Here is a 144,179-nt window from a genome sequence, read left to right as displayed (position 1 = left end):
TGTCTAAACATCCTTCACGCACTTAACATAGTAATTAAAAGTAGCAAATATGGACCATCACTCTGTCTGCTCTGCAAAGAGGCCATGCATTGGATGATCATGTAATCTGAAAACTTTTATGATGCACTGACAGGCACTCACACTCCCTCAACCTCAACTCCAGTGCTCTCAATCATACCACATCAGAAGTTTGAATAAACAATCAGCGAAAACCTGAACTGACTGTGACACGTAGGGCCTCATTACAAGGCTAGCAGTCTTGAGATTGCCTGCCTTGTGGTGGTGGTCAGGACTGCCGCTGCTGTGGTAGTCCAACCGCCACATTAAGAGCCTGGTGGTTAGAACATCATGGTACCGCCATCACCGCCGGGACCCATGCTCCTGAGTTGGCGGTTGCAGAGGTCGGAATCAGCGTGGGTAGCTTAGCATGCAGCGCCGCCCTGCGGATTACAACCTTGTTCTCCGCCAGCCTTTTCATGGCTGCTTTACCACTATGAAAAGGTTGGCAGAGAACAGGTGCAGGGGACCACAGGGGAGCCCCTGCACTGCCCATGCACGTGGGGTCCCCCTGCCTAGCACCCTCGCAATGTTCACTGTCTGCTAAGCAGACAGTGAACATTGCGAGGGTGCTGGTGTACCTTGCGGCAGCAGCAGGACCGCCGGCTTGATTACGAGCCAGCAACAATTCTAGTGCTAGTTTCCTGCTGGGCTGGTAGACGGAAACCTCTATTTCTGCCAGCCCAGCAGGAAACTTGTAATAGGTCCAGTGGAGAGGTAGCCGGTGTGGCAGCAACCTCGCAGTCGAAAGTCCGTCAAACTTCTAATTAGTCCCCTAGAGTTGACTCATTTTATAGCAGGCACTGTACAATATGGGTGGTGTACATTGTTGCACTAAAAAAAAACAAGATGAAGTAAAACGTGAAATGTAAACAGAATCTGAATTGCTGACATAGATTAACTTAAAGATTGTTGCAGTCTATGTTGAAGAATTGATCAGTGTTGGTCAGTAAAGGTAACAATATTATTATAACGCCTGGTAATAACTTTTTCCAAAATTGATTGTTAATTACTGATCCTGAGACCTGGCTGGACCCGCGCCACTTGAAACCCTGTTTACACCGACACTGTATCAGTGTCTCACAGTTGTGTCCTTTATTCTTGACCATCCCTCAGTTGTTTTGTAGGTAGATCTGCACTACATAAATATCAAAAACACACATAAATAGATGCTGGTTTCTATTTAATTAGACCTCAAAGTTTTTTCTTCTAAAACTCTGCAATACAACATAGAAATATTTACCAAACACCACATCATGCTAGAGTAGAATACGTCTTTCAGTTTTTTTGTTGTTGCTTGGTTCAATGAAACATGCAACTTTATAACTTCATGTAATCGTGTCTGTGCGATTCATAAATGAAGAAAGGGTTGGAGGCCCATAAGCCAGTAAGAAAGGAAATACAGTATTGTCAAAAAGTAACTCCTCTTCCAAATGACAAATTGCAGTTTTGAGCCTTGCAAAACGGTAGCGAAAGAGGCCATGCGAATAAGTCCGAACTAAATATATCTGACCTCGAGAAATGAGAGCTGTAATCCTCCAATAAGAAGCGTTAATACAATATGTAAGACTCGCAGCTGCATTGAAGAGCGTGATATTAACAGTAACAAGTTCCGGAGATCTCTTCAGCGCGACAACAACAGACCAACCCAGAAGTCAGTGCTGAGTACCACATTGCTTGACATGCACACAAAAGCGCCAGATGCTATCACTGGACGAGCTGGAGCAGCCACAGAGGCTGAGATGCGGATCTTTGATAGGCATCCAAAACGAATAAACAGTATCGTGTAACCGGAGGACAGAGAGACTTCTAAAAATGTGTGGACGTCATCGCTGATGGCGAGCCGCTGGGCTCAGCTCGGCGGGATAGCTGAGAGTTTTCAGGGATTCATGAGGGTATATTTTTAGATAATGTAAGAACTGAAGCACATTACATCAGTCAGAAGCTTGTGGCAACTAAAATAATATGTGTAGCGATCCCAAGTACTGGGTCTGAAAAACGCGTTTTACAAGCAGCGGGTCTTTGCAAACTTCCCCTAAATAATCCCCCCTCCTTTCCCACCAATCGAAGGAAACAAAACCATGATGAAGGCGGATAGGTATCTCAGAACCTGATGCGTGTCTCTTTTTTGAGGGGTTAAATCGTTTCAAGAATTAAGCTCAATATGGTAGGAAATATATTCCAATAACGAGGTATACAGTATGCTTTGCTTAAGAGGAATTCAGATTTCCACATATATATACATATAGGCCTCCTTTAGAAGCAGCTGAAGTCTTGAATTGGAGCCTAAAGGGCTTGATTCTCAAAGGCTTTTACGCCATAAACCTATGTCTGCTGCCAAAAATCGCCCAACTAATGCCTGGCAGCTATCTGTAAAAGGATACCTGTCAACCTCAAATAGCTTTACTATTACATAATTGTACACCACCATGGCATACAATTACACAGTACAGAACCACACGCAAAGTGGGGGGAGGTAAAGATTCAAGCAAGGGTTGCCTTAAGAGTTTGTGAATGCCAACATACTCCTGAGCCTGTAGCCATTCACAAGCTGCTCTCTAACCATGTCCCATCCTGGAAATGGTCACAGATTTACTCCTGCCAAGGGCTGGAATAACTGCCCTTTCAGTGTAGGAAGGGGAATGGAACTCCTCTCAAAATTTGTGAGGGTGTAGATAAAAATATACCTTTGCACTGAATGCTACAGTTCCTAATAAGGCGCTACAGTTCCTAATAAGGCACTATACCATGTGTATAACTCAGGATTGTGCAAATAGCACATCACATGACAATCTCAATAGTACACTGGTGTGCCTAGCACAGATTTCTTAGTGAGCAGTCAGAAATATTTGTGAATTGCGAATCTCCTACATATATGGGTGTAAATGTACACATTCTTCTTTGTAAATTGAGTCCAAAATGTTTTTCTTCAAGTATAATGTCAGATTGGTTTGGAGGTCAACTGTTCATTCAGCTGATGCCACACATCAGTGTCAATATTGTCAACAGAGGATCGGAGGCAAGGCTTTCCGGTTTGCACCTAGCCAAAAATTGTGACATTTAATTCCCCTTCATTCAGGATGATTTAAATTTAAGATGGGTCTAAAACACTTCTCATTTCAAGATGGCTAAATGTAATTAACTACTCCTGTAAGACAGCAACTGTCTTGATATCTTCAGATGTAGGTGGTCTATAAATTGTTTTGGAATGGATTGGAACACACCTTATTGTATACCAAAGATACATATTAGAGGCTAGTACCTCTATAGAGAATTATTTCCCATATATGCCTAAGGTGGCAACTGATGGTATGACCTACATGCTGCAATGTATTTATGATTGTAGTATTTTCATATTGCAAACCTAGCCAAAACTGTTTCCGAAATTAGAGAAGTTTTGCAATGGTCCTGATAAAAAAGGCCTTTTGCCTAGTTTATCTTATTTACACGAACTAGCCTACAGTGCAAAGCAACCCATTGCAAGTAAGGAAAGATGGGGCACTTGCCTAGCTCACCTAAATGAACTTTAGTAATCAACATTGATTAACATGCTATTCCATTGAGTAGTTGCCCAAAACCGCTCTTCAAAGTAATAAAGTATGATATTTGTTCATATGATAATACTCCCTGACTTTGATCAAATGTCAGAGTTTTATTGGAAGTCCCAGGAAAATTCTTGGAATTCTTTCCCTTTCTAAGATTTCTAATCTCAAGCATAACATTATTATGTGCTCATTGTCCACTGTGTTGAAGATATTGCATATGTTGGGTTCCAGAAAGCCAGGCACCAAGTTGATCACACTCCACCAGCCTGACCAATCATGTAACATAATCTGTATTGCTTCTGCTGCATCGAAACACAGTGATTTGCTGTAGAAGATGGCCTACCTTAACACTGTGTCAAAAATATTGTCAGTTTTTAAAATTGTTGCTGTAATTTCAGGATGTCATTTATATTGTCATTTATTTCGTGGGATATTTTATTAAAGGTATGTATAGTTACTAATTTTTTAATATCATATTTAATATCAAGTTTTTAAATATAATTACTTATAAAGTTGTTTAAAATATATTTATTTTACATTTTTAAGGAATTTATTGTATAATTATTTTAATTAATTGTTTATTGCGTATGTTGTAAGAAAGATAATTGTTTTTTGATGTAGGCACTCAAAGTCACTAAATTAAACAGATCTCAACCCCCTGGTAGCTATGGCAAAGACCAGACAGTCCTAACTTAGGGCAATGTTTAAGGTAAAGTATTTATGAGGTGCAAAAATAGTAATAATGTCAAAATATCAAATAATACAAATCCTAACCTGAATAAGAAAATTTGAGTACTTTTTATTAAGCAAAATGAAACCAAAACAAAACAAAAAGTGACCGAAAAGACCAAAGGACAATGAGACATTACAGTTAGATCTGATAACAGGATCTGATAATAGGATGTTATCTCACATTGAAAGAAACTTCAAAAACTTTCTGATGAAAACAAAGGTTAGAGTGATATTATACTTAGGTAAAGTACTAAGACTTTAGCAATATATTGAAAAAAACTAGAAATTCACTGAACAAACAGAGGTTAAAGTGAGGATACCGTTATGTTTTGAAACAATACAGAAACTAACATTTACAAAAACAAAAATATTGTAAATTACCAACTATAGTTTACTGGGCTAATTATAACTTGCACTCCTGCCATGTTCTGCTTCTGACTTCTTATTACATTACATATTACAACACACATGACATATTTGATTATATAATTGATGGCATCATTGACATTGATTGATGACATCACTGATGACATTTGATCTTTAAATTTTTGGTCCAACAGGATCCTTCTTGGTCACCACGAGAAGTGCTAGGTGGTCAGGGCACCCCTACCATGTCCCGACAGATGGTGTCTTAAAATTCAGAGCAAGGGTCCCCATATTCTGTAATGACGGATTAAACATGTTTCTTCCTGTTGGTGCCAGACAATGGTTACTGATCCTGCAGGACCAAAATGACTGACAGGTGAAAACTCTCCCTCGGTCAACCAGATCGCTGTATTTTCAAATTTAAGGCACCACATGACTCTGTGCAGCTATACCTATATTTTTTAACCATTCATGCCCATAGAAAAAGCACCTCCTTAAATGCAAAGTACTCAAACAATGCAGAACTGATTTAGACAAAATAACATCTAGACCACTTTCTGAGTTCTGACTTTGTGTCAAATGTGGTGTATTTGGGAGATCTATGTATCTCGCCCACAAAGTCCAATGTTACCCTAATGTGGCTCAGTTTGAAGTGGGAATACATAATGTCATTTTCAAAAACTGTTTTTAATTTGGTAAATTGGTATGTTTTTGAGTGAAAACTATTTATATTTTATTTAGTTAAAATGCACATTTATTTGACAATTTTTAAAAATGTTTTCCATTTTAATTTTTTTAAAGAAAGCTTGTTACAGCAATTTGAATTGGAAATAATGTTTTAATTTTCAGTAAGATTATTTGAAGTCATAAAAATATATGTGTTTGCATCTATTTAATTGGATCTATTTTTTCATACACATTTTTTATAGGCAATGACATGCCTACTATTATTCAATTGTTTTTAACACAAAGGGCCTGATTTTGCATTTTGCAACAAAGTTGTGTATATCAGATGGCGGACAACATTTCTGCTGCCATCTTGATGGTGCTCTACCTGCCAAATTTTGAGATTATCACCAGCCCAGAGGCAATATCTGTACATTGAAGGGAGCTGCTATCATAACAGGTTCTTTCAATGTACTGAAAGATTAGTGTACTGTCACCGTCGCTTTGGACAGCTGTCTATCAAACTGTTGACCTATTTGTTTTTCAGAAAAAACTCCCAAAGTGGGAATTTTGATTGTTTCATTTCCCTCACCATCATGATCTTTCTGAAAGTGATAGAGAGATACAAAAGTCATTAAACCATCTACTTTAAATATGGTGGACAGTGTCCTTTATGCAATGGCCCCTAATCGTCATCCAATCAGTGGAAGTATTGAATCAGCAGAGGAAATGTGGGCTCCCTCGATGGACTTCTGAATGTCTGCCCATCTCATTTCAAATTTTATTTTTCTATATTTTTAATTATTTTTTGTTCAGTATTTTTTCATATATTTACATTTGAAGAGGATATTTAAAAAAAAAAAAATTACGCTGATTTTATATTTGAACCATTTTGTACATTGTTAATGAAAACAGACTTATTATTTGCTTGTATTGCATTGGTATATATGTTAAGGAAGTAGTTTTGTGTCATTTCCATTTTTTGTAACTGCTTGTTTTATATGGTAGACTGTATCTGTCATTTTTTGAATGCCAGTGACTGCAGATTAGTGGTTCCTCGCTGCTGTTCTCCAAAAAAAGTATGTTTAATTTTAATACTTTTTCGTACATACCATGTCTGTGGTGAGGTTGGTTTGTTGTTAGTAAGGTTAGCGTTTGTATGTTAATGCGTATGGTAGGTTATAGTTAGTGTGCTTTTCATAGTTTCTAGAGATTTGTACAGTGGACTGAATTATGTTTGCTGTATATGTATTTATATTTAAAAAAAATATGTTATATTTTTATTTATTTTTATTTACTTTGCTGTGTGTGATAGTATATAGTTTGGTGTCAAGAATGGATCTTTCTGTGATTTTATTTTGTTGAATCAAATGAACTATATTTTCATTTGAATCTTTGCATTTGTAAGCAATATTTAGAGCATATTTTTGATGGATTATGTATTTGGTGTGTGAAAGACTTCAACTGCAAGATTGCGAGCAGCTCCATTTATTATATTTCTTATTTATTGGGTGGGAACTTTTTTATTGTGTTTAATCTGTTAAATTGTTGCTATTTTGTAATTATTTTTATTACTATTGTGTTATGGTATGCATTGTTTTTGATCTGTTTGCACACTATATGATTGTAGGTTTTTTTTATTTGAAGAAAACTTTGTAATAAATATTCATTATTATTATTTTTTAAATAATTCTCACATAATGTTTCCATTCCTTTTATAACTTAATTCAGGGTGATAACAACTAGTTAATAATTTACTATTTATAAAATCATATAGGTTTTTGTTGTTTGTTTTTAATTTGATTACAATCCTTATTCTGCTAGTTTTGTTTCTGGATGGATGGTGCTATTGTAGCAATTCCATCATGGAATATGTCATTTGGACTGCACCAGTGACCTGATTATTGCAAGTGACCAAGCGAAGTATCATTGAAATAGTCAATTAATGGTGAGAGTTTTTTTTTGTTTTTTTTGGTAGTGTGAGGATTCTATTTATATCTCATAGGGTTTGTCTACTTCTAATATAAGGGCTAGTATTATACATTTTTACCTTCATATGCAAATTCTGTATTTGTAGTGCATTTACACTAAAAGTTTTGGTAGGTGCCTCCATATCTACTATGGTTGAAGTGGTAGTAGCACACTTCTATCTGGGTGTGTATGTGAAAGTGCAGAATATTTGAAATCGCAGCTTATTCAAAATTAGTAATGATATTTTGGGTATTGTAATTATTTGTTGTTTTCTTTTATTACTGATAAGAGTTCACTACAGGATTCTCTTTGTTTATTGGTGGCAGCGCATATATTAACAGGATGTTTGTCTTATGGTATTTCCTATTTATTATGGTTTTTTTTCAGAATGGTGGTGGGCACGATTGAAATGTCCCATCCATCATTCATGTGATACACTGTTAGGATTAGTAAATGGATATTTTGTTTGTTATTTTCATTGTCATTCAATGAGAAATCTTGGTCAATGTGTGTTATTTTTAAATGTTAAGGGATTCATGTTTTATCATATGTTCTGGATGCACTTGGTGTATATCTAGTAATTCTCCTGGTTCCTCTCATTCGTTTTCCTAATATTTGCGTGGGAGTTAACCAGTTGTTTCTTCAGGAGTTTGGGAAAATTATTTTTAATATTGTTTGTGTAGGCTGTGGTGAGCTTGTGTGTATTTCTCATATGTCCTGCATGATGTTTCTAACTTGAATATCAATGACGTTTGGAGATGTTTTAAAGTGAGTCAGTGACAGTACCCACTGATTTAAAAGAAAAATAAATTTTTCTTCTGTGCCTTACATGAAAATGTCAGGGTGAAAAATTCTGAAAACTAGATAATTGACTAAGGGCCTGATTATGAGTTTGGAGGTCAGAAAACCTGACCGCCAGACCCGTGGAGAGGAGACCGCTGTGGGCCTGCAGGTCTCCCCACCTGCCCTGTTTCAAGTTTTCCACTAGACTGACTGGTGGAAACCCAGGTTTTCCACCTGGAGCCGAGTCCAATGCTTTTGCACAGGGGAGCCGACCAGCACCCTCGGAATGTGCATTGTCTGCTGAGCAGATAGTGACATTCCAATGGTGCTGGGGGGCCCTTCACTTGTTTTCCGCCAGCTTTTTAATGGTGGTTGAGCAGCCATGAAAATGCTGGCGAAGAGCATGGTTGTAATCAGTCTTAAAACCGCCAGACTTGTATTCAGGCCCTAAGCTAGAACATACAACTTGGGACTGCAACAAGTAACTGTCATCGCCATCCGCATTCTGAAAAACTGATCTTTTCAAAACAATCAGAAAAGTGTGTATAAGCGTGGTACAGAACTGTATGAGGGAGAGAGGAATCTTCAACTTCCTGGGTGACTTGGTACATGTGAGTTGATCCACAAACCTCCTCAGTGAATGCCATTAGCTTCTTGGAGCCTGCTTGGCATTATAACTCACTAGGAAACATCACATTTGAGACATAATGAGACATTCTTGATGTAAAAAAAAAAGCAACAGCCTTGTTAATCAGCTAAGGTAATGGGGATAGAGGCCATTTTAGCTCGGATGGGGAGTTTTAGTGCTAAGACAGCTTCGTTAGGAGCTAAACGGGAGGGGTTAGAAAAGAGAGACTGGTTCCATCATACAATTAAATGAACTCCTGAAATACTCTCACAATGTTGCAATTATTTTTAATATTTTGTTTTTTCATTGCTCTTATTGTGACTATTCTGTTTGCGTTTATAGTTATTTATGTACTTGTTATGTACACTATATATTGTGCCAATGTAAGTAAAATCTTAAAAATGTGTGTGTCCATTCATGGTAAAAGGAGTTCGGAGCTCCATCAGGACCACCGCAACCCTGCTCATCTCTTTAAGGAACTACATCACAATGCATTAACCATCCTCTACCCAGTACCATCTCTTTTTGTGAACTTTATGCTTGTTTTGGCTTTGTAGAGTCTTTCCGCAGCCTTTTGGCTGAGTTTGTGCTAAAGAAATTCTGTATACATGTATACAAACATACCAATAAATGTTTTGAATTTGAACAGTAACCTTAACTGTGAAGGGGCAAAACTCTAGTATTAAACAGGAACAAATTAAGCAAGAATTGCATAACTTAAAGCCTGCTATAGCCTGCTTATAGGAAACAAGAGAAGCAAGGTAGCATAGATGTCTTTATGGCATAGTGTGAGGGAAAGCATTTTTGACAGTTTTGCAATGGATAAATGAGTGGCATTCTTCAGCTACAACACAAATTATCAGAGTGTGCACAATAAGATGAAATCAGTCAGGAGATGGGTAATAAGTTTGAAATAGGAAGTAACCCTTTATATATGCATGTTCTATATAAAGTTCTAATGAGGACAATCTGGCAATTTATGTAGAAATTCAGGAGGTCCTCATGCTACTCGAAGATTAGTCAAGAATGCTACCAACATTTCAGGGTGTGCTTGGATTTCTAAAGTCATAGAGGGTATGTCCTCACTAAATGATAGTATAGATCTGATCTATGAAGGTGATATAATCTGGATGTCAGAGCTAATACCAAGGTTTCTCCTGTACATGCACAAAGCATTCCCAAATATTTACTTTTTGGCACCAAAAGGATGTGTCTGACTTTATGTACCCCTTTCAGCCAGTAACAGTATAGCATGGGACACAATGGAGGCAGCTAAGTGAGTTTTGAGGTTCTAATATTCATAAGAATATGTAGTAAATAGGTGCATAAAACTGCAGAGGAGCAACAACAACTAAGCATTAGATTGGTAGAAGTAGACCAAAGGCATGTTCCATTCCAAAGTGTAGATAGTAAGCAGGACGTTATTTGCCAAGAGATACACTTAAGTAGAACTTTCAGTAACAAAATCTATTCATACCAGAGTCGGAGCATGAAGCATGGAAATGAAATAGGTGGTTAAACTGCACAAACTCATTCATGGATGGCTACGCAAAGAGTACTAGTGTTAAACACTATGGGAGGCAACCAAATCACTACCAATACAGAGTTTGTAGAAAATGTAAAAAATAATATAATCAACAACATGCTTCATCCATGAGTGATTATAATCAAGACTAGAACTATTGATGAATTTCTACAACAGAGAAACTTGCCTAAACTCTTGCATTATATCAAGAAGAAATAATTAGACCTATATATTTGCAGGAACTTATAGGCTTTATTAAGAAGGCTAATTTAGGGAAAGATAAAAGCACAGATGCTATTCCAGGCAAAATATATAAAGTTTTAGTTTAGGACTTATGGCCCTGGTTCTCCAGATGCAGAGAAGGCATGCAATCACATGGATTCTTGGGAAAGTTATTCAACAGTTTGGGTTTCTGAAGTAGTACTCAAATGGATGCAGGCTATTTAAACCTGGTCGGGATGGTAACCATGAAAGTTTAAACTGTAATAAATTTCATATTCTCAATGCTGCTAAACAGGGATGTTTATTCTCATCATGCTTACATGCTTTATTTACATGCTAACATTCCAAAAAAGGTAATAATACATCCTGACATCAAATCACTAAGACTCCATTGATTGAAAGTTAAGGTACAGACTTATGAAGTTGACATGTTAGCCATCTCAGCAAGCCTTAGTAAAGCATTATCTTTAACTGAGAGGGTAGCAGTAAACTTTGAAACTGTAGCAGGGTATAATTTAAATCAAGATAAAACTGATATTCTGAATATAGAATTATAAGAAAATCCTCAGAGAAATACTTAAGATTTTCAATAAATGGGAGGTGCTGCCTTATTTCGATTTAAAAAAGCGAATAACATTAAAATTATCATCTTACTCTAAATATTATTTTCCTTTACAGCCCTACCCATCTATTGCCCGCCCCCTTAATTAAGTAAATAGAAAATAGGTGTATTAGTTACCCTTTTTATGTGGCATACCAATACCTCAATCAATCAATCAAAAAACATTTATAAAGCGCGCTATTCACCCGTGAGGGTCTCAAGGCGCTAGGGGGAGGGGGTTACTGCTGCTCGAAGAGCCCGGTTTTGAGCTGCCTCCGGAATGCAGGGTGGTCCTGGGTGGTCCTGAGGTTGGCGGGGAGGGAGTTCCATGTCTTGGCTGGCAGGTAGGATAAGGATTTCCCACACGCTGTGGTGCGGCGGATGCGAGGGACGGCGGTGAGTGCGAGGTTGGCGGAGCAAAGTTGACGGGTGGGCGTGTAGAAACTGAGGCGACGGTTGAGGTATTCAGGTCCCTTGTTGTGGAGGGCTTTGTGTGCGTGGGTGAGGAGCCGGAAGGTGATCCTTTTGTTGACGGGAAGCCAGTGCAGGTGTCTCAGGTGGGCGGAGATGTGGCTGTTGCGGGGTATGTTGACAAGGCGGGCGGAGGCGTTTTGTATTCGCTGCAGACGTTTCTGGAGTTTAGCGGTGGTTCCTGCGTATAGGGTGTTTCCGTAGTCCAGGCGTCTTGTGACGAGGGTGTGGGTCACAGTTTTTCTGGCGTCGGCGGGGATCCAGCGGAAGATCTTACGGAGCATGCGGAGAGTGAGGAAGCAGGAAGATGATACGGCGTTGACTTGTTTGGTCATGGTGAGAAGCGGGTCCAGGATGAATCCGAGGTTGCGTGCGTGGTCTGAGGGGGTTGGTGTGGTGCCTAGGGCCGTGGGCCACCAAGAGTCGTCCCAGGCGGACGGGGTGTTTCCGAGGATGAGGACTTCCGTTTTTTCTGAGTTCAGTTTCAGACGGCTGAGTTTCATCCATTCTGCTACGTCTTTCATTCCATCTTGCAGGTTGGTCTTGGCGCCAGTGGGGTCCTTGGTGAGGGAAAGTATCAGCTGAGTGTTGTCGGCGTAGGAGGTGATGATGGTGTTGTGTTTGCGTACGATGTCGGCGAGGGGGCTCATGTAGACAATGAAGAGAGTCGGGCTGAGCAAGGAGCCTTGTGGGACGCCGCAGATGATCTCGGTGAGGTCTGAGCGGAATGGAGGGAGGTAGACTCTTTGGGAGCGGTTGGAGAGGAAAGAGGTGATCCAGTCCAGGGCCAGTCCTTGGATACCGGTGGAGCGCAGGCGGGATGTTAGGGTTCGGTGGCAGATGGTGTTGAAGGCAGCAGAGAGGTCGAGGAGGATGAGGGCGACTGTTTCTCCGTTGTCCATCAGAGTTCTGATGTCGTCTGTGACTGAGATGAGGGCTGTTTCTGTGCTGTGATTGGCTCGGAATCCGGACTGAGAGGGGTCGAGTATGTTGTTGTCTTCAAGGAAGTTGGTCAGTTGCTTGTTGACGGTCTTCTCGATGACTTTGGCAGGGAAGGGGAGGAGCGAAATGGGGCGGAAGTTCTTCAGGTCGCTGGGGTCCGCCGTAGGTTTCTTCAGTAGGGTGTTGACTTCCGTGTGTTTCCAGCTCTCGGGGAAGGTGGCAGAAGCAAACGAGCTGTTGATGATGGTCTGGAGATGCGGGGCGATGATGTCATCGGCTTTGTTGAAGATGAAGTTTGGGCAGGGGTCCTAGGGTGCACCGGAGTGGATGGAGTTCATGGTAGCTTTGGTCTCCTCCGCGCTGATGTGAGTCCAGGCGTTGAGGGTGATGGCTGGGGTTGTAGGTTCTGTGGTGGTTGGCTGGGTCTGGTGTCCGAAGCTGTCGTGTAGGTCGGTGATCTTACGATGGAAGAAGGTAGCGAGGAAGTTGCAGAGGTCTTGTGATGGCGTGATGGAGTTGGAGTTGGCGTTAGGATTGGAGAGCTCTTTGACGATGTTGAAGAGTTCTTTGCTGTTGTGAGTGAGTTTGCAGTCTGTCTGTGAAGGAAGTTCTTTTGGTGGCGCGGATCAGCTGATGGTGTTCGTGGGTGGCATTTTTGAGGGCAGACATGTTTTCTGCAGTGTGGTCCTTGCGCCAGGCTTTCTCGAGGGTACGGCAGGTTTTTTTGGATTCCTTGAGGGTGTCTGTGAACCATTGAGGTTTCCTGGTGCTGGTCTGTCTTGGGAGGCGTCTGAGGGGTGCGAGGTTGTCCGCGCACTTGGTGATCCAATGAGTGAGGCTGAGGGCTGTGTCGTTGGGGTCGGTGGAGAAGGTGGGTTGGTTGTCGCTGAGAGTGGAGAGAAGCTGTTCCGTTGGGATTTTGTTCCAAAGTCTGCGTGGGATGGGTTGAGTGCGGAGGTGGAGAGTCTTGCGTCTGAAGGTGAAGTGGACACATCTGTGGTCGGTCCAGTGCATTACGGAGGAGTGGCTGAAGGATACGCGGTTGCTGGCGGAGAAGATGGGGTCGAGCGTGTGTCCGGCGATGTGGGTGGGGGTGTTCACCAGTTGCTTGAGACCGAGGTTGGCGAGGTTGTCGAGCAGGGTGGTGGTGTTGGGGTCGTTGTTCTGCTCCAGGTGGAAGTTGAGGTCACCGAGGAGGATGTAGTCCGGTGAGGCAAGGGCGTGCAGGGAGATGAAGTCAGCGATGGATTTGCTGAAGAGGGCGCGTGGTCCAGGGGGTCTGTAGATGAGAGTTCCTCTGAGGGTGGTCCTGGGGTCGGTGTGGATCTGGAAGTGCATGTGTTCGGCGGCAAGGGGGGTGTCTTCGGTGGAGGTGGTGACGTTGATGGAGTCCTTGAAAACGATGGCGATTCCTCCACCGACTTGGTTGGTGCGGTCTCACCTGGTGATCTTGTAGCCGTCGGGGATGGCTATGGCGATGTCGGGGGCCGAGGAGGCGTTCATCCAGGTCTCAGTGATGAAGGTGACGTCCGGTGCGGTGGAGTCCAGGAGGTCCCATAGTTCAATGGTGTGCTTGTGGACGGAGCGTGCGTTGATGAGGATGCATTTGAGGTGGTTATTGGCGCGTGGGCTGGCGGGCAGGGTGCAGTCGCGGTGGAAGGTGCGTTTGCAGGTGAAGCATGCAAAGGGTCCATGGGTGCGTTTAGGGTTGGCTTGGAAGCAGGTTCTGGAGCGTCCCGGGTTGAGAGCGTAGAGGGAGGTGGGGTCGTAGCGGTGCTGCGGGGTTTGGGAGTGCTGGGGGCCAGGGGTCATGGCGCTGGGCGCGGTCCAGGCGCGGACGGGCGCAGACGGGCTTGCCTTTGGCGCGGTGCGGCCGTGCAGCAGCCGCAATAAGAGGGGGGAGGAGGGGTCAGCTGGGGGCGGGAGGCGGGAGGGGGGGCGACGAATGGGAGCAGGGGGGGCGGGGCCGAGCAGGAGGTGGCGGCGGGAGAGCAGAGGGCGGGGGGTCAGGTAGAGGGGAAGGGAGAAAAAAGATAGGGAAGGGGGATTACAGAGGAGGAGAGGAGTCAGGAAGAAAAGAAGAGAGGAGTAGAAGAGGAAGGAGAAAGAGTCAAGAAGAAGAGGAGAGTCCACAGAAGAGGAGGAGAGAAGAGTCAAGAAGAAGAGGAGAGACCAGAGAAGCAGAGGAGGGAAGAGTCAAGAAGAAGAGGAGAGTCCACAGAAGAGGAGGATAGAAGAGTCAAGAAGAAGAGGAGAGACCAGAGAAGCAGAGAAGGGAAGAGTCCAGAAGATGAGGAGAAGGCCACAGAAGAAGAAAAGGAGCATGCAGCGAAGAGTACAGAAGAAGAAAAGAACACGCCGGACGGGGTGCAGAGGAGGCGAAGAACACAGATGAAGAGCAAAGCAGGAAGAGAACGCGGTGAGGAAGAGGAGAAATGAAGAACACAGATGAAGAGCAAGGAACGCGGTGAGGAAGAGGAGAAATGAAGAACACAGATGAAGAGCAAAGCAGGAAGAGAACGCGGTGAGGAAGAGGAGAAATGAAGAACACAGATGAAGAGCAAAGCAGGAAGAGAACGCGGTGAGGAAGAGGAGCGGGGCACAGAGGAAGAGCAGAACACGCAGCAAGTGGGCTGCAGAAGAGGAGCAGAGAGCGGAGGAAGATGGCTACCAGAAGGAGGAGCAGAAGGCGATGGGAAATGGACAGCAGAGGTGCGGAGAAAGGATGGAGGAGAGAGCAGAAGGCAGAAGACAGAAGTTCAGGGAAAGAGAGGTGAGTAGCGCGGGGCTGGGCGAGGGGCTGGGCAGGGGTGGGTACTTACGGTTTAACACATCTTTAAGATATGTACACTTGCCAATGATTATGGGGACGTGTACTCTGTCGAACTTTCACTTTTACAATATGGTTAAATTGTGCAACAGACTTACAAATTCATTGGCATCAGGATAATACCTGTGTTTTTGATGTAATTCTAGATAAAATACCCAAATTAGTATTACCCTCATATTCTGATCCCAACTACATCCCTAAAATTTAATTACAAGCTCATTACTGATCTTAGTAAGGTATGGATATATATTGAAATACATTTGAGATCCTTAATTCCATGGCTTTACACTTATTTGGGGCTATGCAGGTTCTAATATTCAGAACTCAAAGTTATCCACACAGAACCAAATCCAATTCCTAAACCAGTTATATTTGGGAGGTGTTAGGTCTGTCATCATTGGGGTAGTTCCCCCTAAACTTTTGCCTTCATGCCTCCTGTTTTGCTGACTTGTTTTTGGTCACTTCAGGACTCTGCACACTTTACTAAAGCCAACCACTGCTAATGTGTTTGTGCTTTCTCCTTAAAACATGTCAGAGTTGGGGTATACTTAATTGGCATGTTTAATTTACTTATATGACTCTAGTAAAGTGATACTACATGTGCCCAGGACCTGCAAATTAAATGCTACTAGTGTGTCTGCAGCACTGATTATGCCACCGACTTAAGTAGCCCTCTAAACATGCCTCAGGCCTGTCATTGTAGGCTTTGTGTGCAGATATACAATTCCATTTTTACCTGACTAAATAAACCTTTTTTCAGGACCAGACCTAATACATTCCACTTTCATTTTAAATTTAAATGTCTTTGATATACACAGTGTTAAACCTATACAAAAGTCCTGCAGATCATCATTGAGGAAAAAATGAAATGCCACAGGGGCATTACACAGTCCAAAAGGCATAACGGTGTACTCAAATAGGCCATATATTTTAAATGACATTTTCCACTTATTCCCTTGCTGCATCATAACCTAATGATAGACTCGTTTTAGATCTAAGTTTGATACATATTGTTGTCTTTTTAACTTGGTTCGGTAATGCAGGAATGAGTGGAAATAGTAGATGTAGATACTGATTTTATTCAAGGCCTGGTAATCAATACAAGCATAGAGTTCATTGTTTGCCTTTGGAAAAAAGAAAAAGGGTGATGCTGCCTGTGATCGTGATTGATGGATAGAACCATTTACTAGATACTTATTTATGTAATGTGTCAAATGAATGTTTTAGTTCTCTGACAAGGCATAAATATAGCAACTATGTAACAGGGTACCTAGCATTAGGGCAAATTTGGCAGTCATAGGACCTTTGTGGGGATAAGATTTATTTCTGGGTTTCACTAAATACACTTGCAAACTATTGATAGTGTGTTGGGAGGACAGTAGTCTTTCCTTCTGCCATGTCAACTAGGTAAATAGTTGCCTGGAATTGAACTAGATTACTTGGAATGCAGTGCTGATGATATTGGACTTGGCCCTCTCTGCAAGGTCATCCCCAGATTTTTTGCCTATACTCCTCCATTTTTTGCTGAATTCATTTTTGTTGGCCTTAGGACTATGTACATTTTACCACTCTCAACCTGTCCTAAAGTGCTTCTGCTCTCCGATTAAAATATGGTAACATTGACTTATACCCAATATTTATTTTACTTGTAAGTCCTTAGTGAAATGGCACTACATGTGCCCAGGGTCTGTAAATTAAATGATACTGGTGGGCCCGCAGCACCCTCCTAAGAAGCCCTTTAAAAATGCCTTAGGCCTGATATTACGCAGCCTGTGTATTTAGTTTTAAACTGCACACACATTTCAACCTAACAAAGTAAAACTTTTGCCGGACCCAAACCTTCTTTTTTAATACAAATGTCACTCCAGGGTAGGCCCTGGATAGTCCAGAAGGCAGAGTGCAATGTATTTAAAAGGTAGGACATGTACCTTTAAGTTTTTCATTTCCTGGTAGTGAAAAAACTCCTAAATTCGTTTTCAAAACTGCAAGCACTCCCGCTCCAGTAAGATAACATTGGAGTTACCTCATTACATTTAATACATTGTGACCTCCAAATGGGAACACGTAACTCATTCATGTCTGATGTCTTTAGAGTTTTATGTAAAATGTTAACTTATGGTGAAGCCAGATTTTAAATTATAATTTCAAAAATGTCACTTTTAGAATGTTGGCATTTTCCTGCCTTTAACCATTTGGTGCCTGTGGCCTGTCTGTGGGTCAGATGACTGGTTGTAGTTGACAGTTGGGCTTTGTGTATTCCTCCTAGATATGCACACATAATGGAGAGCTTAGGTGTGCCTGGGTGAGCCATCACTGGTAGGTTAAGAGGGGGTAGCTTGGCATAACGCTACTTACACTTGAATAGGCTGTGTCTTGCCTCCACACAAAGGGCTGCATATTCCCTGTAGTCTGTCAGGAGCCAGGGCAGGTAAGGGAGGGCACCTGTACGCTTCAAAGGAATGCCTTCAGAAGCTTCCCCCATTTCAAACACACAAATGAGTATAAATATTGGACACCGGACACCAGCTCTTCAGTAAACTTCAGTACCAGTGGATACTCTTCCAGGAAGGACTGCTGTGCTGCTGAAAGGTCTGCCATTCTGTTGGACTGTTGCTCTGAAGGACTGCTGCTCTGCTGTACTGATCTGCTGTGTGTTGCCCTCTTGCCTGGGTGAGAAGGATTGTATCTGTAGCTCTGGAACCAAGGACCCCAGAGTGACTCCAACGGCTAGTTGGTTGGCCTCCTGACTTGAGACTCAGGGACAGAAGGCTCCAACAGGGCTACCCTGCCGAGTGGTACCACTGCAGTCATGGACCCTTGGAAGTGAGCCTAAGGTGCTATGCCAGTGGCTGTGGATCCATCAGAACTGCTGCATCTCCTCTGCTGTGCAATGCAAACTGGAGTAAAACAGGCACATTGCTGCTACTGCGTAGATTGGTACCACCACAAACCTGCAGTGCATTGCAGCCCATCACTCCATCAAAACTGGCTCTGCATGATGCATCCTCGGCACAGGCCCCTCACATCCTTCATCAACGGCAGCCTCAATGATGATGCTGGACTCCACATCGCAGCCTTGCAACTTCTCAGAACCAAGGCAATACCCTGAAAGTGCAATGCATCCTCAACGCCGGACTTCGCATGACAAGCCTTTGTCAACAGCCTTGCTGCTTCTCAGAACCGACGTATTATATCAGCTATCTGTCACATCCTTAACTTGTGACTTTGTACCAGTCTGGCACAACCAGACTTGTAGCTCTATTTTGACTAAAATCTTTAAATTGCTTATCTCCGGTCCATCTAATTGGATTTGTGTCATTTGGATCTTGTAAATTGGTCTATTGTTCAAATCTGGCGAGGGATACTTGCTGTGTGGTTTTTTTTTAAACTTTGCTACTGTTTGAAGCATTTCACAAATTCTTTACACATTTACTCTAAATTAAGCCTGACTGCTCTGTGCCAAGCTGCCAGGTGGTTGAGCAATGTTTAATTTAGAGTTGGCTTGTGCTTCACCCTGTCAAGGATTGTGATTGCTGCTTGACGAGGGTTCACATGCCAGTGAACCACCAACCCAGTTTCTTACAAAGGATATATTGAATATTTTCAGATGATCAGAGAGGTCTAACATCCTTCAAATTGAGTTTTATAGATACCCACAGATACATATACTCCTTAATGAAAAGAGCAATGAAGTAGCACCCACCTGCATACTGGAGATAAGTATATGCTTAGCAGAAAAGATATTCAAAGGATTTCACACTTTTTTTGATGGAGGAGAAGATCACATGTTAACTTGTGCAAAACAATTGATTGAACTGGCTGGGACTCAAGAAATGTTTTTACATTCTTTAGGACTGGCAATTAGCAATCAAAATTGTGAAATATTTAATCTAGCAATACAGAAGTGTGTTTGATGTTTACATACAATTGGCTATGATTGCTAAATGGTGTACTGATAAAGTTACCTTTTGTCCAAGGTGGAAATTTAAAGAGACAGAATGGGTATTTGTGGGTTCCCAGTGATAAACCCTTATTAAGATACCCTTTTTATAGATCTGCTGATGCAATAGGTTTTCAATAGGCTTTGATTCTGTATTGATTATGTTAGGCTTAATAAGGACACCAGTTTTACCTTCACCTTTTTTAATATTTATGATTATGTATCTACAATTGACTTGACAATAGAAGAGCGCTATTGTAAGAAAGTGAATTATTAATTGGGGTGGATGTTAGTCCATAACAAGTGATTTATGGCCTCATTACGAGTTTGGTGATCCCACCTTGGGACCACCAAACTCACGGGGAGGATGCCACCGCTAAGGCAGTGACATCCCCACCATACGTATTACAAGCCTGGCGGGAACAGTGTAATACGCAATCCTGCCAGTCAGTCCAGCGGGAACCAGGCTACTATATAGGACTCGGCTCCCTTAAGGGAGCTGAATCCTATATCGTTACAGAGAGGGGACGTCCAGCACCCTCGAAATGCACACTTTCAGCAAAGCAGACAGTGCACATTCCAATGGTGCTGGGCAGGGAGGCCCATGGCACTGGCTTTCTGCCAGCCTTTTCATGGCGGGGTCCTCGCCATGAAAAGGCTGGGGGAATGTAGAGTTGTAATCAGCCGGGTGGCGCTGAGTTCAGTGCCACCATGGCTGATTACAATCCCGACCGCCGTCACCCATCGGGATCTTAGGCATGTCCGCCAGCCTAAGTCGTATTTAGCCCTTTGGATCACCCGGAGTGCAGCGGTCCGACAGTCAATACAAGTGTTGCAGTCCTTGGACCAACACACTCGTAATGAGCCCTAAATCACTAACCTGTTAGATCCAGTGAAAGGTTTTACTGTTGTAAACCCGAGTTTGATGGCACAGAATAGAAAGGCTTAACTTAGGGCAGAGGTCTTCAAACTGGGGGAAGGGTCCCACTGGGGCTGCATTAAGTAAGCATCATGCTTTGTTTTAAATGATGAAAAACGAGCAGCAGTAAGCCACTTTGCAATGGGCCATCACCAACATCTTTTGTCATTTATATCCTAACTGGGAGTATGTGTAAAAGTGGTAGCTGAATGTAACTGCAATGTTTAAATATGTTTAGACATATTTAAACATGTTCAATTTAACAGAATATCTGTGAAAGATTGAGGTGGGCCCGATGATTTGTTTTGTTTTTTTACAGAGGAAGTGTAGCATTAAGAAGTTTGAAGACCACTAGCATTTAGAAGTCAGAGGCAAAACACAATAAAACCCCATTACAAAATCTAAAACTACAGGCAATGCCTTAAATAGAATAACACCAAAATGACAAAACCCAAGAAGGTGGTCTGAAGCAATGTTTTAAAGATTTTAATGGGAAAAGTGCAAAGAAAAAGGAAAAGTGCCAATGATAGTCTATGAAAGTGGTAGATCGGGTCCTCAGTGCTATTTGAGGCTGACCGCCATAGATGCAACAAGTGGATAGGTCCAGTGATAAGTCTTGAAATGAACACATTTGAAAAGGTTTCTAAGTCCCAACACAGAAAGGGTCTTTGTGAGTTTTTATAGAAGAAAAATACTCATGCAGTGCTGCTGCTGAAGTTATAGATTCTTAGTGGACCAAAAGCTGGATAATTGAAGCAGGTTGGTTGCTCTGGTGCTTTGAAGCTTTGGATATTTCTTACTGAAGGTTTTCTGAGTCCTAAAAACACTTTTTTTTCCTGAGTACAAGAATAAGCAGGTTCAGCTCTTCAGGGCTCCTCTCAGGTCACAGACATTAGGTCCAGTCCTCTACTGATCTTCCACAGATTCAGAAAGTGCTCTGATGAGGTGCTTTGTGGTGCTACAGGTCGGCCTGCCACCAGTTAGTGGGTGGGATACTCCTTAAATAATGGGATATAAGTTCATGGGGGCAACCGGACACACTATTTCAGCAGTTCTTCATAGCCCTACAGCAAATAACACCACAGCAACCCTCAATCTGAAAAATCAAAAACGGGGAAACCTTCTACCCTTGTAGAGACCCTGTGTGCACACCCAGAGTTGTGGCCAGGGTTGCAAGATGTCTTCTCCTATGTGTCCATTGTAAGCCAGTTCTGGGCTCATTTCCCTTTGACCGGGTTTGTGCTGACCTCACTACGAGGACAAAGGCTGCTTCCTCCAAGTCTCCCTTTATGTTTACTTGTGAAAGGGCAGAGCCCCTTTCAAGTTAACAGCGTTCTTGGGAATACCTTAACTGGTCTTCCTGCAAGGGGAAGAAAAACACTTCCTCACACCCAGGCCTTTATATCTGCTCTGAGAAGAATTTTCACATCTTTCTCACTCCTCATTCAGACCAAGTACAGGCTGGGAAGTTGCTGAAGAGCTAATGCATATTAGCATCCAGGAGTTTCAGCCAGGTTAAAGGTAACTTTCTAAAAGTTATATTTCCCATTAATTTAATACATTTCTGACTCTATAATTAGATTGGATTTGTATTAATTATACAAACAAGTCTTTGAATGGAATCTGTAGCTGGTAAAGGTCAAACGTTATACATTAAAGTGTATTATCTATGGTTTGATTTTCTCTATGTGCCTGTTACAGCCTTAACAGTGGCAATGTCATTTTGAGCCTAGTCATTGGAGGAACATGTCATTTCTAATGTCAGATATGTCCCACTTTTAAATATTATGCTCCCTACCTTGTGAAGTACACAAAAAAGCAATGGATGGAATCCTTGAAGCAATCTCAGGCACTGGTAATTACTCAGACCTCATTCTAATTCATTGTTATTTCGCATACCGTGCCACCTCAGATTGTACCCAGTCATGCAGAGCAGTCTTGATTCTGCTACAGTTAGAACAGCCCAGCCTGAATTTCCAGACCAGGTTCTCCCTGAATTGGAGCACAAGCAACCCCAGACCAGTTTCACCCTTATTGAATCCCATCAGCTGGGAATGGCTTGGTTCCAGGGCACAATATACAGGGGACTCATGTTTGGGCATACCAGTCCTACTAAGGGTGTCACACTGAAATATACAAAAGCCAGTGGATGGAATGCTTGAGTTAATCTCAGCCACTCGTAATTACTTGGGGCCACATATCAGTCCATTGTTCTATCGCACACTATTCCACCTCAGTTTAGACCTAGCCCAAACTGCCAGACCTGGTCCTCTCTGACATGAACACAAGCAAGACCCTTTTCACCCTTATTATCCAGGTATAGCTTGGTTCCAGTGGTGCAGTGTACACTGGGCCCATATCTGGACATACCCATCCCACTTACATAGATATGGTGGGAGAAGGCTAGTTTAGTTGAGCAAATGTGTGACGTGATCATTTCTATGCACCAATTTGTAGCGGCCATCTCTGTTGGTATTGCTACGTTTGCAATTACCTACAGAAAAAAAGGTGTCTGTGAAAGCAAGGAAACATGGTAAACAAACACTGTAATGGTCTTACTACAGGTTAAAAAATAAAGAGAAATAGTGCCGCCAAAAATAGTTTTGTACTGTCTGTGTAGTCAAAAGCTTCTTTCAAATTAAAATCATCAACCTATTGAGACTGAAATTACATTTCCGTACTCTATAGTGGGATCTTTTGGCAATGTTTTCGTATTTATGGGGGAGTGTGTGTAGGACTGCAGATTAATTTAGTTCTGTGTTGGTGTTTTAAGTGATGCAGTCCACATTTTCTCACTGTAGTCTTCACAAGCAAGCTGCCGGAATAGCTATTTCTTCTTTGTAAATGTATTTCACATCCAACTATCAAAGGTGCCAACATTTGAAAGTAGAAATTTGTTGGATGCATAATGCTTACTTTGTTACAGTCCCATATCTGTTAGTACCCACATATAACTCCCCTCGGCCCCGTCTGCGTGTGACATACGACATGCCTTTCAGGACAAACCAAAGATTTTTTTCGCTCGTGGCTACCTAATGTTAGAATGCAGATGCCATGGTTAATTCACTTTTACAGTTGCCAGCAATAAATCAACCTAAAACTTCATACGCTATGAGTATTCCCCAGTACATGTCTACATAGCGGCTGGAGAGGTGCAGAACGAAACGGCCGGAGGCAAAGCGATGAAAGAGGCAGAACGAAGCCAAGACAGGCAAGGGGAGAATAACTGGCAAAGGAGGTTAAAAAACAAACCAAGGAAAAAGACAGTACATAAAATAGGTACTAAATACCGTGATAGAAAAAAGAGCTTGCAAAAATAAAGTCTAACTATGATTATGTGATGTATAAACAGTAGACAGACAACGTCCTCCGCCCACACTTTACATTACAATCACACTAAGGCCCATATTTATACTTTTTTAGCGCCGGATTGCCTCATAAATTGAAGCAAAAGTGGCAAATACTTCGAAAATACAATTATATTTTGTAAGTTTGCACCACTCTTGCGTCTAAAAATGACGCAAGTGCAGCGCTAAAAAAAGTATAAATATGGGCCTAAGTGTTCAGTGTGTTTGCAGCTGATGTACAAATTACAACAAAAATGGTGACCAAATCATCCAAATGGATGGAATTCTTGAGCTTATCGCAGACCTCTGGCCTGTAAATGTCAGTCTTTCAATTAAAAAGCCACAATGCACCAACTTACAATTATCACTCAGAGACTCTATATGATTCAGAAGGAAAAGAGGGTGTGAAAGCTACCTCCCACTCTCCTTCTGAATCACAATGCTATGTATCAGTGGATCAGTGGTTTGCAACCACAAATGAAGTCACAAACCATCGTTTAGATACTAACAAAGGGAAGAGAATCCATTTCTAAAACAGAAAGTGCCCATAACAAACTGCTTTACGCTTTGTGATTGTGGCTTGTTAACATCCGGAGGAGCAGGCAGTGGCACGTGGGGCTGCAGCCTGGATCCCCAAGGTCATTGCTAGAATATGTAACCTCAGGGACTGCTATCCAAACATATGTAGGCAGTCTGTGAGCACAGTGATGGAGGAGTAATCTCTCTCGCAGGTTTCCATCACTGCATTTGCAGCTCGTTTGGATTCACAAACGTAACCTTGTCTCGCTAATATTATCAGATCAGGATTTTTCGTATCCTAACCAATGATCATGTGTGCCGCACAGAGTTGTACATTTGTCGCAGTGCAAAATAATCCTATTTGCAAATTGGCTGCTTTGGCACACCAGGACCTTTATTTCTACATTATTGTGCTTCATTACACCAGGGCAAATGTAACTAAAAAAACTGAGTGAACACAACTTGGTCTCAGCTCATAAGTATAGATTCAATACACTGACGCTGTACTAATGCATTATCGATGTAGTTAGGTAAATTTGTCCCTTGACTGAATAGCCTATGATTAATATTGTACAAATACTAGTAAGCAAAGATATTGACTCAGCTGAAACTAGGACAACGGTGACTAAAGATGAGTCAGAATTGAGAACAACATGAAGAGCTGCACATTAAGCTATCCATTTATTTATAGAGGACACCTCTCAATCCACTCAGTCCTTTGGCTATTTAACGTGGCGATGCTCGGTAGGAGTGTATGATCTTCAAATAGAATAAGAGCAGAATATGTGAGCAGACTCAGTTCATAAAAGATTTATGTTTTCTGAGGCAAAATCAGTATAATATAATACTTTTCTGGGTGTAGTTGACTGCACGATTATATTATATTATGACCAATCTATTTTTATAAGTACAATGCCCTAATAGTGACAGGTACGGCCAGGGGGAGGACCAGTGCTCAATCAATCAATCAATCAGGGAATTGGTAAAGTGCACTACTAACCTATGAGGGTCTCAAGGCGCTGAGGGGGGAGGGGCTGCTACTGCTCGAACAGCCAAGTCTTGAGAAGACTCCTGAAGGTAAGGAGGTCCTTGGTCTGATGCAGGTGGGTGGGAAGAGTGTTCCACATCTTGGCGGAGAGGTGTGAGAATGATCTGCCACCAGTGGTTGTTCTGCAGATGCGTGGGAGGGTGGCGAGGGCAAGGTCCGCGGAGCAAAGCTGTCTGGTCAGGGTGTAGAAGGAGAGCCGTCTGTTGAGGTATTCTGGTTCAGTGTTGTGCAGTGCTTTGTGAGCATGGGTCAGGAGTTTGAAGGTGATTCTCTTGTTGACGGGGAGCCAATGCAGGTCTCTCAAGTGGGCTGTGATGTGACAGTGGCGGGGGATGTCCAGGATGAGGCGTGTGGCAGTGTTCTGGATGCGTTGCGGTCTTTTCTGGAGTTTGACCGTGGTTCCTGCGTAGAGAGCATTGCTGTAGTCCAGTTTGCTGCTTACAAGGGCTTGGGTGACTGTTCTGGTTTCAGTGGGGATCTATTTGTAGATCTTCCGAAGCACGTGGAGGGTTTGAAACAGGAGGAGGAGATGATGTTGACGTGCTGGGTCATAGATAGTGAGGAGTCCAGCATGAATCCCAGGTTGCATGTGTGGTTGGTGGGTGTCGGTAGGGTTCCCAGTGTGGCAGGCCACCAGGAGTCGTCCCATGCGGAGGGGGTGGAGCCAAGGATGAGGACCTCAGTCTTGTCAGAATTCAATTTAAGGCAGCTGTTCTTCATCCATTCGGCGATGGCCTTCATTCCTTCATGGAGGATGGTCTTGGCGGTGTCTTTGATGAGGGAGAGGATCAGCAGGGTGTCATCGACGTATGAGATGGTGTTGAGGTTATGAGAATGGGCGATGTTAGCGAGCGGAGCCATGTAGATATTGAAGAGGGTTGGGCTGAAGGACGAACCCTGGGATACACCGCAGATGATTTTGGTGGCTTCAGAGCAGAACGGAGGGTGGCAGACTCTCTGAGTTCTGCCGGTGAGAAAGGAGGTGATCCAGTCCAGGGCTCTGTCGCGGATTCCTGCATTGCTGAGGTGTGTGCGTAGGGTGTGGTGGCAGATGGTGTTGAGTACGGCTGAGAGGTCCAGGAGGATGAGAGCCGCGGTTTCGCCGTTGTCGAGTATGGTTCTGATGTCGTCAGTGGCAGTTTTGGTGCTGTGGTTGCTGCGGAATCCGGATTGGAATAGGTCCAGAGTGCTGTTCTCCTCGAGGAAACTGGTCAGTTGTTTGTTGACAATTTTCTCTATGACTTTTGCCGGGAAGGGGAGCAGGGAGGTGGGCCGGAAGTTCTTGCGGTCCTTTGGGTCCGCCTTAGGTTTCTTGAGGAGGGCGTTGATCTCAGTGTGTTTCCAGCTCTCCGGGAAGGTGGTGGACCCGATGGAACTGTTGATGATCTTCTGGAGTTGGGGTGCGATGACAGAGCTTGCTTTGTTGAAGATGTGGTGAGGGCAGGGGTCGGATGGTGAGCCAGAGTGGAAGGTGTTTATGATTTCGATGGTGCTGTTGTCGTTGACATGGGTCCAAGAGAGTAGGAGGCTGGTGGGTGGTGAGTCTGTGGTGTTGGTGGTTGCCGGGGGGGTCTGAGTACTGAAGCTGTCATGGATGTCTGTGATCTTGCGGTGGAAGAAGGTGGATAGGGAGTCACAGAGGTCTTGTGATGGAGGGATGTCCTTAACGTTGGAGCCGGAGATGGTGAGCTCCTTCATGATGTTGAAGAGCTCCTTGTGGCCGTGTGCGTTGTTGTTGATGCGTTCTTCGAAGACGGCTCTCTTGGCGGTTCAGATGAGTTGGTGGTGTGCGTGGATGGTGTTTTTGAAGGCTGTGTGGTTACCCAGTGTCTGATCTTGGCAACACTTCTTTTCGAGTCTTCAGCATGTTTGATCGGAAGGATTTTTGATCTGGGCAGGAGTGTTGGCACAGTTGTCGATCCAGTGCCTGAGGTTGTGGGCAGCTGTGTCAGTGTTGGTGGTGCTGATGGGTGGGTTCCGGGAGAGGATAGTGATTAGTTGGTTTTCTGTGACCTTGTTCCATCTGCGGTGGGGAATCTGTTTCGGGTGATGGTGTGTTGTGGGTTTCTCGAAGTAGAAGTGGATACAGCGGTGGTCGGTCCGGTGGAGTTTGGTGGTGTGGCTGAAGGAGACGTGTTTGCTGGCAGAGAAAATGGGGTTGAGTGTGTGTCCTGCGGAGTGGGTGGGTGTTGTGATGAGCTGTTTGAGGCCGAGGTTGGACAAGTTGTTGAGCAAGGTGGTAGAGTTGTTAGTGTTGGTGTTCTCAAGTTGGAAGTTCAAGTCCCCAAGGAGTATGTGGATGCGAGGGTGTGCATGCTGATGATGTCGGTGATGGAGTCGCTGAACTGCTGTCGGAGGCCGGGGGGTCTGTAAATGAGGGTCCCTCGGAGGGTGGTGTCTGGGTGGGTGTGGATCTGGAAGTGCAGGTGTTCGGAGGTGCTGAGGGTGTCTTCAGTGCTGGTCGTAATCCTGAAGATGTTCTTATGGATGATGTTGATGCCTCCTCCTGGTTGAACTGTTCTCCTTGAAGCAGGACCAAGGCTGATTTGCATGTGGCTCTTTCCTGCCAGAGAGGGCAGGGTGTGAAAAAAATGATGGATTGGATTGTGGCCCAGGGCAATTACCAGTGGATCGAAATGTGTTAAAAGAAACCCACCCATCAACATTTTGTTTCCTCAGTGAAGCATCCTAAGTTAATCAGGTATGACCAAACATGGGTCCTGTGTACACTGTGTCATAGGAATCAAGCTGCGCCATACTGAGGAGGCCCAAATAGGCTGAAACCAGTCTGTGTTTGCTTGTGCTTCCTTTCAGAGGGGACTGTATTTGGCAGTTTGGAATGGACTGCTCCCAATAAAGCAGAACCAAGGCTAATTTACATATGTCTGGTTCCAGACTGAGATAGCATGCTGGTCAATAAAATGATGCATTAGATTGTGGCTTAGAATAATTTGCAATGGCTAACATTTATTCAAGCAATTCACTCATCACATTTTTATATTTTGCTTTCATTAGCACATCTGAGAGAGTTAATTGGTGGAGCACTTTACATGTTGTTATTTCATTGCAACGATTGTTGATGCTCTTGGTTTATTACTGGATGTGCACATATGTGTTCAGGTATCTGTCTTTGCACAGATTCTGCCACTGTCATTTTGAAATAGTACTATTAGTTATAATAATAAAAAAAAACTAATAATAATGACAATACTAATAATAAATAATTACAGATACTACTACTACTACTACTAATAATAATAATACCATTATTGAGCTTATATATGTATATGTGAAAATTGTACCACAAGTAACTTTTATTTTGTTGCTAAAAGGTCCATGTTACATTATATGCTTACCACTTGCATAAGCAAGTAAAAAAGTGGTGAAAAAATCGGGATTAATTATACAACAATCAAATTTATTTGTACAAGACATTCAGGCCCTGATTAGGAGTCTAGTGGTCCTCCGACCACCAGCCTCGTGGTGGCGGTCGGTCTGCTGCCAGAGCAGCGGTCTGACAGCCAAATTATGACTGTGATGAAAGCACCACTGTCTGACTGCCGGCACTGCCATTTTTTTGCCGGCCACCGGCCTGTTAGAGCTGGCAGTCTTAATCCACCAGTGCAGCACTTCAACCAGCGCTGCCCTGGGGATTACAACTCCTGTGTCTACCATGGACATCCCCATTATGCTTTTCACTGCCTGAATTACAGGCATCAATGTTGTGGGTAGTTTTCCGCTGGACCAGTGGGCAGAAATGCTGTTTCCACCCACTGGCCCAATGGGAAACTCACAATAGGGCCAGCAGTTGGAAGACTGGAGTGGTCTCCGCCGCCCACCAAACTCAGAATGAGGCCCTCAATCCTTATTGCCACTTGTAAATCAAGAAAATGCGCAAAATTCAATGTTGCCATCATCAATTATATCCAGCAGGACTCCTAAATTCCTGAGTCCAACTCAACATTATGACAAACAGAAAAACACATACTCACTATCCATATGATTCACCATCAAGTCCTTATTCTCTTATCCCCTCCAGTGATTTGTATTGTAGATGTCCAAACATTATTCTTGGTAGACGAGTTACTCGATCACAACAGTGACAGATATCCGGTCCATAAAAATCTTAATCCGATAGAATGGGATTTAGATTTTGGCAGATGGGATATCTATCACCGTGGTGATGGACTAACTCCTCCACCAATATCGAAATCGGGCCCTGAGTTCCAACTTTTTCAGAACTCCTGGAAAGTTCCTCCAGGTCAATACTGAATCAACCAGCTTTTCAGGGCAGTCTTCTAGACACCAAGTCTCTCACTAGCCATGTCTCCTGCAGGGACCAATCTGGATTGGTCAGCTGAGCCTTCGTGATTTCAAAAAGTCCTTTCATTTTGTGACCTAAAGGAGGTAACAGGAGCCCATCCACTTGGCCGCTGGAGAGCATTTCCACTCTGTTGGTGCAATTAGAAGTTAGTAGTCCTATAGTCCTTGTGTGAGACTTCATCTTCCAGCAGGAGTCAGGATTTACGAGCCAAGAATCTTCTAGCAGGGCCTTTCCTGAGGGAGCTCCAATAGGTACAGGAATATTCTAAGTTGAGTGGAGGTGCCAGATTTATCCTGTGCATTAGCAAGTGATTTGAGAAATTCAACCACCCAATCCTAACTATTTTGTGCAGACCCCCACCTCCTTATGCAGCCCTTCCTATTCTTACTGTAAAATTACACAGGAGCCCCTGTTTTCAAGGTGATAAGACTGAGCTGCAGTCAGATAGACCCATCAAAAGAGGTAGTGCTAAAGCTGCCCTTTGTTCTGCCAGTTACTCCTGCCCACTCTCACATAATCAAACCCTGCTATGTAGTCAGCAGTTAACACTCATTGGCCCTTCCTGAGCTAAGAGGCAGGCCATTGTCCCCTGAGCCACGGTCATTAAGTCTACCAGCCGAGGATGTGAATTCTAGCTCAATAGGTGTGTCAAGTCAGTTTTGGCTCTGGAAGCCTAAAGTATTTATTAAAAATTTGATTTCACCATTACATCGGATTCTAAAACCTAAGCAGGAAATAACTTTGAAGCATTTTTGTAACCTTTTCGTAAGCGAAATTAAGAAATTACAATTTTAATCTCATTTAAATGTACCTAGGGAAAAGTTCAGCAAGGCCTACACAGTGAAATAGATTTTTCATTTTATTTTACTGTGAGTGCACAGCAACTCCAATATGTAATGTGCGCTATTTTTATACATTAACACCTTGCCCTATGAGCTTACAAGGCAAACTTTAGATGTAATATATAAAAATAGATTTTTCCCACATGGCAAAGCCATTTGCCTCTGCCATGTGTCACTGCATTGTATTTAAACAGAATCCCAACCATAGTACACTGTGGCTCCTGACAGACATATATTTTTGAGACATGTGAGACATGTTAGTTATGTAAATATACACTGCAATCCATGATATTTAACAGTCCCTGTCATAGTTGCACTTTAGTTAACATTTACAATTGACACGTATGCAAAGCAAATAAGCCAAATAGGGATTTTCAATGTACAACACGTTTTAGTGGATAACCACAGACACTCTGCTACTATTATGTAGATGTAATGTGTGAGTCCTAAAGCAAGCAAAAAATAGGCCCAGAAGAAAAGCAAAAAACTGGGATGACTATGCAAAAAAATCAGATTTGTATCTACCTGCACTTTTTTCTGCAAGATGTTTTGAGCAGTGACTCAGAAGACATAGTAAATAAAACAAAATGTTCACTATACTTTTTAATATTTCTGTAATTAATTATAGACTCATACTTGTATGTATTTATTGAAACGTTAACTTCTGCTACTGATAATGTATTGTTTCTACCAATTTACTTGTCAAAAAGCCTGGCTGGAACTCGCAGAGTTTCATTCCACGGAAGTCTGCAGAGTTACGTAAAAGCGCGGCAAAATTCCAAGGAGTTCTGCCAACAGGTGGAAAATGCATGTTGCATTGCTTGGGCTGCGATTAGAGCAGGTAGTCCTTCTTGTGCTGACAAATTATCTTGCAACCATTTTTTTTATCCAGCCTGCTCCTGCCTAGCTGTCATGTACTGCTTTGCCTTTTTCCATTTAGCCCAATCCACCCCATCTGATGTTGTTACTTTCCAACTTTCCCTGTGTTTATTTCTTCATTTACATTTCTGTTTTTTTTTTTCTAGTTTACTGACCTATCCTGTCTGCCCTGAATCCTTTACCATCCCAGTCCCAACTGGCAGAAGCAGGTGGCGATACTGCTACTACTGCAGCAGTGCCCGCTGCAGTATCATCTGTTACCCTCCTTCTTCTTTGGCAAGACAGAGATGGTTGCACTCGTGTTCTAGGTGCAGTGCCACCTCCCTCGCATGTTGACAGCAGGCTGTAGGCCAGCAAGGGCTACAACCTGCAGGAGAGTCAGGTGCTCTGCGGGCCAGCTAAGCAATGAATGTGCCACAACATCAGTGTCCTGCACACCCAGTAACAGCTTATGAAGTGCTGGGCAGACATCATAGACCGTGAGCAGAACTTTCTAGACCTATTAGGCTTCTAAGTTAAGGGGCTCGGTGGGTAATGTTTTTGTGTTCTAAAAATTCTAATGTTAAGTGTTATTTTTTTCAAGTAGCATGCTCATAAGTAAGTTATTTTCAAGAGAATCTATACACAGACACACACATATACATATAGTGTATATATGTATATTATTTTCAGTATATTTATTAACATAAATATAGTTTATCTTTAATAAATGTGCATATTCATTACTGCATCAAGAGTGCTTGTGTCCACTGTTTTTGTTTCTGAAGGAGAGGTATTTAATACATCAGGTTTTCTCTATGCACTTTGCGGAGTGCATCAGGGCCCAGATATATCAACATTTCATGCAGCTGTACTGTGCAGCATCAAAGAAAGAATGTGACATATTTATATACCAGGATATGTTGCATTCCTACTCTCTCCTTCGCTGACACACTCAGTGCTGCCTAGCGCTAATGCAAACACACTTGCACGATGATACATGGGTGCCACTTTACAACCTGGATTGTTTTTTGGCAGCAAGGACAACATTTTGCACAAAGACAATCCTTAGAGGCTTTTTACTCTTTTTAAGTGTACTGCAGCAGAATGCAGCACACTTAGAGAGACAAAAACAAAAGGGAAAATAAACATATTTCTCCTCATTGCACCTCTACTCGGAAGGCATAGCATTTTGACTCATTCCCCAGGTTTACCAGTGATGGCAAATCTGGGAATGTGCTAAAATACATGGGTGGATGCATGGCAGCACCCACTGTATACCCATGTAATGCCTTCCCAACGCAGAGTAATACAGTGCAGCAACTTGTGCTGCCTTGTTACATTAATTCAGATTACCAAGTCAAGCGAGGCCATGCAAAGTGGCTTTGCAAGGCATGGCTTAATAAATATCATTTTAGGGCAGTGGTTCCCAACCTGTGGGCCGGGGACCCCTGGGGGTCCGCGAAGCCTCATCAGGGGGTGCGCGGCTGCTTAAAAATTTAATAATATTAGGTCCCAGCTATCAGTATTGACTCAGTGGGGATCCCCCGATTCCAATAATGATTCAGTGGGGGGTCCCCGGGCTCCAGTATTGATGAAATGGGGGTCCACAGAAGTGAAAAGGTTGGGAACCACTGCTTTAGGGTGCCTGCATAACACAAATCCTTGATAAAAATGGGCTTTACTGCCCAGAGTAGTGCTGCATGGTGCCAGCCTGGCAGGGAGTGTGTAGAACCATAGGAATGGAGTGTATGTCAAGAAAATGATAATGCCAGGTGAGTCAGGTGCTTGCTTGGGCTGATATAACGGAAGTCACTATTATGACAGCACTATATCATGGGTGTTAGCCCTCTTCTCTGTGGCTTTATGTAGCTCATAAAGTCCCAATCTCCCTAAGGTGCTGTACGTAAAGGGAGACAAACTTGGCCAATCAATAGTTAAAGTGAGCAAAGAAGCATAGATCATTCAATGGAATGAATGAGTTCAAAATGTAATTTTAGGGTAGGAAACTAGAAATACGCTATCTGATTTAGAAAATACAATGCTGTGCCTGCCATTTTTTGTTCGTATATAATACCACTAATCATTGTTTCTTTTTATCTTCATTCCTTTGATAAGGATCCAAGGGGAAGAGGGCATCACAGGCACAGTGGCTGATGATGGCCCCACCACCGGTGCCATGGCGGCCACTATCACCTCCAGGGCTGTGACAGATGATTATGCAGGACCGAGTAAGTCATGTTTATGATTATTTCTTACCTTTAACTATTCCCATTAGTAATGTATTATGGCCTTCTGTATTTACTTTTTTTCATCTCCCCTACCTGATGTTTGTTACCCCTACATTTCCCTGTGTTTTCTATATTTCCTGTTTCTACAGATGACTCTCTCCTGTCTGTAGCTTTCTTCCGCTCTTTTTTTGTAAGGTTTCCCTTGTCTCTTTTGTACATGTTTTGTGTTGTACTGTTAAGAGAACAGATTTTTGGTAATGTAAAGAGAATCTCAGGCCAAAGTGTATACCAAACATGTTGGTTAAGAAAACTTATTTGAGTAAACAAGCAAAAGTACAGGGACAGAAAGAGTGGCCATGTATCCCCATTGTTTCCACAACAGTGCAGCGTGGCAGGAATGAGATACCAACCAATACCACCAGTCCTTTGCTTTCCCTTTCACTCCTTCATTGTGTTTCCCTCCATTAGGAGAAAAAAGGTTTTAGTTAACTTCCTGGTTTCTAAAATGCTATCAACCAAACTTCCCAAAGTGATACTTTTGAAAGAAGATAGCTAACCTAAATGTAGGTACTGCTATTGTACCTTGTGCAAAATAATTACATAGGTGGTCATTCTGGTATCTAAAATGGGTGCATTACGTTTTTGTCTAGGCATGCAGTCCAGGTCCAGTCAGCAAGGGATGGAGGAGGTACAGGTCAAGGGAGGGGAGACATGCCAGTGGTGGCAGGGACAAGTGGTAGGTCACCTTGCTTTCTTATTGACAATACTGCATTTTTTAAGCTATCGCACTCTTCACCTCCCTGCTCACAGCCTTTTGCCACCTAAAACTGCAGTGTGATTTAATTCTACACTGCAGTGTAAGCCACAAAATGCCGTCTGCTTTAGTTAACAGCACGCCAGAGAGTCTCCAATACATACAAACTGAAAACAAGGTGTGGTTCCCAGGACTACTTCATGTCATCATTCTTTCTGTCCTAGACTACCCAAAAATGGAAATGGTTTCCATTGTGGCATGTGCCACATATTTCTGTCCAAGTGTCTTATATTACATGGCTTATGTTATGGATTTATGGTTGTAGTTTTTTCCTTTTGCCAACTAATGATCAATGACATCCAACCATTCCATAGCTAAACCTCTACCTAGCCCATAACTTACCTTTCCATAGACGAACAATCTCCACTGCCAAGTGAAGGTATTGGAAATAATTTGTGATGGAGTTTGTAATATGGGACTAAGGGCTTCATTGTGACACTGGCAGTCCCACCGTGAGACCGCCAATGCTGCGGGGAGGATGATGCCGGGCTGAACGGTGGGAACATTGTATTATGACGTTCCCACTGGGCTGACTGGTGGAAATAGTGCTACCCTAAGCGGTGTTAGGCCAACACTGTTGCACACCACCACTCTTAGCACTCTCAGTGAGATTGCCATGGAAAGGCTGGCAGAAAGTGGATTTGTGATCAGCATGGCGGCGCAGAGTTTAGTGCCGCTGTGGCTGACCATGAATCCGACTGCCGCCTGCCCATCAGGAACAATGTTCCTGGCAGAGACGGCGGCCTTGAGGTGGTCCAACCACAAGGGTTGTGATGTAGCGGTCGGACCGCCTGGAGTGTGGTGGTCCACCCAACACCGCAAGGCTGGTGGTCTAAATACCACCAGCCTCGTAATGAGGCCCTAAGGGCCTGAATTATAGTTTTGCAGATGTGATACTCTGTGTCAATTCTGATTAATCAAATATCCCGTTTGCTGTACTGTAGTGCATTTGTTATATTCTATGCACTACCAGCTCCTAAATTTGGACTCAGGATAGAATTGAACAGGGAGTAGATGATCAGGGCCATTTGAATGAATAAGTTAATAGTATGCCATTGCAGCTGATCCAAATACACGCTCCAGAGTACCAGACCCACTAGCATGACTCTATTGCACATATAGTTAAGTAATAGTCAATTACATATTGTCAAGTAATTGTGCAGCATACATCTTACTCATTAAAAGCAGCTAATTCATTTATTAACACACATAAAGTACCTGTTCAGTTTTAGCCTACTAAATTTTTAAAGAAAATTACTCTTTGATTATGTTGGTGGTCTGGCTTCATTCCTTTCAGATAGTGCTTTTCAAATATCTGATGCATGTGTGGGAAAAACTTAGCCCTGTCATTAATAACACCAAAAAGTCCAATAGCCAAAGGGGTCCAGAAAATGTTCTGCTACTATGCCACTATAGTAGAAATGTGATTGTGTTGAGTATTGTAATTTGTACTTTTTTTTTGTTTTCTTGATATACCTAATCCTGCTGCTGCTGGAGGTCGAGAAACCCATCGGGAAATGACCTCTTGGCTGAGGTGCTATAAGTTGGATGCCATGGAAGCAGAGTACCACCGGCTGGTGGCATTGGAGAAGGAAGAGGAGGAGGAGGAGTAGACAAGGGCCTCTAGTCCTTTGGGCCACCGTCCAGGTCCACCTCTGGCCTGGCAATGCCACCGCTGCCACCTGCAGCCAGTGTCTACAGCTGCCACCAGGAACACCAGGAGCCCCACCATTGTCATCTGATGCCTCTGCCACCACATTGTTCATGAGCTGGCGTTCATCAGAGGGGACCAGCAGAACCTGGCCCAAGCGATGGCAAGTGTGAGACAGAACACGGATGCCCTCAGGGACCTATTATATTGAACTTTTTGGGGATGGAAGGGCCTGTTGTGGGTGGAGAGGGTGGGTAAGAGAGCTGGGCCTAAGATACATTTTTACGGTTTTACTTAGAGAGGTGGGTGGGCATTTTATGGTTGGGGAGGGTGGGGAGAGAAATTGGAGAAAGGGGCATTTTTAGGGTTTTGCTTATGAAGGGGTTTGTGCAAGTTGTGGGTACAAAAGGTGGGAAAGAGAGTAGGGGAAAGGGTTAATTTCGATTTTTTTTCTTGGAGTAGTAGACTGATAGGGATGTAGAGGGTGGGTTTTCTATGTTGAAGTGAATGGGCCTTTATCCTTAGTATATGCCTTTGCATATGCCTCAGCGACTATGACCTGGTGGAATGTATTAGGGATGACTTGCTCTGCTGATACCAGCTGACCCCTGACAGTAGTCATACTGGCTCCTGTGCCAAGCAGAGCCTCCATCCTTTGCCTATCAGTGGTGACCCACTGCCTATACTTGGAAGTATTGGCAGGCATGTGGGCTTTTGGCACCATTTCCTTATCTTTCAGGGACACTCGTGATACCTTTATCTGTTCCCCCAAGCTAACTGGGACCATCTCCCCCCGAGAGCTACACTAGCCAGCCCAGGTGTCTGCCCTCCAGTGGTGGGCTGGGTGATCCTTTGGGATACTGGCAGTCGCCCTTACAGTGTCCAAACCTGAAGCACTCTAAGCATTTGGGGGAAAACTTCCCTTTCTGGCCTCTTTTCAGACTCAGGCTGGGACTGGGTACCACCACCCCCCTGGGAATTGTTTTGGGGGCCTTTTAAGAACTCCTTGTTTTTAAGTTTTTCTCCCCCCCTCTTTCTTCTAGTGTGAACCCTGACCACCTTTGTGGGTGTCCCCCCCAGCTACCTTCTTGGACACTCTGGTGCTAACCCAGAGGTCCGCCTCCTCAGCAAGCTTCCTAGGGTCAGTCATTACTGTCAACTAGGTGCTGGTGCAACTCTGTAAAGCAAACACTGAACATATGCTCTTTCAGGATCAAATTATATAACCCCAAATAGTCATCTACTTTACTGCTCCGCACCTATCCCTTAAGTGCCTTACTGGAGAAATCAAAAAAGTCTACCCAGTTCTGTGTGGAGAGTTTGGTGCTGTCCCGGAACCTCTGATGGTACTTCTCAGGTGTCAGTCCAAACTTGGCAAGCATAGCAGTTTTCATGGGTCCGTATCTGTTTAGATCCTTAGGATCCAATGCAAGGAGTGTGTCCGTCCCCACTACTGGTACATACCACCACAAGGCCACCCCCCATTGCTCTTCAGAGACCACATGAGCCCTTAGTGCAACTTCATAAGCAGCCAACCACTTATTAATGTCATCTCCCACCACATAACTTGGCACTACATTTTTGGGTATACAAACCTTCCGTTCCTCAGCAGGTCCTGCATGCATGCTGCCACCATCACTGCTGGACTCAGACTGTCTCGCCTTAGTATCCAGCTCCGTCAGACTCAGTTCATGAGCCAACAAAAGTTTATTTTCAGCTAAGGCTCTCTCATCTTCTCTCTCTCTCTGCTTTCCTCTCCTCTGCTTCCATGTTTAACTTTGCCATTTGCAGTTGAAATTCTCTGTCCTCTCTCCTTTCCTCTGCAGCCAGGCCACAGGAGCCACCAAACCGTGCCTGCTCTGAAACAAAACAAAACATACCTCTCCCAGTTCGTAAGGGGTACAGACAAATATAATGTGGGTTCAGAGGTTCCAAATGATATATCAAAATTTTAAACTGACACTTTACATACTTCGGAATTAATCCTTTTAGCAGTATAGCATTCAAGGAAGTGATACTTGTCATTTTTTTGGATAGCCGCCGGGGACGTAAAAAAATCCATCAACCCCAATGTGCAAAAGGTTTTAGAGTTACAATTTAACCAGGGGATAGATCGGCCCTAATTGAGAATGAGACAATCTAATATTATGTCCCTGCATAGAGACACCGCAGGATTTGACAACACACTAACCCACAAAAGCAAAGGGGCCATATTAACCTTGTCCATTATATATTTTCAGATGAGCTCTGAATGCATGATGAAGTTTGAATTGACAGAGGTACCTGCAGCATCTTCCAACAAATGCAATTTTCTTCAGTTTGAAGGGATAGAGTATTACAATAACGCCAAATCCTGGCCACATTCGTAGCAGCAGAAACGCACTGTGCATTAAAAATATTTTAGAGGGAAATAGTTGTTCCTTTGTTCCCTCCTCAAGGAAGATTAAACAGTGTCCCAGCTGCTCTACTAAGTTTAAGCCGTGCTTGATTCACCTGAGGCTGCCAGGAGCCTTTAGAGTTATAAAGAACACCTAAATAACTAAAGTCATTCACACTATTCAAGGACTGACCCTTTAGTGTGAGCTTAGAGATGTTACTTTTACCTGGCCCACACACCATTATGTGAGACTTCCTGAAATTAGTAGTTAACTTCCAAACTGCTCTTAAAAGAGACTAAGCGGTCAACCAGCAACCATATTGCATTGGGCGTGCATGCCAGTAAAACCGTGTTGTCAGCCAATAGCAACATAGGGACCTGAATGTGGGCAATCCTAGGGGTATCCATGGAAGTCAAGATCAATTCAGGACATAATGTATTTATGTAGACGGTGAAAAGCAACGGGCGATTATGCAACCTTGATGGGCACCTTGTTTAAGAGGAAATTCTATGTTCCTATCACCATGGGCATACAAACACACTTTAGCTGCTACATGCAGTCTGTGCAGGAAGCTAACTACAGGTTGTTCTACCCCCAGGTCCAAAAGCATCATCCACAGTTTAGTTTGATTCACACATCATAAAGCTGTGGAGAGGTCCATAAAGCTCAGGTACAGTGGGCTATGCCAAACAAACCTGTATTTATTGAGTGTCAGACTTAACTGTACCCGGTCCTGACCAAAACCCAAACTGGAATGGGCAAAGAACACATCCTGCCTATTGATTAGGGAAATCTATCTGTAACATTTAGGTGAGGCTCGGTCTCCCTTCTTGAATATGGGTACAATGGTGAACAAAGCCCAGGAGAGGGAAATATTTACGTTCAGGGACTGATTAAACATATTATTAATCAATGGGCCCGCATGTTTTTTTTACATGTTATAAAGTCCCTTGGGATCCCGTCGGGTCCTGGGGCTTTCCCACCTGAACACTGCTGTATTGCCAGTTCAACCTCCAAGAAGAGAACACAGAAGGGTGGAGAGTTCTGTAATCTAAATTCCAGGGAACTTACCATACCAGCATCCTCCTGTGTGTGTTATATGGTGCTAAAATATGAGACCCAGTCAGATTCCAAGACATTACATTGCAAAAGCAGACTTTCATGGGCATTTCTAACTCTAATTTTGTGACAGTGTCCCAAAAGATCTTACTATTTTTCCCCAGAGCGGCACACGCCAAGGTCCTCCCAGTCTCACTTTAACAGCACCTCCTTTCTATATTCCAGAGCACACTTATACACAAACAGGCCTCTCGAGCTTTCATCCCGACCCAGGGGTAGCAGTCAGTGCCTTCCTCAGCCTACGATTAGCTGTTGAGAAGTGTGCATCAAACCATTGCGGCCCACCCTCATCGGGCCGAATAGGTTTGAGTAGAGAGTATGCAATCACCTGAGTTAAGCTATCCTAATGTGAAGACATATTTTCCCCCTATCACTTTCTACACAGTTTAAAAATAAGCCCTCTAGTGATTTTAACAAAAGGTTATGAGTCCCTTCTGGATCTTTAAGTGTACCTATTTATCAGCAGTGAACCCTGGGCTAGGAGGGCATTGTGATCCCCCCCCTCAGTCTGAACAATCTCCCCACTAGAGAACCAAGACAAAAATATTTTAGTTGAAACATTTAGTCAATAATCAAGTCATGTCCCCGACCTCTAAAGGAGGGCATAATGGAACTATTTTCTATGTGAATGCTAACAAGGTCAACTAAATCTAGTGCAGCAATATGTAATGCCAACTCTGACCCCTACCATCTTCAATCATCTTTAGTGACTCATCTGTCTGACCCCCTGAATCTGACTTGTAATCTCCCAACTTGGCATTAAAATCCCGGCACAAGAAATAAAGCAGCTGGGCATTAATTGCATCATCTACAGACTGCAGTGTGGGAAGAAAATTAAACAAATGTGTAAAATAGCTACAAATACTGCTCACAAAATCATTATTGTAAAAACTAACAATATAAAAGGAAAAGCATGATAATTTATCCTGTATTCACAGGGGTAGCAAGGCCGGGCTTCCTGAGTCAAATCTGTAGCTTTAACCTGTAGGCTCAAACTATTCCAAATAGCGATCCCTCCCTTAGCTCTACCTCTCACAGAGGGCAAGGCTGGACTGAAATAGCATGCATAGCCCTCTCAGGATATTGGCATGTTTCATGTAGGGCTATGATGTCAAACCTAGAAATAAAGGTCAGCTAATCCTTGTTTTCAACTTTCCCCTTAAGCCCTGCAACATTCTAGCTAAGTATTGTGAAATGTCAAGCCTCACAATGGCTAGCCATACTGCCCTTTGGGCTGTTCCTAGAGTGGGGGACTTCTAGAGCAGAGCTTTGATCAATACTGTTGCTGGACTTTATCAGGAGTCAATCTATGTCAGAGAGTACATCAAATCTGTTGGTCGTTGGGATGGCAGGAGAGGTGACTTTTAATATTGTAAACCGGTTGACCTCTGGGTAGTTACTATGTTAGAGGGAGCAATAGAAAAATGTAAACGAGACCATCAGTGAGCCCCCCGTGGTAATGTCCAGGTAGGAAGGTTGAGAAACCTAGGGATAAATGGGCCTTTTGATTTGGATGGTGGGAGACTTATAAAAATAGCCTCAAGGGACCAAAGAAATCTTAGTTATCCCTGTAATGCAGTGGCTCAGGCAGGTCAAGTGGTTATGTGCCAAACATGGGAATCTAAAATTCACAATGACTCAATCACCAGGAGTATCACTGGGATCGGGGCCTACCCACATGCATCTCTGAACCATCAAGATATCTTTAGCACGGTGTAGCGGCAACTCTCTATATCCTACAAGCCAGTCTAAGGTCTTATCAAACATCTTGTCTCCAGACTCATTCATCACGTGCTGAAGGGGAGGGACCCCTATCAAAATTGCCACATAAGGGCAGGCTGCGGGGGAAAGATTGACAAGAGCCTGATCAAATGCGGCAAGTAAGAGACCCCTCCTATGCCCCACCCTACTTTGCTTCCAAGAAAATGTGGCAGGATGTGAAGGGCTTGGCTGACAGATAATCATAGGTATGGACTTTAGTATGTACCACAGCCCTGGCTGCAACACATTTAGGCACTGTGGCCTGACCTTCGATGGGGGCTTCATTGACACTTAACCGTATACTATCATTTCCCAGCTGTCTATCACTCGTGCCTGTATGTGAGGATGGATGTGATAAGTGCTAATTTTTCTTTAATAATATTTAAATTAGAAACTATGGGGGATATCTGTGCCTTCAATAGTGCTTTTAATCTCTCAAAATGACCTTCCAAAAGACTGGGCACACTGCCTTCCACCGCCCTGACAATATCCTCCTTTGTTATTGAGGATTGTGGAGTTGAGGCAGGGTAGAGAGCTGTCAAGTCCGCAACATACAGGCCAGTGTCCTGTGATGGTAATTTACTAATATTTGAATTCTTTGGCCAAATACCATGATTAGATTTCCTAGGGGGCAGGGGATAAAGCATGTCTAGCTGACAGTGTCGGACTAACTGGTTTGGATGAAGTAGCATCATTAACAGGAGGGGTGATAATAGAAATAGAAATAGGGCTATTAGGGAAAGCAGCCCTAGACTCAACAGTGAAGCCCTCACAAGGCAAACCTGTCCAAGGTTTATTGAAAGTCTCCTCTCTACAAGAGTGATTTTAGTGTTAATGACTCCCATGGACCATTTAAGCATACGATCAATAGTGGTAGGTTTAGCGTGGGGGTTAGGAGCAGAAGAGCTCCCAGCAATTTCCTTCTTCCCCATTATGAGTTTAATAGGGTAAGGTCAACTTAAAGGAAAAAAAAGTCAGTCAAATGGGTGTGCTGATTAAGTGTAAATTGTTTCTGGGTCAACAAAACATCGCCCTCCTTCCAAAAGCTAGCAGCCAGTACCTTTTGATAATCTGGAGATGGAAACCAAGAGGTGTGGCCCGGTTTGGCCTCATCTGGATGATGACCGGGGCGCATGGCCCGGGTGCATGCCTGGGCATGCCCTGCACTGCTGGAGTCACCAGGCGCCTAGGAGCACGTGTTGTAAATCCAAGGAAGGCAGGGGAACGTGGTCCCACCAAAGCCTGAAGATTCCAGTAGCCCCTCGCATCACCACAGGCAAATGCTCACTTCTCAATCCATTGTGTCCTGCAATGCGAGAGTCACCAGGTGCTTAATAGTGCTCAACTGGTCCTGTAGCACATGCAACAATGGGACTGCTTGGCTCATCGTACTGTCCTTCTTGCTGACTTCCCATGAGAAAACCACAAAAGAAAGTAGCATTTGTGCCAGGCATTTGACTAGCCACAATTTGCCTCCTCCATTGTCATGCTTTTCCCAGTTACATTCTCTCTTCTTTGAAGGACATAGTCGGTGATCAGTCTCTACTACTAAAACAGATGTTGCAGTATGTAGTAGGTCAAGTTCCAACATGTTGTAAGCTCCTGCAGGAGGGCTTTAACTGGTACTCTATTAGTTTGCTGAATAATCCTCAACTAATTCAGAGCTTTAAAAGAATGACTGAAATGAGTGCAGGTTTTTTGGCAGGTGGCCAGTATTAAATAAACCACTGTATGTGGTGAAGTATTTTGCTATTTGGAAGTTGCTGATGAATGCGCCATGCTGGCATGCTACAGGGGACACTTTTTGCAGCAGGACTGCTTTGTCTAATGCATTTTTCCTCTTCTTCCTCAAGGTCAACCTTCTTCTGCCGTCACTGTGATTTGAGCTGTTGCTTTGATTTCATCACCACCACCACCAGCTGTCTTTTTAAGGCGCCCCTCCCACCGAATTGTGTAATTTTTTTCAGATGGGATGTTTGGCCTCCTCTACCACAGTGTGAAACTGACTGCACTCAATGAACCCTTGCATAGCAAATGGGGCATATTTCAATGTTATCCTCCTGCCGCCTAATTGAAAAGAGGTCCCAAACTGGGGAGAATAACTTTTTTAGTGTGACACTGACAGGTAGGTGGATGGGTTGTTTGGCTCTCTGTAGAGGGTTCTTTGACTGTGGAAGTGGTGGATGCAGGTCTTGGTGGGGGGGTCTTACAAGTATGAAAGCTGGCGGTGGTGATGGAACCACATCCCTCCAAAGTAGGTTGAATAGGAGGTGTCATCTTGACGTCCTGTGAGCCTCCCTCCATACTGACAATACTGGTTCATCATTACTGTCATTTCTCATAATTCTAAGGCTTTCAGGAACTTTCCCTTTCCCTTGTCTCTCATGATGGGTCTCAGATTCAGCCAGGGTCCAATCCATGTCCCTATCATCAGACGTGGAGAAGATGGTGGTGTACCCTTTCTTTTCTTGGTAGAGACTGTGAATTCCAAAAGTTGAAGAGCAACACCTTACTCAGCAGGAAGCGCAGCCTCCTGTTCTGCTCCTACTTCAGGAAGAACTGTCGCTGGCTGCGGCTCCTGTTGTCCACTTTCGTGTGATGATTGGTTCCTCTGCAGCTGAGACACATCTAGTTCAGACTCAGTGTTCATGGCTGTGACTGCAGTGGCCACATTGCTGCGAGCCATTGACTTGGTCTTAGGTTGGGGTAGTGCCGCTGATGCAGGAATGCTGCTCCCTGCCTTTTGCTGCCCAGAAGAGGGTGCACTATGTTTTCTGAAAAAGGAGGAGTGTGGCACATTTGTGATGGCAAACATCTTCTTCTCCTCCTTACTAGCTATTTTTCGGGCAGGAACACCATTCTTTGGGGCCATCTTTCAGTTCCTAGCTCTGGTAGTTGCCACTTTGTAACACAAGCAGAGGAGGACTTAGTTGGTGTCACTGATGGCTTCCTGTCTGGCAATACTGTGTGTGATGTCTCTTGTGCACCTAAAAGCAAACAAAACAAGAAACAATTCAGTGACAAAATATCATTTGCAATTTGAATCTATGGGCAATATAAATTAGGGACTGACTTAGATCTTGGCGGAGGGAATTACTCCATCACAAATGTGATGGCTACCCTGTCCACCGTATTACGATCCCATTATATCCTATAGGGAACGTAATACAGTGTATGGGATATCTGTTATATTTGTGATGGAGTATTCCCTCTGCTGAGATTTAATCAGGCACTTAGTGAGGTTATCAACAATAATTAGCAATAGTGTATCCATCCCAAACTTCGAATAAACATAATATTTCAATGACATCCAGATTGAAAAGGTTACTTTATCTGCCTCTAAGGCCTATGAGACACCTGTGACAGGCATAGGGTGCAGGGGAAAATATAATAACTATTAACAAAATTGATCTAGTGTGCGTGTGCTTATGGCCTATGATGAGACACCTATGGCAGGCAGGGAGATGCAGAGGAAAATTGAATAATCCTTAAAAATATTGCTGGTGTGCACCTATGAGACACCTATGGCAGGCGGGGGTGCAGCGGAAAAAGGTATAATCCTTAAAGGAATTATTGCTGGTGTGCACCTATGGCCTACGAGACACCTATAGCAGGTAGGGGGTGTAGGGAAAAATTGTATAATTTTTACAAAATTATTGCTAGTGTATGCTTTTGGCCTATGAGACAGCTATGGCTGGCAGGGGGTGCAAGAAAAAATTAAATACATAAAAAAAATTGCTCTTGTTTCCCTCTGGACAATGAGAAATCCTGTGGGAGGCAGGCATGTGCAGGGGGAAATGGAAAACATGAATAAATAAAACTGTACTACAAATGTCCACAAGCATTTTAAACTCATCAGGGAAAAATGAACAAAAATCAATAAGGCATAGATTTCCTCTATCGATGCTCCTAGAAAATGACTTTGAAAAGAGGAAGAAAAGGATTTAACCCATTGGCTGCATAAAATGACCGCTGGCTGTTGAGAACAACAAGCATGAAGGCATGGACAACAAAGAGCACATGCAGGACTATGGTAAAGGCACATTGGCTGAACAAAATGGCCGCCCTGCCACATTGCCCCAAAGGCATGGACTACAAAGGACACATAGAAGACTATGGTAAAGGTCCACTGACTAAGCAAACTAGCAGCTAAACACAAACTCACAACAAGCCAGGGGGTAGAGACAACAAACAATGAACACACAAAGGCATATGGCAAAAGCACACTAGCTAACAAAATGGACACCCTGCCACATAGCCACCAAGGGCAAAGGCGTGATTAACGTGGCATGTATAACATGGAGGCCTATGGCTAAAGCACGCTGACTATGCAAAATGGCCGCCAGCCACATGTTTACAACAAGAAGCAGGAAGGCATGGACAACAAACATAAGACACATGGAGGACTATGGTAAAACATCACTGGCTACACAAAAGGGCCGCCCTGCCATATGGCCACCAAGGGGGAAGGCATGGACAGTAACATGGAGGTCAATGGTAAAGCTCACTTAATACCCAAAATGGCTGCCATCCACATGTTCACAACAATAAGTAAGAAGGCATGGACAACAAACAAAGAATACATGGTGGCATATGGCAAAAGCGTACTTGCTACACAAAGTGGCTGTCCTGCCACCTGACCACAAAGGGTGAAGGCATGGACAAAAAGAACACATGGAGGCCTATGGCAAAAGCACACAGGCTACACTAAATAGCCTGTGTACACAAAATAGGCACCCTGCTCCATGACTACAAAGGGTGAAGGCATGGACAACAAAAGACTATGACAAATGCACAATGGCTACACAGCTCAGAGCAATGCAACACAGCGATTTGCACTGAAATACAATACTCAAGATAAATGAAGCCATGCAGGGCATCGCAAAGTAGCCTTTTGTGGGTTCATAAATCTCATTTTTCATTTGCATCACTCTTGCACCATGTTGTGTGGTGCAAGAGTGATGAAAAGGGGCTCATAAATATGCCCCTTAACTTGAGCGTCTAGAGGAATGGGTGCCCTGCCACATGACCGCCAAGGGCAAAGGAATGGAAAACAAAGAACACAGGGAGGCCAATTGAAAAAGCACACTGACTACACTAAATGGTTGCCAGTCCACATGTCATGGAGAAGAAAGACAAATTGGTGGCCTCTGGCAAAAACAAACATATATACTGGCCACACAAAAATGGTCATTTGGGCTACAAAGAAAGAAGGAAGCATGGTAAACACATTACAAAACACTCCCATTAATTCAACAGTGGAAAAAAAAAAACTTTTAAACTTCCCAAACCACAAACATCCCAAGGCAACAAAAATTACCCCACCAAATACATTTTGCAGAAAAGCCTACAAAAAATATATTTTACATTTAATCCAAGGCCATCCATAAATCAATATATATTTTAAATGCCTACAGAGCACAGGAAACATTTTTAAAATGCACATAGGCCCTCATTGTGAACACGGCGGTCCGTTCAGCTCCGCCGGTGGTGGCGGTAAAAACCACCAACAGAGGAGCGGGCTGGACCTCCAAATAATGAACCAAACGAAAGACAGGCATCCCGAAAACCACCCACCACCAGCAGAGGAGTGCCGACATGACAGCAGAGTCTGCCCACAGGCAGACGGAAAGGCCCAACCCATCCATCAAATAATGAACCACCAGTCCGCCGCCAGTTCCGAACGCAAAGCCAGGTGGAAATGAACCAAATATAGGGAAACACTCACCGGAGGCCCACACAACGCGCCTAAGCAGACATGGATAGAGAGCTGCAGATTATGCCAGCCCTGCTCCTTGCCATATACTTGCCATATACTTCCACAACCGAGACCGCCGACGAAGACGATGACGGTAAGTACCGCAACCTACGAAAGAAGGGAGGAAAGGGCACAGTCACATACCCACCCACTCCACCCACCCTGTAATGCCCCCCAACCCTTCACAGCAGCACAAGTCATACACCCCACAGCAAGAGGTACTTAACCGACACAAGGCAAATCCAACATGACCATAGTACATACAAATGCCCCACATCCATAAACAATGAAACGAAAGACCAGTGTTCAATAGTGTGCCACCAAAACACAGGCCACACAGAAATCTTTAATGAAAGCTCACAGAACCAAATAGTCCAAACAGGGCCAATGGTCATTCTGTACAGCTACATTTGCCATGGGCCACAACAGACCCAACCTGGCTCCCACAAGCGCACAGTACTCCACCTAATAGGGCAACAAAGGGGCATCCAGGCACCTCACGGAACGGGGGCAGGGAGTGGTTGGGGGTGGGTATTTGCGACAGGGGTGGGCCTTGGACTTTCGAATGGAAGGTGGAGGGGGGGTGGGCTTGTCCTTTCAAGGGGGGGGGTGTTTTGAGCCGGTGGAGCCAGATGGACTAGGCTCAGCCCAGGCCTTTTTTTCTCTGGGGAAGGGGCACAGGAATGTGAAGGGCGGACAGGGGTGGGCAGTGAAGTGGAAGGAGTGCAAAGGGCAAGGAGGTTAACAATGCTTGGGGACAAGACGGGGTGGGCCAGTGGGTTGGAAGAGGTCAGCACGGGAGAGGAAAAGTTTCTTCGGGCAATTGGGGTGGTCCTGGATGAGGGCGTGGGAGTGGAGACAGAGGCAGTGGATGTATGTGGTGTAGGGGTGTGTGTAGTGGGTGCAGGTGACTGGACAGTATGCTGTGGTGTGGTGGATGTGTGATGAGTGGGTGTCTTGGTGTGTTTGTGTGTTTTTGGAGGAGGGTGGGTGGACACAGTAGGAGAAGACAGGCAACTAGTGTGGATGTATGTTGTGTGGGAGTCTGCAAGTATGGTGAGTGTGGTGCATGAGTCAACTACAGTAGTTGTGGTGAGTGCAGGTGTGGTGCATGGGGTGCATGTATGGATGTCTGCTATTGTGGTGAGTGCAGTAAGAGGAGCAGCAAACAGTGACTGAAGGTGCAGTGCATGAGGGTGTGGATGTAGAGGGGACAGACAGGGAGGTGGAGGAGGTGGGCACACTGGGGGAAGTGGATGTTGTTGTGTGTGCATGTGTCTGTTGGCTGTGTGAATGCTTGTGGTGGGAGGTGTGGTGCTTGTGTTTAGAAGTGTGCTTCTTGTGTGCTGATGTGTTTGACTGTGTGTCTGAATGTGTGCCTTGGACGGGTGAAGGGAGTGGGGTGCTGAAAGGGGTAGAGGAGGTTGGAGGGGGGACAGAATGGCCAGGGAAACTGGCTGCCGTCCAAGAGGAGGCCAGAGCCTGAAAAGATCTCTGTAGGGCAGACACAGCACTGTGAATGCCATCCAGATAGACATTTGTCTGCTGCACCTCTGATGCTAGCCCCTGGATGGCATTGACAATGGTTGCCTGCCCTATAGAGATGGTTCTCAGGAGGTCAATAGCCTCCTCTGTGAGGGCAGCAGGGCTGACTGGGGCAGGGTAGGAGGTGCCTGGGGCGAAGGAGACGTCAACCTTTCTGGGTGAGCGGGCACCGGAAACTCAGTGGGGAGCAGAAGGGAGGGCGGGGATGGAATGGGGGCCCCCACCGGAGGAGGTCTCCGAGTCACTACCTCCTGTGGTAGTTGCCTCCCCTGTGGAACTCCCATCGCCCTCCCACCCACTGGTCCCCTGGGCGTCGGATGTCTCTGCCTCCGAGGATTCGTTGGCCGCTGCTTCCCCACTTGCCGGTGCCTCAGCTCCCTCGCCAGATGTTGCTGCTGTACCAAACCAACACAATAGAACAGGGATGAGGAGACAAAACAGGAGAGGCAATTGTAAATAACTGAATGGAGGTGCATAATGGCCAGACATACACCCACTCAGAAGACACACCCAACAGGCAGCACCATTCACTATGTCCATGGCCATGCCCCAGACTACTGACCAGAATACTGCTCTACACCCGTCCCCTGGACTACCTAAGGAGGCAATGTGTGGGAGACCTGACAAAGAAACCCCTACACCCTTTGGGGACCATACAGTAGATGGACACCAGTCGGAGTAGCAGCATGAACTCTAATGCACACACAGACATCCTTCCAGACTGAAGTTTGTGAAATGAGTACTCACCCCCTCGTGACTGCAGTGCAGCCTGCAAGCGCCCATCCAGGTCTGGGTACGCCACCACCAGGATACGTCGCATGAGGGGGGTCTGTGCCCGATGGGTACCCCTTCCACGATGGGACGGCTTCCCCAGCTGGGCTTCACAGATCTTACGTGCCCAGTGCTGCAGGTCCTCCCACCTCTTTCTGCAGTGGGTGCTCTGCCGGTTGCAGACCCCCAGGGTCCGTACCTCCTTGGCGATGGCATACCAAAGTGCCCTCTTCTGGTGGGCGCTGACCTAAAAGGGTGACACAGATATGGAACACAGAGGTCAGGCACTTGGAAGATAGGTACAGCTGGCTAATTGTCCACTATGTGACGAACAATACTCTCAGACTTACAGGCCATATGCATGCAGCATGCCATGCACCACAGGCCATGCAGGCTCAGAGGTGCACACATATGTCCATTCAACACCATCCATTACACCCAAACAGTGCCCCCGAAACCCAGACTCACCTGTACCTCTGTCCCACTGCATTGACCCTGTTCACAATGGTCTGCCATAGCTCCATCTTCCTTGCGATGGGTGTGTGCTGCACCTCGGCCTGAATATTTGTGGCTCCACCTTCAGGATCTCGTCTACCATGGTCCTTAATTCCCTTTCAGTGAAGCGTGGATGTTTGGGGGTGACATGGTGAGTGTGGTGAATGGTGTCGGGCTGGGAACGCGGTGAGGGTGCACTTCTGTGGGTCGGTGTGCATCTCCTGTATGCTGCCGTTCGATGTCTGCCTCTGGTACTCTCCGTCTTCTTGGCCTGGTTTCTTCCCAAAGGATTGTGGAGTATGTCTGGGGGTGTTTTAATGGGTTATGGATGTGTGTCAGGTGTGTGGGTTACACGCTTATCCAATGTGTGCACTTCTTGCTGTTAAGTCCACTTGCAGCCCGTGGCACTCGGAGCTGCCAATGGTCGTTCGGCCTCCACTGTCCGGCAAGGTGATTTGGGCATCATTATTTGGAGGGGGGATGTGGGTGTGCTTGGCGGTGGCGGGGTTGGGAGGTTCGAGAGTCCTGCCGACAGGGTTATGGTGGGGAGTGGTGGTCTGGTGGTTTTTGGCAGGGTTGGGATTTTCAATCATTATATGGTGGGTTTCCATTCACCGCCAACGGCAGCATTCTGTTCACCGCCGCCACAGCGGTCGGCGGTGTTTCCCGCTGTGTTCATAATGACCGCCATAATGTCTAGTGCTGGCTGGCCATGACCCGACATCAGGCTAGGCCCCAGACAGTAAAATGAGCAAAACAGTGCAAAATCTACAAACATCACACAAGAAAAAGTACTTTAAAACCAGGCCCCCAGCCATTCCAAAGAGAAAACTAAAAGAGATAATGCAAAAAAGGCCCCTACTGCAAATCCAGGGCCCCCAATCAAATTTAAAAATGTAAGAACAGTTGCTGGTGCATGCCCTCCATCAAACAACAAACTCATCAAAAAGTTATTTGACTTTCTTGATTTCTGAAAAATACCTTAAACTTCAGTTGTATGCATATGCAGCAGGAATTGCAGACAAAGAGAGTTATCTTTCCATCCTCCAATTGAAAAGTGACAAAGGGATGGACAATGCAGTGAGAAGAGACTTCTGTACAAAAAGAGGAATTGGGAGTCTTTGTTGCACTTCATTTCTGTTAAAAAAATAAAGTCAAATTTAAAAAAATGCTTGTTGAGTTAAAAAAGTTACGTGAAATGTCCATTTTGAGTAGAATACCTACTTGAAAAACTATTTTCCAGTTGATTTGGTTCCGCTCGAGTAGAAAATCTACTCAGGAAGCAGTTTGTGGAAATAAAATTCCACCTGAGCTTAGAGATAAATGTCATTCCAGTGATATTGATGGTTGCTGTACTGGTATGATTATGATATTTAATATTAAATATATTATGCCTTCATAACATTGTGTAGATAAACCAAGAAAAACTGTTGCAAATCTGACCAAAGAGTCATAAGATAGGAAAGACAACCTTAAGACTGATGTACGCCAGGGCAAGAGTATTGATAAATCCAGAACTTACCTGGTGTTTAGTTTGAATTCCTCCTTCCTGAATCTGCCCTGTACTAGTATTGTCATTTACAGGCAGATTTTCCACAATATTACTGCGTCAATGGTGTAAACTATTTTAAAAATTACTTACTGGTTATTTGAATTTATATTGAATTGAGTGTTTTCAACTTTAAATGTTATAATGTTTGTTAGTTTTATATATGATATTATTTTGCAAACATCTTTTATAAGGATGATTTTAAAAATGTAATTTATTACTATCACATAATAAAATAGAATAAAACATTTAATTATGGAAAACGTTTTGTAGTATTAAGCGTCCCCATTTAGATGCGTCAGATACCACTAAATATTTAGGGCCCTATTTATGGGCAAGTCACACAGTGCAGTGCAGCAAGTGACCTTGCCGTACTACATGCATGATAGGGAAAGGGCAGAACTGTGCTGTATTTAAGGCAATGTGGCCCATTCCTGTCCTTTCCCCTGCTCTGGAGCACAATGGGCTGCCTAGCCCCAATGCAGGCACCCTTGCACCATGGTGTAAGGGTGCCTGCGTTGCATGCAAGATTGTTTCTGTGCAAGAAAGGGTCATCTTCCTGCACAAAAACAATCCCCTGAGGCTTTTACTCCTTTCTACAGAAAGAGGAAGAACGAGGAGAAATAAAGATATTACTCCCTGTTACGCCTTACCTGGGGAGGCACATGTTTTTGGCACATTCCTGGGTTTACCTGTTCTTGTAAATCTAGGGGTGCATCAAAATCCATTAATGTTGCATGGGAAGACCCATGCAACACCCATGGAAATGCTTTCCTAGCGCAGAGCAATGCTACACAGCGATTTGAGCTGGATTACCATACTCAAGATTAATAAAGCCATACAGGGCATTGCAAAGTGGCCCTGTGTGGGTTTATAAATCTCATTTTTCATTTGCATGTTGTGCGGTGCAAGAGCGATGAAAAGGGGCAAATAAATATGCCCCTTAACTTGAGCATCGAGAGGAAGATGTGACAGAGTGATATACATGTGATTTCACTCACAGGCCGACAGATAAAAAAACTGACAAGCTAAATGATTTTCTGGTTAGCTCTCTCACACACTGACTCACTCAATAACTCACTATTTAACTCAATCATCTACTCACTTACCTTAGCACTAGGTCTTTTAGCACTTGAGTAACGTCTAGTACTTGGTGGCTATTAACAGGATGTAAATGTAATTTGAAAGTCAGTATGTCTAAGATGTATCACACAAAATCATTATTATATGTGTTCCTATTTCAAATGAAATTCACAATAATGTAGAAGAGTAAAAAAGGTAGGTATGCAACTACCTTCCCAAATTTGAAGTAACTATTTGATGCAGCGGGTTATTGTGGGCATTGATAATGTTGAAATTGTTTATTGAAAATTAGCCCAAGTAGTTGAAAAAGTCCTTTTTGCTCTCTATGAGCTATTTTAGTTATTAAACATCTTATTTCCAAATTCCCTTGTTGTATATACATTTTGGGGCATATTTAAGAGCCCCTAGCACCACCAGAGCATCACTGTTCGTGACGCTCCTGTGGTGCTAAGCACTGCTCTATATTTACAAGGTGGTGTGATGCCACTTTTTTGTGGTGTTACCCCGCTTTGTAAACATGGACCCCTCTGACGCAGTTTTCTCTGGCAGAGAGGCGTGCAATGGGTGTTGCTGTGGGTGTTCCACCACAACACCCATTGCTTTTGATGCTGCCTCAGATTTAAGAGTTTTTGTAAACCTGAGGCAGCACCAAAAACTAACGCCACACCAGGGGTGGTGTTAGCATGGCAAAACGAGGAGAAATGCTTTTGCTTTTTCTACACATAGAAGAAGGAAAATGCCATGGATGATTGTTTACATGCAGGAAGGGACACCTTCCTGTACAAAAACAATCATTCAAATTACGCTTTGGTACTTCTATGTGTGCTGCATTTTGCAGCACACATAGAAGTGGCAATTTGTCATTTAGATGGTTTATGTGCAGGAAGGGCCACTTTCCTGCACATAAACAATGTATCCCCCCAACGCAGACACCCTTGCACTATGGTGCAAGGATGCCTGAGTTGGCGCTGGGCAGATTAATTCTGTGCCAGCGCAGGGGTAAACACAGGGGTGCACCGTATTCCTCTAAATACAGCACATCCCTGCATTTCAAAAGTGGTGCAGCACTACTATTTTTGGCACAGCACCGCGCTGCACACTTTAACATAAATCTGGGCATTTGTTTTTATCTATTTGGTCTTTGATTCATGTACTACAGTAGAAACCCTAAACTGTAGAAAATATGTAATTAGAAACAAAGTTTAGTGACTTATTTTATTGGCTGTGTTCACAGAACATCCAAGTGGCTGTATTTCCTGATCTTAAAACAGATAAGGGAAATAATCTGTTTTAATACAGAGTAGAAAAGTTAATTTTCATTGCAAGTCCTAGACTAGTAATATAAGTGTATATTGTCAAAACAAATGTGACCTAGAAAATATTATGAAATAATATATTCATTTTGTCATATTACAATAATTTCACCTGGGCCCAAAATAATTTAAACTAACATTACAAAGCCCATGCAAAATCAGCTTGTTGCAAAGTGGATTATTGGTAGGGGGATGTAAGTACCTACACTTAGGTAACTATAACCAGCGCCCCCACCAAGCACATTTTTTTGTGAAAATGTTTACTTCAAATATTACATTGCTATTATCAATGGTGTTATCAAAGATGTCATGAGTGCTGTAATTTGTGGGGCAATTAGCATGGCGAGGACGTGAGTTGTAGGTACCTTAGGGCACGATTTGACCCCAGGCCTAACCTAAAATGACCCAACCCTGCACCATGGCTTGTGGCCAGGCCTTGCTGCCAACCACTTATAATCACCCAACCCTGTGCCATGCATGGCATTTGGCTGCACATGGCAGGGTTTGCCCACAGTGCCTGCCATGAGGCCAGGCCCTGCGGTCATCCCTCTTTAAGCTGGGAACGCTGCTCCACTCATGGCCAAGGGGTTTGGAGCTTAAAGGGGGCAACATTAAATGTATATACTTGGGGGCGGGCACTCGGGCCCCCCCCAGGCCCAGGAGACCACCACCTTCCCAGGGCTACAAAATAAAAAGTCTTGCGGACCACCACCTCCTGGGACAGTAGTAAAAAGATATATGGAGGGCTGGATACCCCACAGGCCCCGGGGACCACCACCTCCCCAGGGCTACATTCTATATAGCATGTGGGAGAACAGCATAGACCACCCCTCATCAGTGCTATTTTAACAAATATTTATGAGGGGGGGAAAAGGACCCCATGGGCCCTGGGGACCAGACATCTCCCAGGGGCCAAATACTTTTAAAAAAAGGGCGATAGGGGCACATGACCTCCTTACCTTGGCCGATTTCGGCCCAGATAACTCCACCAAGAAAAATCAAACAGCTATGTCCCAGGGGTGGGTACCCCAGGACATAGCATGAGCTGGCCTCGGGGGTGGAGATTCCCGGGGCCATCATTGGCTCCTTGAGGCGGGTTGTATGCCCCCCTCCAATGAGTATTACCCCAAGGAGGTGATGGTCCTTGGGGCTGTTGGGGGCCACGCTGTCCCCCTGCACAGAGCTAAATATTTGTCCCAGTGAGTTGGTGGTTCCCGGGTTGCAGGCCCCCCTTCCGCATTTACTGCTGTCTTTGCCCTGGAAGGTGGCAGTCCCCTGGGCTGTGAGGGAGCCGTACAGCACCCTGCACACATCTACATTTGTGCCCCTGGGAGATGGTGTTCCCCAGGGTTGAGGGGGGCCAGGTGCCCCCGTGCATCCATTTTCTATAAAGCCCCGGGGAGGTGATGGTCCCCGGGACTGCAGTGGGGCCGGGCAGCCCCCCATTCAAAATTTAAATGACCCTAGGACCTTGCCCACCCAGAGGCTTTAGTGAAACAAGCGCAGATCCACAGATCCAACAGGATTCCTGCCAAAACGTTTTTTTAAATGCCTTTTTGCTCTGGGGGTGTCCCGCTGGGACCCTGGCACCAGAGCTAAGGGGTCAGAGTGTCCCTATCCTGGCCCATTTTATTTTTTTACATCTTTTTTTCAGTATGAGATCGGGAGGATTCCCAGGGACTTTGGCCCTCATTACAACCCTGGCGGTAAATCCCACTTACCGCCATGCAGAAGACAGCCAACATACCGCTGCTGCCGTGAAATTCCGCTACAGGTATTACGACCCACAGCCCAGAATCCGCCACAATACAGACACCCACACAAGTACGCCACACCAAAGGTCAGTGATAAACTGGCGATAACAAAACCAACACCGTCACGCCAACAGGAATACGTCCACACTATCACGACCCACGAATCGACGCAGCGGTCTTTCAACCGCGGTAATCCATTGGCGGTACACACCTCTGCGCTCAAAATACACACACTTATACAAAACACAACCACATTGGACAATTCGAAATATACACACTTGATACACATACACACACCACACCCACACACCCCATCCAATATAAAGCACACACCCACATCACCCACAAACCCATACTACCAGAATTTTATAAAGCATGTCAGAGAGAGACACTACCTAAAACAACACCAGCATCCACAGACACACAACACCATCACTTATACAACATCCACGCACCTCAAGCAACACACACTAACACACCCTCTCACACATCACAACAGACACCACCTCACACATCACCCCCACCACATCATGGCACCTCAACGACACCCCAGGTTTTCTGAGGAAGAGCTCAGGGTCATGGTGGAGGAAATCGTCCGGGTAGAGCCACAGCTATTAGGATCACAGGTGCAGCAGACCTCCATTGCAAGGAAGATGGAGCTATGGCTCAGAATTGTCGACAGGGTCAACGCAGTGGGACAGCATCCAAGAACTAGGGATGACATCAGAAAAAGGTGGAACGACCTACGGGGGAAAGTACATTCTGTGGTCTCCAGACACCAGATTGCTGTACAGAGGACTGGCGGTGGACCCCCACCTCCTCCCCCACAACTAACAACATGGGAGGAGCAAGTCTTGGCAATACTGCATCCTGAGGGCCTGGCTGGAGTAGCAAATCTTTACTACCTTATCCCACCTCCCCACCTGCATGCCAACACATACTACCACCCTTACCCTCACACCCATCACCCTAACAACCCACAGATACCCCAACAACACAACCCACACATCCCAAAACCAAGCCATGCATGTGACACCAATACATGGACACCCATCACCCAAGCATGTCTACTACAGAGACTCACTCATGCCCCAAAATCACCAATCACACAAGGACCAAGCCAATAATGCAAGCACTGGAGTAGAGGGTCAACCACCCATTGCACACGATGGCACACACCAATACAATAATTATGCATTTACACCCTAACAGGACCCATACCCAACGTCACCGGACACGAGGTACCAGACATATCCAGTCCCCCCACATAAGAGGCCCACAGTGATGACAGCAGCTCTGCACAACTGGATCAAGATGACCAGCCCGGCCCATCTGGGACCTCGGGACAGTCGGTTCCCCAGACACTGTCACAAGCCACCAAAGAGCCTCCCCCCTCAGGAAACACCAGCACAGCACCCACCCAGTGGGCCCATCCCTCTATCCCCAGGACACATCAATCAGAAGTGTCTCCACCACTACATGGAACCCAGACAAACTCACCAACCCAAGAAAATCAGGGACCTGGGGGCAGTGGCAGTGGGCACACGGTTCAGGGGACAGAGGCACAGGATAACAGGGAACCTGGGAGGACTGCTGTGTGACAGGGGGAGGACAGGCCCAGGTAACCCACGAGGCACTCTCCAACATCGTGGGAGCTTACCATCATTCACAGGAGACGATGGCAACGGTACTGGCCAAGTTTCAGGAGACCCAGCGGCTGCAGGAGGAACACTACCTTTGGATCAGGGAGGACTTGAAGTCCATTAACACCACCCTGGACACCATTGCAGGTGTGCTGGCAGACCTTGTCAACACCAGGAGGGACACAGTGGCACAACAAGGGGCCCCTGACACTAGCCTGGACGATGAACAGCCCTCCACCTCCGCCGGCGCTACTGGACAGGAGGCACCGCCACAGGAACAACAGGACACCAGCACCCCACCCCCTGTAGATGGAAAACCACCCCACAATTGGTCCCTGAGATCCAGGAACAAGACAGAGAACATTGCCAAGACCCCCGCCAGGAAATGAGACCCCCCTGAATGTCACCCTTCTGTCCCACTATGTCATTCTGTCCATCCTTGAATTGCCATTGCTCCACTTTCTATGCCCCTTTGGACAATGTACCTGTGAAACAAATAGACTGGACTCTGCCATGGACATTCCTCCACCATCCCCCCAGCCCATTTTACAACCCCCTACACTTATTAGCACAGGAATAAACACACTTCAATCACAAAACAATCTGGAATCAGTCTGTGCTTTCACAAATGTGTATTTGCAATATCTATGGAATATAGCAATGTCAATTTACTTGTTCACATACCAATGTAATACAGGTGCAGGCCAGCAGTAAACATAGCAGAGGGCACAAAGTGGGACCCAAATCTGTGAAATGGAAAGTCAAAGTGACAAGTCAGGGTCCATACACTAAATGAAAATGACACACTTATGCTAGTTCCAATAATAGAATGAGATGTGGGAAGCAGTGGCATCTTCTTACCTGTGTCTCACTGGAAGTATTGCATGTTGATGTTGTTTCAGTTGTCTATATCCTCTTCTTCTGCCTCCTCTTCTTCTCTGTCCACAGGCTCCACAGCTGCCACAAGACGTTCCGGATCCTGGTGGTGGCCTATCCGGAGTTGGATGGGCGCTTGAGGGCATCACAGCAGCCGCAAGGGGGTGAGTACACTCTCATTCAATTGACTCTGCTTGCATTACGAGGTGTCTGGGTGGGGGAGGTGGGCAGTGGGTTCCCCTAGGCCAAGGCGAAGTTGGTAGGCAAGGTCCCTTGTGAGGCAGGCTATGTGGCACCCCAACCCCACCAGTGGTAAGAGCCATCTACACCTAGTCAGGCTCCTGTGACTTCCAGGTGTCCAGCAATTGGTCTTAGGACTCATACCCCATGGTCAGCTGAAATTTCTAGGAACAGTTAGTGCATGGTGTAGTGCAGAGGGCTGCTCCCTGTGTGTTGTGTCCGCCAATGGTAGTGGTGTTGCATGCACTGAACATGTCTTTCTTCTGTCTCCCCCCCCACTCTTTTTGTGGTCTCCCTGTTCTTGTGTGCAATAGCATCATCAGGTGGAGGAGCATTGGCACCGGAGCAGGAGGGAGCTGCAACCCACTTGGCCCTGGAGGGCAAAACAATGGAGTCAAGCCACCAGTGGGATGGAGGGCGAGGGGAGCTCCACTGCGGGAACAGGAGCAGACAGCAGTGACAGCGACTCCTCCTCTGATGGGAGCTCCATTGCGGTGGCAGGCACCTCTGTGCCCACCCCATCAACAGGTACAGCCGCCACCCCTCTACCAGCACCACCCTCCCAGCAGCCCCTAAGCGTGTGTCCCATGCCCACTCACCCAGGAGGGTGGGCATCTCCTTCGCCCCAGGCACCTCAGGCCCTGCCCCAGTCAGCCCTGCTGCCCTCAGTGAGGAGGCTATTGACCTCCTGAGATCCCTCACTGTTGGGCAATTTACCATTGTGAATGCCATCCAGGGTGTAGAGAGGCATTTGCAACAAATAAATGCATACCTGGAGGGCATTCATTCTGGCCAGGCAGCCCAACAGAGAGCATTTCAGGCTCTGGCCTCAGCAGTGATGGCAGCCATTGTCCATGTGTCCAGCCTCCCCCTCCGACTTCCTCCACCGAGACCCAATCCCCTGTACCTCAGCCTATCCCAAGCACACCATCAGACCAGCATGCACACTCATCAACACAGAAGAGTGGACATGGCAAACATAAGCACCACACATCCCACAGGCACTCACACAAGCACCATCCCCATGCAGACACAGCAACATCCACTGCCTCCACTGTATCCCCCTCCTCCACGTCTTCCTCCTCGCTCCCTGTCTCGTCTCCACTCACACCTGTATGCAGTACATCGTCAGCCACTGCCTCCATCACCAGCATGCCCATCAACACACACTGCTCACGTGCACTCACCACCCCCACTACCATTCACTCATCCCCAGTGGCCTCTCCCAGTGTGTCTGTGAGCCCTCCTCCCAAAGTACACAAACGCAGGCACACACCCATCCAACAGCCATCCACATCACAACAGCCTCCAGCCCATGCACCTTCACCCAAATTTAGCAGAGGTACACCTCCTACAACTGCTACCTCTACCTCCACTCCCAAGCCCCCTCCATTTTCCCCTCCCAGTGTGTCTAAAAAACTATTCCTGGCTAACATTGACCTCTTCACTACACCTCCCCGCCCCATCCTTCCCCTAGGGCCAGGCTTTCCAGGTCCCAGCCCAGCACCTCAGCCACCAAATCCCCAGGCACAGTGGTGCCAGCAACTGCGGGGTAATGGAGTGCGCCACCCATCAGGGCTGCCAGTGTGCCACGTAGCAAGGGCAAGGACATTCCGCCACCTGCCAAGGTGAAAAAGGTGCCCACATCCTGGAGGGAGAAGCCAAAAGTACCAGTCACTAAGGGCTCAGCAAAAACCAAAAGGGATAGTGGCAAGACAACTGCTGCACCATCAAAGCTGGGAAAGGGCCACAAGCTGAAGAGCAGGTCAGGAGAGGGCATGGTGGCACCGACTGAGGGACCAGTGTCACACTTTCTGTCCACGACCACACCAACCTGCACGCCGGCGAACACCGCTAGCTGCCCCGCCACCACAACCGCCACCTGCACTGCCCCCGGCATGTCTACAGCCTCAGCGACAGTCCCCAGCCTCTTCCCCAGTTGGCAGCTGTCCGAGGCTGCAGGAAACTTCCTGCTGTGTCCCTATGCAGGTGCTGACCCATGCACCGCCGGCAGCACCGCCGAAAGCACCGCGCAACAGACACCGCCGCAAGCCCCGCCACGACAGACACTGCCACAAGCACCGCCACCTGCACCGCCACCGGCACGTCTACAGCCTTAGCGACAGTCCCCAGCCTCCTCCCCAGTGGGCAGCCGTCGAGGCTGCAGGAAACGTCCTGCTGTGTCCCTCTGCAGGTGCTGACCCATGCACCGCCGCCAGCACCGCCGCCAGCACTGCAGCAAGCACCGCTGCAACAGACTACGCCACATGCGCCGCCACCGGCCCTGCGGCATCCTTGGACACAGGCACCACCCTTGATATGGCTACAATCCCCAGTGGTCAGGCGGCTGAGGCTCGAGGAGAGTTCCTGGTCCCTGGGCAGCTTCCATGAGGCATTTCTTCCGTCACTGTTTACACCTGTAGGTGGAAGGCGCAGTCGCAGCAGTGTGGGGTATGTCACTGCCTCCATGGCGTATCATGCTACCTGAACCTCGCAAATCTCGTGGCACGCACACCCAGGTGAGGGAATTGTACCGGCCACAGTCCACGTGGAGCACTCTGGGCACCAGGCCCCCTCCAGAACCACCACTGGAGAATGACATCCACTACCTCAGTCCTTGGCAGGATGAAGCACTCTGGGCACCAGGCCCCCTCCAGAACCAGTGGAGAATCATATCCACTACCTCAGTCCTTGGTAGGATGAAGCACTCTGGGCACCAGGCCCCCTCCAGAACCAGTGGAGAATCACATCCACTTGAGAGACTGTGGCTTTGCACTCCCCAGGATAAAGCAGTGGGCAAACCACCCACTGGAGAGACTTGAGAGACTGTGGCTTTGCACTCCCCAGGATAAAGCAGTGGGCAAACCACCCACTGGAGAGACTTGAGAGACTGTGGCTTTGCACTCCCCAGGATAAAGCAGTGGGCAAACCACCCACTGGAGAGACTTGAGAGACTGTGGCTTTGCACTCCCCAGGATACATCGATGGGCATGGAGCTCCCTCGTGCAGCAGTGCGTTCATCAGGCTGAGGTGCCCCTCCTCCCCCTCCCCCTGAGGTGCCTGTATATTTTCGATCTGATGCCCCAGCAGTGTTCTCTCCATTTCCAGTGAGGTATCATGTGTGGGCCTGGCTCATGCATTTTGGGCCCAGTGGTCCACGGACAATGATTAGTACACTATCCAGACTTGTGTAGTTGGTGTACATTTTTGTACATACTGAATTTTGACTTTGGAATTATGGAGTTTTCTTGATTACAATGGTTACAATCATTTCCTTTTGTCCTTGTGTTCTTCCAGGGGGTCGGGGGTATATGTAATGTTGCTGCATGTATTTGTGTGTATGTTGTTGTGTGTGAGGGTGCGGGTGTTGCGTGTTTCGTGTGTGTGTCACTCTCTTTCCTCCCCTCCTCCCCTGTGTTGTAGGTGCAGTACTCACCGTGGTCGCCGCCGCCGCCGTTCGTACTCCTGGTAGAAGAGGAGGTAAACCAACATGGGCAGTATGTGTAGTTCGGGCTCCATGGCGTCCTGGTTCCCTGTTGGGTGTCGAGAGGTGAGTGTTTTCCCTTCTGTGTACTGTTTCCGCTGTGCTTTGGATAGCGTTGATTCCACTTCGGAAAAGGTGGCAGATAGGCCTCTTGTAATAGGGTGGGCGGTACTTTGTCTCCCGCCTGTCTGTTGGCGGTGACCGCCATGGTGTTTCTCTCTACCGCTGTGGCAGTCGGAGTGTTAAAGCGGCTGTCTATGTTGTCAGTTTCCGCCATGGTCGTAATCCCATTTTTTTTTTGCCTGTTTGCGGTATTACCGCCGCTTTAACACCAACCGCCAGGGTTGTAATGAGGGCCTTTGTGTCCCTATATATACAAATTTAATGTAATGCCTCCAAATCTACTAAACAGATGTACACCAAATAACAAAAAGGGCACTTTCTGGACAAGAGCTACCGTTCTGCCAAATTTGGTGTAATTCCATCCAGTTGCTTGGGCGCTATTACTGTGTAAAATCCCTATGGAAAAATGCATGAGGAAAAAGTGTTTTGTGACCCCCCCAAAACTTTTCAGACCAACACTGAAGTGGGTGTCCTATTTTCTTGGAAAATTTAGTGAAGGTTCATTCAACAGCACCAAAGTTTATAGCAAACCAGAAAACACATTTTATATAAAAATTAAGTCCTAACTGTAAGTACCTAGTGGCTACCACTCATATATACACATATATGTATGTCTGCAGCTGTGAACCAACCATCTATTTCCCTCAGGAAGACAGGATCCTTTAGGAATGTAGAAAATATCCAGCTGTGAGTCAAAGAGGAATGCCGAAAACTGAGAGCAGACCATGATGCAATGCTTACAATGCTCATTGGCTAAATAGAATAGAGATGAGAGATACTGTTTGGCTGAAAGAGAAATTAGCCACATCAAACATGAATCTATGAGGACCAGAGAGTGGTTAAATTACCGGTTTTACTAGCAATAGATTTTTTGTTTTTTTTCCAAGTGATAAAGGAAAAATCTGAAATACAAACATTATTATTAAACTGTAATATTTAAGATCCTTCAGGACTACTGCCATGCCAAGTGTAAATAACTTCCTTGATATGTCCTCAAAGGACCTGAACAAGAGATGGATTAAGAGGGAGTTGTAGTATTCAATGATGCATATGATGTTATGATTCTAAGTATGGAATGTTGGTCTTGAGTTAGGTGTGAACAGTAGTTATACGGAGGCTTGACCACTGAAGGCTGCACTGGTAATGGTCTCTGTATTACCACAAAATAAATACATTTAGATTCACAAGGATGTGGAGCTTATTTACTACAGATAGTTTGACAATGATTTTCACTCACCGTTGGAGGCCACTTTCCAATGAATCGGCAGATTGTTGGCTGGCCCCAGGAATTTGTTCGGTGCACTATTTCTTCTTATTCATATCTCAGGAAGGAAGTATTTGTAATTAAGGAAGGGCTGGAGTTGGTGTTCACCTGTGGGCACATGATATTTTTGTGTTTGTGAAGGATTGCACTGTTGTGATGGTTGTGCTGTCTACGAGCTTGCCTGACATCACTCACCACTACTGGGAGGCTAGAACACATCTCTGGTGTTAACTACATGTTTGCACGCATATGTTCTGCCATATTTGAAGAATACACCAAGGAGACGCCATGAATGTCAGTTTCTGTTCTTCAAGGCTGTTGTTAAGCAACGCAGTCATAGTGATCCACACACCTAATAAACTATGGATGTGTACATCGAGTGGCAATACCTGCTTCTCCACAGTAATGCTTACCTTTTAAACATTGTTTCTTGTGCAATGTTGTGGAGCAATATATATTATTTTCTGAAAGTAAGGTCTCCACAGTGATGCTCACACCTCTATGCACACCAGTTTTGGAACAGGTCTGTCTTCATGGTGGTGGGCAGACTATTTATGTTACAAGTCAAGTGGATACATGATATTGGTGTCCCAAGTGCTAGAGATATTAGTGTTGCTTTTTGTTACATGTATTGACATCTTGCTTTATTTTATGCAACTGCATTTCTTGCTGCGCTTATTATCATCTTGCCTTATTATGTACAGTTGTACTTAGGGCAAACATGACAGATATCCTGTCTGACATATTACAATTCCATTATAACCTTTGAAACTTGTAATATGGCAGATGGGATACATTTGTGATGGAGCAATCCCTATGCCAAGCTCTAATTCAGGCCCATAGTGTATTATAGACCTACTGATAAATATACAGCCTGCCATGTATCATGCATCCTCTACCATTTTTGGAAATACCAGTAAATCCACTCATTCAGTGAAAACAACTGGTTTGATGCTTTCGAAATGCACTTAGGTGCAATTGGTGCTTCATGCTTTTGCCTTCTGCTGCACTCTGTAGGGTTTGAGGGAAGAGTTCCACTTAAGCACTTATCACCCCTGGTACTCAGTTAGAGAGAGGAAGTGGATGGGTTTTCAGAGTCCACAAAGAAACTTCAACTCAGGTTAGATGTCCAACCCAATCTGGTGGTAATAAATCAAAAGTATTTCAAAAGAGAACAAAAAAGTGGTGAAGATATTAACCCTTACATATCAGGTCCATGATTATTTGTAGATTGTCAATTTGATGAATTTACTGAATAGTTAGTAAGAGATCAATTTATCAGCAAATTTACGAATACATCCATTCAGCAAAAACTGCTGTTTATCGGTTCAAATTCTCTCCAAGAGATTATAAGAACGGCAAACAGTATTGAAACTTCCAAGGTGTTAGGCAACTAGAAGATAAGTCATCAAACGTTGTTAGTGTGATCAAGTCAAAAGGAGACATGTTTATGAGATTAACATGAAATGAAAGTAGTATGTTTTTTAAACATTCTAACAAGCATTTCAGATATGGCACAACACACATTTCAAGGAAAACAAAAATTGTCCAACTAAGAACATTATATGCAGAATGTGCAAAAAGACAGATCATTTTGCCGAGGTTTGCCTTAGTGACAAATAAAATGGTAGCGGGGTAGTTAGTATTGGTAGTCGTGCGGGGTTATGGTAGTTTCAGAAAACGATATTGCGAGTGGTGATCCTGAGAGTATGCTGATCCGTATATGCACGTTGGTGCTGGGGACAAAAGTCTTAGGCTACTGGTTGAGTGTGGAGGTAGTCTTAATATGATCACTCCAGAACTATTATGGAAACATGGATTGGCAGATCTTTGGAACCACAGGACAGATTGTTAATTTCATATGAAGGATGTAAGATTGAACTGGCTAGTTATTTTGAAGACATTTTGAAATTCAAGGGAAGGAACATTTACAGCAAAATTTATGTTGCTATTAAGGGTCAGTGCATTCTAGGATTCTTCTGTCAAGGGTTGTTCCAAATTGTGTTGAGACCAGTTCATAGGACCACGTTTCTGTTGTTTGATATACTACATTTATTGAAGATATAGGGCCTGATTACAACTTTGGAGAAGGTGTTAATCCGTCCCAAATGTGACAGATATACCACCAGCCGTATTACGAGTTCCATAGGATATAATGGACTCGTAATACGGCTTGTGGTATGTCCGTCACTTTACCGTCACTTTTGGGACGGATTAACACCTCCTCCAAAGATGTAATCAGGCCCATAGTCAAACATTATCTATTGATCCAAAAATCTTGGCACATTCAAAAGGTTCACTCATTAGATTACAATAAAAGAAAGTGCAATACTATTTAAATATAAGTTAAGCAATGTGCCTTTTAGTATCCTATAAGCTTAAAGACTTAGGGGAAAAGTGTATAGGTCTGTGTGGGAAGGGTATCATTGTGCCCATATAGCCAGCATTGCAGTTATCACCATTGGTTGTGGCAGTAAGAGAAACGGTGAGCTCAGAGTATGTGTGGATCTTCAGAATCTGAATTAAAAACTTATAGGTTGATTCTCATCCCCTTCTGATGATCACTAAACTTTTGACCATGCTGGGAGGCTCAAAATGTTTTTCTAAGTTAGATTTGGCTGCTGAATACCACCAAGTTGTACTTGACCCTAAATCCCTACATCTCATAATATTTTTGCATCCCGTTGGTACGTTTCAGTAAAGCAAAAGGTCTTTCAGATTGGAATAGGCACCTGCTATTTTTTCAGACAATCATTTTCCAAATGTTCGCATAAATAAAAGGGGCTGCAGTTTTCCAAATTGACATTCTAATGTATGCTGCCTCTAGAGAGGAAATTGAGTCAACTTTAAGAAGAGTTTTAGACATTATGCAGGAACGAGTTATAGTCTTAAAAGCAGAGAACTGTCAATTCATGAGCAAAAAGATTGAATAGCTGGGACAAGTAGTGCCTGAGAATGGAGTGTAGCCAAGACCTCAGTCAGTTAGTGCTATTATTGATGCATTCCCATGCAGATAAAACAGGACTCAATTCATTCATTAGTCTTTGTGAGTTTTATCAAGGTATATTCCTGAGTATGCATCACACGTTAAACCCTTGGGACAAATTGTGTCAAGAAGCTGTCAGGAAGCTTTTGCATAGATTAGGTCACAATTGGTAGGGTCTAGGGTACTTAAACGACATGATCTGAATTTACAATGCTCAATTACTGTTAATGAAAGCAACATTCACCTTGGTGCAGTATTGACAAGTCAGAGATGGGGTTTAAAACATTTTAGGATATGCTTTGCATCTTTTGAGTGATAGCAAAGTCCATTTTCTGCTGTTGAAAAGGAGTTGCTTGCATGTTGCTCCACCATGAGGAAGTTTCTTCCACAGGTATGAGTTAGCAAATGTATGATAAGAATTTATCACATTTTCCCAGTCACCATTTTATCAGGTGAAAAGATTAAAGACCATACACCTCATATTGCTCTATTTTCTGCCAAATGTCTGCAGTATGACTTTGACATTTCTTATTTATCAGGAAATAGAAATGTAAGAGCTGACTATTTCTCCAGATTTCTGTCTAATAATGTGGATGCAGGCATAGCAGATGACGAGGACAATGAAAGTTGTTTAATTCCTGCCATTGATTTGTAAGAAATGTGTGTGATAAGTCGAAGAGATTAGAGAGAAGAATGAAAAAGAGATGTTTTGCTTTTGCAAGTCACACATTTTGTTATAAATGGCTGGCTAAGAGAAAAAACGTGCCATATTCTTGTCAGACAATTGTCAAGTTTGTTTCAGAACTTTCTAAAGAAGATGGTGTTCTTATGAGTGAAGAAACATTTGTACCTCCAGAAAGTTTATGAAATAGATTATCAATGGTGCCGATGAAAGGCATCTGGGGAGAAGACTCACCAAATGTAGGATATGTGAAGTTTTCTGGCGGACAAATATGGATCAACAAATTTATGAATTTGTGAATGGTTGTTTTGTATGCAATAGTTGTGAAAAGGAAGTGAAAGTAAGAAACCCCCCATTGCAATCTATTGAATGTCCACCCAGACCCTGGGAAAAAGTTGACATTGATCTGGTGGGGCCTTCCCATTGTTGACCTAGCATTCATGGTTCACTGAGGTTCTGATCGATTACTTGCCATAGTGGCCTGAGATTCATATTTCTTAGCGGAACACAGTCCCAAAAGTGTAATTGAACTTTTGAAGGATGTTTTCTTGAGAAAAGCTTTCCCAATGTGCTTGCCTTTTGATAATGAAGTCCAGTTTATAAGTGAGGAATTCCAATTATTTTATAAACAAGGTGACATCAAGCATCTGAAGAGTTCACTTTGTCATCCTCAAACCAATGGTTTAGTTGAACAGATTAGTTGTGTTTTGGGTGAATGTATTAAGCAGGCTATTGGCAAACAGAGGGGTGGTGATCAATACGGTACATACCATGTTATGGTTTTACTGCACCATTCCACATTCCACCAACAAAGTATCACCTTTTGAGAGGGTGCACACCATCAACTAAGCTTTGTCCTGGATGGGTGTCTAAGTTGGTCAGTCAAGGAGTGTTGAGTGACCCTGATAAATGTGTCAGGAGAAATGTGAATGAACCACAAGCTAAAAAGAAAAACTATTTTGATGCAAGGAAATGGGTACATATTCATCATTTTGTAGAGGATAGTATGAAAATCAATATTCCTGTCTACTCAATGAAATGGGCAATAGCATATGGTGAGCCAGTGATTGTTGACAGAGTGTGTGGAAACTCTCTTAGGGTCAATGGACGTAATTGGTGGAATGTTGAGAAAGTGATGAAGGTTCAGAGTCCTTGTGAGAGTATTGTGGAGGTTAGGAACACTGGTGGTCAAGTTGAGAAATAGTTAAATGATGGGATGAGACATAGGATAGTCTCTCAGGAAGATGCAAATGATAATACTGTTTGTGATCATCATCAGAGCACATGCCCATTAGTTTCTGTTGAAAGTGCACATAAGGGTAATTAGAAATTTGTGAAATGTAAACGTATTTTTATGGTTTTATAATGATATCCTTATGACAACGCATGTCTGTCATCTAATGCTTGTATATTTTTATTCAAGGATATGATCTGGTAGTTAGATGTACAATTTATGTTTAGTTGTCCAAATGCATTTCTTCAACTCTGGGCATTTCATTTAATCCAATGTTTATATATGTTGATAAGCTTTTTTCGAATTCTCTTGAAATTTAATTTGTGGTTAAGTGTTTATTGACAGTTAGTATTTTGTGGTAGTGTTATTTGTAGTATAACTAAAGTGCTTTTAGCATGACTGTGGTCTAGATAGTTGTGTAGAAAGTAATATACATACAGAAGGAATTAAAAGCTGGTCTAACCTTATGGGACTAACCAATAATGGTTTAGCTAGAGGAAGGTACAGGGAAAAGTAAAAGAGAGAAACGATCTTTAGCAAACAAAGTCTCTGCCTGCTGGTCAGGAAGACTTTAACCTGTAAGAACTGGGATAGAGAGAGGAGAAGACTCAGGGCCCAATTCACAAAGGGACTTATGTCTCATAAAGTTACAAATGCGAAGTCTCTGTAGTTGGGGCGGAACCTTTTAACTGGGCACTGCAAAGAACCCCCAGGATATCAGGGATTGGTTTGTCATATTTTGCAGCTGCAGAACTATAGCACTGCAGCCAAAAATAGCAAAATGTGTGTTATTTTTGCGTCAGGAACACAATGAGCCTGTCACAAAAATACTGTGAGCAAACCAGCACCCCACAGTAAGTCCAAGCTGGAAAGGGGGGTGGTTGATGCCAGAGAGAGTGCAAATTCTAATTTAAAATGTGTGCTCTCTCTGGCACCATCCTGACATGTCTGCAGTAGGAAATACATTTGCTGGAGGGACCTGTAATTGTGGCTCCGCCACACTCCGCCACCCATTTTAATTTCAAGTAGGAGGAAGATGAAGGGGGCTACTTAAAACCTCCCTGCAGCTATATGTATGTCTTGCAGGTCTGAGCATGAAGCTGATGCAGGGAGAGCAAGGGGAATGGGGTTTAGGAAAATGTGAAAAGGGACCACCCCATGTTTACTGACCCAGCACAGCAGGTAAAGGGTCAATAAAAGGTGGGTTTAACACAGTTTTGAAAAAGATTTTGTGGAAACTTTTGTAAAAATCATGGGATATTTACAAAAGCTCCAATTTAGCAACTTTTTTGTAAATTGCTAAATCTCACAATCCTGGAGGGTCTGCAGGCAGTGTGAAGATCCCATCCTGTATGTGGAGACTTTGCCCTGAGAGCTGAAATAACTTTACGAGTTGTCAGTCCCTTTATGAATCATGCCCTCAGTGAAAAGGGCACACAGAATTTGTAGGAAATCATTCTACTTCATAAATAAAACACACATGGACCAGCTGTGATCAAGACACCCGACTAAATCTGAATTCTGAAAAGTTTGTGATTTTGAATGTCACCAATATAATACCCAAAAACATGATTGTGTGCCGGGAATGATTGAGCTCTAATCAAAGCAACACAGTTTATTAAACAAGATGAGGTTATTCTAGAGATTTTTCAAACTGGCTGAAGATGAAATTGAGCCAGCATTTAGAATTAAGGTAAGTGAATACATTTTAAATGCCATCTAATAAATCTGAAGGAATTTCATAATTAATTACAGGTGATATTCCTCATTAATAAACACCCCAAAATACATCTAATACATTTTCCTAGCCAAACTCTATGGCAAAGAAACAGAATTCATACATTTTTAGAGGAGAAACATTCAGGAGGTATATAGTAAATGCCACTAAAATAACTAGTGAAACATCCCAGCAACAAATATTAGATTGTGTGCAATATAAATTAAAAAAGCAACTCAAAGAAGTATTCAGGTGTCTTACTTTTCTTTGCAATTATATTGGGAAGGAGTTTGGAGGAGAAGGTATTCTGTCACAAATGTGACGGAGTACCTTATCCACCAAACTCTTGAAGTTCCACCGTAATTAGAGTTGGGTAAACTGTCAGCTTTCTGTCTATGGTGCCCCCGTCGACTCTGTTGACTCCAATGGTAGGGCCAGGTGCTGGCCATCGGAGTAAGGGTATCACACCACCCGCCCTATTTAGAGCTGGGGGTCTGATGATCTATTTTCTGATCATCACATGAAAGAAACCCTAGTAGTGATGAACAGAAAAATATAAATAATGACCTCCCACACCCAGGTAAAAACTCCCTTGGTGTGGGGGTCAGTAGTTAATTGTGAGTGTTTTTTTTTTTTTAAATCAAAATGTTTGTGGAATGCAGTCAAAAACAATGCAGCCAACCACCAAACGCTTGACACTTTCTGAGGAACCACAACAGCAAATCCTTTGAAGGAGCAGAGGTCACTGCTGGGCCGGGAGTGAGTTCTAAATTGGTACGAGTTAGTCCATCAGGGTGGCAGATGTCATGCCCTCCACCACTCTGATGGACAATGTCATTTTCCAAACTCTAAGGGACTGATTTAGAGCCCCTAGCACCTCCTTGTGCCACATTAGTGTCATTTTTTCATGCTACTGTGCCCAACAAGGCCAAAACAACTGTGCCAAGTTTACAAAGTGGTGCAATGCATGTGTTTTGCCACTTTGTAACTCTTTGCACTACATTATGCATGCACCAGGCATAATGTATACATAGTAGGCATTCCCCCTTTGGGGGGGGCGAAAAAATAGATTTTTTTGCATCATTTTTTTGGCATTTTTAACACCTGCTCAGAGCAGTTGTTAAAAGAAGGCACACCATTGTTTACAATAGGCCACAATGGGTTTTGCAGGATTAGCGTCAACATTTTTGATGCTAATACTGCAAAGCTCTGATCTAGCATCAAAAATTATGACGCTAGTTCCCTAACTACCGCCATAGTGCGCCGTATCTTAGATGTGGCGCACACTGGGGGGAGCTAAGGACAGCGAGAGAAGTGGCACTGCTCTTCTTAAATCTGGCCCTAAGTCAGGCCATTAGTTTTTTTGTAACTGTAAGGTTTAGTTCCATCAGTATGGTTACAGTAATGGCACGAAGCAATTAGTTCTCCGTATCTTTTTAAGGGGAATTCGGATAAATATAAAATTCTATCATTTTAACTGCTCTAGGTGTCTGGTACTTGTGTTTAAGCTGTCAGACTTTTAACATTAAATGATGTTATGTGAGAAGCTGATCTTTCAAGGAGTTAATGAGCAACCTTTATAGTGTGTTCCGCTGAATCTTAATTTCTGATCCCAATTAGCCTCATAAACAAAAAAGCAGACATTTAAAGTCTAATAAGTTGTTTTCATGTTGACAGTGATATTATATGGCACTTGGATAGAAAATATACGGAAACCATAAGTAACAAACTGGAAACACCTAGCTTTCAGTATAATTGGACCAACGTACATTGCATGATTAAATGTGCATCAACGAAGGAAGTTCACGAAAACATAAAAATAACATGTATAAAATAGCGACTGTTCTTAAGTATTCACTTTGCAAGCGGAGCATAATCGGATCACGGAATTGCATGGAGAATGTATCACGGCATTGTTGAACTGTTAGTGTTAAATTTTTGGAATTCTTGCGCTGGCAGAATTAATTGTGCAGTCATTTGCGCAGAATGTCGAAAGCGCAGTTGTTATTCTTTGCTGTTTTTGTCGATATTCTTATTTTCTATTTATGTGTTTCGGTTGATATTTTAGCAACTTTCAAACATATTATGGTATTTTCTGTGTTCTGAAGTACAGCTTACTGATCTGTCTCACTTTCTCTGTAGGATGCGCGTGTATCTTCCGAATTTGCATGATTTTTTGTAATGACGAAACCCAAATCATACATTCAACAAACAACGCCATAAAATGGTTCTTTGTAAGGAAGCGCTAATGTAACATAAAATTGTGAATTTATTTGTACTTAATGACACGACAACGAAGTCAGTACAGGATTAATCTTTGAGAAAAGCTTAATGAAGAGAATTGTTTACATGTCGACTGAAGGACAAAAGCCATACTGAGTCATGGCATGAAAATAATCAAATAATAATTGACTCTAAGAATAGATTACAATAACGAATGAAGCTCACTTGTGAGTGTTCTGTATTTAATAAAAATGTTAATGCCACCCTATTTTGAATCGTGAAACTATGCACAGAAAGGATACCTAGCATAAAACATAAACGGTATCATTTACAGTTTGTCAGATCTAAAATACAACAGATACACCATCCGTCAATCTGCTATTTCCCTCACAGCATTGGCAGGTGGGGGAACTGTGGGCGGGGCCTCTGCTCTCTCCATCTTTGAAATTCTTAACCTGGTGGCCTGTCAGCCACAATGGAATTTAAAGTAAATTTGCAGTGGATTTCCTATTGGCTATCTGCCATGTGTGGCACAGTGTACCTGGCCAGGGAAAACAAACACTAGTCCAAAGCTGAGGGCGAAGCCTTAGCAGCGCAACGGGCATTGATTTGTGTTGTTTACTAAAACAAAGTTACTTTCAGAGTTTGCTTCACTTAAGTTATACAGCAATTAGATGCTACGCAAGTAAAACATGTCAGCCATTCGGCATTAATGTGTGCGTTTAGTGTATCCTCTGCAGTGGTAGATGCACTGAAGACTCAGAGATCCCCACCAGGTAAGCGAGCATGTCTAAATATGTCAGGCAGTCCTCCACTAGGGGGGCAGATGCCAGGGCCTCTGTTGACCCAGCTAACAAGCAGGCCCATTGACAAACTGTAAATGATGTTCAAATTGTTGAGCTTTATAGTTTATACTGTGTTAGAATATGAAGAATGCACCATTCTAAAGAATGCTAAAATGTTGCCATATTTTCTAATCATTCGTCAGCACTTGACCATGCTGAAAATATACCACGTTCAGTTTTGAGCAAAACGCAAATGTCAACAGTGGTAAAAAAAATACGTTTATTTAATACAACGGTTTGTTAAATTATAACATAACATTACAATACATTTACATTAAAAAATCATTTAAAATCCCACACCACTCTTTAAAGCCAGTAAAAACCTACCCACTGAGAAGGTTACATCCAAAAATTCCATGTCAAATGCAATCCTTATTGATTCAGCCCTGAACAAAATCCTATATTGCCTAAAACAGGTTTTAAAAAAACAGCGTCCTAAGTATTACACACTATACGCAGTCAAAACATGAACAGAAGAGCAGCACATTCCTGACCCACAGTTGCAAATCCCTTCCCTATTCCATTGCCTTATTTTCCCACATGCTCAAAGTAAGCCAGGTTCAATGCCACTCGAAATCTTAAAACTGCCAAATGCTTTGAAGGATTGGGTAGCCTAGGTTTATAAGGGAAAGGCAATGTAAGGGCCCAGGAGTTTCTGAGATAAACAGTGAACTTCTTAGCGCTTGAGTTTTCCAGGTCCTTACTCCTCGATTCCTGTGCACCTCTGTCCTATTGAGACATTTTCTGTCCCTTAGATATCTTTTACATCAACTTTGCAACCCTGTTCCTGTATTTCATAAAACAAAAACGGGCCAACCTTCCCAGCCGATCTCTTACCCATCCCAGTCAATCTAACTCACTGGTGCATACTTCCTTGACACAGAAAACAGACACGTTTGCACTACTTGTTGTTATTAATTGTTGCCGGAACCACAAACAAAGAGAAAATGGTGCATTCTAAGAGTTCAATTTAACTTCTTCCCTGTCCACCTGGATCTTGGAGAATGAGGGGAGGAATAGGAGTTTTTTTGGCATGCTCTGTGCAATTTCTCCCTATTGTGCCTTGATCCTAAGGCTATGATCTCCGCCCCTTAAAGCAACTGTGGGGGTACCATTGCTTTTTAACATATGTGAACAGGTTCCAATGAGCGTCATTGTATTGTATTGTATTGTATTGCATTTACATTTATAGAGCACATTGCGGCCATAAGCATTGAAGCATTAGCAACAGAGATGAGCAGAGGCAGCAAAACAGAAGAGAACATAATTACTGGGAGAATAGCCAGGTTTTGAGATGTTTACGAAAAGATGTATAAACCTCCAGCCTTCTAATAACTACTGGAAGGCAATTCCAAAGCCTGGCTGCAGCAACCGAAAACGCCCTGTCTCCCCATCTGGCTTTCTTACAGTGGGGGACCAGGACCTTGCGGATGCCCATTGATCTTAAATGTCAGCTAGGAGAGTACCACCTTATAGTGGGCTGGAGATCTTCAGATCCCTATGCATGAAGAGCCTTATGTGTAAGACAAAGAGCTTTGAAGGAAATACGCTTTTTAATAGTAAGCCAGTGAAACTGTCTAAGACTCTCACTAGATGAGGCCGACCTGGGAAGACCTAAGACTAAACAAGCTGCAGTATTCTGTAAGAGTTGAAGCTTATGTAAGGAGCACTGATTCATATTCAGTAGTAATGCATCCCAGAGGTCTAATCTAGAAATGACAAGAGCAAGGACCACAGGAATTCTGAGCTTGTTGGGAAGGAACGGTAAAACGTTCTTTAAACTTTTAATCATCCAAAAACGGACTCTGATAGTTTGATTAACCTGTAGGTTGAAAGTCAGGGAGCTATCAAACAGAATGCCTAAATCTTTTACTACTGACATGGGGGATGGTAACGCCCGCAGGATTCTGGTCCCCAGAGGTTGCCCCAAATGGGCCTGTAAGTCCTGAATACCAGAATCTCTGTTCTTTTCTGTTCATTTTTAGCCAGTTCTGGCTCATCCATCTGTTCACATTCCTCATACAATTATGGACCTGTCAGCAACCTCTTCCCAACCCCTACTAATAGACACTATAAGCTGTGTATAATCAGCATATGAAAATACCTGGAAACCATATGAACGAACCAGTTTTGCCAAGGGTGCCACATATAAAAAGTACAAAGTCCCATTCAAATTTCTTCTACCCACCCACTGTGGCTAATACCCAGGTTCTTAAAGATTCAAGGTGCATCTTCCACTGCAACTTACTATTACATAATACCCATAAATATTTGTAGGAGAAGGACTCCTTCAAAGTGATTCCTTCTAATTTCCAATTAAACTACTTGCATGTCTTCCCAAATACCAGATTTTTAAAAAAAAAATAATTGTGTGTTTATTCTCCTGACAATATTTTTTGAACGCATCTAATTTTCTTTACAGACCCACCTGTGTTACATCCAGAATAAATAGATCATCCGTGTAAAGCAGACTAGGTATATGTTTCCAACTGCATGTATGGGGAAAAAGAATGGGTTAATTGTAAAGCTGCTGGGAGTATTAGGAATATTCGTATTACTCAGTTTTTCCAAACAATATAGCATTCTACTAAATGAAAGGCAGCATGGAAGTCCACAAAAGAGTAGAAGAGATTGCCTCTAGGTGCTATTATTTTTTGGGCTACAGCCCATAGGCTAAACATTGGTCCATCGTTGAGTGTCTTTCATCAACCCCGCCCCCTTGTTTGAAGGGCACTAAGTTGTGATCTTCTATCTAGCCCTTCAAATAAGCCAAAAATGCTATTGGAAAGATTTGTACAGTTACATCAATCAAACTTATGAGGTGATAACTTTTGGTATTAACCGGTTCTTCTCTTTTTAAAATTGGCTTTATAATTGTGCTTTCTAGTGACTAGCCCAATCTAATATATAGATTAAGAGCTAAATTAATAACATGGCCCACCAATCCATATTAGTTTTTATGATTATTGCAGACAGGTTATTTGGACCAGTTGCCCTTGTCAGGTTAACTGTCAAAGTTATGTTCTTTATGCACCTTACTGCCAAAACCAATAGAAACACTTCATTGGGCTGGGCCACTTCCCTGCACTTTTCACTGAGTCGACTCCATATTTTGCAGACAGATAGCTGAAGCAGTCTCTTCTTTGTTTTAATTAGTACAGCATATTCCACCTTGGTTTCATAAAACATCTGGGCTTACTCTATAACTCTCATTTTCCTTTTATGCTGTCTTACCTTTCTCGATTGTCTCTTTACATCTTGATGCTGAGAGTGAAAACATCGAGGAGATTATAACCTATTTACATTGGTTGTTTTTTTGAAGAAGTACTTGCAGGCAGTCAACCGTTCTTTTTATTTTTCAGAAATACCAATCTGATGACCCTTGATACTCCCTCATCCCCATCTCCAAATCTATTGCGAACTGACTTTGTGCCAACAGAGTGAACACTGCTTTTCATCCATAATTGTAGACAGTTGCTTAGGAAAACTAATTTCCAATGGTAAACTTTGTTCACGATTCATCATTTTTTTATATTGCCTGTTGGAAATGGTGCTTCCTGTAGGGTCACCAGTAAACTTTTTGCCTTTCTCCTCCACTTTTTGCTGAATTTGTTTTTGTTGGCTTTAGGACTCTTGACACTTCATCACTTCTGATCTGTGCTAAAGCTCAGGTGCTCTGTACTCTAAACATGGTAAAAATGACTTATACACAATTGACATATTTAATTTACTGGTACGTTCCTAGTAACGTGCACTATATATACCCAAGGCCTGTAAAATAAATGCTACTAGTGGGCCTGCAGCATTGATTGTGCCACCCACTTCAGTAGCTGTGTAGACATGTACTGTTCAGCGGACCCTGCGTTGGTTCTGCAGGCAGTCCTACCCTCCATCCCGATCAGCATAGATTTTGGATTTGCCACGGTCCCTCGCAACCTCAAGTAATCTTTTGACCGCTATTGACTACTAAGCACTGTTTTCACATTTAGGGCCTCATTACGAGGCTGGCTGTCTAAGGACCACCAGCTTTGCATTGACGACGGACCGACGCAACTCTGGCGGTCTGACAGCCACATTACAACATTGGTGGGTGGACCCGCCATGGGACTGCTGTCCCCTCCAGGAACATAGTTCCTGATGGGGTGATGGCGGTCAGAGTTGAACTCAGCGCCATCTGGCTGAATACAACTCAGCTTTCTGCCAGCCTTTCTATGGTGGTTGCCCCATCATGGAAAGTTTGGCAGAAAGCCAATGCTGGGGGCTACAGGGGGGCCGGTGCACTGCCCATTTATGGCATGGACAACGCAGGGCCCCCTCTGCCCAGCATCATTAGAATGTACACTGTCCGTACTGCAGACAGTGTTCATTCCAATGGTGCTGGTGTGCTGCAGTATTGGTCTCTGCTCCCTTAAAGGAGCTGAGGCCAATATCGTAGCACTGAACGCATAATACAAAGTTCCCATCAGTCAGCCCGGCAGGAACATTGTAATACGCTCAGGGAGGATCCCACCAGTATGACGGTTGCGTCCTCCCTGCAAGTTTGGCGGTCGGCTTGTCCAACCCCCAAACTCCTAAATCTTCACAAATTCATATCTCAACTTCTACTTTTTGGATTTCAGTCATTGTGATCTTGTTTTACTCAGATAAATATTATTTATGTTTCTAACCTCGTGTGGAGTCTTTTTGTGGTGTCTCTCAATGTGCTACTGTAATTAAGTGTTGAACAAATACTTTGCACATTGCCTCTTCAGTTAAGCCTGACTGCTCTGTGCCAAACTACCAGAAGGTGAGCATAGGTTAATTTAGTGTTTTTATCTGACTTACGCTGGCTCAGATTGTGGTCCCTACTTGGAGAGGTGCATACCTCTGCCAACTAGAAACACAATTTCTAACATAACCCCATTGATAAGTATTGGTGATCACTACCTTCCCAATCTAACATCTTGAAATCTTTACACATATCAAAATTTCAAATTTGAGTGAACATATAATCCATTGGCCCTTTGAATTACGCTGTATAGAGGTTTCTTTAATGCGCCTGTCAGACCCCACACAACCCTTGAGGCAAATAAATCCCCCAACTAAAGTTTTTGTGTGTTTCTGGTACTATTTTCATACTGCTACGTTTAGTAAAAGCCATTGTTGGAACATTATACACCTCCGAACACTATATTCACCCTCACAGACAACAATCGCAGGTTAAAATCCCCCATAATTAATACTGGAGTATGTTCATACTTTGCACATAGGTTACCAAGGTCCACACTAAACGAATGAAATTGGTCAGAATTGAATAGCTACCCTTCCAATGTCACATAAAGATTAATCACCACACGTTCTATTCTTAAACGCTTAGTAGTTTTAGCAATTTTAGTTGATAACAGAAACATCAAACCACCCGGTGCTCAGTTGGTACACAACTTTTGCGCTATAGTAATAGTTTGAACAAAATCATCAATAATAATACTTTCCGCAAATAACCCCAGATCTCCTGAAAGCAAAATATTACGTTGGCTGCTAAACTATTTTGCAGCATCCTAAACTAAACAGCCTTCTTAAATGGTGTATATTCCAATAGAAGGCTGCTCAATCCTAATCTATATCACTACGATTTGTCCAGCAATTATCAAATATCTTATTTTTTTAGTTTTTGTATAGAATCGTTCAAGATGTATTTATTTTCTCTGAAGAATAATTCATTTGTGTCTTTTTTATAATTATACATTTTCAAAAACTTAAAGAAGGTTTGGGGTAAAAAGTAATCTCAGGTATCGGGCAAGATGGTTCTGTTCTTTTTGTTTTGATGTACACTTTCCAAATAGCAATTATTGAATGGTTATGTTGCCACATTTGTTAATTGTTTATAGTACCACACTACAGTTTAATTTAGAACAAGATAGAAAAAAATATTTTGACATTGTCCAATCTCACTTAGATTATTTATTTTGAAAAAAAAAAAAGTATGAATGAGGAGTATTAGAAACGAATATTGCCTTAAAATGTTGAATAGTGCCATTTTCAAAGTGTATCTATATTAATTGTGGCGTGGTAATCAAGCTCTCCTATAGTGTGAACAGATATTCAAATGTTTTTCATAGATGGAAAAATAAAAAATAATATAGAACGGAGCACCAAAACATAAAATACTACAATAATGTACAGTTACGAAGGTGTAATTAGTGCAGGTTGTGTACTTTAGAATATCATTATTCATACTTTTCTGTGTTTTGGTGTCCAAACACAAAGCCGGCATGCCTTTAGAGCTCTTGTCTTAACTTGCATAATAAGGCATTCTTACTCGGATAACAATTTTAGCACATCTTTCTTAAACAATGTCGAAATAAATATGTCATTATACATGATTGCATCATCTCAAATAAAAATCTTTTGAAGTAAATGAAGAGAGGGGTACATTTTGATCCCTGTGTAAACTCTTATATACCCAGAGATGACCTTCTGAGATATGTGTTAAACACAACAAGCCCTTAGCTTTCCACCGGTAGGTTTCAGCAGATAAAACCCTTCTGAAATGTATTGAGGCAAAATATATACTAAATGCCAATAGATAAAAAATTATAATTCCTAATTTCTATAGAAAACTAGGAATATGAGGTATTTACTGCATCCAGTGCATACTGCACCATGCAGTATCTGTATTTTTTTTTAAAATAAAAATCATAACTAATAAATGCATATGTCCGTACTATGGGGGGCTATTGGACAGTTATCTTCATTCATTAGTCGATTAAGCTGGCATACAAATTGTGCTTTCCTCCCCTCCACAGCATACAACATGGTGCATTGGGTCAGCTCATTTCAGCCCCGGCTGTCATGCACTGTGGGTGATGGCATTTCAGTTGATCACACATGCCTATCTGCTAGAAAAGAAATGCACTTTAGTGTCAGGCCTCGAGGGTCAATACTTAAAGTTGCCATTTTTTTTCATTCCAGCATTTAGCTTTTTTTCTTTTTTTTAGTCTCCTTGAGTGTTAAAGTTATGTCTTTAGATTATTATATTTAAAACCAATAGTAACTTGTTTGCACAAATAAGAATCATATCCTGTGACGTGCGTTAAAGTACACCTGTCCATTAGAGAGCACATCTTCTGCTCTAATGATATTAAATGAGATGGTTCATTTTATTTTTCAATTCTTATTTTTGTACTGTAATCATATGGATACCACAAATGCTTGACAGAATGTTTTCTGTTCTTCGTCTTTTTTATTTTTACAGCATATACTTGCAATGAAAAAAGACACCTCCTAAGCTTGCGAAGGCTAGACCTAATGCTTGTTTCATAAGTGGTTTAGGCAAACAAATGCACACATGGATGTAAGGAGCACGGAACATGTATCCGCCACAATTCTCAAGAAACTATTACTCAGGTTCATTAAAATATATCAGAAGCCAACATTCATTATTAACTGAATCGAAAACATATATACCTCACATAACAGGGTGCTTTTTCTACGTAATTAACACATACATAAAACACCCCAGTGCATGCTGCAGCTTTTGAATGTAATTAGGTATAGCAATTCACAGGCAGAGGGAAAAGCAATGTTATCTTCAGCTTAACAGTGCCCCATGACCTTTCAGGACAGGAAAGACAGAATCAGCCTGAGAACTAGAACATTGTCTGTCACCTTCTGTGGATGCGAACAGCTAGCGCTTAAGCGTTTGATGGCCCACTGACTCACAGGGCCACTTATTTTGGCCACATTCAACAAGTACAATTCTGTTCATAATGAGAAAGTCTTTTCGAGCCGTCGCTGTTCTAGGAGCATGGGGCCATGTAGTTTTATTAAATAAGCGCCTGTGCCAACAGCACACACCTGACATCTATTTTCGTTCTTGTCGCAAGCTTTTACAATGGCTGATTGACAACACAGTAATAACCTTTTCACTTTTTACATTGTTAAAGATGAAAGAACAGGTATTTGCACTGTAGTGTTTTGGTTTCAAATGCTGAAACAACACTGCTTTGAGAACATGGTAGTTAGTGTAGCAAAACAAATCAGCCATAACAATGTATAAGAATAATACAACATAAAAATGGGGCTCAAATAACCAAACCTCAATGGACCCTATCCACAAAGGTACATTCAGTCATAAATGTTTACTGCAGAAGATAACTTTTTTGTGCCTGTCAGGAATTTAAAAAGTGATTCCATTAAGTCCTTACTAGTTTTCTGATGGCAGAGATAGCTGTCATGAGGGCGGAGATGACTACATTCATAAAGCTTATGAATATAGTCATAAGCTTTATGAATGTAGTCATCTACGAGTGGTGGGAAAAGGGCATACCATGGCATAGTTTGCTTTGGAAGTTTGGAAAATATTCAAACATGTAAGGTCATGGACATTCCCAAACTCCAAGTAAAATGATTCAATATTTACTCCAGGAAAGGGCTGGAATAACTCTCCTTCAAGGGTAGGAAAGGAAACGGATCAACCCCAGATTAGTTGGGAGTATAGAGAAACGGCATTCTCAAGAGGGATCATTTTTTGCCATAAAGAATGTGGATTTGCACAAAAAGCTTTGTTCCCCTAAGTAGACATCTGCCGATTGGTGAAATCCGCATAGCAGGAAAAGAGGTCCACACGAAAAGCCACCTGACCTTCCCACTAGTGTACAAGGAAACCAGTGCAAAGCACAGTTGCTGAATAAGGAATAAACATAAAAATTGCATCCAGGCAGAGGCTGTAATCTCCAGCAATGTTTTATGTTTATTTTCATGAATAGTCCACAATATGTAATATGCAGCTTAAGAAACATTGGCCCTCATTACAACCCTGGCGGTCGGTGTTAAAGCGGCGGTAAAACCTCCAACAGGCCCGCAGTAAAAAAAATGGAATCACGACCATGGCGGAAACCGACAACATGGACAGCCACTTTAACACTCCGACCTCCACGGCGGTACAAACAGCGTGGCGGTCACCGACAACAGACAGGCGGAAGACAATGTACCGCCCACAGTATCATGAGAGGCCAATCCGCCACCTTTTCTGGGGGTGATTCACCGCAAACAAAAACATGGCGGAAACAGGACTTGGAAGGGAGAACGCTCACCTCTACACACCCCACGAGGAACCAGGACGCCATGGAGCCGGAACTCCAAATTCTACCTGCCATTCTCTTCCTACTCCTCTACCAGGAGAACGAACGCCGGTGGCGACGACCACGGTGAGTACTGCACCTACGACACAGGGGAGGGAAAAGAGAGTGACACACACACGCAACATGCAAAACCCCCCACCCTCACCCAGTACAACACACACACAAATACATGTTGATACATTACATTTACGCCCCCCAGCCCCCCCTGGAAGAATGCAAGGACAAAAGGAAATGAGTTGAACGATTGTAATGAGTAAAAATCCATTAGTCAAAAATATATATACACTATTAACAAATATATACACTGAGAATTCTAGTCCATGTACTGCACCTACATAGTCTGTGGACCACTGGGCCCAAAATACATGGGCGAGGCCCACACAAGATTCCACGATCCAAACGGAGAGAACACTGCAGGGGCATCAGATCGAAATAAAACAGGCACCTCAAGGGGAAGGGGGGCACCTCAGCCGGATGAGTGCACGACGCCAGCTCCACGAGGGGGCACCATGCCCATTGATGTATCCTTGGGAGTGCAAAGCCACAGTCTCACAAGTCTCTCCAGTGGGTGGGTTGCCCACTGCTATATCCTGGGGAGTGCAAAGCCACAGTCTCTCAAGTCTCTCCAGTGGGTGGATTGCCCACTGCTTTATCCTGGGGAGTGCAAAGCCACAGTCTCTCAAGTCTCTCCAGTGGGTGGGTTGCCCACTGGGTTATCCTGGGGAGTGCAACGCCACAGTCTCTCAAGTGAATAACAGTTCTCCACTGGCTTTGTGCCCAGATTGCTTCATCCTGCCAAGGACAGAGGTAGTGGATGCCTTTCTCCACTGGTTCTGGAGGGGGCTTTGTGCCCGGAGTGCTTCATCCTGCCAAGGACAGAGGTAGTGGATGCCTTTCTCCACTGGTTCTGGAGGGGGCTCTGTGCCCAGAGTGCTTCATCCTGCCAAGGACAGAGGTAGTGGATGTGACACTCCACTGACGGTGTGCCTACATGGAAGCTGTCCAGGCCCCTGGAACTAACCACCAGCTTCGTACGACTGACCACTGGGGATGGCAGCCATGTCTGCAGTGGTGCCACTGGCATATGATGTGGTGTGGCCGCTGGCGGTGCTTGCGGCGGCCTCAGTAGTGGCGGTGCTTGCAGCGGCCTCAGTAGCGGCGGTGCTTGCAGCGCTCATTGGCCAGCGGTGCTGGTGGGTGGCTCAGTGAGCTTGCTGCTGGCAGCGGTGCACTGGGCAGCGGTGCTGGTGGCGGCGGTGTCCTGGGCAGCGGTGCTGGTGGCGGCGGTGTCCTGGGAAGCGGTGCTGGTGGCGGCAGTGCATGTGGCGGTGCCGGTGGCGGTCTTGACCGCTGTGCAGGTTGGCGGCAACTTCCCTTTCTTTCTCTGCCCCTTCCCCACCTTGGATGGTGGCGCAGCTGTCTTGCCACTCCCAACTGTAGTCCTGGGAGGCAGGTGTTTTGCCCTTCTCCATCCGGGCTGTGGCCAACTTCTTATGTTTCTGAGGTGGGGGACTGTCCTTGGCCTGGCTCCTTGGCACACTGACTGCCCTGCTGCTTGGAGCACTCCAGAAGCCGGTTACTGCTGGCACCACTGTTCCCGGTGATGTGGTGGCTGAGGTGCTGGGTTGGGACCTGGAAAGGCGGGCCCTAGGGAATGGAAGGGGTCGGGAGGTGAAGGGAAGAGGTCAAAGATTTGACAGGAAAAGTTTTTTAGACACACTGGGACGGGTAGATGGAGGGGGTTTGGGAGTGGAGGAAGAGGTAGTGGTTGTAGGAGGTGTTCGTTTGCTGACTTTGGGTAAAGGTGCATGGGCTGGAGGCTGTAGTGAGGTGGATGGCTGCTGGGTGGGTGTGTGACTGCGTTTGTGTAGTTTGGGAGGTGGGCTCACAGACACACTGGGAGAGGACACAGGGGATGTATGGATGGTAGTGGGGGTGGTGAGTGCATGTGAGCGGTGTGTGGTGATGGGCGTGCTGGTGATGGACGTAGTGACTGAAGATGTAGTGCATGCAGGTGTGAGTGGAGACGTGACAGGGAGGGAGGAGGGAGACGAGGAGGAGGGGGACACAGTGGAGGCAGTGGATGTTGGTATGTGTGCATGGGTATGATGCTTGTGTGAGTGCCTGTGGGATGTGTGGTGCTTATGTTTGCTAGAGTTACCCTTGTGTGTTGAGGTGTGTGCATGCTGGTCTGATGGTGTGCTTGGGATAGGCTGAGGTACTGGAGATTGGGGCTGGGAGGAGGAAGTTGGAGGGGGGAGGCTGGACACAGGGACAATGGCTGCTATCAGTGCTGAGGCCAGAGTCTGAAAAGCTCGCTGTTGGGCTGCCTGACCAGAATGAATGCCCTCCAGGTATGCATTCGTCTTTTGCAACTGCCTCTCTACACCCTGGATGGCATTCAGAATGGTAGACTGCCCAACAGTGAGGGATCTGAGGAGGTCAATGGCCTCCTCAGTGAGGGTAGCAGGGCTGACAGGGGCAGGGCTGAGGAGCCTGGGGCAAAGGAGATACCCACTCTCCTGGGTGAGTGGCCACGGGGCACACGCTGAGGGTCTGCTGGGAGGGCGGTGCTCGTACAGGGGGTGGTGGCTGTACCTGTAAATGCGGTGGGCACAGAGGGGCCTGCCACTGCAAGGGAGCTGCCATCCGAGGAGGACTCGGTGTTGCTGGTCTCAGCTCCTGTCCCCGCAGTGGAGCTCCCCTCGCCCTCCGTCCCACTGGTGAATTCGGAGTCCATAGTCTCGCCCTCCAGGGCCATTTGGGATGCAGCTCCCTCCTGCTCTGGTGGCACTGCTCCTCCGTGTGATGATGCTAATGCACACAAGAACAGGGAGATGACAAAAAGTGGGGGAAAGAAAGTATAAAGACATGTTCAGTGCATGCAATAACGCTACCGTTGGCAGACACTACAGACACAGCAGCCCTCTGCACTACGCCATGCACTTACAGTTCCCTAATTAATCACAGGGCCATGGAGTACAAGGCCTATGCCCGATTGTTGCACACATGGAAGTCACAGGAGCCTGACTAGGGGTAGATGGCTCTTAACACTGGTGGGGTGTGGTGCCACATGGCCTGCCTTACGAAGGGACCTTGCCTACAAAACTCGCCCTGGCCTACTGGTACCCCCAGCCCACCTCCCCCACTCAGACACCTCCAATGTGTGCTGAATCAGATGAATGTGACTGTACTCACCCCCTTGAGGCTGCTGTGATGCCCTCAAGCACCCATCCAACTCCGGATACGCCACCGTCAGGATCCGGAACATCAGGGGGATCATGGTGCGACTGGCACCCCTCCCACATTGGGAGGCCATCCCCAGCTGGACCTCTGCCATCTTCTTGCTCCAGCGGCGGATGTCCTCCCATCTTTTCCAGCAGTGGGTGCTCCGTCTGTGGTGGACCCCCAGGGTCCGGACTTCCTTTGCGATGGCACGCCAAATATCCGTCTTCTGGTGGGCGCTGACCTACAAGAATAGTACAGGAGAAAAGGAGAAGATATAACCATCCGGACCGTCACAGTCATCGGCCCACGTTCCTACCCTTGCCATGATGCACATACACTCACCGTCATTTTATGCACGCCTCATTCCCCCCCCAATCTCCCATCCACACCACTCCAAACAGGCATTGCCCATACAGCATGCTCACAGTGTACTCACCTGTTTGTCTGGAGGACCGTAGAGTAGTGTGTACTGGGTCCAACTCCTCCGATGTGAAGGCAGGGGCCCTTTCCCCAGACATTTGAGCCATTGTCGCTTCCAGACTGAGGTCACAGCAGCACTTGCAGTGTAGGTCCTCTCCTGTCGAAGATCAGGTATCAAGTGAGTGAACAGTGAGAAAATGGCGGTCATGTCTGCGGCGGTGCGTACCGTCACCACAGGCGTACATCATCATTGGCTTCTGGAGCCCATAGGGTCCAATGTTAACCAATGCAGGATTGCGCCACGGTCTTCAACTGCCTACCGCAATGGTGTACAACGCCAGCGCTGTTACCTCATATCCCCTTGTCCCACATTACAGGTCAGGCAGCCGCCATTTCAGGGGGCCACATGGCATTAATTGTAAATGCGTCACATATCTTGGCCTTGCATACACACTAAGACAGGCACATAGCGGATTGACAAAGGTGTGCAATAAATATTCTATTTAATACCTCAGTGTTGGCTGACTCTGTGCTCGCTGTTCTCGTCTATAGGGAACGTCCGCTAGGGCAGGTGAGGAGATGCCGGCATCCTCCGATGTATAGAACGCTGGTGGACCTGTCGACAATGGAAGAACGACATGTAATTGTCACCTGCAGACCTGATCGTGCCACATTCCTGGAACTGTGTGACCAGGTGGAGCCAGACCTGATGTCAGCAGTCCGCCATCCCGCCATCCCCCCTCTAGTGCAGGTCCTGTCAGTACTCCATTTCCTGGCAAGTGGGTCTTTTCAAACTACAGTGGCCATTACATCAGGGATGTCCCAGCCTATGTTCTCCAACGTGTTGTCCAGAGTGTTGCCTGCCCTGCTGAAACACATGCACAGCCACATTGTTTTCCCTCAGGTGGAGGATTTGCCTACAGTGAAAAGTGACTTCTATGCCCTGGGACATATCCCCAACATCATAGGTGCCATTGATGGGACCCATGTGGCCTTGGTACCCCCCGCAGGAGTGAACAGGTGTACAGAAACCGGAAGAGTTACCACTCCATGAATGTGCAGATGGTGTGTTTGGCCGACCAGTACATCTCCCATGTGAACGCCAAGTTTCCTGGCTCAGTGCATGACGCTTACATTCTAAGAAATAGCAGCATCCCTTATGTGATGGGCCACTCCAGAGGCACTGTGTGTGGCTATTAGGTGAGGACAAGGACCCTATACCATGTGAATAGTTGTCTGGGTCTGGGGTTGTCCCTAAGGGTTAGTGTGTGTCTAACAGTTGTCCCTCAACATTTGCAGGTGACTCTGGCTACCCCATCCTGTCATGGCTACTGACCCCAGTGAGGAATCCCAGGACAAGGGCAGAGGAACGCTACAATGAGGCACATGGGCGAACTAGGAATGTTATAGAGAGGACCTTCGGCCTCCTGAAGGCCAGGTTCCAGTGCCTCCAAATGACAGGTGGTTCCATCTACTACTCACCAAAGAAGGTGTGCCAGATCATCGTGGCCTGGTGTATGCTGCTCAACTTGGCTTTGAGACGACAGGTGCCTTTTCTGCAGGAGGATGGTCCAGATAGAGGTGTTGTGGCAGCTGTGGAGCCTGTGGACAGTGAAGAAGAGGAGGCAGAAGAAGAGGACATAGACAACAGAAACACTGTGATCCATCAATACTTCCAGTGAGACACAGGTACGAAGACATCATTGACTCCTACATCTGATACAATTGTTCGACCTCTCATCCGTCTATCACTTTCACCCAGTGTATGGACCCTGATTTGTCACTTTCCCTTTCGATTTCACAGATGTGGGTCCCACTGTGTGACCTCTGCTATGTAACCTCATGGACTAGAGCTGTGTGACATAGGTATGTTGACAATAGAATGGACATTGCTATTTCCCTCAGTTATTGCAAATACACATTTGTGAAAGCACAGACTGACTCCAGATTGTTTTGTGATTTAAGGGTGTTTATTGAAGTGCTAAATATTGGAGGGTGTTGTAAAATGGTCAGGGGAGATGGTGGAGAAATGTCCATGGCAGAGTCCAGTCTATTAGTCTCACAGGTGCATTGTCCAAAGGGGCATAGGAAGTGGAGCTTGGGCAGCTTAAGGATGGACAGGGTGACAAAGTGGAACAGAAGGATGACAATCAGGGTGGTTTCATTTCTTGGCGAGGCTCATGGCATTGTTCTCTGTCTTCATCCTGGATCTCAGGGACCGCTTGCGGGGTGGTTCTCCATCCGCAGGGGGTGGGGTGCTGGTGTCATGGTCCTGTGGTGGTGCCTCTTGTCCACTAGCACCTATGGGGGTGATGGGCAGTTCATCGTCCAGGCTGGTGTCAGGGACCCCTCGTTGTGCCACAGTGTCCCTCCTGGTATTCACGAGTTCCTTCAGCACCCCTACAATGGTGCCCAGGGTGGTATTGATGGATTTGAGTTCCTCTCTGAACCCCAAATACTGTTCCTCCTGCAGCCGCTGGGCCTCCAGAAACTTGGCTAGTACCGTTGCCATCGTCTCCTGGGAATTATGGTACGCTCCCATGATGTTGGAGAGAGCCTCATGGAGAGTGGGTTTCCTGGGCCTGTCCTCCTCCTGTCGCACAGCAGCCCTCCCAGTTCCCCTGTGTTCCTGGGCCTCTGTCCCCTGAACCGTGTGCCCACTACCACTGCCCCCAGGTCCCTGTTGTTCTTGGGGTGGTGGGTTAGCCTGGGTTCCCTGTAGTGGTGGACACACTGCTGCTTGACGCGTCCTGGGGACAGAGGTATGGGCCCGCTGGGTGGGTGCTGTGCTGGTGTTTCCAGAGGGGGGAGGCTCTGTGGTGGCCTGTGACTGTGTCAGGGGAACCGACTGTCCCGAGGTCCCAGATAGGCTGGGCTGGTCATCTAGATCCAGTTGGACAGAGCTGCTGTCATCACTGTGGGCCTCTTCTGTGGGTGTAGTGGACATGTCAGGAACCTCCTGTCCTGTGACGTTGGGTAGGGGTCCTGCAGGGGTGTAAAGGCATGATTATTGCATCTGTGTGTGCCATGGTGTGCAATGGCTGGGTAACCCTGTACCCCAGTGCTTGCATTCCTGTGTAGGACCTTGTGTGCTAATTGTTTAGGGGTCTGTGTGGGTATGTGTAGTGGCCATGCATTGGTGATGGGTGCCCATGCTTTGTTGTTGCATGCAGGGCTTGGTGTTGGGATGTGTGGGTTGTGCTAGTGGGACATATGTGAGGAGTTGGAGTGATGTGTGGGTTGTGATAGTGGGACATATGTGAGGAGTTGGAGTGATGGGGGTGAGGGTGAGGGTGGGGGTATGTGATAGCATGCAGGTAGGGTGGGGATATAATAGTTAAGATTTGACTTACCAGAGTCCATTCCTCCAGCTACTCCTGCGAGGTCCTCAGGATGCAGTATAGCCAAGACCTGCTCCTCCCATGTTGTTAGTTGTGGGGGAGGAGGCGGGGGTCCGCCGCCAGTCCTCTGAACCGCAATGTGGTGTCTTGAGACCACAGAACACACCTTCCCCTGTAGTTCGTTCCACCTCTTCCTGATGTCATCCCGTGTTCTTGGGTGCTGTCCTACTACGTTGACTCTGTCCACGATTCTGCGTCATAGCTCCATCTTCCTAGCTATGGTGGTGTGCTGCACCTGTGATCCGAATAGCTGTGGCTCTACCCGGATGATTTCCTCCACCATGACCCAAACTCCTCCTCAGAAAACCTGGGGTGTCTTTGCGGTGCCATGGGGTGGTGTGGGTGATGTGTGAGGTAGTGTGTGTTGTGATGTGTGGGGTGATGTTTAGGGGTGTGTGGTGTTTTGTGCGTGGATGTGTATGTGTGATGGTGTTGTGTGCCTCTGTATGCTGGTGTTGTCTTTGCTGTGCTGTCTCTCTGGCCTTCATAAACATTTTTGGTAGTGAGGGTTTGTGGGTGATGTGGGCGGGTGTTTTGTATTGTATTGGGTGTGTGGGAGTGGTGTGTGTATGAGTATCAGGTGTGTGTATTTGGAATTGTCCAATGTGGTAGTGTTTTGCAGATGTGTGTGTATTTTGAGCGCAGTGGTGTGTACCGCCAATGGAATACCGCGGTTGAAAGACCGCCGTGTGGATTCGTGGGTCGTGATAGTGTGGGCGTATTCCTGTTGGCCTGACGGTGGAGGTTTTGTTATCGCCAGTTTATCACTGACCTGGTGTGGCGGACTTGTGTGGGTGTCTAGATTTTGGTGGATTCCGAGCTGTGGGTCGTAATAGCTGTGGAGGAATTCCGCAGCCGCGGCGATGTGTTGGCGGTCTTCTGCACAGCGGTAAGCGGCATTTACCGCCAATGTTGTAATGAGGGCCATTGTGTGGTATTTGTGGTAACCGACAATTTATTGCAAAGAGTTCAGATGAATCCGGTAAAGAAGCAGATGACCGCTCCAGGTTATCAGACAATCTGAAAATAAAGCGTCCAGGCAGGAGCAGGGGATGTGTTGCCCTCAAGAATGTATGAGGAAATGTGGCCCTTATTAGATTAGGTTTGTCCACAAATCAAATTGCATTGTCAATGAAATGAATAAACCAATTTGAGTTAGAATAAGTTACAATCAATGAAGGTTTATTAAACGTTTAAGACCATTACAGAATGCAAAAATCTACAGAGAATTGGCATAAAGCTCTAAGGTAATAAATACAGCATAAGATGACCCAAATATATCTCTGCAACCCATGTGTTTGTTCCCGCAGTGACAGACAAGGCAAGTTTGGCTCACCTCCAGAATGAGCCCTTCTTTACAGCAACATGCACAGTAAAAACCAGTCACAATAAAGTGAGCAAAATGCTACATAGGCTCAATGATTCACAATACAGAACAAAATGCAACAATACCAGCCCCAAAAAGAGAAATAATTAGTCCCCTTTTGCTCTAATGTCAATGGATGTGACAAAACAAACCTTGTTGCACATCATACAATGACAGACTCATAAAATGAGTAGGCTCACTGAGCTTCAGGCACGAAGGACAGGAATAACCTTTAACAGAAACATTTTGAGTGGAAAGCTGTTGCATCCAAATCCCGTTCTGCGGAAGCATTCATCGTATGCAGGACGTGTTTTTTTTAGAAAGTCCAGCTACTTTCTTCTTCTTTACATGTGTTTTAGTGTCAATAACTTTCTCTGTTTTCTTTACAGTAGCCTCAGTGCTTCGCCTAGATTCGCCTTTTTCTTATGTATAGTCATCTCTGCACCTGTAAAAACTTTCACTTCCTTTCTCGTCCTCCTATTGGCAGAATCTTGAAAAGAACAGGAAGAATGGCCATCAGAATTGTGATGCAATTGCACTTTTTGGTCTTGCTGCGATCCCTGAAATAGTAACCACTGTAGCTGGGCTCCTGATCTGCTGGAGACCCAGTCCATTTTTTCTCTCTCTCTCTCGATCCCCTTCTACTTCTTTTTAGCTTCAGGTGCAGGGTTGTCTTTACTGGTTTCCTCAGTTTCATTCTTGCTCTTAATATGTGTTTTTCCTGCCCATTTCCCTAAGGTAGCATGGCCCACAGAGGTGTATGTGTCGGCTGTGACGTGAAGTAGCTCTTGTTCCTGATCCTGTAACAAAATTGCTGCCGATCTCTGCCATTTAGCCAGTGCAGGTGCTTCCCCATGTATATTAATTAAAATAATAGAGGACATCGTAGCAAAATTACAGATCAATTTCATCCCCAGATCCAGGGCTGGTGAAGCTCCATGTTCATTTTGTACTGGTTTCATCACTTCTGGGTGTACCACCAGTGAGGATGTATCATACACCATGCATGGTAGTGTAAACACACACAAACATTCTTCTCAAGTTGTCTCACTTCTCTGCAGGTGGCACCACTCCTAAGGACAGGTACATAGTCAAAAGTCTAAGTTTATCTCTGGGTTATGTGGGAGGGTAAACTGCTTCCAACTGGTTGGTCTTGCAAGCAATCCAAAAGGCTATAACATCATGCTTCATGGGCACTTTGCCATGACAGTGTTTATTGTCTGTGGACTTATTGCCTGAATGCAATTTGGCTCTACGCCATAGGTCCTACTGTAACATGTCTCGTATTTAAAGTTCTTTAAAAATATTCTAAAAGTTATCTATACATCCCAACTATATTATTTAATAGTGACACAACTCCTCTATTGTTAGTGCCTCTGGTTTTGGATATGGTGTATATCCTGCCATGACCGGCTAGTTAGCCCCTTAATTACTGAGAGGGCCCAGTCTGTCATTTGTGTGTAGTAGGTCACCTGCAAACTAGTTTTGATGTTACCGGTATGTAGAAGCAATTTCTAAGTAATGATATGCTCTCCATTCAACAGGTTTCACAGCTGGTCGGTATGCAAGTATCCTGTATTAGCATCAATTGCCTTAAACTCCACCCATGAGTAAAATTAATTACATGCATATGCCTCATGTGCAGCTATTAACAGGGTAACTTCTTCTCCTGTACTGAGAACTCCATTTACCTAGAGGTGCTGTGTAAATTCCTCTCCATAATTAGCTCCTATTGCACATGCGAGAGCCTCCATTTTACAAGAACATATTCGATCAAGAAGAATCAAAACTGGAAAACTACCAGTGACACCATAAGAGACTTGCGTGACTAACCTACAGAAGAAATAGGGGTTCTCTGTTTTATCTAAGGGAGTTTTAAACCACAATGATACCAGGTATCTACTAGTGATGATGGTTCTGTTGAGTGTGTTCATTCAGGACTACTTGGGGAACCCCCCAAACGAATCCAAAGCTGACCTTGGAGCCCTAGGTTACGTATGTTAGGGATATAGTTTAAGTTTACAGGCTTATTCCCCCCCTAATCCTATTGCACAAGGACTGAGTACAATGCATAATGTATGAGTAAGGTGAATCTGGGTTAATGCAATCTGCCCCATTTCACAGGGGAAGTGTTCACAGGGGAAGTGCTTTCTGGTAAACAAAACAGTCACACACTCAGGGATCCAGTGACAGTCAGGAAATCCAACTTTCACACTTAGAATGTTACACTCAAGCAACTGTAATACTAATGACTCAGTGGATGTTTAAATCATTTATTGTAGTATTCTATAACTTAGTACACGCATTGTGACCATGAGACAAGAAACAGGATGTGATTAGAAGGGTTACTATGGGAGTGAACACTCTGAACATTTCTAACATGTTTCTTAGCACTAGGTTTCCTAATTCCTGCACCCACTTTTTTTTCTGAGAGCATGAAACATAAACTAACATTGCATGCAAGGTAAGTGTTATAATTGTTGCTCTGCATACCCATGCAGAAATGGCCAGATATATGAAAATGTAATTTTGCATTTCCTAAATAGCAGCTTCATAGAAATCGTTATTTAGGAAATACGAAATGCTATGTATAGAAATACCGATTTCCTATAGTGATGCCTACATGTAGAGCACACATATGACGAAGGGGAATATGTGGGCTCTATTGCAATGTAAAAAAAAACATTTTGGGGTGCTTTTTTAAAATTGCACATGGTTACCATCGACTTCAAGTTGATGGTAATTGCATTTCCTAAATGCCCAAATCGCATTTAGGAAATGCTTTGTACATCACTATAGGAATCACAATTAGGTAATCCCTATTTGTGATTTCCTATTCGGGGATCTCAAATTGGGATTTCTATGGGGTAGAAATCACAACTTGCGATTTCCTAAAGGCCTTTGTACATCAGTAAAAGCCGTTTTTAATTTCTTGATGGCCCGAATTGCCAATGCAGACCATTAAGAAATGCAAAAGGGCTGTGTACATCTGGCCCAGAGTGCTTCTATTTTATCAGACCTTCATCCAGCAGAGGGAGGAGGAGGGAGTCTTCTGTTAGTAGAATTCAGCTAACTGAGTTTCAGCTCCATAAGCCCAACCTTTCGTCCAAGAGGGACACCAGCTGATATCCTGGAATCTGACTTTGTTTTGGACAGCCTGGGGAGCAGACATCTCCCGAATGGTCAAATCTTCGTGTTTATATAATAAAATGACTACTGCGTCACCTAGCTCAGCGGTTCTCAACCTTTTGACATCCGCTGACCCCCATTACTGGAACTCGGGTCCCCCACTGAATCATTATTGGAATCCGGGGGCCCCCCACTGAGCCATTACTAATAGCTGGGGACCTAATCTGTTAATATTTTTTAATTTCCTTAGCAGTCACTGCCCCCCTGAAGAGACTTCTTGGACCCTCAGGGTTCCCTGGACCACAGGTTGGGAAACACTGATCTAGCTGATTGTGAATGACAAGTAAAGAAGAGACATGGTAGAAAAATCCAAGCAGAACCAGTATGCTTTACATGCATCACCTCTGTGCACATATTATTGTTATATCTCATATATGGACCAGACAACCCTGAGATGTAGATATATAGGACATCTTAACCAGACTCATGTCTCTTGAGAAGCTAACAAGAAAAAGTTGTTCAAGCTAAATGTGCTTTTGTCTCACAAAAATCTGGAAATGTCGTATTTAAAGCTGACAAAGGGGAACAAGTAAAGTCAAGATAACAATAAGTACATGTTCAAATGGTATCTGGGTCAGGAACCTACATCAAGGGGGTCATTCTGACCCCCGCGGGCGGCGGGAGCCGCCCATCTGGAGGGAGCCGCCATATGGCCGCTTCGCAGTCGAAAGACCGCGGAGGCCATTCCGGCTTTCCCGCTGGGCTGGCGGGCGACCGCCAGAAGGCCGCCCGCCAGCCCAGCGGGAAACCCCTCCCCACGAGGAAGCCGGCTCCGAATGGAGCCGGCGGAGTGGCTATGTGCGACGGGTGCAGTGGCACCCGTCGCGTATTTCAGTGTCTGCAAAGCAGACACTGAAATACAAAGTGGGGCCCTCTTACAGGGGCCCCTGCAGTGCCCATGCCATTGGCATGGGCACTGCAGGGGCCCCCAGGGGCCCCACAACACCCCATACCGCCATCCTGTTCCTGGCGGGCGACCCGCCAGGAACAGGATGGTGGTATGGGGTGTCAGAATCCCCATGGCGGCGCAGCAAGCTGCGCCGCCATGGAGGATTCTGCAGGACAGCGGAAAACCGGCGGGAGACCGCCGGTTTTCCTGTTCTGACCGCGGCTGAACCGCCGCGGTCAGAATGTCCTGAGGAGCACCGCCAGCCTGTTGGCGGTGTTCCCACCGACCCTGGACCGCCGGGGTCAGAATCAGGCCCCATATACTTAAGAACAGCATAATTTCCCTTGGCAAACTGTGATCTTGATGAAACTGTGGAAGCAGTACCAATTGGCCTAATGGCAACAAAGTCCAGCAAACTAATAAGAGAAACCAGATATATCATTTTTAAAGTTGTTAAATAGCACCAAAAAGCATGGAGCATGGGTCAGATGCAGCAAGTCAGTTCAGCCCACGCACAGATTTTGAATTCTAACTTAGGGCCTGATTTATAGTTTGGCGAAGGGAATACTCTGCTGCAACAGTGATGGATATCCCTTCACTTAAAATATAAATCCGAATATATCCCATGGGATTTATATTTCAACAGATAGGATATCCCTGAACATTGTGATGGGGTAACCCCTCTGCCAAATTCTAAATAAGGCCCTTAGTCTTTTTTATGGAGCACAAAATCTGCCAGCGGAGCAAGACTGAAGCTCTGTCCGAGAAAAGTGCATTGAAATTGGATACCTTTAATGCGAGGTCGCCTTGAGGGTTCTGGTGGTATTGGAAGATGAAAGAATTTCTAAGTTTCCACTTTTCAGAGTTTCTGAAGTACCCACTCTGGGTCAATGCTAAGGCTACCAGGACCTATTAGGGTCAAAGACTCTTGCAGCCTATTGCTTCCCACACAGCCGATCAGCTAACTGGCCCTTGTATATGCCTTCTTTGTCCTGGATACAAAAGGGAGCAGATGCAATCCTTCAGGGCTATTCTTAGGGCACCGACAGCAGACCTGTGTAGGAGGCTGGCTTAGTATATGGTGTACACCTATAGGTGAGGCACCCTGTACTGAGTCCAGGCAACCCCCAGTGACAGTGTAAGAGGTTCTAGATAATCAGAGCACTCAAAGTATAGCTGTGGAGAGCAGCTAAGGTTAATCCAGGAGGGTATAAAGCAGTTGCAGATACCACACACGTCAGTGTAATGTACACACAGGAAAGAACCACATCAGTGTTAGAAAAATAATGTATTATAATTATTATAACACAAAGACTAAACTAACTGTGGTATATCTTCTAACCGGAGATATGAACATAGCAAAACTTACTCAAAAACAAGTAAGTAACAGGTAAGTGAAATCATAAAGTAAAATGGGCCCCTACGGGGGGGCCAAACCATATACTAAAAAAATGGAATGTGAAAGTCACTAATAACCAAGACTACCAACCAAGGCCCCTTAGAACTGGGAAATCACTAAAATACCAAAGGTAAGTAGCTAGGATTCCCCAGGTGCCTATGTTCAGAGTTGTAACAGTGTCAATAGGATAACATTGGGAAGTGACAGTTAGAGTTTTTGTGTTCTAGGACCCTTCGCAGAGGAACCAGAGGAACCCCATTAGGACAAGATGGTTTCAAGAGTGCCCCTATCCGTGGATCCCCAGAGAAATGGAGTACCTACACCAGTGAGCCCAGGTGCATAGGGGTGAAGTTGTGTCGGAACCTCCAGTTGAAGTCAGTGGGGACCTTGGGTGTCCAGCTGCTGTTGTGACCTGTGAACCAGGACAGTGGAAACCAGCCCTGGATTCTGGAAGAAAAGGACCTAAAGAAAGAGGGGTCCAGACCACCCAGGGGTGCCCAGGCAGTACAGGGGACAATGTCCACCCATCTTGGAGATGTTATACTGTTGGACCGTGGTTGAATAAGTGCAGTTGTGGGGTCCAGGCGATGCAGGAGGAACCTAGCACTTTGTTCACATTAGGAGGTGGCCCACAAAGCCCACCCATGGCCACCCCTGCCAGCTCCCCACCTGAATAACACTCTTCTGTGCTGCAGTAGGAGCTGGCAAGGCGCTGGAGTGTGTGGCAGCCTCCCACTTCCCCAGACATGGGAGTGGTTTAGGCTGTCCAAGGCTGGAGGGATTGCGATGGTGCTTACCCCTTAGTTTCAGTATGCAGGTGTCAGGGATGTGGCTTCGCCCCCTCTAAAAGAATCACACCCAGGGATTGGGTAAAAGGAGGGGGCCCAAGGCACTCCCACTGCTTGGGGCATAAATGTGGCATATCCTTGTGCTGATCCCCAGGACGAGGCCCACCATGGGGGAATTTATCTGATGTGCAGCAGAGCCCCACGTGCTCTCTCGCAAGAAAGGTCAAAGGTCACCAAACTTTGAAATGCCATAGCTTGGGCCCCATTGTCTGATTTGGACTGTGTTGGGCTCATTTTACACTTGGTAGTGAGTTGTTTCCATCAGGGCCACTTGCCCTCACCTCCACCCTCCTCATCCCCAAAGTGGTACAGTCCTGAAACAGCTGGTTCTCCTAACTCCCTGTGCCAGCTCTCCTGTCATTGGTTTTTGGGTGCAAAAAGTCTAGGGCTTTCTCCCAGCTGGCCCTCAGGTGGTGTAAAGGGACCCAGCAGCAATATCTACAGGCGAGAGTCTCCCCCTTGCACAAGAGTTTTAAATGGGAGAGGAGGGTTCCAGAAGTGAGACACCCATGGCAAATCCTAGGGTGCCACATCACCTCTCCACCCCATCCCAACCCCACTGTACAGCATGCTGGGACATTTAAAAATGGTGTCATCCAGGAGCCACTGGTCACATCTGCTCCTGAGTTCTCAGCTCCACCCTCTGCTGACATGACTGCCAGGGTCCTGCACACTAAAAGTTCAAAGGAGGCCCCCCTCCTGAGTTGGCTCCAGTTGTCTGGGCTTTCTCCCTTGTTCAGTGGACATGGGCAAGCTCATCCCTGGTACAGTGTGACAGGTGGGTGATTGATGCAGATCATTTTACCCCACCCCTTTTCCTCCTCGGCAGCTGGGTGGAGTACTGGTAATTGCTCTTTTTGTGTGTGGGTCCCTTTGTTCCTGCTGCTGGAGAGGATTGTAATTAAAGTAACACAGCAGGGTGACAAAAATCCTGAGCTCTGATTCTTAGCTGAGCCAGAGAAATATGAAAGCTTTCGATGACCCATAAAGTGTACAGATATCATTTAGGAAATTACAGAATTGATTTTCCCACACATTACACCCACATTTGAGATGCTAATGGTATCTGTAGGCCAAAGGGACGAGAAACTACACTTTAAGGCAGTTCTCCCACTATGTGTATAATAAAGTATCACTATAGACAAAACAGTAAATCAAACTGACTTTCCCTACTAGTGTACTCTAACATTATAAGGCCTACTCCAGGTGAATATCTAATCCTGCATAGTCCCCATTGACCCAGACTACCTGTGTGCAGTTACCTTGCTAGACAAAACAGTAGTCTCCTATGTGTAGCTTATACACATGTGTACATATGTGTGCACGTGTAACCAGCAAAGTGTCCCTTACCTTTAACAGTTGTTTTGGGGTACTTGCAACATTTTCCCTCCCTCCTTCTTCTTCAGGTGGGAACCCTGACCACCTCATTGTTATCGGGGGTACCCAGCCCCCCGATGCAGTTTTCGACACTCTGGTGCTAAATCAGAGGTCAGCCTCCTCAGCAAGCTCCTTGAGGTCAGTTAGCTTGCTATCAACCTGGTACTGGTGTAGCTCTCTAAAACAAATATGAAGCATCTGCTCCATCAGAATTAGGCTGTACAGCCCTGTAAAATCTTCTACCTTACTATCCCTCACCCAACCATTCAGTGCCTTGGTGGAATAGTCTAGGACATCTACTGTCTATACTTCTCAGTGGCAATCCACATTTCTTGACAAGAATGACCTTCATGGGAGTGTACTGTGTCTGGTTTTCTACCTTCAATTTTAGTAATTTGTTCCTCCCCACCCTAGGCATGTACCTCCACAAGCTACCCCCAGTACTCCTCAGAGACCTTGTGCACCCTTAAAGCCACCTCATATGCTGAAAAACAAAACACTTATCAGTATCACCCCGCACCACACAACAGGGGACCAAATCCTTTGGAATGCTGACCCTACATTCTCCAGTGGACAATGCAGGTATTCTGTCATCATTACTGCTGGAATCAATCTGCTTTGTTCTTAAATCCAGCTCTCTGAGACTGACCGCATGAGCCATGGCCAGTCTCTTTTTCTCCAGCTTCAATTTAGCTAACTTCTATTTGAGCTTCCTCTCCTCCTTCCTCTCCTCCACCTCCTGTGGGAGCAGGCCTCTGGCAGACACACTGCTCTCTGCACCTTCCTGGTCATCTGGGACATCCATGTCATCTGCTGGGGCAGAAAGGGGCCTTCTAGGAGCCTAAGACCCTGGGTTGGATCCTCCTCCTCCTATATTTATGATCCTTCCTCCTCATTGTTATCTACCTCCTCTTCCTCTAAGGTGATGTAGGAGGCTGGACTGGCTTGTAGTGAGTACCAAGGGGTACTTACACCTTGCACCAGGCCCAGGTATCCCTTATTAGTGTATAGGGTGTCTAGCAGCTTAGGCTGATAGATAATGGTAGCTTAGCAGAGCAGCTTAGGCTGAACTAGGAGACGAGTGAAGCTCCTACAGTACCACTAGTGTCATATGCACAATATCATAAGAAAACACAATACACAGATATACTAAAAATAAAGGTACTTTATTTTTATGACAATATGCCAAAGTATCTCAGTGAGTACCCTCAGTATGAGGATGGCAAATATACACAAGATATATGTACACAATACCAAAAATATGCAGTATAGTATTAGAAAACAGTGCAAACAATGTATAGTTACAATAGGATCCAATGGGGGCACATAGGGATAGGGGCAACACAAACCATATACTCCAAAAGTGGAATGCGAACCACGAATGGACGCCAAACCTATGTGACCTTGTAGAGGGTCGCTGGGACTGTAAGAAAACAATGAGGGTTAGAAAAAATAGCCCACCCCAAGACCCTGAAAAGTGATTGCAAAGTGCACTAAAGTTCCCCAAAGAGCACAGAAGTCGTGATAGGGGAATTCTGCAGGAAAGACCAAAACCAGCAATGCAACAATGATGGATTTCCAGACGAGGGTACCTGTGGAACAAGGGGACCAAGTCCAAAAGTCACGATCAAGTCGAGAGTGGGCAGATGCCCAGGAAATGCCAGCTGTGGGTGCAAAGAAGCTGCTACTGGACAGTAGAAGCTGAGGATTCTGCAAGAACGACAAGGGCTAGAAACTTCCCCTTTGGAGGATAGATATCCCACGCCGTGGAGAGCTGTGCAGAAGTGTTTTCCTGCGGAAAGACCATAAACAAGCCTTGCTAGCTGCAAAGCTTGCAGTTGGGGTTTTTGGGTGCTGCTGTGGCCCAGGAGGGACCAGGATGTTGCCAATTGCATCAGGGGACAGAGGGGGTACCCAGCAAGACAAGGACGCCTCTCACAAGCAGGCAGCACCCGCAGAAGTGCCAGAACAGGCACTACAAAGTGGAGTGAAATGGTGCTCACCCGAAGTTGCACAAGAGAGTCCCACGCCGCCGGAGGACAACTCAGGAGGTCGTGCAATGCAGGGTAGAGTGCCGTGGACCCAGGCTTGGCTGTGCACAAAGGATTCCCTCGGAAAGTGCACAGGAGCCGGAGTAGCTGCAAAACACGCGGTTCCCAGCAATGCAGTCTGGCGTGGGGAGGCAAGGACTTACCTCCACCAAACTTGGACTGAAGAGTCACAGGACTGTGGGAGTCACTTGGACAGAGTTGCTGAGTTCAAGGGACCTCGCTCGTCATGCTGAGAGGAGACCCAGAGGACCGGTGATGCAGTTCTTTGGTGCCTGCGGTTGCAGGGGGATGATTCCGTCTACCCACGGGAGATTTCTTCGGACCTTCTAGTGCAGAGAGGAGGCAGACTACCCCCACAGCATGCACCACCAGGAAAACAGTCGAGAAGGCGGGAGGATCAGCGTTACAGAGTTGCAGTAGTCGTCTTCGCTACTTTGTTGCAGTTTTGCAGGCTTCCAGCGCGGTCAGCAGTCGATTCCTTGGCAGAAGGTGAAGAGAGAGATGCAGAGGAACTCGGATGAGCTCTTGCATTCGTTATCTAAGGAAATCCCCAAAGCAGAGATCCTAAATAGCCAGAAAAGAGGGTTTGGCTACTTAGGAGAGAAGATAGGCTAGCAACACCTGAAGGAGCCTATCAGAAGGAGTCTCTGACGTCACCTGCTGGCCCTGGCCACTCAGAGCAGTCCAGTGTGCCAGCAGCACCTCTGTTTCCAAGATGGCAGAGGTCTGGAGAACACTGGAGGAGCTCTGGGTACCTCCCAGGGGAGGTGCAGGTCAGGGGAGTGGTCACTCCCCTTTCCTTTGTCCAGTTTCCCGCCAGAGCAGGGCTGAGGGGTCCCTGAACCGGTGTAGACTGGCTTATGCAGAAATGGGCACCATCTGTGCCCATGAAAGCATTTCCAGAGGCTGGGGGAGGCTACTCCTCCCCTGCCTTAACACCTTTTTCCAAAGGGAGAGGGTGTCACACCCTCTCTCTGAGGAAGTCCTTTGTTCTGCCTTCCCAGGCCAAGCCTGGCTGGATCCCAGGAGGGCAGAAACCTGTCTGAGGGGTTGGTAGCAGCAGCAGCTGCAGTGAAACCCCTGAAAAGGCAGTTTGGCAGTAACAGGGTCTGTGCTACAGACCCGTGGGATCATGGGATTGTGCCAACAATGCCAGGATGGCATAGAGGGGGCAATTCCATGATCATAGACATGTTACATGGCCATATTCGGAGTTACCATTGTGAAGCTACACATAGATATTGACCTATGTGTAGTGCACGCGTGTAATGGTGTCCCCGCACTCACAAAGTCCGGGGAATTTGCCCTGAACAATGTGGGGGCACCTTGGCTAGTGCCAGGGTGCCCACACACTAAGGGGGTCATTCTGACCCTGGCGGTCATGGACCGCCAGGGCCAACGACCGCGGGAGCACCGCCAACAGGCTGGCGGTGCTCCCATGGGCATTCTGACTGCGGCGGTACAGCCGCGGTCAGAAACAGGAAACCGGCGGTGTCCCGCCGGTTTCCTGCTGCCCCTGGGAATCCTCCACGGCGGCGCTGCAAGCAGCGCCGCCATGGGGATTCCGACCCCCTTCCCGCCAGCCTGGCTCTGGCGGTTTCCACTGCCAGAACCTGGCTGGCGGGAACGGGTGTCGTGGGGCCCCTGCAGTGCCCGTGCCCATGCCATTGGCATGGGCACTGCAGGGGCCCCCTAACAGGGCCCCATTCAGATTTTCAGTGTCTGCGTGGCAGACACTGAAAATCGCGACGGGTGCAACTGCACCCGTCGCACCCCATCCACTCCGCCGGCTCCATTCGGAGCCGGCATCCTCGTGGAAGGGGGTTTCCCGCTGGGCTGGCGGGCGGCCTTCTGGCGGTCGCCCGCCAGCCCAGCGGGAAACTCAGAATGACCCCCTAAGTAACTTAGCACCCAACCTTTACCAGGTAAAGGTTAGACATATAGGTGACTTATAAGTTACTTAAGTGCAGTGGTAAATGGCTGTGAAATAACGTGGACGTTATTTCACTCAGGCTGCAGTGGCAGGCCTGTGTAAGAATTGTCAGAGCTCCCTGAAAGAAATGCTGCAGCCCATAGGGATCTCCTGGAACCCCAATACCCTGGGTACCTCAGTACCATATACTAGGGAATTATAAGGGTGTTCCAGTATGCCAATGTAAATTGATGAAATTGGTCACTAGCCTGTTAGTGACAATTTGGAAAGAAATGAGAGAGCATAACCACTGAGGTTCTGGATAGCAGAGCCTCAGTGAGACAGTTAGTCATAACACAGGTAACACATTCAGGGCACACTTATGAGCACTGGGGCCCTGGCTGGCAGGGTCCCAGTGACACATACAACTAAAACAACATATATACAGTGAAAAATGGGGGTAACATGCCAGGCAAGATGGTACTTTCCTACAGGTGATCTGCCATTTCTGCACTTCCTCAATGGCCCTGATAGCTTTCTGGAGATCTAATTTGGTAGTCTTCTTGTCTGCTTTCAGTCTCTTCTGTGAGTTTCAGCAGCTCAGCCCTCCTGTGGATGTCAAAATTGCAGGCAGCCACAGTGCGCAAAGGACGTTAGGTCACTTAAGCTTAAAAATGGGGGAATACATTAGCCAATTGAAAATGAAGGAACAATTTAAAAGTTTGTAATGGTCTTTAGATGTGGAATAGTAGTGTGCACCAAGTTACTATATGGCAGTGCACAAACATAAGTAATTTCCCACTTCTACCACCAATGCTAGAAATTGGGTTTCTGGTTGGCACCCTGTCTAAGCAGGAAGCACAATCCTAGTCACAGTAAGTCACAAGCACACCCTAATTTAACCTGTGCTACCCTCCTGGTAGCTTGTCATAGAGCAGTCAGGCTTTACTTAAGAGGCAATGTGTTAAGTATTTGTGCAACACTTTAAACAATAAAATAGTAAAAACTCCAGACAAAAAGACATCATACCTGGTTAGAAAATTACAAAAACAAATTAATAAATAAAAGAAGACCAAAATGATAAAAATTAAATAAGTAGAAAGTGAAATATGAATTCTTAAAGGGTTAACTGTGAAAAAACGCACTGAAGCAAAAAGCGGCAACCTGGCTTATCTGGTCGTGCCAGACTGGGACAAAGTCAAATCATCAGGCCGATCACCATGGAGCATGGGCTGGCTACAAAGACCCAGTTGAACCCACTGAACCAAAGTACCTTAACATTCTCCTGTGGGAATGTTGTGGTGGTTTTGAACCATGCCATTGAGGAGATGCATTGAACTTTTCCATGCAGATGTGGCATTGCGTTTGAGCTGGGATGTGATGGAGTTCGGATGCAGGATACCGCTGGGTTAACGTTGAGGTGATGCGCTGACTCCCATGAGCATCGTCGTTGAAGTGGTACTTGATCCAAAGGAAATGCCACAGTGCTAGTTACAAAAGTGATTTGCTGGTTATGCCCATGCAATGGCAGAGATGCGCCTGTTCTGTCCACGCAACAGGGGGGATGTGGGGGTTCTGTTGGAGCAGAAGATTTACTTCCAAAGGCCCAGGACTGGGGTGACACCACTTGGCAAGTCAGGCTCGCAGCTGGAAGTGTCCAGTTGAGTTGGTTGGAAGTCCTTTGTGTCTCTGAGACTTCAGAAAACAGGATACCAGTCAGCTGGCCCTTGGAGCCACTCTGTGTATTGGGGTCCATGTGATGTGGGTCCAGTCTTTCTCACCCAGGCAAAGGGGGCAGCACACAGCAGGTCAGCCTAGCATGAAGGCAGTTTTTCCAGAGAAGCAGTCCAGCAGATTGGCTGTTCTTGTAGCAGTATAGCATTCCTTCTTCCTGGCAGTGTATCCACAGGTTGGTGATTATGCCTATTGGTGTATTTGTAGTGAGGAGGCTTCAGACAGGGGATTTGAAGTGCACAGAGGTCCTCCTTTCATCCCCTGGCTCCAGGCTCACTACCAGACTCACTGCAGGGGGGAATAAGCAGTCTTTTGTGTGGGGACAAGACACAAGCCTATTCAGGTATACGTTTGAGGCTGTGTCCAGCTCCTCCCTCCCATCCTGCCCATCAAGCCGTACCTAATCCCCCTTTGTGTGCTGGCTTAAGGAAATATGCATAGTTCAGCTGTCTTCTACCCCAGATGTGTATTAGAGACAGGCTGCAGGTATACAGGGTCAGAGCAGGTAAATATAAATTTTCTAAATGTTGCATATTCACATTTGCAATGAAAAAATCAACCTTGCCATTAAAGAGAATGTATCATTATAGTTCCATAGGTACCAAAGATGACAGATCCACCCCTTCTCAATTAGGAATTGCAATTTATTAAATATTACAAGGAATCCCCAATGTTACCCTATGAGAGGGGTACACCTCCCGGTAATGAGAAACATTATTAAGAGTTTTTAGTACCAGGACATATAAAACTTAAATGAATATGTCCTGCTTTTAAGTTTCATAGCACCCTGCCCTGTGGGCTACCTAGGGCCTACCTTTGAGGTGATTTTTATGTAATAAAAGGGGAGTTTTATGTAAAGGTGATCTGGCAGTCCTGGGACATGTTTTAAAGTGCTACGTAAGTGGATGGCACAAGCAGTGCTGCAGGCCCACCAGTAGCATTTAATTTGCAAACCCTAGGCACATGTAGTGCACTTTACTAGGGACATATAAGTAAATTCAATATGTCAATTGTGAATAAGCCAATAGTACTATGTTTTAAGCAGAGGGCACATGCACTTTAGCACTGGTTAGCAGTGGTAAAATTCCCAGAATCCTAAAGCCAACAAAAATTAATAAGCAAAAAGTGGAGGGGAAATGCATGACGTCTAGGGATGACCCTGCAGATAGGGCACTTTCCAACACAACTCCCTTCCACCTCGCCAGGGTAGACAAATCAATACCTTGATGGGCTTTACTGCTTAAACAATAGAATGTGGACATTGGCCCTCCAGTGCGCGGGCACTTGTCAGTTCTATGCCTCTCTGAATTCATTTGAATCCTTCGGTCTATACTCCCCTGAGCCCCTGAACTCGCCCATGGAGAACCCTACTCTTAATTTGTGAATCCCATCTGTGCAGCACCTAACCTCTTTTAAAAAAAACATATTTTATTGAATTATCAAAAAACATGGACAAGACGTGTATTACTGGGCTACAGTACCATCCCATATGGATAGCATTGTGCATTTGCAATGTTAAGGACATAGTCAACATATCTGTAGCGTGTCTGTCACATAATGGAATGGGTATTTATTTCCAGCAAATGCCTACTTAGACAATGTCTAGGTGAAAATATAGTTGAAGTAGTGCATGTCCATAAAATAAAATCATCCCTCTCCTCCCCAAACATGTCTGCTATACCATGCAATATATTGCAATTATGTAAGTACACAATTATCAGCACAAAGAACAAGGAGGCCACCACAATCTAAACCATTGGAGGAGAGCAGACTAGATTGTTTAAACTAAGAAGGAAGTAGGGAAAATGTCAGGAGTGGGAGTTCTGGCATGTTCAGCCGCCATCCTCCTGCACTGATTCAATTATTGTCTTCTCCTTGTACCTTAAAGAGTTCCCACACCAGGCATCCCACGCCAAAGCTACAGGCTGCTTACGCAGTCCTCTGTATTCTTCTATGCGTAACAATGAGCTCTCTGCCGAAGTCCCTTTCCAGACCTCCTCATGCCAGCTAGTTGCAGGAGGTGTGGTGGTGGACTTCCAGCAACGTATGATCTCTTGTTTGGCTAGAAAAACTCAACAAAACGTGTTTCAATTTTTAATGATTTGGATCTAGGGTAGAGTCCCAATATTGAATTTCCCCACTAAGTGTTTAGTGTGGGCCATGACCATAACATATTCCTCAAATCTGCATCGTTGGTGCTGGAGCGTGGGCATGAGTAAGGGAGCACGGGGAAGATCCTGTTTAATTTTGAGGGCGTAACATAGGCCTATGGAATAATGAAAACCGAATGAACTTGAACCACGTACCGTGAGGTATTTAGCTGGGATACTCCAGCAGAAAGCTCCATTCTTTGTCATGGAGTACAGGGCCAAGGTCTGTCTCCCATTGGGACCTCAGTGGTGCAATTGAAATGTATGTGTGAGCGTAGGCCCTTATAAAGCCATTTGACTAAATGTCTGTCAGTCTCCATGTTGTGAACTGCTTGAACAAAGGCATGTGTGCTTGGTTCAGAACCCTTGGGTGACCAATGTGTATGAATATAGTGTAGAAAGTGGGCATGTCTAACAAAAGAGTACAAGGCAAGCCATGGAGCTGTTTGAAGTCTTGGGGCAATAGTAAGCCATCTTTAAACAGATCATCAACTCTGGTTACTCCCACCCCTCCCCAGGGCACCAATCTTTGCCGTTTTGAGCCTGCCCAATGGAGTAGGAAACCGCACAGGGGCATATTCAGGACATAAGGTAGTGTGTAATGTGTGGTACAGAGTGCAACTCTCCAATACGGTAGGGCTTGGCGAAGGAGTTGAGGAAGTGTAAGGAGATGTGCTACTCCTGGAAGAAGTAGATTATGTAACCAACCAGCATTCTACATAGGTATCCCCCAAGCCAGTAAAAGAGCCACTGCAGCTGGGCTGCAGAGCAATAAGAGCGGCAGTCAGAAGCTCCTATTGTGCAACCGTCTATCGGTATTTGCAATTTTTGAAGGCTAACGCGGCATCTACCAGGGCCCCTTATTAGATCAGGTAGGAGTAAGTACTGGTAAATTCACAAAAAAGGAAAGCAGTTTGGGCAACATGACCATCTTGGAAATGGCTAATTGACCTGTTACTGATAGGGGTAATATGACCTAGAACTTAGTGCTGAAACTGTCCTATTTAGGTTACCGTCCAGTAGGTCCACAGGGGACCTATACACCTGGATAACCAATACCAGAATGTGTGTCATGTGACAGGTATAGCCTGTGTACCCATGTGAATTGTGTGTTGTTGGATGGCATCTCGGAAGGAGAAGGCATAAGACTTTGCATGGTTGATCTGGAGGCCGGATGAGGACTCAAAGGATTGCAGGAGAATGGCGACCAGCGCAAGACCCATTTTAAAGTGTTGAACGTAGACAAGCATATCATCTGCGTAGAAGGAGATTACACGGGCCTTTGGGCCTCGTAGGATACACCAATTCACCGCCTCTTGTGAAGTATTTGTGTGAGAGGTTCCAAGGCCAGTGCGAACAACAATGGTGACAATGGGCACCCCTGTTGTGTACCCCTGCCATGGAAAATGTGTGTGCTCATTTTAGCCCTTGCTGTAGGTACAGCATATAATAGATTAACCCATTTATTAAAGACTGGGGGTATCTTGTAGAGCTGCAGATCTCTGTACATATCATCCCAATCTAAAGAATCAAAGGCCTGCTGAAGGTCCAGTGAGAGGCAGCTGGCATCATGGAAGTCATCATGTGCAGTTTCCATCACCTGATATAAGCATTGAATGTGAAGTGATGTGCTCCAGCATGGGACAAATCTACATTGATCTGTGTGGATCAGCCCTGAGAGCAAGAGAATTAGTCTGTGGGCTAACATTTTGCTAATAATTTTATATCCAGAAGTTAAAAGATTAATTAGCATATATGAGGACAGGTCTACTCAGACACGGCCGGACTTAAGCAGTGAAGTGACCAAGGATTAATTATATCATTTCTCAAGTCTCTGGACAAGTCAGGAGGCAAAGGTAGAGTAAATTTCAACAGGCAAGCCCTCTATGCCAGGCATTTTATTGCACGCCATCTCCTTTATGGCAGTATGTATTTCCCTTGGTGTTGGGGGGGGACCCTAACGATTCACTTGGAGTTGGAGTGATATGTGGAAGTCTCAGATTATCCAGAAAAGCATCCCTGTCTGAGACTGGTCATGTGGGTCCCACTTTACAGAGCTAGAGCTCAGTGTAGTAGGAGCAGAAAGCCTCATTGATATCTACTTGAGTGGTGCATGGAAACCCAGAAGGTGATGTAATATTCAGTATTGGGGTGGGAGACACTGGCGGGCATATCATGTTAGCTAGTAATGTACCCGCTGTAGTAAAGTACGATCTTGCCTGGCATGTTACCCCCATTTTTACTTGTATGTATGTTTGTTTTTGCCTGTGTCACTGGGATCCTGCTAGCCAGGACCCCAGTGCTCATAAAGTGTGCCCTGTATGTGTTCCCTGTATGGTGCCTAACTGTATCACTGAGGCTCTGCTAACCAGAACCTCAGTGTTTATGCTCTCTCTGCTTTTAAAATTGTCACTGCAAGCTAGTGACTAATTTTACCAATTCTCATTGGCACACAGGGACACCCTTATAATTCCCTAGTATATGGTACCTAGGTACTCAGGGTATTGGGGTTCCAGGAGACCCCTATGGGCTGCAGCATTTCTTTTGCCACCCATAGGGAGCTCAGACAATTCTTACACAGGATTGCCACTGCAGCCTGAGTGAAATAACATCCACGTTATTTCACAGCCATTTTACACTGCACTTAAGTAACTTATAAGTCATCTATATGTCTAACCCTCACATAGTGAAGGTTAGCTGCAAAGTTACTTAGTGTGAGGGCACCCTGGCACTAGCCAAGGTGCCCCCACATTGTTCAGGGCAAATTCCCCAGACTTTGTGAGTGCGGGGACACCAATACACGCGTGAACTACATATAGGTCAATACCTATGTGTAGCTTCACAATGGTAACTCCGAACATGGCCATGTAACATGTCTAGGATCATGGAATTATCCCCCCAATACCATTCTGGTATTGGGGGGACAATTCCATGCATCCCCGGGGCTCCAGCATGCACCCCTGTTACTGCCAAACTAGCTCTCTGGGGTTTTCTCTGCAGCTACCGCTGTTGCCAACCCTCAGACAGGTTTCTGCCCTCCTGGTGTCAGGGCAGCCTAGTCCTAGGAAGGCAGAACAAAGGATTTCCTCTGAGAGAGGGTGTTACACCCTCTCCCTTTGGAAATAGGTGCTAAGGGTTGGGGAGGAGTAGCCTCCCACAGCCTCTGGAAATGCTTTGAAGGGCACAAATGGTGCCCTCCTTGCATAAGCCAGTCTACACCGATTCAGGGAGCCCCCAGCCCCTGCTCTGGCGCGAAACTGGACAAAGGAAAGGGGAGTGACCACTCCCCTGTCCATCACCACCCCAGGGGTGGTGCCCAGAGCTCCTCCAGTGTGTCCCAGACCTCTGACATCTTGAATGCAGATGAGGGCACAATGGAGACCTCTGAGTGGCCAGTGCCAGCAGGTGACGTCAGAGACCCCTCCTGATAGGCTCTTACCTGGTTAGGTAGCCAATCCTCCTCTGAGGGCTATTTAGGGTCTCTCCTGTGGGTTTCTCACCAGATAACGAATACAAGAGCTCACCAGAGTTCCTCTGCATCTCTCTCTTCAACTTCTGCCAAGGATCGACTGCTGACTGCTCCAGGACGTCTGCAAAACCGCAACAAAGTGACAAGACGACTACCAGCAACATTGTACCACCTAATCCTGCCGGCTTTCTCTACTGTTTCCTGGTGGTGAATGCTCTGAGGGCTGTCTGCCTTCACCTCGCACTGGAAGACAAGAAGAAATCTCCTGTGGGTCGACGGAATCTTCCCCCTGCTAAAGCAGGCTCCAAACTTCTGCATCACCGGTCCACTGGATCCCCTCTCATCTTGACGAGCATGGTCCCTGGAACACAGGAGCTGGATCCAAGTGACACCGATAGTCCAGTGGTCATTCTGTCCAAATTTGGTGGAGGTAAGTCCTTGCCTCCCCACGCCAGACAGTAATCTGTGTACTGCGTGATCTACAGCTGCTAGGGCTTCTGTGCACTTTTGCAAGATATCCTTCATGCACAGCATAGCCCAGAACCCCAGCACTCAATCCTGCATCGCTTAACTCGCTGAGTTGACCACCGGCTTCGTGGGACCCTCCTTTGTAGTGTTGAGATGACCACCATGCTCAGATTTCTTGAACCCCTGTTCAAGTACTTCTGCAGGTGCTGTCTGCTTCTGCATGGGCTCCCTGTGCTGCTGAGCGCCCCCTCTGTCTCCTCCTCAAAGGGGCGACCTCCTGGTCCTTCCTGGGCAGCACCCATTTTCTTTATCCGCGACCTTTGCAGCTAGCAAGGCTTGTTTGCGGTCTTTCTGTGTGAAAACAAATCTGCATCCTCCAGCAGTCCTTGGGACATCTTCTGTGCAAAGGAGAAGTTCCTGGCATCTTCCGTTGTTGCAGAATCTTCAGCTTCTTCCACCTGGAGGCAGCCATTTTGCACCTTCATCTGGGGTTTAGTGGTCTCCTGTCCCCCCTGGACACTTTCGTGACTCTTGGACTTGGTCCACTTCCTTTACAGGTCCTCAGGTCCAGGAATCCGTCTTCAGTGCTTTGCAGTCAGTTGTTGTCTTTGCAGAATCTCCGATCACGACTTTAGTGTGTTTCTGGGGAAGTAGGGTAACTTTACTCCTGCTTTTCAAAGTCATGGGTTGGGATATCTTGGACACCCTTAGTGTTTTGGTACACTCCCAGCGACCCTCTACACACTACACTAGGCCTGGGGTCCCTAAGTGGTTCGCATTCCACTTTCTTAGTATATGGTTTGTGTTGCCCCTAGGCCTATTGCATCCTATTGTATTTTACAGTGTTTGTACTACTTCTCTAACTGTTTACTTACCTGATTTTGGTTTGTGTGTATATTTTGTGTATTTTACTTACCTCCTAAGGGAGTATATCCTCTGAGATACTTTTGGCATATTGTCACTAAAATAAAGTACCATTATTTTTAGTAACTCTGAGTATTGTGTTTCTTATGATATAGTGCTATATGATATAAGTGGTATAGTAGGAGCTTTGCATGTCTCCTAGTTCAGCCTAAGCTGCTCTGCTATAGCTACCTCTATCAGCCTAAGCTGCGATGGCACTACTAATCTACTAATAAGGGATAACTGGACCTGGCACAAGGTGTAAGTACCATCAGGTACCCACCATAAGCCAGGCCAGCCTCGTACACCCACCTTTTCACACTCAGAGTGCATCCTCTGTAGATACAATTTATAGTCAATATTCTCAGTCTCTCCAAGAGCTCCAAGTGGTCTATTCTAGTGTTCCTGAGGTATCCCAGTCATGTATTTATGCCCTATTATGTTCAAGGCACCCCAACCATGTCTCTGTGTTTTGCAATTCTTGGAGAACAGCATGACGAGCACCCATTGTGATACTTATGGATACTCCTCTTATCACTCATTTGAAAGCTTCCCACTTGACAAGTGGCGTGAAAGCCATACCTTCATTGTCTATGGAGTCTATGGCAGTACTAAGGGTATTGCAGAAGACCATGTCTTCGAGCAGTGCAGACTACATGAGCTATGTTGGAATAGGCGTTTGGATCCCACCCTATGTCAGTGCGATCTACAGTGGATTATAGTCAGAGGAGGTCTTTCCCAGATACGTTGACCCAACCATGTGTGATGTACATAAGATATGATCTAAGTGTGTATGTAGACTGTGTAGAGGGGGGAAGAAATATTCATTCATGCCTCTATTGTGTTTTCTCCAAAAATCGAGTAAGGACATACTTAACAACCAAATCCACAAAGCTTTAGCTTGTTTGATTACTCCTCGGTGTGGCAGAGGGGGGGATGAGAGGGGTTAAGGTTGACATTCAAAACTGCATTTAAGTCTCCTCCTATCAGCCATGGAAGATGCCACCATTCCACAAGAATGGAGTATGAATGTCGGAAGAAATGGTCTTGTTCAGTATGTGGTGCATATACGCTGCCTAGAACTAACATTTTGCCATCCAATGACGCCCGGATAAAGACACATTCCCCATGAACATCGGTCCTAACGTCCTGTGCCCCAAAAGGAACCCCAGGTTGCAACTACACAACTGCCCCAAGTGCAAACCCGGAATATGTAGTAGCAAGTAATTGACCCCTCCATTTTGTATGCAGTTTTGTGGCTTCAGGGGCAGTGAAGTGAGTCTCATGTAAACAAAGTAAACAAACTGTAGTCGGCTTCCGACATTGTAGCTGGCCAGGACTATGCCTTTTGTGGATTGATCCGAACCCCCTTTCACTCCAAGTAACAATTTTATAGTGTTGTAATGTAGTTGATATGAGAGTACATTAGTACTAGTCAGGCTGGTAAGGACCTCTTTGATGAAATTACATGCATGGCAGGCAGAGTAGCTAAAACAACTACGGAAGGGTGGTCAGTGAGAGAAGGCCATTTCAAGTTGGTAAAATTTTGTGCTAGTCAGTCCCATGCAGTATTTGGGGAGTCAAAGAATATGGATTTCTGGCTATGTACCACTTTCTATCGCATCGGATACCTCAGGGTATAGGTGAGGCCTTCTGTGTGCAAACGTTTTTTGACTGCCGTAAAGGACCTCCAAAGTATAATCTGGGAACAAAGATACTGTGGCATTGTCCATCGCTATGGGGCTCCTCTCCCTGGCCTTTTGAAAAATGGTATCATGGTCTCAGAAATTGAGAATGCGTCAATCATGGGATGTGGCGGTGTTCTAGGGGGCATCTAGTTGGAACACGATGTGCACGTTCCACAGCGAACAGCATGGAAAGCCCTTGTGGGGCTTCTGATGTCTGGAGCCAGTGTTCAACGAATTGCATTGGGTTAGAGCCCTCCACTCCCTCCGGCATACCTATAATGCACACAGTATTGTACCGTGTACGGCCCTCTGCATCTTCAGCACTGTCATGGATGATGTTGAGCTGCTTTTGGATTTCAGAGATGGCAGTGTAGTAAGAGGCCTGCGCCAGGGCCAACGCAGACAGAGTGACTCCAGTTGCCATCACTTTGAAAGTTTGTGGTGATCCTCAAGTAGGATCTTTAAATCAAAGGTCCCCCGCATGTTGAGGTACTAGTTTGGAAGATGTAGGCCCGTATTTATACTTTTCTTGCACTGCATTTGTGTCATTTTGACGGAAACGTGGCTCAAACTTTTACATTTTATATTTTGTAAGTTTGCGCCACTTTTTCATCACAAAATGATGCAGATGCACAAAAAAGTATAAATATGGGCCTAAGTTTGCCACAAGATAGTGGCTTTAGAGCCAACTTGGAGTGGTCAGAGATGTCCGTGAAGGTGCGGGCAAGTCCAGGATATTAATTGTCCAGGATAACCACCCCGGCCAATAAGAGTGTGCAGGTGAGCTCCCCAGTGCCATTTTCCACCAGCTTAAGAACTCTCTGGGCAGGACGATGGAGGTGCTCCCCTACAGGCCCAACCATACAGCTGATGAGGATTGTTGGCACTATGACAGTTCGTAGAAAAGAGGGCAAATCTGCATGCAGCCCAAGATGGCAACCGCAGCCCCTGCAAGTTCAGGCTGGCAGCCCTCAGCATGTAGTAGTGACTGGCAGCCACACGTGCATAAAGAGTCAAGGGACAGTCAGTCCCGACCACACCTAGGATATGGGGTTGATTGACTGTAGGAGTATCCCACTGTTCAGTGGCCACACAGCGGAGGGCATGGGCAGCCATGCAGTGGATAGTCCCAGCCCTTATAGGAGCATTTTTGCTTAAGGGAGAAGGGGCGCCAGACAGTCACAGATCTCAGGGGGGGAAATTTCGGTACCTACCTATCCTCGTGTTTCCAGAATAGCCAGTTCTTGGCCTGCAATTGTGTAGGCGCCAGGGGAACAATGTCTCTGCTACCGCCTACTTACCCAGGGAGCCACAGTTTGTGCAGTATATACCAAATTGCTGCAGCTGACAGCCTGACACCCCATCACACATAGCAGGGCTGCTCACTAGTGGCCTGCAAGACACGGCCTCCAGCCTCCAACAGATCCTCACAGGGAGTCAGCACTAGTCGTGAGTGTTGAAGACCTCCCACATCATGCTAGGTCCCAGAAGTGAATGGGGGGGTGGGATCATTGATTCCCCCTGCAGCCCACTGCCGCTATACACCACAGTCAGGGCCCTCATCTCAGCTGCACACTTATTACCCCAGCTGCACACCTCACCTTCTGGATATCGCCCCCGCTGGTCCGGTGACACAGCCAACACCAGTCAGCACAGTCATACTCATCTCTCCCTACAGCAAGGGTGACCTACCGGCCTGTAGGTAACAATAGTCCCTCAATCACATCACCTCAACTTCTCCATCATGGCTAGCATACAAGTCATAAGTTGGGCAGCTGTGTGTCAAGGTGGGCTCCCTCTCCATCCCAGTCTCTCCAGGATCCAGCTTTCACTATCAGTCAAGTGCAGGGAAACTTGGGCCAGCCACACTGTCTGCAGTGCACAGGCTGCAGTGAGCACCGCCATCAGGCCCAGACAATCTCCATGGCATTCCCACAGGCCTGGCTCGCAATGGGTCAATCAATGGGTGTTGTTCCAGAACTCCTTCGCTGTGGGGTGTTGGTGGGCATATTTGCAGTCATTGTTGTTGTGGATCAATGAAGATTCTCAGATGCCCTGCAGGAGCTCTTATAAAGGTTGTCCGCCATCTTCATTGGTGGACCACACCCCTCTTCGTGCAGCACCTAACCTTAACTTGCTCACAGATACATCCCATTAGGCCTAGTACCAACACAATCAACATAATAATGTGGCCCACTCCACCCCTTTGGTCTGACTTCTGTCCCCAACCCAGGGAAAATTCTGTCAAAAAGGACAACAACCAACAGAGACCACTGACAGTTGTCAGTGTCAAGAGCCAGACTCCAGGCCATCCAGAGCTCTCTGGCCTTCGAAGTTTCTAAGAGTGGGGGAGCAGTAGCCCCAGGGGATTTGCACTATTTTTCCACTCTACCTCCCACCAGCTCAGGGGTGGTATCCTGAAACTGGTCCTTCACCCCAGGGTCTGTACCCTTAGGTTAAACAGGTGGCTGGCAAGTTAGGACATCCAGGGAAGTACCACTACCCCCTTCAGAGAAAAACACTCTGTATGTGTCATTCAAGAATCTGCCTGCCAGAGGTCCCTAGCCGTCTGCCCCTATGACAGTGCATGGAGTCCACCCTGGCTAGAAGTGGCCTCACCAGGTTCCGTCTTGGGGTGCTCTGTTCTCAGAGCTGGCAACCCCTGCCCCACTGTGGACAGTTTACACCTCCTGCTCCTCCTTCCAAGCCGCTGTACCCTCAGTTGTGGAGTGGTACCCCGAGAAAACAGAACTGGTAGGATGATTGTGGCAGCCTTCCCACCCACATCTCCTGAAACGGTGGATCTCCCTCCAGTGGATAGTCTCTTGGTACAGACCAGGTTCCCCTGCTTGTGTCCCCTCTGGGAACAATCCAGGCTCTGGGGCTGGAAATAGAGGGGGTCATTCCAAGCTTGGCGGGCGTCGGGAGCCGCCCGCCAAGCGGGAACCGCCAGAAGACCATACCGCGGTCAAAAGACCGCAGCGGTCATTCTGGGTTTTCCACTGGGCTGGCGGGCGACCGCCAAAAGGCCGCCCGCCAGCCCAGTGGGAAACACCCTTCTACGAGGAAGCCGGCTCCGAATGGAGCCGGCGGAGTGGAAGGTGTGCGACGGGTGCAGTAGCACCCGTCGCGAATTTCATTGTCTGCTAAGCAGACACTGAAATTCAAAGTGGGGCCCTCTTATGGGGGCCCCTGCAATGCCCATGCCATTGGCATGGGCACTGCAGGGGCCCCCAGGGGCCCCACGACACCCCTCACCGCCATCCTTTTCCTGGCGGTCGAAACCGCCAGGAACAGGATGGCGGTGAGGGGGTCGGAATCCCCCATGGCGGCGCAGATGGGGGATTCCTCAGGGCAGCGGAAAACCGGCGGGACACCGCCGGTTTTCCAGTTCTGACCGCGGCCATACCGCCGCAGTCAGAATGCCCTTAGGAGCACCACCAGCCTGTTGGCGGTGCTCCCGCCAACCCCGGCCCTGGCGGTCAAGGACCGCCGGGGTTGGAATCACCCCCAGAGTGTCCTGAGCCTCTCCCCACCCTACCTCTCCTCTTACTTTTAGAAGGGACATGTGACCCTTCCCTCCCTAATACCGGGACTTGTCTGGGTGACTTCGTACCTCCCTCTCACTCTGTTGATCACCTAAGGGAGTATATCACTCCCCAATGCCTTCCCAGACACTCTGGTACTCACCCAGAGGTCTGCCTTCTTTGTAAACTCCCAGGGGTCGGTGAACGTGCAATCAGCCAGGTGTTGGTGTAGCTTTGTAAAACAGTGAAAATGTGCTTGTTAGCAATCAAATTGCAAAAACCCTCAAAGATGTTTACCTCACTACCCCTCACTCAACTATTCAGTGCCCTGCAGAAGTACCCCACATAATCCCGCCAGGACTGGCAAGTCAGTTTCTGACTGCCCCTGAATCTCAACTCTTCTGGGAGGAATCCATATCTCTTGACAACTTGACAAGGGTCTCCTTCTTTAAAAAAAAATGTTTTATTAGCATTTTTGATAATAAAAAAGCAAGAGAGTACAGATCATCAGCATATATGACAAAGTTGGATAAAAAAATAAAATACAAACAATGAAATGGCAACAGTCATGTAATTGATCGGATACAAAGTAGGTATATATAGCACTTCAGATAGCAGTGCCAACACCAGTATAATAAATGACAAATGCAAAGTTTGAAGGGTAAAAGCCATATAATATAGCCCCCTAGGGGTGGGGAGGTGGGAGGATACTTTCCTGTACTGTGCTATGCCTAAAGAGAACCCCATCATGCAAGGGAGAAGAGGAAAAAGAAAGGGGGGTTAACTAACGACTTATAGGGCCTCATTCCGACCCTGGCGGTCCAGGGACGGAGGAAGCACCGCCAACAGGCTGGCGGTGCTTCTGGGGCAATTCTGACCACGGCGGTAAAGCCGCGGTCAGAAAAGGGAAACCGGCGGTTTCCCACCGGTTTTCCCCTGCCCCAGGGAATCCTCCACGGTGGCGCTGCAAGCAGCGCCGCCATGGGGATTCCGACCCCCTTCCCGCCAGCCTGTTCCTGGCGGTTTACACCGCCAGGAAGAGGCTGGCGGGAACGGGTGTTGTGGGGCCCCTGGGGGCCCCTGCAGTGCCCAGGCCACTGGCATGGGCACTGCAGGGGCCCCCTAACAGGGCCCCATTAAGATTTTCAGTGTCTGCAAAGCAGACACTGAAAATCGCGACGGGTGCCACTGCACCCGTCGCACACCAGCAACTCCGCCGGCTCCATTCGGAGCGGGCTTCATCATTGCTGGGGCTTTCCCGCTGGGCGGCCGGGCGGCCTTTTGGCGGTCGCCCGCCCGCCCAGCGGGAAAGTCTGAATGACCGCTGCGGTCATTTGACAGCGGTACGGTGTTTTGGCGGTCTCTGCCCGGCGGGCGGTGCCCGCCGCCCGCCGGGGTCGGAATGACCCCCATAGTGTCTCAGTCGGCATTATCCTACAAAAGTTATATCAATGCTGCATCACAGGAGGTAACCCGTATCAGGAATGGGTAACAGTTAATGTAGAGCAGGTGGTGGCGAAGGCTGGGGGTGGGGAGACATCCCGGCAGACATATCACTCCCAGGCACAGGCTAGTGGAAAGGAGGTAGTGAGAGACATCCAGTGACTACGAAGTAATGGCTGGGCTGGTGCCCCTACCTCTGTAGCTTGGGGTGGCCTATCAGCGGATGTCCCCTCCGTGGAGTGGGAGTTTATTTTATCTGATAACTGCAGGAAGTATTTGTCCCAGAGAGTGCCCACCCCCTCCCTCCTCTTAGTCTACGATCATGTGCCCAGGCGCTTGCCTCCGACGTGGCCCAGCATGATGTCACACGCAGCCCGCTATCAATCACGGGAGGCTGGGGCACCTTCTAAGACATGGTTATTAGCTGTTTAAACAGTACGAATGCGAGGTCTGCAAATGTTAACTAGATTTGGTCTGTTTAGTTCTCCTCCTGACCACTAAAAGACAAAAGAGTTGCTCCTGAATGAGTGGCGTGTCAATCTTTTTGGCAAGGTGTTCCGGGACCAGGTGGTTCGAAGTGGCAGGCACTCCTGCATCATGTGAAGAAATTTGGCGTCATTATGGCCGCATCTAGGGCAGAGTGACGGTGTCATTTTGTGTAGCCGATAGGGCGTGAGGTAAGTTTGATGGATGTAATTAAACAGCATTCTATTGGGCATTGCATGAAATACATTTTACTCTCTCTAGGGCCATCTGCTTATCTGTTCAAAGAAAGCCCACGCAGTCATGGCACCTGCTTTTACTGCACGGGTTGGGGGTATTGTAGACTGGCAGCAAGGCCATATAAAGCAGTGAAACTGCTCTCCTGCTGAGGCCATGAGTTAGTATGCAATGTAGTTCTCTATGGGGTAATGGCTCGGCCAGGCCAGCCTTCCAGACTTCCCCAATTACTGTTCTGATGACATTTTGTGCGAGAAACTGTCCAGGTCCCAGACCACATAAATCTATGAGGCCCTGAAAGGCTAATAAGGAGCCATAGCTGTAGAGATCTCCTGTGAGGGTAAGCCCTTTCTCTCTCCACAGGGTGAAATTATGTACCTGTCTCAGTCACTGCAACTGAGGGACGCTCCATAGGGGGAGCTGTGTAGAGTACGGTTGGATGAAACAGTTCCTAACTAGTTTCGTAGTGCGCATGAGCAGTCCAAGGGTGTCGGAGGGTGGTCTGATGAGAGGAGCCATTCCAGTATTTCACTACCGTCGAGTTCTAATCAGTCCATGACACCTTCCATTGTGTTATCCCCCACTCTCCAGCACATCAGCCATTGCAGCTGGACCACTGCAAAATAGCACTCTATATCAGGGACAGACAGGCCTCCTTGTAACAAGGGGCATTGAAGCATGGAAATGGAGGCTCTCTTTCGACCCGTTCCCCACATGAGTTCAGTTACCAGACCCCACAGAGTCCAAAAGAAAGTCTTTGCGGTTATCACAGGCAGCACCACATAAATGTATAGGAGCCTTCGGTTGGCTATTGCCACCCTGCCCATGAGCAAGTGGGAGAGGCATGTCCAGAAGGGTAATGACTGCTGGATTGAGGCTAAGGCTCTGCCATGGTTGCCATCTATTCAGTCTGCTGCTGTGTGATAACCCCAAGGTAATGAAAGACTCAAAGGCCCACGGAAGATGTCTGCTGTCAAAGTCCATCCTATGCATTCAAGCCCAATGCACGCAAAGGGAAGACACAGGATTTTCTCCAGTTCACATTTTAAGCAGTCTATCTCTACAAAGTGTTCCAACAAGTCATGAAGGGCCGGGAGAGCACTTCTCACATCCTGCAGGTAAACCAACATGTTATGTGCCATAGCGGACCCACTTGGACACCCCAATCGGGGCCCGTGCTGCCCTTGCCATGCTATGAAACTGATGTTTCATAGCCAGTGCAAAGAGCACTGGTGAGAGGGAGCTCCCCTGGTGTGAACCCCTCTGTCTGAGAAAGGAACAGGAGATTTGGGGGCCGGTGCAGATTAATGCTTGTGGTTTTGTGTAAAGGAGCTGTACCCAGCATAGGAAATTAGGGCTAATCCTGAATTGCTGCATTTGGTTTGGGATCCTCCCGGTAGGGCACTGCCTTCTGTAGTCCTAGAGCCGCAAAGGAGTCCTCCTCCTTAGACTCCTACCCACAGTCATCACCCTCCTGGTGCTCTGTTGAAGCTGTTTCCCAGTGGGCCTTCTCAAAAACTTAGAGGGCTGCCTGAAGATCGAGCGTTGTGGATCTCCGAGTCACAGCCAGCCCTCTCTGCTTGCAAAAACCTTTCAGTTCCTTCATATAGTAGAATGATAGGCAGATGAGGTCCAGGATTAATTCCATGCTGGCAAGCTATTACTGGTGCAAAAACAAGTCTCAGGTGTATGAGTCAAATTTAGAAATTGAGAGAAAAGGGAAACAACTCTAAAAGGTCTTCCATTTGGAATGGTAATGTACACCAAGTTACTGTAAGGCACTGTACAAACACAAGTCCTATCCTCACCACTGATCATCAGTGTTACAAATTGGGGCTTCTGGTTGGCAGAGATCCCGGGCATAGAACTCCGCTCCGCCAGCGTTGTTTGCAGAATTCAAGCAATTTGTGCTATGCAGAATAGCACGGAGTTCCCCAGTTCTGCAATCCGGTGCAGAGCAGATCTCGTTCACACTCACAAGATTTGGTTTTAGTGCTCACTATAGAGCAGCATGAAACTCTCAGGATGCCAGCAAGAGTATGCAAGGCTTTACGTTTGTTCGCCCTGTTTCCGGGTGTGCGTGTAAGACTTCACGTTTATCCGTGTTGCTTCTGGTCGCGATGGCGGCCAAAACTGTCCCACTAATGAGTGCGAATGCACCTGCAGTAGATGTTCTATTCAAGATACATCTAAAGTCAAAAAGAGATTTTTGAGTGGATTTTCTTCTCCAATGGACCCTTCAAGTTATTTTTTAGTGTGAGAAGCTTTTTTGCGAATCGGAAGGAAGTGACCCAGAGACTCTAACTTCCTGTTACTATCCAGCAGACTCATCCCAGTGCTTTGTCCATCTCCTGGTCACTTTTCACTTGGATTTCAAGATGCAAGGACCATTCTCTTTGCCTCCTGGATATAACTTTGGATTTATGGACTCTGTTTTGTGATATCACACAAGTAAGTTAAAAAACTATTGAATAGGAGTGTAGTTTGTTTGCTTGGGCATGCATCAGTATTTCTTTGCACTTTAATTTGATTAAAAAAATTATAGTGGTGAGTGACCTGGAGTTAGTATTTATTTTGCAATTCATTGATTGTTCATCTTTGTAAAGGAAAATTGTTGGACAGCTCATTCCCTTTTCTACATGTTTGTAATATTTGCAATATTATTTTACTATGTGGCCTAGATTTCCAAAGGGCCATTTAGCCAGCATGTCCACTGCTAGTAGTTATCAGTCATCAAGTGTGGCAATCTGTGTCTGCTGTGTTGTTTACAAATCCATCAAATGTGTTGTTGTATATTGCTGTGGTGACCGTGAACCACCGTGGTTTGGACCACCATTAGTTGACCACAATGGCTGAATCGCCACTGCGACTTTTGACTTTTAATACAGTCAGTGGTTGATCGACATGCTGTTGGTGCTGGTGGTCAGCCTGATTATTTCCCTCCCTCCATGGGACTGGTGGTCTTGATTTTTTGGCTGATGTTTGTCAGTCCTGCCTGTGTGACTTGTAATACGGTGGTCTGAAGGTATAGCGGTCCAAGCGACAAACCCATAATGAGGCACTGTGGGCCTGATTTAAGGAAGTGGAGCTGCATCCAGTGTAGCACCACTTTCCTTGGCCTTTAGCCCCCCCCCCCCACAGACACCATGTGTGCACCATATCTAAGATACGACGCGAACATAGCAGTAGTTAGGGAAACTAGCATCAACATTTTTGATGCTACTTTGGAGCTTTGCAGGACTTGCATCAAAAATTTCGATGCTAATCCAGCAAAGCCCATCAAGGCCCATTGAAAACAATGGTCTGCCTTTTTTTAATGCCTGCTTTAAGCAGGCATTAAAAGTGCCAAAATAAATGATGCAAAGAAACCTGTTAGATTTCTTTGCGCCATGTTTTTCGGCACCCCTAACGGAGGAATGCCCCTTTCACATACATTATACCTGGCGCAGGCATAATGTATTGCAAAGGTTTACAAAGTGGCGCAATGCATGCTTTCCGCCACTTTGTAGACTTGGTACAGCAATTGTGGCCTCGTTGGACCACATTAGCATAAAAACATTATGCTAAGTCAAAGAGGTTCTAGGGGCTCTTAAATCATCCCCTGTGTCTGAAAATAGTATAAAAGTATAAAGAATCACAATTTTTAAATACATTTGTTATTTTCATACAAAATTATGCAAAATATTTTTTTCTATGTTATACTTATTTACTACTTCTTTCTAGATATTGCACACTTTATTTGCAGGTTTTCCTTTGGGGGTGTTGTAATATGGAGCAGATGGTTTCTTTTCTGTTGTTTTTTTTAAAAAGTGCACTAGTTTTATTTTAAATGTTTTTATTGTTAGTAGGTAGTGTAACTGTATTGACCTCCTGGTCACCATCTGCTGCCCTCCCCAACTCCTCAGGCTGCTGTTACCTCTGCCTTTTGCCTGGGACGAACTGCGAGCCTCCTGACTCTCAGTTCGAGGCCCTCCTCCACCTGCAGGCTCGCCCCTGCACCTCATCCCTGGTGGTCTAGTGGCCATCCCAAATAAGTATTTTCTCTCTGTCGCTCTTTCACTCTTTCTTTTTCTGCCTTTTCTCACTTGTTTTTCCTTTTCCTTTCAATCACTCCTCCTTTCCTCTGCCTTCATTCGCGCTTGCTTTTTCTGCATTTTTTCACTTGTCTTTCCTTTTCTTTTCCATCTCTCTTCCATTTCTCTGCCTTCTTTCACTCTTGCGTTCCGCCTTCCTTCACTTGTTTTTCCTTTTCTTTTCTATCTCTCCTCCTTTCCTCTGCCCTCTTTCACTCTTGCTTTTCTGTCTTTCTTCACTTGATTTTCCATTTCTTTTCCATCTCCCCTCCTTTCCTCTTCCCTCCTCCTGCAGTGCTCTGGCCCCAGAGGATCTGCTCCCCTCCCCCTGTGAAGCACCTTTCCTGCCCTCCCAGCTGACCACTAGCCCTGCCCCTCCCCTTCTTAATGGCCCCCACAGCGGACATGCACAGTGGGCGCGCCACTGGCACGCCAAAGGCAAACCCGTCTGCACCCATCCGCTCTTGGACCATGCCCAGTGCCAGGAACCCTGGATCTCTGTTAAACCACCCCCTGGCCTGAATCAGTTACGACGCCGAGACCCTCCTCCGCCTCAATGCCGGAAATCTCAGCAACTGCTGCATCATCTCCCCCAATCACACCCACGGACCTTTCACCTGCAGGAACTGCAACTTCAGCACCTGCCTCAAAAAGCTGAAGGTACTCTCCACACACAGAGATGCCAACAACCTCCACAACCCCATCAGTTGCCTGCTCCTGATCATCCGCTCCCTCCACAAACACTGCACCAAACTCTGGGATTTGATCAACACCACCCGACCAGACATCGCCTTCCTTACTGAGACCTGGAACAACCCCACATCGGGAGCAGACATCACCATCGCCGTTTCCGATGGATACAGCATCCTAAGGAGGGACCGGCCCTCCCGCCTGGGTAGAGAACTCGCCATTGTACACAAGTCCTCACTATGGTGGTCATTAAACCCTGGCGGACAATGTTAAAGCGGCGGTAAGACCGCCAACAGGCCGGCGGTAAAAATTTTGGACTTACGACCGTGGCGGAAACCGCCAACAAAGACAGCCACTTTAACACTCAGACCACCACAGCGGTACAAACAAACAGTGGCGTGGTCACCGCCAACAGACAGGCGGGAGACAATGTACCGCCCACACTATTATGACAGGCCAATCCGCCACCTTTTCCGAGGTGGATTCACCGCTGATAAAAACACGGTGGAAACAGGATTTCGAAGGGAAAACGCTCACCTCTACACACTCCACGAGGAACGAGGAGATCATGGACCCGGAACTCCAAATCCTACCTGCAATAGGCTTCCTGCTCCTGTACCAGGAACACCAACGCCGGCGGCGAAGACCACAGTGAGTACTGCACCTACGACACAGGGAAGGGGGAGGCAAAAAACAGGGACACACACACACAACACCCCCACCCCCACCGTCACCCACTACAACACACACACCAATACATATCTATACATTATAGTTACACCCCCCCCAACCCCCCCCGGAAGAATGCAAAGACAAAAGGAAATGAGTGTAATCATTGTAATATATCAAAATGCAGTACGGAAAAATATACATATATACACTATTAACTAAATATACACCAAGAATAGTAGTCCAGGTATTGCACCATTCATAGTCCGTGGACCACTGGGCCCAAAATGCATGGGTGAGGCCAGATCAAAACAGAGAGAACACTGCAGGGGCATCAGATAGAAATACAACAGGCACCTCAGGGGGAAGGGAAGGGGGGGCACCTCAGCCGGATGAGTGCACAACGCCAGATCCACAACGGGGCTCCATGCCCATTGATGTATCCTGGGGAGTGCAAAGCCACAGTCTCTCAAGTCTATACAGTGGGTGGGTTGCCCACTGCTGTATCCTGGGGAGTGCAAAGCCACAGTCTCTCAAGTCTCTACAGTGGGTGGCTTGCCCACTGCTGTATCCTGGGGAGTGCAAAGCCACACTCTCTCAAGTGGATAACAGTTTCCACTGTTTCTGGAGGGGGACTGGTGCCCAGAGTGCTTCATCCTGTGAAGGACAGAGGTAGTGGATGCATGTCTCCACTGGTTCTGGAGGGGTCTGGTGCCCAGAGTGCTTCATCCTGTGAAGGACAGAGGTAGTGGATGCATGTCTCCACTTGTTCTGGAGGGGGACTGGTGCCCAGAGTGCATTACTCACCCCGTGACGGTGCCAGTTGCGTCAGTGCCCCAGCCGCTTATGGGCTAGCGGTGCTTGAGTTGGCGGTGCCCTGTTCAGTGGTGCTTGATTTGGCGGTGCCCTGTTCAGCGGTGCTTGAGTTGGCGGTGCCCTGTTCAGCGGGGCTTGCCCTGTTCAGCGGTGCTTGATTTGGCGGTGCCCTGTTCAGCGGTGCTTGCCCTGTTCAGCGGTGCTTTATTTGGCGGTCCTTCATGGCCCAGCGGGTCTTGTGTGGCGGTCCTTCATGGCCCAGCGGGTCTTGTGCTGGCGGTCCTTCATGGCCCAGCTAGGCTGGGGCTGGCGGTACTTCATGGCCCAGCTGGGCTGTGGCTGGCGGTCCTTCATGGCCCAGCTGGGCTGTGGCTGGCGAGGCCCTCCTGGCCAGCTGGGCTGTGGCTGGCGGGGCCCTCCTGGGCACCTGGGCTGTGGCTGGCGAGGCCCTCTTGGGCAGCTGGGCTGTGGCTGGCGGGGCCCTCCTGTGCAGCGGGATGGGGCTGGCAGGGCCCTCCTGGGCAGCGTGGATGGGGCTGGCGGGGCCCTCCTGGGCAGCGTGGATGGGGATGGCGGTGGCCTCCTGGGCAGCGTGGATGGGGCTGGCGGTGGCCTCCTGGGCAGCGTGGATGGGGCTGGCGGTGGCCTCCTGGGCAGCGTGGATGGGGCTGGCGGTGGCCTCCTGGGCAGCGGGGATGGGACTGGCGGGCCCTCCTGGGCAGCGGGGATGATGGCGGTCTTCTCCGCCGAGCTGCTCTTCCCAGACTTGCTGGGTTTCTTGTGGCCTTCCCCACCTTGGGATGTGTCACAGCTGAGTCCACACTCCCCCCGGGAACCCTGGGAGCGGCTTGGGTGGCTGGAGGCTTCCCCCTTTCCCGCCGTGCACTGGCCAACTTCTGGTGCTTCACAGGGGGGGAGGGGGTGGCTGTGCTGTGGCTCTGTGACACACTGGCTGTCCTGGTGGACGGTGCACTCCACATACCTGTGACTACAGGCACCACTGGTCCCGGAGATGTTGTGGCTGAGGTGCTAGTACGGGACCTATGAGATGGACGGGGTGGGGGAGGTGTGGGAAAAAGGTCAAGGCTGGACAGGAAAAGTTTTTTGGACACACTGGGAATGGTAGCTGGAGGGGGTTTGGGAGTGGAGGAAGAGGTGGTGGTAGTAGGAGGTGTACGTTTGGTGACTTTGGGTGCAGGTGCATGCGCCGGAGGCTGTCGTGAGGTGGATGGCTGTTGGGTGGGTGTGTGCCTGCGTTTGTGTATCTTGGGAGGGGGTGTCACAGACACACAGGGAGAGGACACAGGGGACGTGTGAATGGTAGTGGGAGTGGTGACTGCACGTGAGCGGGGTGTGCTGGTGGGTGTGCTGGTGAGGGACGTAGTGACTGTAGAGGTAGTGCATGCAGGTGTGTGTGTAGACGAGACTGGGAGGGAGGAAGGAGACGACGAGGAGGGGGACACAGTGGAGGGAGTGGATGTTGGTGTCTGCATGTGTCTGATGCTTGCGTGAGTGCCTGTGGGATGTGTGGTGCTTATGTTTGCCTGAGCTTCCCTTCTGTGGTGAGGTGTGTGCAGGCAGGTCTGATGGTGTGCTTGGGATAGGCAGAGGTACAGGGGATTGGGTCTGGGTGGAGGAAGTTGGAGGGGGGAGGCTAGACACAGGGACAATGGCTGCCATCAGTGCTGAGGCCAGAGTTGGAAAGGCTCGGTGAAGGGCCACCTGACCAGAATGAATGCTCTCCAGGAATGCATTGGTTTGTTGCAACTGCCTTTCTACACCCTGGAAGGCATTCAAAATGGTAGACTGCCCAACAGTGAGGGACCTGAGGAGGTCAATGGCCTCCTCACTGAGGGCAGCAGGGGTGACTGGGTCAGGGCTTGAGGTGCCTGGGCGAAGGTGATGCCCACCCTCCTGGGTGATCTGGCACGGGGTGAAGGCTGAGGGGCTGCTGGGAGGGCGGTGCTGGTAGAGGGGGTGGCGGCTGTACCTGTAGATGTGGGGGGCACAGATGTTGCTGCCACCACAAGGGAGCTCCCATCAGAGGACGAGTCCGTGTCACTGGTGTCAGCTCCTGTCCCCGGCGTGGAGCTCCCCTCGCCCTCCGTCCCACTGGTGAATTCTGACTCTGAAGTGTGGCCCTCCATGGCCATGTGGGATGCAGCTCCCTAGTGCTCCGGTGCCACTGCTCCTCCGCCTGATGATGCTAATGCACACAAGAACAGGGAGACCACAAAAAGGGGGGGGGACAGAAGAAAGACATGTTGAGTGCATGGCTTACCGCTACCGTTGGCGGACAAGACAGACACATAAGCCCCCTGCACTACACCGCCCTCTTGGGCTCTACAGTGCAATTCCTGGGAAATGGCCTTCAAGGCTATGGATGACATCTGCACACATAGATGACACAGGGGCATGAATAGCTGTACTTGGCACTCTACAGAGGTGGGGTGGGGGGCCACAGGGCCATGCCTTGTGGAGGGACCTAGCCTACGGAACTCGCCCTGGCCTAGGGAAACCCACAGAACTCATCCCCCACCCAGACAACTCCACTGCGTGCAAGTCAGCTGAATGATAGTGTACTCACCCCCTTGTGTCTGCTGTGATGCCCTCAAGCGCCCATCCAACTCCGGGTAGGCCACCGCCATGATCCTGAATATCAGGGGGGCATGGTTCGACGGGCACCCCTCCTACGTTGGGAGGCCATCCCCAGCTGAGCCTCCGCCGTCTTCTTGCTCCAGCGGCGAATGTCCTCCCATCTTTTCCGGAAGTGGGTGCTCCGTCTGTGGTAGACCCCCGATGGCACGCCAAATATCTCTCTTCTGGTGGGCGCTGACCTACATGAAATGTACAGGGAAAGAAGAGAAGTCATTACCAACTGCACCGTCAAAGTGAGTGGCCCCCATCCCTACCCTTGCCATGTGGCACATGCACCCACCGTCTTTCATGCACGCAGAACTCTGCCCCCTTCCTTCTTACATCCAGCCCTCTCCACACAGGCATAGCCCATACAACATGCTCCCTGTGTACTTACCTGTTTGTCTGGAGGACCGTAGAGTAGCGTGTACTGGGGAGGACCCCATCAACGAGCTTCTCCAACTCCTCCGATGTGATGGCAGGGGCCCTTTTCCCAGATGCACAAGCCATTGTCTCTCCCAGACTGAGGTCACAGCAGCACTTGCAGTGTAGGTCCTCTCCTGTCGAAGATCAGGTATCAAGTGATTGAAGTGATAGAAAATGGCGGTCACGTCCGCAGCGGTCACGTCCGCGGCGGTGCGTACCATCACCGCTGGCGTACATCGTCATTGGCTCCTGGGACCCATTGGGTCCAATGTTAACCAATACAGCATTGTGCCGCGGTCTTCGACCGCCTACCGCCGACGGTGTACAACGCCAGCGCAGTTACATCACATCCCATTGTCCCACTTTAGGGTTTAGGCAGCCGCCATTTCAGGGGCCCACATGGCCTAATTTCCAACTGCGTCACACATACCTAGGCCTTGTCTCAACACACATACAGGACACCTTTTGTGTAAGATTGGTGTTCTGTCTAAACTGTGGGTATGTACATGCAGAGCTACATCGTTTTCCCTCAGGTGGAGGATTTGCCTACAGTGAAAGGTGACTTCTATGCCCTTGGACATATCCCCAACATCATAGGTGCCATTGATGGGACCCATGTGGCTTTGGTCCCCCCCCCACAGGAGTGAACAGGTGTACAGAAACCGGAAGAGTTATCATTCCATGAATGTACAGATGGTATGTTTGGCCGACCAGTACATCTCCCATGTGAATGCCATGTTCCCTGGCTCAGTGCATGACGCCTACATCCTGCGGAATAGCAGCATCCCTTAAGTGATGGGTCAACTCCAGAGGCACCGTGTGTGGCTATTAGGTGAGCCCCTGGAAGCAAGACAGTGGGAATGGTTGTCTGGGGATGTCCCTAAGAGTTAGTGTGTGTCTAAAAGTTGTCCCTCGCCATTTGCAGGTGACTCTGGTTACCCCAACCTGTCATGGCTACTGACCCCAGTGAGGAATCCCAGGACAAGGGCAGAGGAACGCTACAATGAGGCCCATCGGCGAACTAGGAGGGTGATCGAGCGGACCTTCGGCCTCCTGAAGGCCAGGTTCAGGTGCCTGCATATGACAGGTGGATCCCTATTCTACTCACCAAAGAAGGTGTGCCAGATCATCGTGGCCTGCTGTATGCTTCACAACATGGGTTTGCGACGCCAGGTGTCTTTTCTGCAGGAGGATGGTCCAGATGGCAGTGTTGTGGCAGCTGTAGAGCCTGTGGACAGTGATGAGGAGGAAGCAGAGGAAGAAGACATGCAGAACAGGGACTCAGTGATCCAGCAATATTTCCAGTGAAACACAGGTGAGAATACATTCCTGCCTACTACATGTACTTTTACACTACTACCTCTATCCTGTCTGTCGTTTTCACCCAGTGTATGGTCACTGAGTTGTCACTTTCCCTTACGGTTTCACAGATGTGGGTCCCACTGTGCATCATTGTAGGAAGTTGGCTCTGTATGTGCTATTTCAAAGTAAGGAATAGCATGCACAGAGTCCAAGGGTTCCCCTTAGAGGTAAAATAGTGGTAAAAATAGATAATACTAATGCTCTATTTTGTGGTAGTGTGGTCGAGCAGTAGGCTTATCCAAGGAGTAGTGTTAAGCATTTGTTGTACATACACATAGACAATAAATGAGGTACACACACTCAGAGACAAATCCAGCCAATAGGTTTTTATATAGAAAAATATATTTTCTTAGTTTATTTTAAGAACCACAGGTTCAAATTCTACATGTAATATCTCATTCGAAAGGTATTGCAGGTAAGTACTTTAGGAACTTCAAATCATCAAAATTGCATGTATACTTTTCAAGTTATTCACAAATAGCTGTTTTAAAAGTGGACACTTTTCACAGTTCCTAGGGGAGGTAAGTATTTGTTAGGTTAACCAGGTAAGTAAGACACTTACAGGGCTTAGTTCTTGGTTCAAGGTAGCCCACCGTTGGGGGTTCAGAGCAACCCCAAAGTCACCACACCAGCAGCTCAGGGCCGGTCAGGTGCAGAGTTCAAAGTGGTGCCCAAAACACATAGGCTAGAATGGAGAGAAGGGGGTGCCCCGGTTCCGGTCTGCTTGCAGGTAAGTACCCGCGTCTTCGGAGGGCAGACCAGGGGGGGTTTTGTAGGGCACCGGGGGGGACACAAGCCCACACAGAAATTTCACCCTCAGCAGCGCGGGGGCGGCCGGGTGCAGTGTAGAAACAAGCGTCGGGTTTGTAATGGAAGTCAATGGGAGATCTAGGGATCTCTTCAGCGCTGCAGGCAGGCAAGGGGGGGGGGTTCCTCGGGGAAACCTCCACTTGATCAAGGGAGAGGGACTCCTGGGGGTCACTCCTCCAGTGAAAGTCCGGTCCTTCAGGTCCTGGGGGCTGCGGGTGCAGGGTCTCTCCCAGGTGTCGGGACTTAGGATTCAAAGAGTCGCGGTCAGGGGAAGCCTCGGGATTCCCTCTGCAGGCGGCGCTGTGGGGGCTCAGGGGGGACAGGTTTTTGTACTCACAGTCTTAGAGTAGTCCTGGGGTCCCTCCTGAGGTGTTGGATCGCCACCAGCCGAGTCGGGGTCGCCGGGTGCAGTGTTGCAAGTCTCACGCTTCTTGCGGGGAGCTTGCAGGGTTCTTTAAAGCTGCTGGAAACAAAGTTGCAGCTTTTCTTGGAGCAGGTCCGCTGTCCTCGGGAGTTTCTTGTCTTTTCGAAGCAGGGGCAGTCCTCAGAGGATGTCGAGGTCGCTGGTCCCTTTGGAAGGCGTCGCTGGAGCAGGATCTTTGGAAGGCAGGAGACAGGCCGGTGAGTTTCTGGAGCCAAGGCAGTTGTCGTCTTCTGGTCTTCCTCTGCAGGGGTTTTCAGCTAGGCAGTCCTTCTTCTTGTAGTTGCAGGAATCTAATTTTCTAGGGTTCAGGGTAGCCCTTAAATACTAAATTTAAGGGCGTGTTTAGGTCTGGGGGGTTAGTAGCCAATGGCTACTAGCCCTGAGGGTGGGTACAGCCTCTTTGTGCCTCCTCCCAAGGGGAGGGGGTCACAATCCTAACCCTATTGGGGGAATCCTCCATCTGCAAGATGGAGGATTTCTAAAAGTCAGAGTCACCTCAGCTCAGGACACCTTAGGGGCTGTCCTGACTGGCCAGTGACTCCTCCTTGTTGCTTTCTTTGTTCCCTCCAGCCTTGCCGCCAAAAGTGGGGGCCGTGGCCGGAGGGGGCGGGCAACTCCACTAAGCTGGAGTGCCCTGCTGGGCTGTGACAAAGGGATGAGCCTTTGAGGCTCACCGCCAGGTGGTACAGCTCCTGCCTGGGGGAGGTGTTAGCATCTCCACCCAGTGCAGGCTTTGTTACTGGCCTCAGAGTGACAAAGGCACTCTCCCCATGGGGCCAGCAACATGTCTCTGGTGTGGCAGGCTGCTGGAACTAGTCAGCCTACACAGACAGTCGGTTAAGTTTCAGGGGGCACCTCTAAGGTGCCCTCTGTGGTGTATTTTACAATAAAATGTACACTGGCATCAGTGTGCATTTATTGTGCTGAGAAGTTTGATACCAAACTTCCCAGTTTTCAGTGTAGCCATTATGGTGCTGTGGAGTTCGTGTTTGACAGACTCCCAGACCATATACTCTTATGGCTACCCTGCACTTACAATGTCTAAGGTTTTGTTTAGACACTGTAGGGGTACCATGCTCATGCACTGGTACCCTCACCTATGGTATAGTGCACCCTGCCTTAGGGCTGTAAGGCCTGCTAGAGGGGTGTCTTACCTATACTGCATAGGCAGTGAGAGGCTGGCATGGCACCCTGAGGGGAGTGCCATGTCGACTTACTCGTTTTGTCCTCACTAGCACACACAAGCTGGCAAGCAGTGTGTCTGTGCTGAGTGAGAGGTCTCCAGGGTGGCATAAGACATGCTGCAGCCCTTAGAGACCTTCCTTGGCATCAGGGCCCTTGGTACTAGAAGTACCAGTTACAAGGGACTTATCTGGATGCCAGGGTCTGCCAATTGTGGATACAAAAGTACAGGTTAGGGAAAGAACACTGGTGCTGGGGCCTGGTTAGCAGGCCTCAGCACACTTTCAATTGTAAACATAGCATCAGCAAAGGCAAAAAGTCAGGGGGCAACCATGCCAAGGAGGCATTTCCTTACACAACCCCCCCCCAAACGAAAGAGGATGAGACTAACCTTTCCCAAGAGAGTCTTCATTTTCTAAGTGGAAGAACCTGGAAAGGCCATCTGCATTGGCATGGGCAGTCCCAGGTCTGTGTTCCACTATAAAGTCCATTCCCTGTAGGGAGATGGACCACCTCAACAGTTTAGGATTTTCACCTTTCATTTGCATCAGCCATTTGAGAGGTCTGTGGTCAGTTTGAACTAGGAAGTGAGTCCCAAAGAGGTATGGTCTCAGCTTCTTCAGGGACCAAACCACAGCAAAGGCCTCCCTCTCAATGGCACTCCAACGCTGCTCCCTGGGGAGTAACCTCCTGCTAATGAAAGCAACAGGCTGGTCAAGGCCATCATCATTTGTTTGGGACAAAACTGCCCCTATCCCATGTTCAGAGGCATCAGTCTGCACAATGAACTGCTTAGAATAATCTGGAGCTTTTAGAACTGGTGCTGAGCACATTGCTTGTTTCAGGGTGTCAAAGGCCTGTTGGCATTCCACAGTCCAGTTCACTTTCTTGGGCATTTTCTTGGAGGTGAGTTCAGTGAGGGTTGTCACAATGGATCCATATCCCTTCACAAACCTCCTGTAATACCCAGTCAAGCCAAGGAATGCCCTGACTTGAGTCTGGGTTTTTGGAGCTACCCAGTCCAGAATAGTCTGGATCTTGGGTTGGAGTGGCTGAACTTGGCCTCCACCTACAAGGTGGCCCAAGTAAACCACAGTTCCCTGCCCTATCTGGCATTTGGATGCCTTGATAGAGAGGCCTGCAGATTGCAGAGCCTTCAAAACCTTCTTCAGGTGGACCAGGTGATCCTGCCAGGTGGAGCTAAAGACAGCAATATCATCAAGATAAGCTGTGCTAAAGGACTCCAAGCCAGCAAGGACTTGATTCACCAACCTTTGGAAGGTGGCAGGGGCATTCTTTAAACCAAAGGGCATAACAGTAAACTGATAATGCCCATCAGGTGTGGAGAATGCTGTTTTCTCTTTTGCTCCAGGTGCCATTTTTATTTGCCAGTACCCTGCTGTCAAGTCAAAGGTACTTAGGAATTTGGCAGCACCTAATTTGTCTATGAGCTCATCAGCTCTTGGAATTGGATGAGCATCTGTCTTGGTGACAGAATTGAGCCCTCTGTAGTCCACACAAAACCTCATCTCTTTCTTTCCATCTTTGGTGTGAGGTTTGGGGACTAAGACCACTGGGCTAGCCCAGGGGCTGTCAGAGCGCTCAATTACTCCCAATTCCAGCATCTTGTGGACTTCCACCTTGATGCTTTCCTTAACATGGTCAGATTGTCTAAAGATTTTGTTCTTGACAGGCATGCTGTCTCCTGTGTCCACATCATGGGTACACAGGTGTGTCTGACCAGGGGTTAAGGAGAAGAGTTCAGGAAACTGTTGTAGGACTCTCCTACAATCAGCTTGCTGTTGGCCAGAGAGGGTGTCTGAGTAGATTACTCCATCTACTGTGCCATCTTTTGGGTCTGATGACAGAAGATCAGGGAGAGGTTCACTCTCTGCCTCCTGATCCTCATCTGTTACCATCAACAGATTCACATCAGCCCTGTCATGGAAGAGCTTAAGGCGGTTCACATGGATCACCCTCTTGGGGCTCCTGCTTGTGCCCAGGTCCACCAGGTAGGTGACCTGACTCTTCCTTTCTAGTACTGGGTAAGGGCCACTCCATTTGTCCTGGAGTGCCCTGGGAGCCACAGGCTCCAGAACCCAGACTTTCTGCCCTGGTTGGAACTCAACCAGTGCAGCCTTTTGGTCATACCAAAACTTCTGGAGCTGTTGGCTGGCCTCAAGGTTTTTGGTTGCCTTTTCCATGTACTCTGCCATTCTAGAGCGAAGGCCAAGTACATAGTCCACTATGTCCTGTTTAGGCTCATGGAGAGGTCTCTCCCAGCCTTCTTTAACAAGAGCAAGTGGTCCTCTTACAGGATGACCAAACAGAAGTTCAAAGGGTGAGAATCCTACTCCCTTCTGTGGCACCTCTCTGTAAGCGAAAAGCAGACATGGCAAGAGGACATCCCATCTCCTTTTGAGTTTTTCTGGGAGCCCCATGATCATGCCCTTTAATGTCTTGTTGAATCTCTCAACTAAGCCATTAGTTTGTGGATGGTATGGTGTAGTGAATTTATAAGTCACCCCACACTCATTCCACATGTGCTTTAGGTATGCTGACATGAAGTTGGTACCTCTGTCAGACACCACCTCCTTAGGGAAACCCACTCTGGTAAAGATACCAATGAGGGCCTTGGCTACTGCAGGGGCAGTAGTCGACCTAAGGGGAATAGCTTCAGGATACCTGGTAGCATGATCCACTACTACCAGGATATACATATTTCCTGAGGCTGTGGGAGGTTCTAGTGGACCAACTATATCCACACCCACTCTTTCAAAGGGAACCCCCACCACTGGAAGTGGAATGAGGGGGGCCTTTGGATGCCCACCTGTCTTACCACTGGCTTGACAGGTGGGGCAGGAGAGGCAAAACTCCTTAACCATGTTGGACATATTGGGCCAGTAGAAGTGGTTGACTAACCTCTCCCACGTCTTGGTTTGTCCCAAATGTCCAGCAAGGGGAATGTCATGGGCCAATGTTAGGATGAACTTCCTGAACAGCTGAGGCACTACCACTCTCCTAGTGGCACCAGGTTTGGGGTCTCTGGCCTCAGTGTACAGGAGTCCATCTTCCCAATAGACCCTATGTGTTCCATTTTTCTTGCCTTTGGACTCTTCAGCAGCTTGCTGCCTAAGGCCTTCAAGAGAGGGACAGGTTTCTTGTCCCTTACACAGCTCCTCCCTTGAGGGTCCCCCTGGGTCTAAGAGCTCAACCTGGTAAGGTTCAAGCTCCAAAGGCTCAGTTCCCTCAGAGGGCAGAACTTCTTCCTGAGAAGAGAGGTTCCCTTTCTTTTGCTGTGTTGCAGTTGGTTTCCCAACTGACTTTCCTGTTCTCTTGGTAGGCTGGGCCATTCTTCCAGACTCCAGCTCTACTTGTTCACCCTGTGCCTTGCACTGTGCTCTTGTTTTCACACACACCAGTTCAGGGATACCCAGCATTGCTGCATGGGTTTTTAGTTCTACCTCAGCCCATGCTGAGGACTCCAGGTCATTTCCAAGCAGACAGTCCACTGGGATATTTGAGGAGACCACCACCTGTTTCAGGCCATTGACTCCTCCCCATTCTAAAGTAACCATTGCCATGGGATGTACTTTTCTCTGATTGTCAGCGTTGGTGACTGTATAAGTTTTTCCAGTCAGGTATTGGCCAGGGGAAACCAGTTTCTCTGTCACCATGGTGACACTGGCACCTGTATCCCTCAGGCCCTCTATTCTAGTCCCATTAATTAAGAGTTGCTGTCTGTATTTTTGCATGTTAGGCGGCCAGACAGCTAGTGTGGCTAAATCCACCCCACCCTCAGAAACTAGAGTAGCTTCAGTGTGGACCCTGATTTGCTCTGGGCACACTGTTGATCCCACTTGGAGACTAGCCATACCAGTATTACCTGGATGGGAGTTTGGAGTGGAACCTTTCTTGGGACAGGCCTTGTCTCCAGTTTGGTGTCCATGCTGTTTACAGCTATGACACCAGGCCTTTTTGGGATCAAAGTTTTTACCCTTGTACCCATTGTTTTGTGAAGAGGCTCTGGGCCCACCCTCCTGTGCAGGTTTTTGGGGGCCTGTAGAAGACTCTTTACTATTTTTAGTTTTGGTTGTCTCATCACCCTTCCCCTGGGGAGTCTTTGTGACCCCTTTCTTTTGGTCACCCCCTGTTGAAGTCTTGGACACCCTTGTCTTGACCCAATGGTCCGCCTTCTTTCCCAATTCTTGGGGAGAAATTGGTCCTAGGTCTACCAGATGCTGATGCAGTTTATCATTGAAACAATTACTTAACAGGTGTTCTTTCACAAATAAATTGTACAGCCCATCATAATTACTTACACCACTGCCTTGAATCCAACCATCTAGTGTTTTCACTGAGTAGTCTACAAAGTCAACCCAGGTCTGGCTCGAGGATTTTTGAGCCCCCCTGAATCTAATCCTATACTCCTCAGTGGAGAATCCAAAGCCCTCAATCAGGGTACCCTTCATGAGGTCATAAGATTCTGCATCTTGTCCAGAGAGTGTGAGGAGTCTATCCCTACACTTTCCTGTGAACATTTCCCAAAGGAGAGCACCCCAGTGAGATCTGTTCACTTTTCTGGTTACACAAGCTCTCTCAAAAGCTGTGAACCATTTGGTGATGTCATCACCATCTTCATATTTAGTTACAATCCCTTTAGGGATTTTCAACATGTCAGGAGAATCTCTGACCCTATTTATGTTGCTGCCACCATTGATGGGTCCTAGGCCCATCTCTTGTCTTTCCCTCTCTATGGCTAGGATCTGTCTTTCCAAAGCCAATCTTTTGGCCATCCTGGCTAACTGGATGTCCTCTTCACTGGGGCTATCCTCAGTGATTTCAGAGGTGTTGGTCTCTCCTGTGAGGGAACCAGCATCTCTGACTATTATTTTTGGAGTCAGGGTTTGAGGGACCCTGTTCTCCCTAGATAGGATTGGTAGGGGGGAATTTTCCTCCAAGTCACTATCCTCTTCCTCTGAGTTGCCACCCTCAGAGGGGTTGGCCTTTTCAAACTCTGCCAAAAGCTCCTGGAGCTGTATTTTGGTAGGTTTGGGGCCCATTGTTATTTTCTTTATTTTACAGAGTGACCTTAGCTCCCTCATCTTAAGATGGAGGTAAGGTGTGGTGTCGAGTTCCACCACAGTCACATCTGTGCTAGACATTTTGCTTCTAAAAGTTGGAATACTTTTTAAGAATCTACAACTGGTTCTAGAATCTAATTCAAACTTTTACAAACTTTTAAACTCTAAAAGAAATGCTAAACAGGATCTAACACAAGGCCCTAGCAGGTCTTTTAAGAATTTAGAAAACTTTTCAAATTGCAAAAATCAATTTCTAATGACAATTTTGGAATTTGTCGTGTGATCAGGTATTGGCTGAGTAGTCCAGCAAATGCAAAGTCTTGTACCCCACCGCTGATCCACCAATGTAGGAAGTTGGCTCTGTATGTGCTATTTCAAAGTAAGGAATAGCATGCACAGAGTCCAAGGGTTCCCCTTAGAGGTAAAATAGTGGTAAAAATAGATAATACTAATGCTCTATTTTGTGGTAGTGTGGTCGAGCAGTAGGCTTATCCAAGGAGTAGTGTTAAGCATTTGTTGTACATACACATAGACAATAAATGAGGTACACACACTCAGAGACAAATCCAGCCAATAGGTTTTTATATAGAAAAATATCTTTTCTTAGTTTATTTTAAGAACCACAGGTTCAAATTCTACATGTAATATCTCATTCGAAAGGTATTGCAGGTAAGTACTTTAGGAACTTCAAATCATCAAAATTGCATGTATACTTTTCAAGTTATTCACAAATAGCTGTTTTAAAAGTGGACACTTTTCACAGTTCCTAGGGGAGGTAAGTATTTGTTAGGTTAACCAGGTAAGTAAGACACTTACAGGGCTTAGTTCTTGGTCCAAGGTAGCCCACCGTTGGGGGTTCAGAGCAACCCCAAAGTCACCACACCAGCAGCTCAGGGCCGGTCAGGTGCAGAGTTCAAAGTGGTGCCCAAAACACATAGGCTAGAATGGAGAGAAGGGGGTGCCCCGGTTCCGGTCTGCTTGCAGGTAAGTACCCGCGTCTTCGGAGGGCAGACCAGGGGGGGTTTTGTAGGGCACCGGGGGGGACACAAGCCCACACAGAAATTTCACCCTCAGCAGCGCGGGGGCGGCCGGGTGCAGTGTAGAAACAAGCGTCGGGTTTGTAATGGAAGTCAATGGGAGATCTAGGGATCTCTTCAGCGCTGCAGGCAGGCAAGGGGGGGGGTTCCTCGGGGAAACCTCCACTTGATCAAGGGAGAGGGACTCCTGGGGGTCACTCCTCCAGTGAAAGTCCGGTCCTTCAGGTCCTGGGGGCTGCGGGTGCAGGGTCTCTCCCAGGTGTCGGGACTTAGGATTCAAAGAGTCGCGATCAGGGGAAGCCTCGGGATTCCCTCTGCAGGCGGCGCTGTGGGGGCTCAGGGGGGACAGGTTTTTGTACTCACAGTCTTAGAGTAGTCCTGGGGTCCCTCCTGAGGTGTTGGATCGCCACCAGCCGAGTCGGGGTCGCCGGGTGCAGTGTTGCAAGTCTCACGCTTCTTGCGGGGAGCTTGCAGGGTTCTTTAAAGCTGCTGGAAACAAAGTTGCAGCTTTTCTTGGAGCAGGTCCGCTGTCCTCGGGAGTTTCTTGTCTTTTCGAAGCAGGGGCAGTCCTCAGAGGATGTCGAGGTCGCTGGTCCCTTTGGAAGGCGTCGCTGGAGCAGGATCTTTGGAAGGCAGGAGACAGGCCGGTGAGTTTCTGGAGCCAAGGCAGTTGTCGTCTTCTGGTCTTCCTCTGCAGGGGTTTTCAGCTAGGCAGTCCTTCTTCTTGTAGTTGCAGGAATCTAATTTTCTAGGGTTCAGGGTAGCCCTTAAATACTAAATTTAAGGGCGTGTTTAGGTCTGGGGGGTTAGTAGCCAATGGCTACTAGCCCTGAGGGTGGGTACACCCTCTTTGTGCCTCCTCCCAAGGGGAGGGGGTCACAATCCTAACCCTATTGGGGGAATCCTCCATCTGCAAGATGGAGGATTTCTAAAAGTCAGAGTCACCTCAGCTCAGGACACCTTAGGGGCTGTCCTGACTGGCCAGTGACTCCTCCTTGTTGCTTTCTTTGTTCCCTCCAGCCTTGCCGCCAAAAGTGGGGGCCGTGGCCGGAGGGGGCGGGCAACTCCACTAAGCTGGAGTGCCCTGCTGGGCTGTGACAAAGGGGTGAGCCTTTGAGGCTCACCGCCAGGTGTTACAGCTCCTGCCTGGGGGAGGTGTTAGCATCTCCACCCAGTGCAGGCTTTGTTACTGGCCTCAGAGTGACAAAGGCACTCTCCCCATGGGGCCAGCAACATGTCTCTGGTGTGGCAGGCTGCTGGAACTAGTCAGCCTACACAGACAGTCGGTTAAGTTTCAGGGGGCACCTCTAAGGTGCCCTCTGTGGTGTATTTTACAATAAAATGTACACTGGCATCAGTGTGCATTTATTGTGCTGAGAAGTTTGATACCAAACTTCCCAGTTTTCAGTGTAGCCATTATGGTGCTGTGGAGTTCGTGTTTGACAGACTCCCAGACCATATACTCTTATGGCTACCCTGCACTTACAATGTCTAAGGTTTTGTTTAGACACTGTAGGGGTACCATGCTCATGCACTGGTACCCTCACCTATGGTATAGTGCACCCTGCCTTAGGGCTGTAAGGCCTGCTAGAGGGGTGTCTTACCTATACTGCATAGGCAGTGAGAGGCTGGCATGGCACCCTGAGGGGAGTGCCATGTCGACTTACTCGTTTTGTCCTCACTAGCACACACAAGCTGGCAAGCAGTGTGTCTGTGCTGAGTGAGAGGTCTCCAGGGTGGCATAAGACATGCTGCAGCCCTTAGAGACCTTCCTTGGCATCAGGGCCCTTGGTACTAGAAGTACCAGTTACAAGGGACTTATCTGGATGCCAGGGTCTGCCAATTGTGGATACAAAAGTACAGGTTAGGGAAAGAACACTGGTGCTGGGGCCTGGTTAGCAGGCCTCAGCACACTTTCAATTGTAAACATAGCATCAGCAAAGGCAAAAAGTCAGGGGGCAACCATGCCAAGGAGGCATTTCCTTACAATCATCTGCTTAGATTCCTCATGGACTAGAGCTGTGTGACATAGGTATGTTGACATTACTATTTCAAGAACATTTTGTCACTGTAATTGCAAATACACTATTTCGAAATCACAGACAGACTCCAGATCATTTTGTGCTTTAGGTGTGTTTATTTAAATGCAAAATAATTGGAGGGGGAAGTTAAATGGTGAGGGGTGATGGCAGAGGAGTGTCCATGGCAGAGTCCAGTCTATTAGTCTCACAGGTGCATTGCCCATATGGGCATAGGAAGTGGAGCTGGGGCAGTTTAAATATGGACAGGGTGACAAAGTGGGACAGTGGGATGATAATCAGGGTGGTCTCATTTCTTGGCGGGGGTCTTGGCATCGTGCTCTGTCTTGTTCCTGGATCTCAGGGACCGTTTGCGGGGTGGTTCTCCGTCTGCAGGGGGTGGGGTGCTGGTGTGGTGGTCCTGTGGCGGGGCGTCCTGTCCACTAGCGTTGGTGGAGGTGGTGGGCAGTTCATCGTCCATGCTAGTGTCAGAGGCCCCTTGGAGTGCCACAGTGTCCCTCCTGGTGTTTAGTACTTCCTTCAGCACCCATACGATGGTGCCCAGGGTGGAGCTGATGGTTCTGAGTTCCTCTCTGAAGCCCAAATACTGTTCCTCCTGCATGCGCTGGGTCTCCTGAAACTTGTCCAGGACCGTTGCCATCGTCTCCTGGGAGTGGTGGTATGCTCCCATGATGGAGGAGAGGGCCTCGTGGAGAGTGGGTTTCCTTGGCCTGTCCGCCCCGTTGCACGGCAGCCCTCCCAGTTCCCCTGTGTTCCTGTGCCTCCGTCCCCCGGACCGTGTGCCCATTGCCACTGCCCCCAGGTCCCTGTTGTTGTTGGGGTGGTGGGTTATCCTGGGTTCCCTGTAGTGGTGGATACACAGCTGATTGATGTGTCCTGGGGACGGAGGTATGGGCCCGCTGGGTGGGTGCTGTGCTGGTGTTTTCAGAGGGGGGAAGGTCTGTGGTGGCCTGTGCCAGTGTGAGGGGAACCGACTGTCCCGAGGCCCACGATGGTCCGGGCTCGTCATCTAGATCCAGTTGGACAGAGGTGCTGTCATCACTGTGGGCCTCTTCTGTGGGTGGAGTGGACATGTCTGGACCCTCCTGTCTGGTGACGTTGGGTAGTGGTCCTGCAGGGGTGTAAAGGCATGATTATTGCATCTGTGTTTGTAATGGTGTGCAATGGGTGGGTGACCGTGTACCCCAGTGCTGGCATTCCTGTGTGGGAGCTTGTGTGTTGATGGTTTAGGGGGGTGTATGTACAGTGGGCATGCTTTAGTGATGGGTGTCCATGTGTTCTTGTTGCATGCAGGGCTTGGTGTTGGGATGTGTGGTTTGTGATATTGGTACATTTGTGAGGAGTTGGAGTGATAGGGGTGAGGGTGGGGGTATGTGATAGCATGCAGGTATGGTGGGGGATGTAATAGTTAAGATTTACCAGAGTCCATTCCTCCACCAACTTCTGCGAGGCCGTCAGGATGCAGAATCGCCATGACCTGTTCCTCCCATGTTGTTAGTTGTGGGGGAGGAAGTGGGGGTCCGCCGCCAGTCCGCTGAATCGCCAGGTGGTGTCTTGAGACCACGGAACACACCTTCCCCCGTAGGTCGATCCACCTTTTCCTGATGTCCTCCCGATTTCTTTGGTGTTGTCCCACTGTGTTGACCCTGTCGACTATTCTTCACCATAGCTCCATCTTCCTTGCAATTGAGGTGTGCTGCACCTGTGCTCCGAATAGCTGTGGCTGTACCCGGACGATTTCCTCCACCATGACCCTGAGCTCCTCCTCCGAGAACCTGGGGTGTCTTTGCCGTGCCATGGGGTGGTGTAGGTGATGTGTGGGGTGGAGTGTGTGGTGATAAGTGTGGTGATATGTAGTGGTGTGTTGTGTGAGGTGCGTGGAATTTGTGTGGGTGATGGTGTTGTGTGCCTGTGGATGCTAGTTTGTTGATGGTGGTTTCTCTCTCTGGCCTTCGTTCGTGAATTTTGGTCGTAGGGGTTTGTGGGTGATGTGGGTGTGTGTTTTATATTGTATTGGGTGTGTGGGAGTGGTGTGTGTATGTGTATCAGGTGTTTGTATTTCGAATTGTCCAATGTGGCTGTGTTTTGTAAGAGTGTGTGTATTTTGAGCGCGGCGGTGTGTACTGCCAATGGAATACCGCGGTTGAAAGACCGCCGCGTGGAATCGTGTCTCGTGATAGTGTGGGCGTATTTCTGTTGGCGTGACGGTGGAAGTTTTGTTTTCGCCAGTTTATCACTGACCTTTGGTGTGGCGGACTTGTGTGGGTGTCTGAATTTTGGCGGATTCCGGGCAGTGGGTCATAATGACCGTGGCGGATTTCCGCGGTGGTGTGTTGGCGGTCTTCTGCACGGCGGTAAGTGCCTTTTACCGCCAATGTTGTAATGACCCCCTATGTGTCCAGGCTGTCCCAAAAGAACAATGCACCACCATGGAACACCTTCACTTCCTGGTCCACTCCATCCACAACTCCTCCATCCTTGGCACCCTGATGTACAGGCCACCTGGCCCCCTCCCAGCTTTCATTGACGACATGTAGACATCGGTACCCCCAAGGCCCTGGCGTCAGATGACTACCTCCTCCTCGATGACCTGAATTTCCACCTCAAGGACCGCGCCAAGCAAACACCACCACTCTACTCAACAACCTTGCCACACTCGGCCTCAGACAGCTGGTCTCCACACCCACACACATTGCAGGACACACACTGGACCCCATCTTCACCGCAAGCAACCAGATCACCATCAACACCATCTCCACCCCAGACTGGACTGACCACTGCTGCATTCTCTTCAAAATCATCACACCAGCAGCTGCACCAGATCCCCCCTCTGAAGCCACCAGCATCACCCCATCACAGGACCTCTGTGACAAACTCACCACCTTTTACCACTGCCAGATCCAAGACATCTACGACAGCTTTTTCCTGGAAAATCCTGGCACCGGAACCTGTGACAGACCCACCCCTCAGAACCCTCCCAACCCATCCACAGCTGGTCCATGCTCACCGCAGAGGGAACAGTCAGCATCATGAACAGCACCCACTCCAGAGCCCCCACGGACCCCTGCCCACACCACATAAACATCAGAGCCAGCGCATCCATCGCCCCCCAAGCTCCAAAACACAATGAACTGCTCCATCAACACTGGCACCTTCCCTGAGGACTGAAAACATGCCGTAATCCACCCTCTCCCGAAGAAACCTTCAGCCGACCCATCAGAACTAAAGAATTTCCGGCACATCTTGCTGCTACCCTACCACGCTAAAGTACAATATAAAGCAATTAATGCACAACTTCGGGATTTCATCGAGGCCAACAACCCCCTCGACAGCTCCCAGTCTGGCTTCCATAGCAACCACAGCATGAAGACAGCCCTCCTGGCAGCCACCGATGACAGCCAATTAGTCCTAGACCGGGGCCACACTGCAGCGCTCATATTCCTTGACCTCTCAGCAACCTTCGACACGGCTTCCCCACAACACCGTAAGCACCAGACTCCATGACATAGGAATCCGCCGAAGAGCCCCAGAATTGATCCACCTTTCGAGGAAGATGCAGGGGGTCAGACTCCCGCCCAAAACACCCAGACCCACAGGAGTCAACTGCTAAGTCCCCCAAGTATCCTCACTGAATCCCACATTGTTCAACGTATACATGGCCCCTCTCGCAGCCAGCGTCAGAAGCCACAGTATTAACATTGTGTCCTATGCCGATAACACACAACTCATCATTTCCCTCACAAAAGACCCAGACACAGCCAAAAGAAACTTCCACTCAGAAAAGGAAGCCGTCGCCACCTGGATGAGAGAAAGCTGCCCCAAACTCAACTCCGACAAGACTGAGCACATCAGCTTTTGAAACAGCACCTCAGCTTGGTACGACTCCTGGTGGCTCACATCCCTCAGTGCCCCCTTTGTACCGACTGAGCATGCCAGAAAACCTAGGCATCATCCTCGACTCCTCCCTATCCATGACTCATTCTCCTTCTGCTGCTGGCACACTTCTGAAGATCTTCAGATGGATCCCAGCAGGCTGCACAGGACAGTCACCCATGCATTAGACACAAGCAAGTGCAACTACGGCAACACCCTCTATGCCAGCACCTCGACTAGAAACATAAATAAACTACAACTCTTCTATAACGCCACCCACAGACTCAACCAGAACCCACCATGTTGAGAACACATCTCCCAACACCTGAGGACCCTCCACTGGCTTCCAGTTGAGAAACTAATCACCTTCAAGCTACTTACCGACAAATACAAGGCCATACGCAATGCAGGGCAAACTTACCTGAGCCACTGCGTCTCCTTTCATACCCCCACCAGATTCCTGTGCTCCACCCAGATGGCCCTGGCCACCATCCCTCGCATTCGCAAAACCACCGCCGGAGGACGATCCTTCACCTACATCACAGGAAAGAGCTGGAACAACCTCCCCCTGCACCTCAAACGAAGCCCACCGCTCACCATCTTCAGGAAGAACCTCAAGACGTGGTTCTTTGGATAAGGTCCCTCCCCTTCCCCCAGCACCTTGAGACCCTCACAGATGAGTAGCCTTGCTTTACAAAAAATGATTGATTGATTGAGTGGGTCTATGTTACTAAGGGCCTAATTATGAGTTTGGAGGTCCAACCACCAGTCCACCACAGCGGCAGTCCCAAGAAGATCGCTGCACCGGCGGTCTCCGGCCTGGTGTATTATGATGTATGCAGCTGAACTGCTGCCAGTGTTGGCGGTGCATGCTACTCCATCGCCGTCATAGCCGGGGCTAACCACCAAGCCGATTACAAAAACATAGTTGTGCTGGCGGTCCCCTTGTGGCAGTTAGCTGATGGAGGTATGCCATCCCTGAACGCTCTCGGCAAAGCACCAGAACAGTACCCATTGGATATATTAAAAAACAACACATCTGACATCTATTGGCCAGGTGAGCACACATGCAAATCAC

This window comes from Pleurodeles waltl, chromosome 3_1 (genome assembly GCF_031143425.1).
Source record: "Pleurodeles waltl isolate 20211129_DDA chromosome 3_1, aPleWal1.hap1.20221129, whole genome shotgun sequence".
Classification (NCBI taxonomy): Eukaryota; Metazoa; Chordata; class Amphibia; order Caudata; family Salamandridae; genus Pleurodeles; species Pleurodeles waltl.
The sequence above is the reverse complement of the archived record's forward strand: the minus strand, read 5'-3'. Positions refer to the sequence as shown.